Below are 144,179 nucleotides of genomic sequence, written 5' to 3' on the forward strand. Positions count from 1 at the left end.
GATTTATGTATATATGTATAGATATATAGGTGCATATATATTGATAGCCCATTTTCAGTGATGCATTTAGCTGGCAAACTCTTTCCCTGTATTATATTAAGCATGCCCTAAATATCTCATATCTTGAGAAACCATTTGAAGAGACAAATGATTTTATTTTCCTATTGCTAAATGCTCCATCTTCCTTTTCAGTTTCCTTTCAGAAATGTATACTTTATTCACTTTTTCAACTAAAATATTTAATAGAGATAATTCTCTGAAGACACAAATGTCTGGTGAATGCAGACAAGACTACTTTTGCAACCTACAAGGACAAGGGCATCTGGGTTTACATGACCAGATGTACAGGCCCAAAGACCTCTAAGGTTCGCCTTATGAGTTATGTGCTCTTTATTAGACAGTATCAAAGGACGTAACACATTTCTTCAAGTGTTTTTGGCATATTATTGAAAGTCAGAAATAATTTAAAAAGCTCAGCCCTATTACATCCCCCAAAAAGATGTAATCAAAGAATGCCATTACATTTTAAAAATTTGAGTATTTGTTGACTATTAAAATGTTAAATAGAGTACATTATACATCTTTGATGGATATGTTGGTGATTCCACGGGGCAAGGAATACTGACCATAAAGCGCTTACTGTTGGGAGTAATGTATGTTACTATACCGTGTTACTCTATGTCGAGATGTCATTGGGGATGTGGAACCAATGGTTCGGCTTATGTGAATATCCGGAGGACTCACCATTTGTGTCACTTGAATTTCTGGCCCTACTAAAATACTGCCACTCATCACAGGTCCCATGCAACCATCAGTCATGCTACCACTCCTCATGTCAGGCACGCCAGGACTAGACACTACTCTCTCTGTGTAGATGACATTTTGCGCATTGGCTAACTCAGCTGGTACACAAAGATTCCCTTGAACATCATAGACAGGTGTCATTACCGTTTCCGTTACTACAACATTGGGTGCAAGCTGAGGATCAAAAACGATTGTGGTGGGCTGCATACACTGATCAGTAGTCGTGTAGGTCTCAGTCACTACAATATCCCCATGGATCATGGGTTCAGGCATTGCCATTTCTGCTTGGAATTCAGCCTCTGAGAGAGTCATTCCTGAAGATTCATTCACAAAGTAATTAGGCCCGAGCAAAGGGAGATCCGTACTGATAGGTATACAGGCTTGGTGTGAGGGAAATGGTTCAATTTCCGTGTCTAAGCAGATTTCAGCAAGAGTTCTAAACTTGGGATCTAATGTTTCAATGTAGTCTTCATCCAGATCATCCACAATCCAACTGCAGCAGCCGATCGAGCCCACAGGCGACCCGACTCCCTCGTGGTCATAAATGAGCAAGCAGTCGTTTGCTGGTCGACCTTCATCTTCATCTGCATAGACATACGCTTTCTGAAATTAGAAGAAAAATGGAAAGTTAGAAGTTTCCTTTCCCTTTAAATAATCAGCGCCTTAGAGGCATCTGATTTAAGAAGATTTTATGGAATGAACCTAGGAAAACCCTGATTCTTTGCTGTCTTTCTAAATAATTGGCATCGTTGAAGGAGATCACTGTGCATTAATGGTGCATGGAACTGGAATAAATGTGTATTTCTCTTATTTGAACACCGACAAGTGATCGTTTCTACATTTTATTCAGAATATGAATCAAAGACAATGTGTTAGCCATTTGGATTTATAGTCTTTGTTTCTGAGATGGTCAAGAAATAATAACATATCAAGTTACATTCAAAATATTATTTAAGGAGATATATTTGATCAACTTAGAATAAAAGCAAGGATAAAGATGTAAATATCTCTAAGCTTCAGAGACTTTGTCAGGATGTCAGTGGAGTTTTGTGGTCTGAGTGGAAAGAACTGGGGTCTCTCTGGAGTTAGGCTAACAGGCGAGGGCACAAGGAGGTAACCTGCTGTGATCGTCAAACTGTTTTGAACGACAGGCCCTGTCAGTGAAATCCTAGGGAGGACCATGGCAGTGGAGCTTCTCTGTTTGAAGTGGGGAGGGGTGGGAGCAGAGACCTGCTATTCTCTTCCCCTTTCTCTCACCTGCCATGGCCCTTGGTGGGTCCCATGGAATGCTATAGGGCCTGCCTAGCACCATCTGAATCACCTGATATAATCTGACCCCTTCTTTATTTTATTTATTTATTAAAATGTTTTTATTGATTTTTACATAGAGAGAAAGGGAGAAGGAAAGAGAGAAGAAACATCAGTGATGAGAGAGAATCATTGATTGGGTGCCTCCTGCACACCTCTCACAGGGACTGGAGCCTGCAACCCGGGCATGTGCCCTGCAACCCAGACATGTGCCCCGACCTGGAATCGAATCAGTGACCTCTTGGTTCCTGGGTTGATGCTCAACCACTGAGCCACACCGGCCAGGCTCCCCTCTTTATTTTATAAATAAGGATACTGAAGGCCCAGAGAGGGGCAGTGGCATGCCCCACACCCAAGTAGCTGTGCACTACAACTTTAAATCCAGCTATCCTTTTATACTATATCATGCTGCTCTCCCTCTGGTCTGGACTAGCATCCAAATGCTACCGCTAGGAATGGCTGATTTTAGGTCTTGAAGTCAATTATTCATGAGATCGGCATTACCTTAAAACTTTTCTGGTTAATATTTAAAAGGCAGGTGGGTGAGAGGAGCATCCCCTGGCATGGAGCACTCGTCAGCTGCCCGGTGGCTGGTGCTGATGTAACAGTGACAGCAAAGAGGCCTGGGCTTTGCTCCTCAGAGGCTGAGGTGGGGTTGGGGGCGGAGCGGGGAGGGGGAAGGGGCTGTGTCTCACACCCTCTGAAATCTAGGGCCACTTGTAAGTGTAGAGCTGAAATGTTTTGGGGAGGACGACCTCAGTGCTCATAGAGAAAGGAGAATGCATTTAGTTTTCCTTTGTCCTGTAAAGCACTGACTGTAACCATAGGAACAAATGCCCAGGGCAGTTTGACATTCATGGTAAAGCTCCTTTGATATTAATGAGATTCCTAGGAGTGATTTGTTAAATATCACTTCTGTGACACGTGCAGTTTGTTCCCATTTGTGGAATGCACTTTGTAGTACCGATCACACCTTGAAATAATCTATACTATTCATGCGCAGTCTTCCATCATATTTGTAACCACCAATTTTAAGATGCAGCTTACATGACAACAGCACTCTTTCAATGTTTTGTGATGAGCAGTGGTGCAATTGGTGTGTTATCCTATGGGGAGTGAAACAGGCTGGGTGAAATATGAGATAAAAGGGAAGGCTCAATAGGTGAAGTAAACATGCTAAGTAGCGATTCATAGGAGGGTGTGTTTACTCTGTGTGCTGCCCGCTGGGCCATCCAGTGCATGAGGGGGTTTCTCTTTGGAGCTCGCACAGTACCTGTCCCTCCTCTGAGTGAGGGCACTGGCAGGCGGGGCCCTGGTCAGAGAAGAGGAGCCCCGGGTTCTAGGCCCTGACCTGGCGCCAAGTCCTGGAGCTGCTCTTCTTGAGTGACCACCCCTTTCCTTCCCCAATCCTGGCTCTCAGTTTATTTTTCTCCCTTCTGCGGGAACCACCTGCTGAGCAGGAAGGATATCATAAAGTGAGGACACAAATACATTGATTTTTTTCTTAGTCAAGATTGATTTTTTTCTTAGTCAGGATCTTGCTGCTGTGTGGTTGCTAGGGGCAACAAAGTGGGAAAACCGCGAGGAAACAGAAAAGTGGAAAGAAGGACGAGGAGAATGAGGAGAGATGCCAGCCTTTCTCGTGGTAGTAAATGTGTTATGTCAGTCATGTGAAATCCTTCCCCACACGGCCTCTCTGTCTGATGCTGGAGGGGTGAGGTGAAGACCTGCACCCACTGCCAGTTGCTGTGGTCCAGCCTCAGCCTGCTTCCTGGGTGATGGGGGTGTGGGTGTGTGTGTGGGGTGGGGTGGGGGAGGTGGATTACCTCGGAGAAGTAGCTGTCCAGGAAAGCCAGGTTCAGGCCCACGTCTGCCTGCTCCCTCGGGGGGCCCAGCATGGAGCCCCTCCTCCTCAGGGTGCCCCCGGCCCCGGTGGCCAGGCTGGTGGTGCCCAGCCCGGTATTCAGCTCCATGCCTGACACGCCCCCTTCCACCGTCCCGCCGGCTGCGTACGTGTTCGTGTAGATGTCTGTGGGGAGAAGGAGTTCAGTGCTGGAGTTGTCTGCTTTGTGTGTCCAAGGAAACTACTGCAGGGCTGTCTGCAGGGCACCCTGACCCCCCACAACCAGGTGAGGCGCCCTCGGCATCACAGCCACCCCTCCAGGCTGGTGGAGACCAAGGCGGAGGTAGCAGCTGCCCGATGGGCTCTCACTGTGCACGCATTTGGCCCCTAGACTGAAAGTGTGACCAGCCGGGGAGGGAGCCCCTGCCCGCACCAGTCAGTGCCTTCAGTCTTGCCTCTGGCAAGCTCCCCGCCAGCTCAAGGTTTGCGCCCTCTCCAGAACCTTCCAAAGCAGGGCAGCGATGTATTTGTGGGAAGGAACTCACAGTCCCGGTTCACCCTCGTGCTGGGGGAGAGCTGGCTCTCCCAGGAGCGTTCATTCTCCCCAGCCTCTGACTTGGGACACTGAGGAACCATCTCTGAGAAATCTGGGGGCTGGGAGAGGTCTGGGGGTTGGGAGAGGTCTGGGCAGCCTCTCTGCTTATTGGTCATGCCCAGTGGCTCTGTGTTTGCAGGAGTCTTGGGTGTGTGTGGGCCTGGTGAGTGAGGAGAGTACAAGACTCACAAGGCAAATGCATGTGTGAATTTAAGAAAAGTCCTTCAGTGTATTAAAGAACATATTTGCTGACTTTTTCTTTCTTTCTTTTTTAACACTCTCTTATAAATAATGGCTACAGTATCACTTACTCTGTACCAGGCATTATTGGAATATATACTTCATGATACACACATATACGCATATTCATATATCACATATATGTCATACATATATAGTATATCCTATACATAATGTACAGGATGACCCCTCAAAATATATACACACTTTAAGGGCTGACAGCTCAATTTTGAAAATGAAATGTATTTTGATGAACACTGCCTTTATAATTATACACTTTTGGGAACACCCCATGTGTGTGACATATACACATAAGCGTATGTGTGTGTGTGTGTGTGTGTATCTGTGTATATATATATGTATGTGTATATGTGTGTGTGTATATATATATACACATATATATGTGTGTGTATCTAATCTAATAATAGACAAACATGGTAATTGACCGTACCTTCGCTATGCTTCCCATTGGCTAATCAGGGTGATATGCAAATTAACTGCCAACAAAGATGGCAGTTAATTTGCATATGTAGGCACAATGATGGGAGGCGAAAGGGGAAGGACAGTGATCGGAAACCCAGGTGGCAGGCAAGAGCTGGGTGGCAGGGCAAAGGTGTCCCTGGGGGCTGCCTTTGCCCGCCCCCCAGCCAGTGATTGGAGAAGCCGGAGTGGGGCAGGGAAGAGGCAGGTGCCAGTGTCCGCCTCTTCCCTTGCCCCCCGCCCTGGGCTTGTATCGGCGACCAGAGAAGCCGGAGGGGGGCCAGGGAAGAGGCGGGCACCAGCATCCGCCTCTTCCCTGCCCCCTCCCCCCCCCCCCCCCCCCCCCCCCCCCCCGCCCCGCCAGGCCATAGGTCAGCGACCGGAGAAGCCGGATGGGTCCAGGGAAGAGGCCGGCGGCTGTGGCCGGTGTTCGGAGAAGTATCTGTATTTTTTTTCAAAGTACCTGTATTTTTAATAATTTCTTGACATGGTAAAAGAATTTTACATTATGATCCAAGGGTGGTGGGGTGAGGAGAAGGAGCAGCAGAACAATCCAACAAACAAAAAGGGAAACAGAAATGCATGGTGGAAGGGATTTGAAGGGTGGATAGGGGCATTGCCCAACTAAAATGCAATTTGTTTGTTACTGAGTACAATTCATGGGAAGACAGCATCCTGACTCCTTCTCTATACAGCATATTGGGAGTAAAAATGATGCATCCAGGTGGAAATATGATTAGGGGTTGGAAGACAGACAGGGAAAGAAGAAGTCAGAAATGGACACCGAGAGAGTCACTGGCTGGCTGGCTGGCTGAAAATACTGACTCTCCAGTAGTGATAGAGTAAAAAAGTGGAGGATATCTCTGGAAGATCCAAGAGATAGGGGGCAACTCTTCTATGGTTTTGACTTGCCCAGCAGATTTCCACATACACATGTGTACACACCTATGTTTGCATGCACACACATATACACATAACTGACTGCCCTCCCTGGAAGCACAGAAGAAGAAGCCACCAGAAGAAGAAGCCACCCACCTTTAGTCCAGGCACCAGTGCCTGCGGCTGGCTGCAGCCCAGGAGACGGACAAGCTACCTGCTTGAGGTCCCAGGCTGCAGCCACCCGGAGAAGCTGCCAGCCCTGTGGTCCAGGGTGCCAGTGCCTGTGGCCAGGGAAATAGGTTCCCTCTTCTCCTACTGCAGTCATTACTTCAATATTCCCCTTCTGAATTTCTCTCCTGTGCTGCAACCCAACTCCACTTTTCATCAGAAGGATACGGAACAGAGAGAGCAGTGTTAAAAGCTTACATTTTTAAGCCGGTAAGGTTGGTACTTAAACATATAAATGGAAAACTAGAGTCCTTAAGGCAACAAAGGCTACAAAGGACAGGGACAGCGCATGACCTATTATATCCAGCAATCCATATGGGGACTGAAAACTTTGCAGTAATGACAATTACTGAAGATATGAATCAACTGAAATAGTTGACAGGGACAATTCTTCCATCTTTGAAAATATCTACATCAAATCTGTTTAAATAGATTTTCATCTGCATAATATAACACATTCTGACAAGACCACCACCACCACCAATGTGGTCAGTGTTGTGCCAATAAATGTTTAATAACTGAGGGACACCCCCCCGCTGAGTGCACACACACACACACACACACACACACACACTCTCTCTCTCTCTCTCTCTCTCTCTTCACAGCAACACTTTGAAGGAGGTGCTCTCATAAACTGAATTTCAGTGATGAAAAAAGTGAGGCCCAGAGAGGTTGAGTGTTTTGTCCAGGAACTTATTACTGCTAAGATGCAGAGCTGGGAATCACACCCACGCATTCTGGCTCCAAAATTGACCATTTAAAATGCTACCCTACACCTCACTGCCTGCAGTTTAAGATAGAAAAACGAAGTGGTCACTTCTCATATACTGTCATACGAGGGGATCAACAGATAGGCTGTTTTTATAAAGGTAATTACACATGAGGTTTATCTGGCTGAATAATTTTGAAAATTTTAAAATTGTGGTGTCTACTTACCGGAGGAATCCATACGATCCTGTGTATTAGAAGCAGTTATTGGTACACATATATTCGACACATCCTGAAAAGAAAAAATATATTTAAAAAGGAATGTTTTATGTTAAATATTTAAAATGGACGTCTTTCTATTTTTGTGGGCTGTGTAACTATCAAGACGTGCTCGGTTTCCATGGAAACGCCATGTGCTTGTACTCACCCTGTCCTCAGGATGGGCCCCTTCTATTCTCCAGGACTGGATCACTCCTTCTCCGCCCTCGGGCACTGGGGCAAACCTGGTTCCCAGGCCCTCTGGCTGCCTTCGCTTGCAGCAGCAAAAGAGCAGCAAGAGCGGCGACACTGCCGGGAACGTAAAAGGCAGAGTCAGCAGGTGGCTCAGCGTAGGGAGTCACAAGTGCTTCATTTTGCAGGAAATGTGGCATTATATTTAGAACCAGAGGATGGAGACAAATGTAAGAGCATCATTTCCCCTAAGAGATCGAGAGTACACATCCATGTTTATAAATACAAACCCACCAACTCACATAGACTGTTAGAGCTGGAATGAAGGGAGGTTAGACCATGTAGTCTGGGCCCTTTCCTGGCGGATTAGGAAAGCAAGTCTTTCCTCTCATCCGAGATTCCTGAACTGGGTGGTAGCAGATTTAGGATTCAAATAAAATGTTAGGATTCATAGTTCCCCATAACTGCATGCACATTTATAGATGTGTATTTGTTCACAAGTAATCATCTGTGCATGTGTATGCATTTATAAGCCTATCTATATGTAACTATGGATTAACATTTGAGTAAATACATATTAACCTCCATGGTCATGTGTGTACATACAGGTCCCTGGATACGTGTATGTGTACACACACACCATCCTCTTTCTAAGAAAATCCTCAGCTTTTTAGGAAGTGGTTCAAAGTCACTTCCACCAGAAAGACTTGCCCACCCTTCCCACTTGGACTTAACTGCTCCTGCCACTTCGCTCCTAAAGCCTCGCTGCAGTTCTCACTGGAAGGCTTACTTTATGCTCTGCTATGTTATACTTAGATTTGCACGTGTTTCCCATCCTTATGACCCTCACTAAGTCTAGACTTCTTTAGTTACCGTTATTGAACACGTACATGCCCTCACCAGTTCCTTTATTTAGTTCCAGATTTTCACAAAAATAGCCATAGATAATAAAAGGAAATGACCAAATGAACGCAAGCCTGGTTCCAGTCTTATTTGGGAGAACTATTGCGAAGAGGGGTTTAACCCAGTACTTACAGAGCAGTAGTAGGAGGCCCAGAGCGATCATGCCAATCCCTGCTGGTCCCAGGCCAACATTTGAACCCTCAATGCGGTCTCCAGGGACAGGCCCATATATGTTGCTGGTAACTGAGCTGCCATCCCCAGTGTAGATGCCCGGAGTGCTGGAGTGCAAGCACGTTTGGCTGATGTCACAGTCACAGGCCTCTATCTTCACTGTCTGCGGCAGTTCACACTCCCGGTTGAAGCTGTCCTTCACCAGGATTGGGATTTGGTAAGCTCCTGCTGACAGTGGCTGCCCAGCCGTCAGGAGGGCAGAGGTAGCTGAAAGGGAGGAGAGGAAAGAGAAAGAAATTAATTCACTTGCTGGTGACCCTTCCTAATACTCATGCCTGACTTAGGGCCTGATCCCTTAGTCATAGAGCTCCCTCTACTTACTAAGAAACAAAACAAAGAAACACTTATAATGAATTTTTAAGACTTTTCCTGCTGGATTGTTATCTGTACAAAGACAACAATACTTGGCCCATAATATGAACGCAATAGATATTTGTCCAATGAAGGAAGAGTATTGAGCTGAGAGGAAATATTGGAAGTCTTCAATTAAGGATTACAGTTTACAAATATCCTCCCTAAGACTGTTGTTTATCTCTTATTCAGAATCATTGCCCTTTCATTTAAAATTATTCCAATAACTATTGTTTTTCTAATTCTTTTTGCTATTATTGCTTATTGATTTTCTATAGAAACTATTGCTTAAATATTGATTGAAATTTATCAACCCAAGGCAGTTTGAAGATGATTAAATTTACACCTAACACATGAATAGTAATTGATTAATTCATGGCACTCAATAATAATAATTATTGCTTATTACTTTCAGTTAGCTATATGATACACCACCTAGTTGTACCAAAACTTAGCCTGGGCATAAAGTAAGACCTGAATAAAGCTGTGAAATAGTGGCATGTTAGGTGAAAACTTATTCTGTTCTTCAACACCAACATTGAAACAGGGCTCTGGGAATATTATCTCTAGTGTCATATATAAACTAGAGGCCTGGTGCACGGAATTCGTGCACTTGGGGGGCTCCTCAGTCTGGCCTGACCCTTCTCGCAGTCCAGGAACCCTTGGGGGATGTCCGACTGATGGCTTAGGCCCGCTCCCCGCTTCTGGTTGAGCGGCGCTCCCCCTGTGGGGAGCACACAGATCACCATGGGGCGGCTCTTGTGTTGAGCGTCTGCCCCCTGGTGGTCTGTGCACGTCATAGCGACGAGTTGTTCTGCAGTTCAGTTAATTTGCATATTAGCCTTTTATTATATAGGATATATATATATATATATATATATATATATATATATATATATAACTGGCAAATCTATAATATCATTGAATATCATTACCAATCTCCATGTTGAACATTCTTATATTTTTTACTCATAGTGTTTAGGATCTGAATGACGAAAATGTGGCTAGAAATTATTGTTTAAGAATGGACTATTGGACTTTATAGGGAAAGGTGAATTCAGAGTTGTCTTAATTTTAATAGAGTTGCTTTAATATGCTTAGCTTTCTAAAAGATTACAGTGGTTTTGTGGAGATGAGCAAAAAGGTTTTATGGGGAAAACATTTCTTTCTTTGGCTAAGTCCCTAGTGGGGGCATTTTCCCCAGCATTAGTTTATGGTTTCTCCTTCCTGTGGATGGAGAAGCTTGGTGACCTCAGAAAGGGGGAGTGTTTGCTCTCACCTTGGGCTCTAGCATATGACCTCCACCCTCCCACCCCTCACCCCTGCCTCCAAAGTCTTTCCTATTTTACCAAGTGACTGTGAGATTAGGGAGCCAGCTTAGCCCAAATGAGGCCCTCTCTGAGCATTTCACTTTCTAATTGACATTTAACATTTCAGGGAAAAGAACCTAAAGTATATTAAATATTATGTTGCCTGAAATTTACTCTTCATTTTAATCATTGCTTTCATTTTTATATAGCAAAAATACTAACACACATACATTCTGGGATATTTATACTTTACATACTTCGGTTGATGCATTCCTTTGTATCTAAATGCTTCATATAATTCTAATTTTAATGCTGCTTAGTACTACATCTTAATATGTACCACACTTTGCCTAACCATTCATCTAATATTGCACAATTGGATTTAAATTTTTATTCTTACAAATAAGCCTGAGCTCATAGCTCTTTATAGAAACAACTAGAGGCCCAGTGCATGAATTTGTGCACCAGTGGGGTCCCTTGGCCTGGCCTGCGGGATTCAGCCGAAACCAGTTCTCCAACTTCCCCTGAGGGGTCCCAGATTGCAAGAGGGTGCAGGCCAGGCCAAGAGAACCCATCAGTGCATGATCAGGGCCAGGGAGAGACGCAGGAGGGCTCTAGGGCATGTCTGGCCCATCTTGCTCAGTCCCGAACGGCCAGATCCCAGCAGCAAGTTAACCTACCGGTTGGATCGTCTGCCCCCTGGTGGTCAGTGCACGTCATAGTGGGTGATTAAGCGGCCTTAGCATATCATTAGCATATTATGCTTTGATTGGTTGAATGGACGACCGAATGACCGGACACTTAGCATATTAGGCTTTTATTATATAGGATTTCTTTGACCTAATATGCTTCTAAGTGAGTAGAAAATGTGTAGATGTAAATCTATGGCATACCTGAGTTTCAGAGACATTTAAGTGATTTGCCTGAAATAATTTAGGCTCGGGAATTGTGACATCTGGCGAGTTTGTCAAGAGTTCTGTTTATTTCAAACTGATAAAATATTTGTGTAGCACCCCATCTATATAAAATAATGGCTAAACTGATCTTTACATACTACTATTTGTAAATGCAGCATTGATAAGACATTTTTACTTTTATTTCAGTTCAACATTTTCCCAAATAGCGTAAATGTGCATATTAATTATTTTCATTTAATATGAATATGGTGAGAATTATGGAAACAGAGATAGAAAATATGACATGGCTTGACTAATTACTGGTAATTGTTTTTGCTTTTGGTCTTTAAAGTGAGCAAGTTTGCATTCCACTTACCATTTACTGATTTGATAGCCCATAAGTTAGCTGTCCCTGGTGGCTGATCAACAACACAGAAGGTGAAGGGAGACCCATAAGAATGATGGTTAATGTCTCTCGCGGATATAAGGATGGATGGAGAGGCGGTGCAGATGGCATTACTTTCAGCAACAATGACTGGACAATAGTCATTGACATCAGGAACTTCAATGCAGATGGTTCCCGTAGCCGTTTTCCCAGAGCCATCTGGAAGGGCAAAGCATCATGGGTGTTGGGATGAATGGTGTCAGGAAGAAATTTCTTTCTCACATCCCCTGACAATGCCACAGCACATAGGAGCAGTGTGAGGGACTCCTGAGATGGAGCGTGATGGGTTCCTGCCTACGTCATGGCCCTGAAGCCACCTGGCCTCTGCTCACAACCCTCCAGACACTCTGCCTTCTTCCCAGTTTTTTGGACAAGTTTCCTTCTAACTCAAGACTCCTTGGCATCCTAGTCACTCTTCCTAAAATGCTTTCACCTCCATCTTACTCTGCCAACTCCTCTGCATCCTAAGATGCAAAAGGAAATGTCCTTCCTGGAGGTTTGCTGCTGTCGATTCCCACCCTGTCCCTGTCACTGAGACCCCCAGAAAGCTCCGAGCCTCCATTTCAGGATGCTTATTGATTCCTGGGTTGTTGAAATAACCACAATTGAAATGAAATAACTACTTGTCTATATTTTTTCTTTCCATTTTGTTTAATTCCACCCATTAGATGCTATTTCTCTCGGAGAAGGTACTTCAGAAAACAAATATAAAAATATTTCATTTTTCCCCCCTAACCTCTTTGGAATAAATTTTAGGTTAGTATAGTTTATCAAAAAGGGCAAGGTGCCAGGAAATAGTAGGCTGGGTTTTAGTTCACTTTTCTACTTTTATGTTCTGTTACAATGAATAAAGAATTATTTTGTTTTTAACTTGTGAAGGGTCTTAGTTTTATCGTTTGTAAACTAGAACATTATCATCTCTTGGGTATTTTACTAGCTCATTTTTGGAGAAGTTAACTTCTCTTAAAGATGATTTTTGTGTGCCTAAGTGGAGAGCCATCTGGTTAACCACAGGATAATAGACTGGAAGGCTGTCTGTGCCCTACATGGTTTTGTGCAGTAGGTTCTTAATTCCTGCTTCAGCTTGGCCTTTCCAGGCTTAGGCTCTCATTAGAGAGCCATCGGGTCAGCCCACAGCTGGTTGTCTGTGTCCTTCTCTGGCCTCCAGGGCTTTCTCAGGGCCGTCGGACATGGCAACCCACAGCTCAAGTTATTGCTGACAGTGTTCTCTCCGGTGTCGTTTGCTACATAAAGAGCTGTGGCCCCTCATCTTTGAACAGCCTTATCTGAACCCCTAGGAGGCCTCTGTGCCAGGGCATACACTCTGCTTATGAATGAATGATGGCCCTGTGTGTAGTCTTTTGTCGATACATTTTTGATAGTGTTTTTCTCTTTCTTTATTCACTTGAAATGACTAATTTTTATCCTAGTTTTTGAAGACTTTCACATATGGCCAATGGAAGACCTTAGGCTCTGACCAGCAAGCTGAGTCCGTGTCAGAAGAGGCCTTCTAGAATTCTGATCATAACTGAGGCGATGTTGTTTCTGTAACTGTCCCAGATGTGAAAAGCGACACTCACAGGATGAAGACCAGAATGTATGCATTGTAATTGCTTGGGCGTTACCATGGTTTCTTTTATAATCTTACGCTGCCCATTTATCTCTCTCTTTGTTTACTATTGTAAAGCTCAGATATAAACTTAGTGCAAACCTGCAGTATCTGTCTTCTGATAGGAATGTCTCTGGGACTTCTGGTTTCCTCCCTTGCCAGTTACTGACCTTTTTTGTGTGTGTCGTTTTGTTATGCAGTGGTTGGTTTCCTAGGCAGTACTCCTGAGAATCATTAACTATTAATAAACAAATGTCTGTTGCTACGCACCTAGAGGAAGGCCTAATAGATTCTCCCATGTGAAAAGCAGCTCAGGGACAAGTATTCAGTGCATCTGTGCTGAGGACCTTTGGTTCGGATCTTGTATTTGCAATAACCTTGTGCTTCTTGCTTCCTAACATCTTACTTGGGCCACATGTCTAACAGGCGCACTCACGCAGGCCTCCAGGTGGCTCAGCGGCAGTGACTGCAGTGGCTCTGCAGTCGGGCACCGCCTTTCCTGCAGCCTGTCCCCAGTGAGCTTCCCGCACATCTTGCCACACTTGTAACATTCCCAACACACTCTGCAGATCCGGCGAACCATCTCAAGCGATAAGGCCATAAACAGAAAATGAATTTTCTTTATATGTTTTAACTTTTTTGCTTTACACTGTCTGATACAACTCTTTTTTAGAAGTAGGTGAAATAAATTATGACAAATGTAAATTGTGGTTATAAGTGTACTGAATTCAGTTCTTGGTCTAAGGCACTTAGAACTCTGTAAATCTTGTAGACACCCCTGAATGATATTTTATTTGAATCAATCTACTACCAACATTAGAATAATATTCGTACTTAATGCAAACGAATAATTTGATGAAAACATTGTATATAAATTTCTTACCATCTACAGCCAGGATCTCTGCTGTGTATATCCCATTGGTAATATATTTTGACTTCTTATCGAATTCCCTAGAAAATTGTATCTCGCCAGTCCTCGAGTCAACTTTTAACCAGCTGCCGGCATCATGTCCTATGATATACCTGTTTTTAAGGAAATAAGTTGTTCATTTGCTTATATGAAAGTTAATAAGTTTAGTCAAACCAATGCATTAAACTTATGTATGGTGTTTGCTGCTTTACAGTAATAATTGATTTGGATTATAAAATGTATCTATGTCAATAAAATTCTAACATTGAACATATTAGTGCACAGAGTTTTAAAATTTCATAATTTTTACTCCTCTACTTGTTTATATAATTGCGCATAAAATGTATAAGTCTATTTCAGGTTTGTTTATTAAATCATAGCAATATCAAGGAAATATCCTTTATTCATTTCACGTGGATGTATCAGTTGCTCTTCAGTTTTAAGGTATATTGGTTTCAGAGCACTTCATTGTTGGCCTTTCAGAGGTTGTGGTAGCATTTATTCCATTAGTGTGTATGGGTTTTACGACTTATAATTGATTCAAAGTGCTTGGGCGAAGATATTTTGTCTGCACCAGGCACAATTTTAAGTTCCCATGGCCTTATCTGACATCCCCTTTTCCTCTATCCCATACTGACAGACTCCATAAGTGTTGATGTCTTTTAATTTGTTAGCTGATTAAATAATCAAAATTGTTCCAATCAAAGCAATTTTTAAGTCAACAGACTGTTCACTCAAAAAATACTGGGCGTAAGAAGGGAGACAAGAAAAGGATATAAAGAATATTTATATATTTCACTATAATTATTTTCCAGACTATCTTATATAGTTCTAACTCATGTATAATATATATACCTCGTGCCCCTAATTCCTACTTTTCTGTTTTCTAATTCTGACTCTCTACATTATTTTAGCTTCAATACTATCCTTCTTTATAAGGTTAAGTAGAAGGTTGAAATTAGCCCCAAAGTTATAGATAACACAGGTTAAAAAAAAACACAAGCGGTGACTCATCTTTTATGATGTCTTACTGTTTACGATATGGCTTAGTCAGCCCAGGTCCAGGGTGGTACCACTGGCCATAAAAGATCAAAGAGACTCACAGAGTAACTGAAGGTGATTCTTTGATCTTACAATTGCTCCCTGGACACAATTACTCTTACACCCAGTCGGAGCCCTTACAGCCTGTAAAACACGATTAACATTCTAAGAACATGCCAGTGCCACAGTAGTGTTCTATAGCAGGTGAACAGGCAAAGCAAAACTCCAAAAATAATTCAAGCCCCACACACTGGCACCTGCTCCACGAATCAGCACTGGATAGAACCACGCTTTGCCACTCTATCACAAGCAAAGGGTTTGCAGTACCTGACATTCGTGGCAGGATTCCCTGTGTCCAAATCTACAGCCGTGTATGTGCCAAGAACATAATTCTTTAAGGAATCTCTTCTGACCCCTTCTTGCACACTGAAAGTCATGGAGTTTGGATTAAATGTGGGTCCTTCTGGTACGTTAATGACCTGAATTCTCACAGGGGTTGAATGCATTCGGAATCGAGAGGCAACTGAGTGGTGAAATTCAGCTTGGTTTTTGACTCCAATGCTAAGATGAATATTAGGCATTTGTTCATAATCCAGCATCTGAAATGATAGAAATTAAAAACTCTGAAACAGCAAAAGATTTATTTTGACAGAATAAGAAACCATGGTAAGGACACAACTACACCAGCATAAAGTCCAGGAGTTATGCAATTCTGATTGTGATTGATAAAATTTTGTTTATTATGGCATGAGGTGTATCTCAGACATGTGATCCCCTTTATCTTTTAGATAATGAGGTGTATAGGTCATTTAGGCCTGTGAATTTAAATTGGACTCAAATCTGGAGTTTTGAACTTCATATATAAAAACCCTGGAATGAAAATGATCTTTTTTTCCAAATGAGGTATTTATGACAAATAAAAAATAAAATTAGAATGAAGTAAAGAATGTCCATAACTGTTAACTGAATACATAGGCCCCAGTTTCCTATGTAGAATTCACACCTGAGCATTTCTAAAAGTATAATCAACAGATTAAAGGAGCCAATATTAATATTTTTTGTTAAAATTCTAATTGAGTAGCAATTCCTCTCAAAGTCGAAGTGAATGTATATGTACACACATACATATATTTGTATTGTGTGTTAGTATTTCAATACATATTTATCAGTAAATAGCAAAAAGAAAGTTGTTATTGACAGAAATTTTAAATTTTCGTTTTGTCTTTTAAAACTACAGGTTCCTTTAGAGTGGAGATCATGTCCCATTCACTTTCATATCTGTAGCACATAGCAATTCTTAATAAATTGGAGTTGAACTAAATCATTTATAATGCCCTCACACTAAGAGAAAGGTTATAGAAAGCTCAGTCAAAAGCCTTGACTGAGGGTGGCTTGAGTAAAGGTCATTAGTGACACCATTCCAAACGCCAAATCCCAGGGGAATTACACATACATCATCTAAACACACAGTTCTTCGGGCTTTGTGCTAACACACACATTAAGGGGTTTCACTCCATCTTAACTAGCCTTCTCATATTATTTTGATGTTTTCAAGCATATTTTTCTGCTCTCTTTAAGAGACTTGGGAAGTTATGCAGAAGAAAAAATAGATATTAATAGATATTTTGTCTACACAGCATCTAACACTACCTTAATCAATTTTCATGAAATTGAATCCAATAGTTTTATTTTGCAATAAACTAAGTATGTCTTTAATACACTTTGACTCTCACAGAAGACAATTATATAAGTCATAGATGGTCATTGCTTGAATTACTCTTTTTTGTGTTCACTAGAATGACAAGCGTAAAACGTAAAGGTTTTTTTCCATAATTTTGATGACCACTTTATAAATTTGTGCACCACATGATTTCCATGCTAATGGTTGTGTTTCGTGGTAAAGTAGTAATGTTTTAATTGCTCCAGATAATTTAAAAAAGAACAGAGAAAGACTCAATATGTAAATGATATTTTTGTATTTCAAGGGGTCTAAATGGCTGATAAAAGTCTCACAGGAATAGAGAAAAGCAGTGACAACATTGAATGATCACCAGGGGTCAAACTAAGTGTGTGTGTGCGTCTGTCTGTATGTATGCTCATAGCTGGAAGTTCTGTCTATGTTGTTAGTAGTAATTGTGTTTGAGAAATTAATCTCCTTTGTTACATCGATGTTAATTTGAATCTTATTAGTTTGTAGTTTTGTTTCTAATTTGTACCTTCAGATTATATTGCAGCCCATTAAGTAAAAATGGAAAGTAGTTTGAGAAAAGCTAATCTATAGGAAAAAGCCAAGCCCTGTAGGTTGGTATTCAAGTTTCTCAGCAGACCGGCTCCTGCTCAGCATCTCCATTCCTGAATCTCATTGCTTCTCTAGGCGGATACTCTGCACGGCTCCACAGAGGTGCTCACATGCCCTGCATGTGCATTACATGTTCTTACCTGTATGTGTGCTCACTTCATTTCCCACCTGAGCAGTCTCAGTTAGAAGGTCCTGCTTAACTTATTTCCTGTATGGAATATTTTCAGACAGATCTAGCTCAAAAGCATTCCCCCCTCTGATATCTGTAATTCTCTCAGCTTTCACCCATTTAGCAATTGATTATGTTTTATATGACATCTGTACTACTATTTATTATGTTTTTTTATAATATACTAGAGGCCCAGTGCATGAAATTTGTACATGGGTAGGGTTCCCTAGCTGCTGCTGGCTGCCGGCCGGCTGGGGCCTCCCTTCCCCAGGCTGCCAGCCGCCACTGCCAGCTGGGGCGGGGCCGGCCAGGGAGAGGGGTTGCGGGCAGTTGGCTGGCTTGCCCCGCCCCCTGGTTGAACTCCCGGTCGAACTCCTGGTTGAGAGGACAATTTGCATATTAGGCTTTTATTATATAGGATTATTATTGATTTCAGAGGGGAAGTGAGAGGGAGAGAGAGATAGAAACATCAATGATAAGAGAATCATTGATGGGCTGCCTCCTACACACCCCCTATGAGGGATTGAACCCATAATCTGGGCATGTGCCCTAACTGGGAATTGAACCATGACCTCCTAGTTCATAGGTTGACACTCAACAGCTGAGCCATGCCAGCTGGGGTATTTATTATGTTTTTAACTCTCATATTATTTTCTAACTTGGGGGTCCTTGTCTTGACTTCTCAACTACACATTGGACATTGTGAGAACAAAATAACCTTCTTATTTTTCTTGGTAATAAATAATGTGTTGCTCAGCTGGTGGTCTCAGTAAGTAAGGAAGCTTACTTAGGGCACTTGTTCACAGAAACAGTATTCAAGGCTGTGGGTGGGTTGCTTTTTGTAGGCGGATCCTGTCTCTGAGAGTATTTTAAAACATCTTTAAAAGAAAAAGTTGCAGATCTCATACTGTACCTTGACGACTCTCAAAATGCCTTCATTGGTTCGTGGGTCTGTTTGAATCTCAAACCAATTCCCATCATTCCCGGAGAGAATTAAATATTTTGCCAGCCAATTATCCGTGCCTTCCTCATCAAGATCAATGGCTTTTAACCGCATCAGTTCCGAATTCAAACAGTTCTCCTCAATGCTTGCTGAGTACTGAGTGACACAGACCAATTTTGTAATCAGTGAATTTTCAAAAGAGGAAAGTTAGCTTCAAATCCTGAATTATCATTTACAGTACTAACAACAAACTGTGTCAGAGATTTCTGCGTCATTGTTAAATGACATATATTCAACAAAAAATCTAAGAGTAAAGTGATTTTCCTGTGCTATATGTAAAACTAGGGCCAGACTGCATTGTTTCATTTTCCTTGTTTATTTTTGATTTTCCATACCTTCCTCCTTTTCTATGAAAGGCCAAATAATAAATATATTAGGCTCTGTAGGCCTGCGATTAGTGCTGTAACTACTCATTTTTGCTGCTGTAGCATTAGAACACCCACAGACAGCATGTAAAGGAATAAGTGCCACTGTGGTCCAATAGAAAAAATATTTTTTACCAAAACAAGTGGCAAGCAGATTTGGCTCTGCTGATTTTGATTTTATGCTTCTTTCTGCCTAAGGCTGAAAGTGGAAGTTGAGAATGTTTGGGACTCTGTTAGAATTGATTCAGCAAATCATTAGGCATATATAGTCCATCAACATTGTTATAGGATTCCCAGAATGATATTAGTAAATTTCTACACTTCTTCAAGTGGAATATATGGAGGATATTGGTCTATTGTTTTCACAGAGGAGATCATTATGGAATAGTGAGTGACTCAAAGGCAAATACCCCAAATTAAGATTCATTATTATACATAAAAAATGTCGAGGTTTATATAGTAAAGCTGAGTACATCCATACATGTAAAAGAACCACAACTAGTGGGAAAGTAAATTGATGATTGACGTTTATGAAAAAGGGATAATAAGAGAAACAGCTTACGGAAGTTCTCTCCAAGGTGGGGAAATTATCGTTGACATCTAAGACCTGGATCCTACAGGCACACTCAGAGGAGAGTCCATCTGCAGCTCCGTCTCGGTCTGAGCCCCGCACGAGGAGGTTGTACATGCTGTGCTCCTTGATTAAGATGAAAAAGAATTGTAAGACTTAGGTCTTCATTTGAATAAAACCCAACACATTCTCATGTCATTATCCCCCTGTTCTTTTATAATTTTATATAATATATTAATATAATTTTTAATCTAATTTTCATTTAAAATAATGTTTGGATTCTTTTTTCTTCCCCCCCTTTACACTGGACGAAGGGCATACATGCATTATTTCATCTCCGTATTTTCAAAACTGTATCCTTTGTTTCTTCGCATTCATTCTCAGAAAGCTTTACCTCTCTGTCGAGGAAGCTGGACATGGTGCGGACCTCGCCGGTGTACCTGTTCAGGATGAACATTGGTGCACCTGCTGGCTCCTGAGAGATGATCTTGTAGGCGATTTTAGAGTTCAGGTGATTGTCTTCATCTGCATCGGTGGCACTTAACTTCACTACCAGTGTGTCTAGAAATGAAGATGGAGATGGAGAGTGTTGGGGACTCTGTTAAAATCAATTTGGTAAATCAGCAGGCAAAGGAAGAAAGATTGGTTGGCCTTCTCCTGCTGGCTCTCTCTTCTAGTTATCCATGAGCATGGACAGGGTGGGGCAAAAGTGGGTTTACAGTTGTTTGTATAGACAGTCATATAATCTCTCTATATAAAAACGTTAAGTGACCTGTCGACCACTTGACCCGTTGACCGCTTGACTGGTCGACCAGTCGCTGTGATGCTCACTGACCACCAGGGAGCAGACACTCAATGCAGGAGCTTGCCCTGGTGGTCAGTGCGCTCCCACAGTGGGAGTGCTGCTCAGCTGACTGGGATGAGTGGGGCTGGGATGGGCAGGATCAGCTCCTCCACAGATCCCCACAGGTTACGCTGAGGGACACCACTGATGCACAAATCTGTGCACTGTAACTAATAACTAATAATATAAGAATAAACTGTGTTTCACGTACTCACACCTATGAACCTACTTTTGCCCACCCTGTCTTACTATAACTTTAGCTACACCATTAAGGACAAAAATCATAGTGATTTGCTTCTTAAAACACTTTATAAAGTACTTGCATTCCTTAAATGCTTTAAATTACTTATATTTCAATCTCCTAAAGCTTTGTCCAAGAGGAATAGAAGTGGCACAATGCAGAGAAGGAGATTGGTCTACTCACTCGCATCGCTGTTTTCTTCAATGCTGCCTGTGTACACATTTTGTGTAAAGACTGGAGGGTTGTCATTTATGTCCATAACTTTGACTCTAAGCTCAAGAGGCCTTTCTAAGTCTTCACCCCGTGCATTCAGAGCCCGGCAATAGATCTGTGGAAAGTTGGAAAAAACCCGTCTTTCTCCACCAAAGGAAATTCAGTTACGTGCTTGAAAATATATAAGGAAACGTGCAGAGAAACAATGTTCTCAGACAATTGAGACTACTTTTACAGTCTAGTAATTTAAATATTGTCAAGACATTTGATCATGTGCTTATATAATACACCAGAGAATTCTGAACCGTAATCTATTTTCATACTCTTCCTACCTCCTCAAGCCCTTTATTCAGTTTCATTCTACCGTGTTTTATCAGAAGTAGGCATTCCTGGGATGAAATTTTTTTAGGGCATGAAAAATAACACGTGTAAATCAAAGCACACTGCTGTGACTTACCAGGAAAAGTGGAGTTATCTCTCTGTCCACCACGGAGGTGATGTTAATTTCCCCCGTCTGAGGATTAATGGCGAACACTCCGTATGGTGGCCGATCAATGCCTACCCCAGAGATGCGGTACGTAATCTTCTGGCTCACTTCGCAGTCTGATCGGATCTATGAGAAAGCGGCAAGGATTTAGGGCGGATATGAACTTCACAGGGTGGTGGAACGAGGAGGGAAAGGCTCTGCAGCCAGATAGGTCTTATATTGAAACCTGGCACCGTGACACAGGCTTGTGTGACCTTGGAAAATGCACTTAATTTTGTCAAGTACTGGTTTGTAATGGGATAATACAACTTATGTCCCAGGCTTGTTGGGGGGATTGTATGAGGTAACGTGTATACTCCCCACCCCATGACTGACATAGGGCACACCCACGTCTGATGCTAGATTTGTTATTATTAACGTTACGTTGTTCATGTCTCTTGATTTGTTTTGCACATAGAGGAAGTGTTTAACAGAATAACTCAGAATCTTTACTATGTTGTAAGAAGACTATGTTGTATTAATATGTACTTTGCTTAGACTTGGATTTGAGATTCAATCAAAATGGTAGATCGTTTGAATTAAGAAAATCAGAAGAGAAATACAGTGTTTAGAGATATTGGCAATAATTTTGTAAGTCAAAACCTACCATATCACTCACCTGCCAAACAGTTTATGACACATATTCTGCCATCTAGATTATGTTTTCATAGGTTTACATCTGTGGCTCATAAATTTAAACAAAGGTAGTTTAAAATTGGAAATCTAACCTATATACTAAAGATGAGAACACTCAATAAAGTACTAAGACTTGTTACCCACATATCCACAACTAAGTAAAGGCAGCTAGAAATGCAACTTGGATGAGCTCCGCTCTAGTGCAAAGATCTTATTTATGTAAACGACAATCCAGGAAATCCCTCAAATGCAAACATAAAGGAGAGAATATACAATACCAGCGGGTGATATAAAGCTGTAAATGTGAGTTGAATGGGAACCATATCAATTTAAAAGCTTTCCAAAACTTTGAAAACATCTGAGAGAGAATAGATCTCTTTTCTTGAGCTGAGATTATATCTGTAATGTCACTGCTGCTGCTTCCTGTAGTTGATGTAAAGCTTTACGGAAGGAGTTCTGATAAACCACTACCCTTGATTGCAGTAGTGGCCCAAGGCCAAGAGGCCTAGAAAGAGCTAGCGAAGCTGTTCACAAGGATCCTGCCCTTCACGGATCAACTTATGACACATTCTTCCTCAGCGCTCCTTCCTTATTGAGAGCCACTCTGAAATAGCGTTTAGGCTCTCCGAGCTTCTGGATCTAGTGAGACTGCCGGCTGGTCAGGAGAATGTTGGTGTATGCAGGCATGTCCTAGAGCGGGCGGGTGAGGAGAGACAGACATGTGTATGCAGGCATGTCCTAGAGCGGGCAGGTGAGGAGAAGCAGACATGTGCATGCAGACATGTCCTAGAGCGGGCGGGTGAGGAGAAGCAGACATGTGTATGCAGGCATGTCCTAGAGCGGGCGGGTGAGGAGAAGCAGACATGTGTATGCAGACATGTCCTAGAACGGGCGGGTGAGGAGAAGCAGACATGTGCATGCAGACATGTCCTAGAGCGGGCGGGTGAGGAGAAGCAGACATGTGTGTGCAGACATGTCCTAGAGCGGGCGGGTGAGGAGAAGCAGACATGTGTATGCAGGCATGTCCTAGAGCGGGCGGGTAAGGAGAGGCAGACATGTGTAGGCAGACATGTCCTAGAGCGGGCGGGTGAGGAGAAGCAGACATGTGCATGCAGACATGTCCTAGAGCGGGCAGGTGAGGAGGAGCCGCAGATGGACAGACAGAGCCCAGTGGTGCTGGAGACCCAGGTCTCTCCCTGATCACTCAGGCGCCTCTGCTCTGTAGCAGCCCCCAGAACGTGAGAGGCAAAGGGGGCCTCCACAGCCCAGGCAGGCAACCCCCAGCGCCTCCCTCCTCTGCTCCCCCCTCCCCCCACGCCAGCTCCCGCGGTGCCAGTGGAGCAGTGAAGCCTGCAGGGCCTGGGATGCTGAGACTGCCCGCCCTCCAGGGCCTGCGGTCTGGGCGCAGGGCGACCCGTGATGCATCACTTACCCTGGCGATGGGGTTCCGCTTGGAGTTGTCCTCTCCTTCTCGACATGCCGCCGCGAACTTGATCCATTCGCGCTTCTGTCTCCTGACAGTTTGCCACTTGGTCGTGCCCTTTTCCACGTCCAGTTCTTTCACCTGGAGCGGAAGCAGGCACATCGCAGTGTCAGGGCAGTTTTCCTTCACAAGGACATCTGCTCAGCACGGTGAGGAACACCCAGAAGAAGCCACAGCATTGAATTTGAGGAACAAAAAGTGTTTTTACCACCTTACTCCTCTAGGTGGGTGGGGCTTGGGCAGCCTCAGCAGCAACTTCTTTCTGGAATCGTCTCACTGCTAACTGTATGATTCTATGAAACACATTTTGTTGGCTAAGTGTGGAGCTCATAATATTCTATTGGATAATATGGCGTATGTGGTCTTTCTTCTTTCAATCTGTCCACTGATTAGCAGACATTGGTCCAAAGCATCCATGGAGACATTGGGCTTATGCCATAAGGTCCTTGATATTTGGCCTGGTCGGTCCAAAAGCATTCCTGGGGGCGTCTAAGCTGACCCATCTACCTTCCCCCACGTGCCAGTGCCAGCTGGGCTGCCAAGGCAAGAGGGTTATTATGGGCAATGCAGCCACAACATAGTAAATGGACTAATAAAACATGATAATACTTTATGTATTAATCCTGTAAACCAACAGCATAAGTAAGTGTTAGGGGCTGTTGGAACCCAGGGGTGTTTCCTAAGTTTGGACAGGACCACATATCGAGATCCAGTTGGCATGGACCACATATGCTCAGGGATGTTCTGGGTAAGACCACATTGTAAGGACCGCTTGGTGTGGACAGATGTGTCAGTGGCTATGGTGGGCAGGACCAAATGTTTCAGTAGGTAGGGACCTTGCCCACCTCACCCTCCATGGAGCTCTGACCAGGCTGTCTGGTCTCCAGAGGTTAACAGCTTTCAGCTGCTCCAGGTGAGTGCAGCCCTGGGAGGTTGTGCTGGTGAGTGTACTTGACTCAAAGAGAGGAAGGGTGCTGCTTTCTGTTGGTAAGGACCCCACTCTGGCTATGTATCCAGATAGATTGTTGCAGATCAGAAGGATGTTTTAACTGCAATGATGGTAACCACCATCATCCCATGGACACCTGTATGGATTCTCAGTGCTGTCTCTGTGTTTTCAGAGTCTCTGCTTGCTATGTGTTTTTATGGTCTTCATTGCTGTCGTTGGAGGCTGTTTAAGAGTTTTATACTATTAAAGACTTTAGCAATGTTACTACATGCATGAACATTTTTGTGTATATGTATAAACATGCACACACACACATATATATTCTTGTAACTCTTTATGTACTTGTTGAGACATAGATAATTGTATGTTTGTTTTAGCTAAGGCTTCATTTAATTACTACTTTGGGGGGAGGAGCTTTCCATGCGAATGGAGCTTATATTTTCAGGAACCAAAGCACTTACATTTTTCTCCATTTTGATGGAACTTCCTAAAATGTACCACCTATTGTCTATTTTGTCAACAGAGATCACACAGTTATTATATTTTCTCCCATTATTTGATATTATCAGAATGAAAATGTAACCGCTATAATAAAGTCCTCCCAGAGAAGATAACTTTACTTTCCCAGTCCCATTCTAAATGGTCCTGGGTTCTATGGTTTCAGATACTTTTGCTTTTGTATTTTTTCCTCATTGATGGACCATACAATTATGCTGATGTAATTGTCTAAAACTCCTCTTCCCATTCTAACGTGTTACTTTGCTTCTTTTGCTTTGCCTTAGGTTGGGAAACATAAACAAACTACTAGTATAGTTTGATCAGTAGGAGTTACTATGATGCTGACCTGTCACAAACCTTGCCTGAAAGCATGGACATTTAAAATTATGGCTTTCAAATATCACTGTTTTCAAATATTCTGATTTTTTGATATAATATGCATTACATGAATCAGTTTTTCTTTCCATTCTAAATCGAGAAGGTAGTTTTAATCATTATACCTTACCTCAACAATAAATTCACTGTTTACTTCCAGCACCACCTGTTATAGAAGATATAGCATTAGCATAAATTTGCATAGTTTAAAGGAAGTCGAGTCATGAAATTATTGACAATGTTCCCTGATTAATTCATTTCTTAAATACACATTTTGCTAGTGATATAGAATAAACATGGGTAACACAAAATTAATAGCACAGATTTTTCCCCACAAAGGCTTTTAAACTTTTAAGGAAGCAAACACATAACCTCAGGAAAGTTAGGGTATGTGCCTCAGCAGGGCACCCAGGGGCTCAGTGGAAGGAAAAGCAGACAGCTCAGGTTACCCAGTGAGTTCCAGGGAGGCCGCAGAGGAGAGAGGGGGTGTGAAAGGGGCTGCAGGATGAAGCTACTTTGATGAGAGAAATTGATGGGGACAATTTTTCAGCAGAATAAAACACGAACACAGGTTAAGGGGATCCTCTAAGTTTCCCAGGATGCTCCAGGAATGGGAAGTAATATTATCAGCTGGAAAGAAGAGGAAATAGCGAGGAGACACGGGAGACAAGGTTAGGAATGTCAGGTTGGAGGCAGATCATGAAGTGCTTTATAAGCCAAACTAGGGAGTGTGGGCTTCATTGAATAAAATACAGGGTTTGACAATAACACCGTTTTAAAAACATATCATCAATATGAAGGGTTGGTTACAAGGGAAAAGTACTTGAAGTCCAGACACTTAAGAATGAGCAGTTGCTGGGTAAGACACAGTTAGAACATGAACATAGGGCTGACTGGAAAGGAGAGAGAATGGAGACATTGCCAAGGAACCAACAGGACGTGTAGATTGTGGGTACAAGGGGAGGATGTGAGTTAAGTTGGCTTATTGGGACAATAGGGTACTTTTAATAAAAACAGAGAATTCAACAGGAGAGGGTCCCTGCAGGGAGATGATACCGAAGTTTTCATTCATTCATTAATTAGTTAATCTTATTACTTCTAAAATTTGGGATAGACATAAAAGATGAAGAAGTGGAAATTTATCTGACCAGGAGTGCTATTTCAAGTTGCAGGAGGTGAGGGTATTCCATTAAAAAGTTTGAGAGGATCAATAAAGTAGGCAGAGAACAGACTCTTACAGGAAATGCTTATATTAGTGCAGGGGACAGAAGAAAGAAATCTAAGCAGAGAATAGAGAGGTTGAGGGACCAGGTTTGTGGGTGCAGGGCAGATTTTGTCCACACAAAAAGGTCAGAAGTGGCAGTGGCGGTGGTTGTGGTGGCTGTGCTTGTGGTTGTGGTTGTGGGTTTGGTGGAGGGTTGGTCAGCAGGCTGAATTCAGAAAAAAGAGATGCAGATGGAGAAGAAGTAGCCAGAAAAGAGGCAGGATAGTGGCAGGCAGGGATAAGAAGTCAGCTGAAGAGGAACTACTTAATGGTTCATGTCCCGTAGCAAGGTCAAGGAGATTGGGAACCGAGACTTCCTGGGGGTTTGCGCAGGCAGTCAGCGCGAACTTGTGCAAGTGGCATCAGTCAGATTGCAGGGGTCAAGGAACAAACTGTTGAGAAAGTGGAAATAGCAACCATACACGACATTTTCAAGTTAGGAGTTAAAAGACGTGAGAGAGATGATGCAATTTGAGGAGTTAATGAAATCAAGACATATTTTTTAGGTTGGGGAACCATGACCAAATATGCAGTCCACAGGGAGAGGAAAAGGGGTTTGTGGAGAAAGAATGGTAGATGGAGTTGAGGGAATGGGAGGGGAGGGGGAGGTGGGAATCAAGGAGCTACAAGTGTAATCTAAGAGCATGGGAGTGGTTAATCACAGTGCAGGGCAGCGGGTGGTGAGCACACAGTACAGGTAGTGCTTGTGGAGCTGTGCGCCTGCAGCCCGTATGGTTTTGTTAACGGGTGTCATCCAATACAGTCAATAAAAAGGAAACAATAACAGTGCAAGGAGGAGCCTGGTCATGAAGAAGACAATCTCTTCCTCTGAAACAGGCCAGAGGACACTATGAAGAGAGAAGAGCATTGTGAGGTGTAAGAGCAGGATAACTTTTACATGGCTTTTCCGAATCGGAGTGAGCAGAGATGGGGAAGGCGGGGGAGTGGGGGCGGGCAGAGGAGACTCTCAAAAGAGAAGTGACAGGAAACCAACAAAATGCCACGAATTAGAGAGCAGCAGCAGGCTCACCCAGCATTCCTGAGTGAGGGAACACTCGGGCACAGAAAATGAGAAATAGAGAAAATAATCTGTTATCCCGTAGCGGACGGCCAGTTTGAGGACCAGTTGGCTTGGGAAGTCTGTCCTGCTCCTTTTCTAGTGGAGCTCGGGGACCTGCTGTGCGAGGAGAGGAATGTGAGGGCTGTCCCGGATTGGAGGTTGCTGTCAAGGTAGAGTGGGGACTGGGGAGGTGATGAGCTACTACTGCGAGGTCCAGAGAGCCAGGGAGCAGAGTAAAACCAGGCAACTCCAGTGGACTGAGATGAGGGAGACCCTGGACCAGGTGGAGTGGGTGCAAAGCAGATTTCGCAGATGTGGGGGGGGGGGGGGGATAAGAGAAGGTGAAGGGTATGGGTGGGGATTTGGAAGGACAGCTGAGCCCAGAAGAAGGGGGAAAATCGGCGATGAGAAATGTGGCATCAGGGCCCAGTGTTTGCACTTCACTCTTTTTCTCCCTCATGTGTAAATTTATTAGACATTAGTAAAATAGCTACACCAGGAAAAGAAATTCAATGTTTAATAGCAGATGGTCTTATTTAGTGGCATAGGGTATTTTATTTCGTAATAAATATTGCCATTGGGGTTTAGATATTCTTTTGGTTAGAAAAGTAGATAATTCTGGAAAGTATAAGGAAAAGTAAAAATCACATAGAATCTGACCACTTGGAGATCATCATTGTTAATATTTGGAGAAATTTAGAATTTGTCCTTTTCAAAAACACATACTTAGACAAATTATAATTTTTTTGTATTCATTCATTCTTTCAGCAGTTTTTTAAAAAGATATTTTATTGATTTTTCACAGAGAGGAAGGGAGAGGGATAGAGAGTTAGAAACATCAATGAGAGAGAAACATCGATCAGCTGCCTCGTGCACACCCCCTACTGGGCATGTGCCCGCAACCAAGGTACATGCCCTTGACCGGAATCGAACCTGGGACCTTTCAGTCCGCAGACTGACGCTCTCTCCACTGAGCCAAACTGGTCAGGGCGACAAATTATAATTTTTTAGCCCCAAATAAATGATATTATCAGCACAATTTAGTAATCTCTTCCACTCAGTTATTATCATGGTAAAGTTTCATGTCAAGGAGTACATGTAGACATCATACATTTAAAAAAATATTTTTGTTATCTTCTCCTGAGGACATGTTTTTCCATTGCTTTTCAGAGAGAGTGGAAGGGAGGGAGGGGGATATAGATGGATAGACAGACAGACATATTTGGGAGAGGAGAACCAGCTCGATCCTTCAACAGAATGACTTATGCAAATAATATACATGTGGAAGCTGTGTATCTAGTAAGTGATTCCTTTAAAACTACTGTACATGTGTACCTTTGAAGTGCTTATGTATGTCAGGGCTATCTGTGCTCCAGTTTGAAGACTATTGTCATAGTTCTTTTAAATTGGTGTATGTTTCTAAGTCAGATAATCTATATCTTAAAGTGGATATATAGTCCTAAATTATGGATTAGCTTTATTAAAAGCAACGAGCTATAGACACGACTACTTTAGGCTTGGGAGCAGAAGAACTGAGTATGAGTCTTGACTCTGTTTGGCAGATGTGACCTTGGATCAGTCCCCTACCCTCTCTCTGATTCAGGTTCTGATCTAAGGAGAGTAAACATGTGAAAGTACTAGGTCTATAAAGAGGAAAGAAGATACAGAAGAGTTTTCCTCCGTGCATCAGAGGGTGTACTCACAGCACATCCTCACATAGAAGAGTACCAGTCAGTCACTGTGAAAGCTTGGGACTGGCCTCAGCACTTCTAGAGGGAGGCCGGGGGGGTGGGGGTGGTGGTGGTGATGGTGGTGAATGGAGGGATGGGTGAGAAGGGCGCAGGGGAATATCATCAATGAGTGTGATAGCTGCCCGGTGACAGGCGGTTACTAGACTCAGTGTGGTGAGCACATCATCAATTATATAAACGCTAAATCACTACGTTGCACAATGAAACGAATATAATATTGTATGCCAACTAGACTTTAATAAAAATAATAATTAAATGCTTCTGCCTTGAAGGGAAAAAAAGAAAAAAGAAAGAAATTAACCACATCAAACAGATTAGTGCTCAGTTTGAAAGAATAAAGGAAGTGCTTTGAGTTCATTTGACCTTCCTCTTGTCCTCTCTACAGAACCCCTGTGAACAGAAGGATAGCAACATCCAGCCCTGAGATTCCGAGTCTAAGCTCTTTCCCCTCCATTGCTGTCCCTGGTGTTACTCAGGGAGGTGGTGGGGGGGGGGGAGGAGAGAAGGGGGGCTGATTGCAGTGCTCTGCCAGGGAGCCTGTGTGCTACATACATTCTGGCATTTCTGCGTTCTGCTTAGCTGGCCCTACCGATGAGGGTGCCAGCAGCCCAGCCCTCCACACCGCCTCCCTTTCTGGCAGGTCTCACTGAATAAACTGGGCTGGTTTTATTCTCGGCCCGTGAAACCAGGAGCCCTGTCAGGAGGCTCCACTCCCCAGGAACCGCTGGGAACGGGTGTGCGGAAGAAACTTGGTGACATCATCTTCCGAAGTTGCACCGCCTTAGCTGCACGAACCTCCGTGAAGCTGCAGAATAGCGTTCCTGGGTAAATGCAGGTATCCCTTGCCTTTCAAAGGCGCCTTTTAGAGCTTCTGCTGGTCCGTACCATCTGAGGATGGGGCTTGGCCTGAGAGCCCGGCTACAACATAGTGCATGACACGGACTGACCCCGTCACGGGCGTGGAGACTGGAAAGAGGCAGAGGCACTGCAGGGAGGGAGCAGATCAGCCCTGAGAGATGCTGGTACCCGGAGTGGTCACAGCCTCTGTGGCCTCGCTGGGGAGAGGGTTCCCTGTCTTCCTTTCCCTGTGGATGTCCTTACAATGAATTACATAAACTAAAGTAACTGCAGTAGGACTTTTCCTGGCAAAGAAAAGTGCCCACAAAGGTAACGTGTATGTATTTGTGCTCATCTCCGAGAATATGATGAAGACTAGGACGGAGTACCTGCCCAGAAAGGAATCACACGGTAAAAGAGGGAGGACAGCAGATAAACAAGAAAAGATATGGGATGTCATAGACATTGCAGAAGAAGCGCGTGCAGGGTGCAGCGTTGGCCCAAAGTAGTCACCTCTGGGACCATGGAGAGCTCTGGACATGCGGCTCTGGGCTGTCTGCATCAGCCAGGCTTTGAAAATGTCTTTGTAACACGGAGCTGCTTCTAAATACCTTCAGGAGTGTTACACGCGTGAAACAACCTTGCTAGCTATAAAATGCCTTGCGAGTGCGGCGTGGTGAAATGGGAATGCAGTGAAAGATGGGATCCAGAGGTGTTTCCACCGCCTGCAGGGAGGGAGGAGAACCAACTCTTTTGGCGTCTCAATTTCAAGCCCTCAAGCTCACTTGGAAGTTCACTACCCACATTGAGTTGCTATAAGCATGTAGGTGGGAAATGTGGTGAAGTGCCTTGGCAAGAAAGGTAAATTGGAAACAGAATCCATTCATTCACTCATTCATTCAAAAGATTTCATTGATAAAATGTTATGTGACGGGCACTGTCCTTTGTGTGCAAGATAATTTCTGACCTGGTATGGTATATATACATTCTAGGGAGAATAATAGCCAATATGCTATAGCCATCCAACTTCTGGCAAATTGCTGAAGTTTTTCTGTGCCTAACTATCTTTTTTAATACCTCCTCCTAGAGCAGTGGTTCTCAACCTTCTGGCCCTTTAAATACGGTTCCTCATGTTGTGACCCAACCATAAAATTATTTTCGTTGCTACTTCATAACTGTAATGTTGCTACTGTTATGAATTGTAATGTAAATATCTGATATGCAGGATGGTCTGAGGTGACCCCTGTGAAAGGGGTTGTTCAACCGCCAAAGGGGTCTCGACCCACAGGTTGAGAACCGCTGTCCTAGAGAGAGATGATGATTTTATATGAGATATGTAGAATCTAAGTCATTACATGTGCTTATTGCAGTATTAGGAGACATACTATTCTCTTACCTCCTGAGTGTATCTCACGTAGCAGCTACTGAACAGGCCTATTTCCATCTCTGTGCCACCTTTTTGAAGTCAGTTTTCACCGTCCTTTGCACACCCAGTACCTTATTAATAAGCAGTTCTCCCCTGAATAATACTTGTAAAAGTAATTGAGTAAAGCAATCACCATTCTCATGGGGCTCCGGCAGACATGCCAAGTTCAGGCCTAATTATACCACTTTTGTTTATAATGGAAGGTAGAGCCAGGAGTGGCATTTTAGTTGGTAAGTGTGTAATTTTCGGTGTGGAAGGGAGGGCAGATGTTTCCCAGGCTGGGGATCCCGGGAAGTTTCACCAGCCACTCCCTTCACACTCCCTGTCACAGCTGCTCTCCTGAGTGAGGGATCCCACCTCCATTCCACCTGGGGAAGGGAGGGGAACACAGCTGCAGCCCAGGCTCACTGCTTTGTAAGGAGCTCCTCCCTGGAGACTCGGGACTAGAAAGGAGTTGGGGACTATCTACTTATCAGCAAGAAGTCCTCTCAGAAAGCAACCCCCTAAAAAGAGGAAAGGAAGGGCGCATCTAGAGCCTCAGAGCAGCATCTTCATGCTACAGTTCTAGAAACAAATGTTTTGGCAGCACTGCATTGAAGTTCTAGGGCCTGAGACGACAATAACACTGAGGATCTCTTGGCATACAGAGCTTCTTTTAGTCCATCATGCACTCTGCAGAGACCTGAAGGCCACACTGTAAGTCTGTCCACTTGGTTCAAATATATGTTGTAATTCCTTAGTCACACCAACAAAGAAACACCAGAGGTGAGATTTGCTTCTATATAACCCTTGGTGTGATGAGGTCATCAGTAATGTCTGTAACCAGCAGTCTTGGAACCGGTCATTTCATGCTATCTAATGCATTCTGTTTCGTACAACCAAAAAAAACCACATCAGATAAGATTGTTTGTCATCAGCCTCCACTTCTAGAAATTTGACTGAAAGTAAAATAAATAAATACAAATTTCTGTTTCACCTGTCAGAATCACAGTGTTTTATCTGAGAACTAACCTGATAAGTGGCTAGGTTAGTTCTAAATATGTTGATCAATTTTGATGCCTGTTGTCAGCTTATAGTAGAGAACATCTACTAGTATATATGTAGCCACCTACCTTCTTTACTTTCCAAGAATCAGAACATTTAATTGAAAGCTTAACATCTTATGCATAGCATGAATGATCACCATCTGTGCACAAAACATCTTATCTGATAACAGCTACGTGGCTGTTTGTATGACCTTATCCATGCAATAAAATACAAGCCTCGAATAGCTAATAACTGTTCTGCCTTAAGTGATTCCTCCCTAGTAAACTTACACACTCCATAGTGTTGCCTAAATCTTTAAGTTCTCCAATTGAAGTTATGAAAATAATGTTTGCGAGTCAGACCTGAACTTCTATCTACACAGCTATTCAATGGAGACCATTGTAGAGTCTCAGAGTTTCCGTCTGGGAAGAAACTTAGCGACAGGATGTCTGACCACACATTCTCCCCTGGGGCACAGGGAGGCCCCGAGGAGCTGGTGCCTTAGCCAAGGTTATGCAACCCCTTGAGGAGAATCCGTGGCTTCAATCTGGGCTTCTGCATCTGGGTGTAGTGTTGACTGCACCTCACCTCTCCATGTCAGCCCAGGGACATGAAGAGCGCCTTAGGAAGAAGGTGCTGAAGGGCTCAATGAGAGAATGAGATGCCTATTGTAGCTTAGAGTTGGGGTAGCTTTTATAGGTGAAGTCAGTCAAAAGCTTGTTTAAAGTGCTCTCTGTGGTTCAGACACAGATGACACAGACCCGTCCGTCTCTGAGAGGCCGCCACACCCTCCCTGGGCTAAGCTGCAATGATGCCCCAGAGAGCCTTTGATTTAGTTAATGAAAAAGGGGCGGAGCTGAAGTTCAGGAAATGAAAGACAAGCAGGAATGCCCCTTTTCTACAGCACCCATGACAGTGTATTGATTCCCCTTACACATTCTTGCACTTGTCCCAATCTTGACACATGCTAGAAATCTCTACGTCCTAATTGCAAAAGTTATTAGTTGATATCTTAAGAGATCTATTAGAAATACAAAAAGAGCTTAAGTCTATTACAATTACCATGAGATATGAAACACAAATACTTCAATATCTGTGGAGAGAAATTAAGTATCAAAACACTAAAAATGTGAAGGAAAACAAGTCCATACTACCAAAAAGAGATTCTAAGAATATGAAATATAATACTCTTTCAAGATCAAGGAAAAGAAAATTAACTCTTCAGTTAAGTAATATTGTCTTAGGATATACCTGGGCAGAAAGGACTAGGAGGCAAAATTTAGTGCCCGGAAGTTGCCTCAAAAATCTTGATGCATACAATCAGTTTTCCTTACAGGAAACAAAAGGTTTATCCGAGTCAAAGATGGAGGTACCCCATAGAAGTGCTGTAAGAGGCCTATGCTAATAATTCTTCATTTCTATGAAAGATGGAATCAGATTCTTTCTGCTTCCTTTAGCAATGCAAGGAAAGGATGATCCTCATAAGAGGGCAGTGCACTTCTATCTGTACTGTTTCAGTTTATCATTATTTTGCATAATGGTCTTGTTTAATAATATGTCTTCCAAGTTCAGAGAATGGAATGTTCTACCACTGTTCCTTCCAAGCTTGGGCTGTGCACTACTTTTGGACCAACTGGACATGGTGTATTCCCACATCTGTCTGGCTTCAGCTCTCCTCTGCCTTTTAGAACTGATGCTCAGAGGTGTCCTGTATAATGCCTTCCTAATAGTAGGGCGGGAATCATTTTACAAACTCATGTCGTAGCACCACCGCCAACATTCCTGGGACACTGAGGTGCAGCCCACTATACGTTATTTGCCTTTATATACTTTGAAAAAAATATGTGCAATTTTCTAATAATTCACTTCTCTTATCTTTCCACTTATTTTTCTTAACTGTTATTTTAAATAAGGAATATGTTTCATTCACCCTTTTGTCTCCAGCACCTACCACAGTATCCAACACAAAATCAGTGGTTAATAAATAGCTATTTATTAAGTAATAGACAAGAGATAAATACATGGTTTACCTTAAAAATGCAAAGAAGGAAAAAGGAAACACATTTCTTGTATCATGTTAATTTGTGCCAAAAATTGATAAATTTATGGATGGGGTGAAAACCACAGGAATTTCTTCCTTGGTATATACAAGAAGTGAACTTGGAGATGGACAAGTCAGATTGAATTGTTCTGTCATTTGCCCATCAATAGACTGGAATCTAATTTAACCTAGTTTAATTGGTCCTTTAAATAGAATTTCCTAATTGAATTGGCAATAGTTTGGGAATCGGCCAACCTTATCTTTGTTCCTCTAAGAGCTGGCACAAGGAGCTGCCTTACTTCTTTTAAGGGGAGGACACCCGGAAGCATGATGCCTGAGGAGAAAGCACCCCATGCCTTGGCACCCAGAGGTTGGAGGGAAGTAAGATACAAAATGTCACATTTACTCTAAAGAAATAGATGATCTAACTGTTTCCTCCCTGGACTACAGAAATGCTTTAATAATCCAGAAGGGGTTTCTTGAGGGCTTGGTTTTCTCCTTTTTTTCCCCATTTCTGATCAGAAAAAAATTTCATATGACTTAAATATTTCATAATTAGTTGCAATGTAATTTTGACCTAGCTACCATTCTTCCACCTTGAAGGAAACACACAGGGAAATAACTGTTTTAAAGAGATGGGCTGGATTCACTTTGCTTCCCTTCAAATTTAGAACCCATTTGCACCAGGGATTTTGACAGTCGTCTGTCTGATTGAAGTGTCAGAACTATGCTTAATAAAATATACTTAATAAAATAGGTACATTACTTGATTCCTGATTGTAAATTTTAGGTTTGTTCTAGCCTTTAATCTGAGTTAGAGGATGTCTCTGCCTCTGTTTAAGGCGAATTCAGCCAGATTCTCGCCCTGCTTCTCTATCGCATTTAGCCCCTCAAGCTTGGCGAGACCTGAAATCACCAGAGGTGGAAACTGTCTTTGCAGGCAGGGTTTCCAAATGGATGAAATCCCATGTAGAACATCCAGGGGACAGAGCAGACAAGGTGTCAGGCTGCCTTTCCTTCCCGGGCCTCACATTCCACTTACCAGGAAAATGATCCAGAGGCGAATGTTCCTGAAGAGGAGCCAATCCATGCCTTCGGGTTGCTCTGCACACAAACCCCAGTGAGATACGAGTTCAGTCCTAGTCCTCGGGCTGCTGGATTCAGCCCACAGCAAGACGTGCCTGGAGATGCCCCTTAGGAAGGCATGGGTGCTACCGCTGCTCTCCCGGGCAGAGGAGTGGAGATGTTCTAGAATGACTCTGTCTCTCCACCCCAAACTCCGCGGCTGGTCTGGAAGGCTGGCATTGTTTGGGCTCCGGGTAAGCACATGGACACACCTTGATTCTTATTGCAATGAAACCCTTTGTTGGGCACCAAAGGAAAAAATCTTACAGTGTGAAGACAAGATTTACAGGGAAGATACCCAATGAATAATAAATTACTCACAACATGAAAAATAATTAAAATGCTAGGGCCTATCATCATGCTGAATAAAATTAGTAGGCTGCCTCTTACTGCCAACATTGTAAAAGCAAAATTACACACACTGGCTACACACACACATGTCCACTACCAAACCAACTTCAAGGAATGCGTCTGAGCACAGGGCCCTGTGAAGGGCACCCGGCCTGAAGTGTGGGGCGGGGAGAAAGATAGGAGAGCGAAGCACTCACCTCTTCATTCAGGCGATTCCTCTTCCCTCCTCAAGAAGTCTTCTCCTTACACTGCATTCTTTCATTTTAAAGTTGTTCTGAAAAAATAAGGTTAAGACAAAGAAAGGCTGCCTTCACTAATATGTTTGTTTTAGCACCTTTTCCCTGAATCCACAGTCGAACCCATATGACATAACATTAAATTGCTTTAAGATAACCACAGTACAGAGTTTGCTCACTCCTGTGGCATCGCCACTGGTAGAAAAGTACATCCATGGGAACACTTGTTAAGCCCACATGAATATTTATTAAGAAGAGACTGAAGTCAGAAACCTGAGATTTTCAGGGAAAAAGACCAGAGTAGCATCTGGGTATTTCTGAAAACCATTTTCCCTTCTCACTTCCTCTTTATTCGTGTGGGTTGAGAATAGGGTATAGTTTCCTCATGAAAAAAATATTACAGGCTCACAGCAACCTCAATCAGCATAAAAAGAGATGTAGTCAAATGGTCTGCAATCATTAATATGGGTGGGTTGGGGCGTTTCAAAGGGAGACTGTACCCTGTCTTCACTACCCCGTCATGCAATTCAGAACAAGGCGGGCTCTATTTCTAGTGATGGAATGTCTTCCAAACAGCACTTAGTGTCTTGAGAATCTCAGCTTAACATTTTTGGGAGAATAGGAAAGAGTCAAGGCAATTAGAGGGCTGGCATAGTATCTTAAAATAAAGGGAAATGAATTATATGTTGTGATATTTATGAGAAGGAAATTATATATAAGCAATGGGAAACAATGAATTGTTGCAAAAAGGTAGTATTTGAATATACTATCTGCCCAAGCCGAATCTTGTATATTTGGGGATATCTGCCCAATTCAAAAATATCTCTGCTGACCAGATAGAGCTTGTGTGTGGTATCATGTTTTGTTTTTGAATTGATTTCAGAGAGGAAGAGAAAGGGAGAGAGAGAAATATCAATGGTGAGAGATAATCATTGATTGGTTGCCTCCTGCACACCCCACACTGGGGATCGAGCCTGCAACCTGGGCATGTGCCTTGACCGGGAATTGAACCCTGACCTTCTGGTTCATAGGTCGATGCTCAACCACTGAGCCATGCCAGCCAGGCCACATTTTAAATATATCTCTAGGTGGTTCTCTAGATTATCTAGAATGCTAACAGACATGCAACATTCACTGGATGGTTTAGCAAACCACCATTCCATTATATCCTAGATAGGTCTTTAAAACAAGAGTTATGGAAAGCTATGCTTGAGTAAATAAATCATTAAAAAATTTCATAACTGTTTTATATCCAACTGAGCTTTCCTCATTTTTCATTTTCATGACTTTTTACCCAGAGGTTTGAATGTGACAATTGTTTCTACCATAGAAACCTTTTCTTTTATATCTAGGTCACAACAGCATGAAATTGAGATCTATCCCATCAGTGGTGCCAGTGAGCTTCGGGCTTCGGGGTGCAGCGGCTTTTTCCAGTTGTTTCTCTGCATGTGGGAAGTACAAAGGGTGCTGCTGCTTGAGATTGTTTCCGAGACACCCGGTGGTGTGACGTGGTCCTCTCCTGGCCAGCCTACCGAAGGCCTTCTTATTGGCTGTAATTGCACGGAGGCCGTTGCTTTTGTTTTTCTATAAATCCTTTGACTTATTTTAAAATAAAGAAGGACTGTAGGAATTTCCACTGGGTGGGTGAGTGGGGGGTATTCCTTGGCTAACTGTGTATATTTCTGTCGCTAGAAAGATACCACAAACAGCTATGGAGATGGTTTGGATCTTGTGGAGATTTAATGAGCAATACTGCTTAAGATTTGAATTATAGAAACACTGGAGAATACAACGTGTCTCAAATAAAAGGCTTAAAAGATACGTGGCTGATCCCCTCTTTCTATGTGCCACCCAGTTTATCATGACTCACGTACATACAATTCTTTTTGGTGTCTGCATCTAAAGGGGAATATGAAAAGTTGGCAGGGAATCTATAGAAGTTTTGGGAATATGAGAAGATGGAAGAGAATATATAGAAGCTTCAGTGTTTCTAGTACCATGTTCCGGGCCATCAAGCAGGTGTACGTGTGGAAGACTTGCCCTGGGAGTCACTGCAGAACAGTAGAGAATGGGCAAATCCAACATGGGATTCTTCAGTGGATTTATGTCTAGAAACAATAGGCCATTCAGAGCCTCAGAGGGAACTAAGGGATCTGGGAGAAGTCAGTGGCTCTAATGATGGTTTTGTTTCCATACCTACTTCCAAGCAGGCTCAGAGACAACTTACAGTAGTGTATTATACTAAGAGACATTGGGCAGAAAGTTGACCATTGTTTAGCCAGCTAAAGAAAATTATTTTTGTTTTATTCAGTTAATGTTGAATTAGAATCATTTAATTTGCCTGAGAGAATTAATGAAACAGGTCTAAATCCCTATGTGTTATTGTTTTTCGCAAGGGGAAACTTAATGTTCTTCATTTGCTATAACAGATGGAGATATTTCCACCCTTTGTGTTTGTACTGTGATTGGTTGATTTCTATTGAAATATAAAATTTTCAATCTACCTGAGTTGCTATTCATAGGATGAGTTTCAAAGGAAAGAAACAACAAGCAGAAGAACTAGGTACCTGATCATTTAGGTGATTCCTTCAGAGTTCTCCATTTATAACTCCTAATTTCAATGGTCCCTCAAATTCAAATCTGGAGATTACCATCATGAGCAGATGTAGAGTCTGCAGTAACTGAGAAGTTGCCACTTGAAGCTCTGGCACTCACTTATACCTACTCCTTGAGAGAGTTGGTGGGATGGTCCCCAAAATAGAACCCCCCAAGGATTTCAATTTGTTTTTTTTAAAATATATTTTTATTTATTTCAGAGAGGAAGAGAGAGGGAGAGAGAGATAGAAACATCCTGCATGCCCCCTATTGGGGATCGAACCCGCAACTAGGCATGTATCCTTGACCGGAATCGAACAGGGGACCCTTCAGTCCACAGGCTGACGCTCTATCCACTGAACCAAACCCGTTAGGGCAGGATTTCAATTTAAACCCTCTTCAAGGCAAAGCTTGATCATGGTTCTGAGCTTAGATAGATAAATAGCCGCTACTTCTGTTTCTCTTGTGGGGCTCCAGCCTTCACATATGCTAATATTTGAACATAGCCTAGAGATTATTTAATTCAATCTCTCCTCTCTAACTTCTCTCCTATACACTTTAGAGGTTTATTAGTGCTGATGATAGGGAAAGTATACTACCACCTGCTTCATAGTCAATTTATATAAATACTAAGCCATTTTCTAATATTGGCTAGATATGTGAAGGCAAAATAGAAAAGAATTGATGGCTAAATGTTATCTTTTTTTTAAAACACACACCTATTTTATGGTTTATCAAATTATTGAGCTTAATAGCTGGCTCTGCAAGCAGAATTTTGTCCTATTGCTTATGTTTCCCTGTTTGTGTTTGCTACCAAACCAGTAGCATTTCATCTGCTCATGGGAAAGTGCATGTCGACTTTCAAGGATGCTCTTGGAATTTCATTATTGTTCTTGTGCTTCTGTGATGTGGTCTCATCCTGCTTCCACCGTAGTGGGACATTTTAATTCTCTACATCATATCCATCTAAAATATAGTAAGTGCCCTAACGCTTATATTTTTAAAGGAATCCCATACAAGACAGCTCATTCAACACGTTGCAGTACAAATTCTTTTTGAAAAACAGAAATGTGATCTCTACAGGCCAAATAGTATGAACAAAATGTTAGGGCAAATTTTCCATCTAATTATGATGGTTTAGGACTAGTGATGGATATTATTGAAATACCCAAGGACATATTAGAGGAGAGGAAATTTAAAATATATTTATGGACCTAAACTATGTTTGTCAAATGCAGGAGGCAAGTAGGTTCTGTAGTTGACTCAAGCAAAAGGATTTCCATCGGCATGGGCCTCGGGAGATGGACAGCAGGTAAACACAGCTTGTCTTGGCTTTGACCTAGAGCAGCTGCTGTGCAAACATGCCTGACTGTTCACCTTAAGGTAATGGCACTGAAGGTAAACAACCTGTCTCCTCATTAAAGCCAATTTATGTGTAGAGATAAGGGTGCCAGCACACAAGGTTATTTAGTGGGTGTTAGAAATCATGGAGGTTAAATGTCAGTTTCCTCCAGAGTTCTGTTAATATAAGGATGTTAATTTATGCCTGGAAATCATACACCCTGACAGAGGTGCCTTGTTGATTCTCTGTGACTGTATGTCCTCACTGTGGGATGTCATTCAAGTAAGTACAAAAAGAATTACCTGGCTTCTAGCTTTGTTTTTTTTTATTTTAAATATATTTTTATTGATAGAGAGGAAGGGAGAGGGAGAGATAGAGATAGAAACATCAATGATGAGAACCATTGATTGGCTGCTTCCTGCATGCCCCACACTGGGGATCAAGTCCGCAACCCGGGCATGTGCCCTGACCGGTATTTGAACTGTGACCTCCTGGTTCATAGGTCAGTGCTCAACCACTGAACCACACCAGCCGGGCTGTTGTAATTAAAGTGTATTACTGCAGACTTATTACTTACTTCCTGTATACTTATCCCCCCTGTGTCACTGATGTCTTTATTAATGATTTTTAAACATTGTTGGTATGTAAGAGAAATTAATCTCTGCCATATATATGGCAGCTATTTTCTACTTAAAAAATATATTTTTGCAAATGACTCCTGCTCATGACGCCAGTGGCAGCAGTGCCACAGGGTGGTAATCACTTAGGTGTCAGCCTGGCTACTTCGCTGGTCTTGGCAGTGCCCCTCTTTGGCAAAGTCGTGATGTGGATAGAGGGTACCTTTGATGCTCTGAATGGGCTGGGCTGGGCTGAAGTTGTTTGGGATGAAATTCAGAAACGAGAAACTCAAAAGCTAGGCAGTGCTTCTTGAAATATATTTCTTGGTTCAATTGCACCAAATATCATATGGTCCGGTATGCAGGAAAGGCGGGTTCTTGACCCCAGATTTGCTGAGTCAGCATCTGGGGATGGACCCTTGAATTAGTTCATTTTTAACATGCTTTCTGGGTAATTCTGAGATTGCAGACTGAAGTTTAAGAACTACTGAGGCAGGAAAATTAACCTGGGCCTATGGGTCGCTCAGGGAAAAATGGCAACAGGTAAATGTGGACTTTTAAAAAATATGGTAAGTTTAGCATCTCTTCATGGAAGAGGGGGCTTAGCCATTTTTGCTTCTTTTTTAAAGAAATATGTTTTTATTGATTTCAGAGAGGAAGGGAGAGGTAGAGAGAGAGATGGAAACATCAATGATGAGAAAGAAATCATTGATTGGCTGCCTCCTATATGTCGCAGACTGATGCTCTATCCACTGAGCCAAACCAGCTAGGGCCATTTCTGCTTCTTTTTATGTGAAACACTTACTCCCTTTTCCCCACTGTGTCACACTTTATTGGTTTATAAACACTGTTCACATGTAAGAGAAATTAACCTTGGTCATATATGTAACAACTATTTTCTACTTAAAAAATCTTCTTTGCAATAGAGATTGATTTTGTTTTTATATAGAACAGGCTATTATAAACAGTCCTGCTATTTATCAGTTCCTTATTGCTGTATTAACAAATTCTTACAAACCAGTGACTGAAAACAACACAAGTTCATTATCTTATAGTTATGAAGGTCCAAAGTCCAAGTGAGGCCAGCCTGTATTCTTGCTCACCAACACTGACCCCAAAAGTATTGTCAGACTTTAAATTTTAGCCAATTGGTGGGATAGGTACTTGTATCTCATTTTCATTTCCCGGATTATTTGGGGTTCAATATTTTTGCATAAATTTCTTGATCATTTGGAATTTTTCCTTTGTTAAATGCATATTGAAGTTGTTTTTTCTATTTTTATTTAGATTGTTCTCTTTTAAAATAGTTTGTAGTTCTTTACGTCATACATATCTATGTGTTGGGTACATGTATTGCAAATATTTTCACTCATTCTGTGGCTTGTCTTCTTTTTAAAATGATAGTTTGTAATGAATAGAATTGCTTATTTTTGAAGTAATCAGTTTATTATTTATTTATTTTATGGTTAGTGCTCTGGTGTCTTATTTAAGAAAGCTTTCACACACATACACCTCCTTCTACCTTTCTACCTACACCTCCTTCCCTCTGGGAACCACCATATTGTTGTCTGTAACTATGAGTTTTTGTTTGTCCTGTTAGTTCATCTGACTACACTCTTATTTTGCCCTTCATGGTTGTGTCAAAGTTATCTAAAGATAATTTCTGTAAATGGCATGGGATCAATTTCATCTTTATTTTTCATATGTGGATCTTACTGTCTTGATACATTCATTTGAAAAGAGTATGCTTTTCACTGCTTTCTGCACTACCAATAAAAATAAATCTGAATTGTGCATTAAATAACTAATGTGCAAGTAAAGTGTAAATAAATAAAACATTAGAAATAAAAAGACAGTGTGCATAACTGTGGGCATCTCTTTTTCGTCTCTCTTTTTCCTTTTGTCTATTCTTATGTGAGTTCTAAGCTGTTTTAATGCATAGCTTTACAGTAAGTCTTGACATCTCATAGAACAAATTCTCCCGCTTTGTTCAATTCTAGAGCGCTCTGGCTATTTGGCCAGTAGCATTTCCTGTGTGTTTTAGAATCACCTGATTCACAAGCAAACGGAGACTGTGATTAGGACTGCACACTTTTGAGTCATGTATTGGAACATATAAACAAGGAGCATTCTTTTATTTAATATTTTAAGTAATTAATTTTAGGTTTTATTTAATAAAGTTTTATTATTTTTTCACTGCTAAGGTCTTACAGAGACCTTTTTGAGGCTTATTCTTTAGTACTAGTATAAGATATATTTTTTTAAATTGTAGTTTCTGACATTTATTTTATTTCATATAGAAATACAATTGATTTTGGCTCTTGATTTTTGTATTCAGCAATTTTGCTAAACTCATATGGATATTGAATAATATATTAAAATTTAAAAAATGTTTATTACCTTTTAAAATTTTTTAAATTTAAATTTATTGGGGTGACATTGGTTAATAAAATTATATAGGTTTCAAGTGTATAATAGAATGCACCATCTTTATATTGCATTTGTGTTCACCACCCAAAGTCACCATATATTTGACCCCCTTTACCCTTTTCTACCTACACCTCCTTCCCTCTGGGAACCACCATATTGTTGTCTGTAACTATGAGTTTTTGTTTGTCCTGTTAGTTCATCTGGCTACACTCTTATTTTTAATTTGATTGATACTAAAATTCAAGATTCTTTTGGATTTTAACTACATCATTATTTAATTTGACAATAAAGATAGTTTTGTTTCTTTCTTTCCAATCCCTATAATCTTTCCCCTCTACTTTTGAATCATTGGTAAAATGTTAAATGCAATGTTGATAGTGAGCATCACTATTTTATTTCTCTATTTCATAGAGAGAACTTTTAATGTTGTACGATGTTTCCTTTCTGGATTTTATAGTTTGTATAAAGTTAAGAAATCTACTCATAATTTATTAAGAATATTTATCATGAACATATATTTTACTTACACATTGTCTTATACATTGAGAAGAATATGTCTTATACGTTGAGAAGAGGCATCATTGTGCCAAAGAACAATTCAAAAAAGGAAGTTTTATCAGGAATGGTGGGAATTTGACAAGCAATATGATGTAATCTGGGGGCTCAGTTCTTACACAGACTGTCAATGCAAGGATGGATTTTAGAAAAATTGAGTAGTGAACATTAATTCAAAATTTGTTATTTAATTAGTTCCATATCCAACTAATGACAAAAACAATTTTTGGTGTATCTTTATAATAAGCTAGGTGCAAGCACATGTCTTAAGAGATTGAGTGAATTGTCATGAGGGCTAGAAATATGTTATTAAAATATTGGGGTTATGCCTATAAAAATGATGTCTTTAGTAATTGACTCCTAGCCCTTCTTTCTGAAAGTAAATAGACATCAAAACCAATTATCTATTAAGGTCACTCCTAAGTGTGTAACAGTAAAGCTCAGTCATGTATCAGAGGAGAGTGATTATATGTCTAAACGCTCTGAGGGTAGACGCATCTAATTAACACCAATGTCACAATATCATAAAGGTACATTATTAATTACAAGGAGGACCTGAAGACTTTCCCATTTCATACCATTGGGTTTTATTACCCAACCTATCAATATTTTAGCTTATGTCCATTCTGTTTACAGCAGAATGTTCAAGAAAGACCTGTCAAATCAGAAACTTCTGAGGTTTCTTGTTGCATATTTTGCCAGACCGTGGGGCAGAGGATACCAGTGGTTGTAACAGACCCTGCGGTGCCCTCTCCATATTTTGCCCTTTTCCCTTATCATTTCTGTGCCCACACACCCAAATTCTAACTGCCGGTGCTTGTGTTTCTCTATTCATTGGTGCCACCGCCACTTTGCCCGTCTGTACAGCAGGCACAGCAGATTCTGTCCCCAGAGGCAGCCCTTAACTATTAACTGGTGGTAGCTTTGTCTAAATACACAATTTCCCTCATTTGTGGGATGCTTTAACTCTGCAGTGTGTGAGTTTATCTGCACAGGTTCCCAGGGTTTTCTCCAGGAGGGCTGAGGCTCAGTTGCCCATGGTGGTAACTGGCTGATAGCTCACATGTCATCGGCTGCTTTCTCTTTCCTGTCTCATCTCCCCAGGCTCCACCAGTAGTTCCTTCACTTACCCTCCCCCTCTAGATGGCCCTCAAATTCTCTTTCAGGGCCTACCTCTGGGTGAACCCAATCTAAGATGTGATCCAAAGAAACCGACAAACCCACATCAGTAATTTATCAAGCAGAAACTGGCATTTATTTTTAAAGTGATATCTATTAATTTGATTGCAGAGAAATAGTTTTCTTTGAAAATGTGACACATTACATTCTGGGTCCAACCAGATATGAACCTCAGTAAGAATCGGATCTTGACATTTTGAGCAGTTCTGGAAAATGAGTCAGGGCTGTCCTAGGTTTTGTGGGAGGGAAGATGATTGAAATACACCAAGTTTGTCATAATTAAGCTTTGTTTGTAAAATTGAGAAAAGCAAGTCCCAGGGGCAGCTGAAATTTGTCTGATTTGAACTCAATCACCAAGCACATGCCCAGAAACTGGTATGATTTTTGAACTTTTTAACTCATCTAATATTCTCCGTTTGTAGTTATTATACTTGAATTTTTCCAAGACATTTTATAATGAGATTTGAATTTAATTGATTGCTCAGAGCCCTTTTTCCAATTTCTTTTTAAAATGTTGCTTTACTAAACTGCCTAAGGTTTTTGTTTTATTTTTGTTACTTACTGGCTGCCAACCTGTTGCCGACAAACCAGGGAGTAGGAGTCCCTCCTGAGTAAAGCTAACTATAGGTTACAACAACCACTCACTCACCTGGGTTATTTCAGAAGCTTCCTAACTAATCGTGATTCTGTGATTTCCTTCCAAGAGTTTCAGCACTGCAGGGAGAGTGGCCTTTTAAAAATACAAATCTGAGCAGAGCACCTGTCTGCCCAAGCTTTCCGTTGCATGTAGAGTAAGTCAGGGTTCTTCCCGTGGCCTGCTAGGTCACACAGTCTCACCCCTTGTTACCTTTCAGGCTTCATTTCTAACTGCTTTCATACACTCTCCCCAGCCACGTGGGTCTCCTGCTTCTTCCTTGAACACCCCAAGTGTGTGCCCGCCCAGAATTTTTCCTGATGTAGAACACCCCTCCCATCCTGCGCTCCCTAGCCTACGTTGCCCTGCTTTATTTTCTCTTGACCACTTACTGCCATCTAACTTGCTATATATTTTCTTGTTTACTGTCAAACCTTGGGCCCCCCCATATCCTGAATACAAGTTCCACGACAAGATGGATTGTTTTGTTCACTCTCATATCATCACTGCTTGGCACAACTGTTAGGCATTCATTTGCTTTGTGAATAATTAAATGATGAATGAATGAACAAGTTGGTCAAGGACAGAATTTCTGAGGAGATGATACTTAAATTGCTACCTAAAGATGAAAGGAGGCAACCATATGAAAACGAGGAGGAAATGTTTCATGCAGAGTGCATACCAGTTGCAAAGAAAGGTCAAAGCAGTTCCTCAGTCTATTTCTTCTCACCTCCATCACAACTTATCCTAGTCCAAGCCACCATCTTTCATGCCAGACCAGGCAGGCCCCTATGGGCTATTCTTGGATGTGCAAAGAAAATCCATTGCAATTCTTAAAATAGAGAATTTATTTAATGTAATTTATATTCCCAAAGGCCACCTGCCTCATATGTAGAAAATTATTTGAAGATAAATGGAAGTAAAGAGACTACTTAAGAGGGAGTTCTGGTAGTGTGGTGGTGGATGGGGATGGAGATTATTAGATGGACTGAGATATATGTTGGTTATAGAATCAATAGGACCTAATGGATCAAATGTAAGGTGTGAAGAAAAGGGATGAAATCCGGGAGAAGTGCTTAGTTTCTGGCTTGAGCAATGGATCAATGAGGTCATATTCACTGGGATGAGGGCATTTGGGTGGTAAAATGGTAAGTTAAATTTTGAACATCTTAAACAGGGGCTTGGATGAGGTCTCATAGAAACAGTGTAGAATGTTGAGAGGAGAGGTCTTGGAACCAAACTTTAGGGGAATATCACCATTTAAAAGGTGAATAGGTGGGGAACAAAAAATTAGAGAATGACCAATACAGCATAAGTAATATCCTGAAAGGATAGTGTTATATATAAAAGCCAAGAAAGAAGTATTCCAAGGAAGAGAGAATTTCAGATTCTTCCTGGAAGTTATGAAAGACAAGGACAGAAAAGTGGGCCTTGTGTTTGGCAATGTATAGGTCTTGGACAAACTTGACAAGGGCCATTCTGATGGACTGATGGGGGTGAGGGTAGAAGTCTGATGGGACATGAGAAAGAAAAGAAAGCAACTGTGCAGGAGTCTTAAGAAGTTTGGTGAAACAAGTAAATTAAAAGTGAGGTATTTGGTACAAGGAGGGGTGGTGATGAAAATGCTGCAGGGGAGAGAGAGAGAGAGAGAGAGAGAGAGAGAGAGAGAGAGAGAGAGAGAGGAGAGAGAGAGAGAGACTACTAGGGAAGGAGCAAAGTCCTGGAGCACAAATGGGGATTGTCTTTTTATATGAGTAGGACACTAACTCCATTGTAATAGGCGGGGAAAATGGGTGTGCATACAGGTGGATGTGTAGGTTTCGCAGAGGAAGATGAGTGGATTTGAGATTGATGACTTGTTTTCTCAGTAAACAATAGGATTAGATCACCAACTAGGAATGAGAAGGGAAGAGGAGGTGTGGGAGGTTTGAGGACAAAGAAGGTATGGAATAGTAATGCAGTCTAATGAGAGGGGACGCCTGTCAAAGAATCAGGATTGTAAAGCTGCAGGAGATGTTACTCTATGATTGAGATCCTGTGCTTAAAATGAAAAAGTCAACTCACTTGAATCATCTGTTTAGTTGTTTGTGTGCAGACAGAGCTGGAGGGTGAGAGATTTGGGATATGTAAGTGGGATAGCAGGGCCAGGAGGCCCCAAGGTAGTCACCAACAGGTGACTAGAGTAGGACTCGGAAAGCCTGATTAGATAAGGAGGGACGTGAAGCTAACAGCCAGTGAGAAAGTGGTGGGAGTCCAAAAAAAACTCATGGTAGTTTTGATGAAGGGGCGGAATTGCAACAATTCCTTAATGACTTAAGCACGGGAGCTGGGACGATAAGGAGGAAGTAAAACAGAGGCAGCCGAGGTGCTGCCATGCTGGGTTATGCTAAGGAAAGGGGTGGCTGAGGGGGAGTGGGGAGGATGGGGGTCTGGGGACTAAGAATTGGGTGTCAAGTGCCTCACCTATGTGGTCATTGAGGTTACTGTGAACACCCTCAGAATCGGAGAAGTCTGTGGCCAGGCTTCCCTGGCCAGAATATGAGTCTTCAATAAAAGTGGGGACATTATTAAGACAGAGGTCAGTACATGGCACGTGGAGAACAAAGGGAGGGCGTATGAGCAGATCCCATGTGTCTGAAAAAGCTGAGGTTTTGTGCAAGCTGGAGGCGATAATGGTCCAGAAAGTGGCCAGAGAGCAAAGAGGAGATGTGCCTCAACACAGATGAAGGGGTCTGACTTCAAACGCAAATAAAAAGAAACGCCATTCTAAAAGCAATGAAATGCTAGTGTACACAACAATAAAAAATTAGAGTAGCAAAGAAAGAAAGAAAGGAAAAAGCATAAAGATGCTAAAAGTACAAGCTGTTCGTCATGCACTTATTCGTGCGGGGCTGTAGAGGCTGTGCTCCGGAGAGGAGCGCCTCAGTAAACATGAGCTCGGAAAAGGCAAGAAACGGTGAAAATAAATGTTAACAGTGTGAAACGTTAAAAAATTCTTCACTTGTCTGGGCTGAAAATAACAACTAGCTTTGCTAACCTCTCATTATTCCCCAGCCCCCTGATAATCCAGAAAGGATAATAAAAACAGTGTTAATCATTTTATTGCTGTAAACATAACTCTTTGGAAACTACAAATCAACTTAAAAGAGCCAACAGATGACCAAGCAAGGAACTGGTACCCAAATAATTCACAAACGTTTATGTTGAAACTGGAAGGCAAGCACCTTGTTTTAAGCAATATTAAGGATCACCATTAGAGTTTTAAAATATTTGTAAAATAGCAAAAGAAAAACTAGTTAGATTAAGTACAGCTTAATGGTGAAGTGTGTAGTAATTCTAATGTAACTATGTGGAGAGACTGTAGGTAAATGATAGATGACTGTGTTAAACGTATTTGATGGCTACCAGGTTGATTCACTCATACTTCTGTGCTAACACAAATTGAATAACCTGGAACTGGGAGACAGATTCTGTTTCCTGGGTGCTAGTAATCTAGGTGGACTGTGTACTCCGTGCAATGTGAAGCAGGTCTTAGAAATACTAAAAATCCCAAAAAGGTTGGAACTTATTAAATAGGCATGAGAAAATGAGGCAGTACTTTTAAAAGTTTATTGGGGTTTCAAATGTCTTTCCCAAATAGCTATGGCCATTTTAGCCAATGGTCATTACACCTTAAACCTCCTACTAAATTGGCTGACATTCAAATGTTGATATAAATCCAGAAATGAATTGTGTACATAATTAAAAACATCGAGTCAGAGTGAATATGTCATTTTTGAAGCTCTATAATTAAAATTCTGTCAGAACATTACTTGAATGAAGATTATGAGACTAAGAACTTTATACATGAATATAAAACATGTTCTGATGAAGACCAATACATAGCCCTAAATACAGACTTTTTTTTTCTATAAATGTTTCAGGGCAAATACAGTTAGATCAAGTAACCTAGAGGTTAATAATATGTAGCAGATATATTTGGAATTCAATGTCAAAATAGCTCACGATGGTATTTTGGTTGATATTAAATAATCAAATAAATACTTATAATGCACTAATTTTTGTCCTCAAGGACTATCTCTGTAGAAGTCAGATACTTTGTAAACTTTAAACGCTGTTTTGAACTATGTATACATAATATTTAAATCATTATTTCTTCTTTTTTGTTAAGACAAATTGATCTGAGATCCAGCTTGTGATGTGGATTTGAATGATGATTATTCCCTTATAAAATAAAGTCTACTTCTTAGGTCTATGGGACAACCTAAGGTCTATGATTCAGAATAAAGCACCTAAAGGGAAGACTGGAATTCTCCCCCAAAGGCTGTTCATTGAAAATAACATGCCTTCAAAGGACTGTTAGAATGGTTGAGGTCTTAAAAGGCAGTTTTAAAAATTTAGGAATAAAAAGAATATCAATGTGTAATCCTAAAAAAGAACCCCCCCACAAAAAACCCCAAACAATTGAATTTGAAAGTATCTTCCTAGAAAGATTGATGAAGGATACTGCTATTTTTTCTTATATTTCTATGGTTTTATGTAACTGATGGATCTTAATATCAACAGTTATTAAAGATGGTCACTCTGGCATTTGTTAGAAACCTAAAAAACATACCTGAAGATACCAGGGGTCTCAAGAAAACACTTTTTTATGACATGTCATATCAAAGGAACAAGTAAACTACTTGTGACCACTCCCTTTAATTTATTAACTAATAATTGATTAATAATTATTTTTTTCTTTAAACTCCTGGGTCCAAGTATACTCAAGTATATTTGAATAAATGCCCTTTGACTTTATTTCTGGAAAAATGATCCATCATTAATGGAACCCCCAAATGGGAGAAAGAAATAAAAGAAAGACTCCCAGTGAATGACTTTATTTACACCTCTGCATTTGGCATGCTACAGAACATCACAATTTTACCAGTACATAGTCAACAGAGTTCAAATAAGATGTATATTGTGGCTTTGAAAATATTGACATCATCTGCTATAGCATAGAGCAGAACAGCTATAGGTAAAATAATTCATTCCCCAACTCCTTTTGACAAGTGTTGGAAGTTGAATATTCTTTGATCTGTAAAACTTTGGGAAACTTGAATAATGGGGGTAATAATCCTTACAAGATGTTGTCATATCCAGTTTTACTTTAATGAACTCATATTCTCACTGGATTTAGAAATGAAAAAAAAGTTCCTTTACCATGCAATAGTAAATTTACTTCTGGCTAATAATGCTTTGATTCTATTTACAGACTTTTAACCAGGTAATACTGTATAGCAAACACACAGAAATGTACATTACTAAAATTTGAAGCTAGAAAAATATGCCATAGGATATAATTTGGAATCTATAAATTGGAGCATGTATAAACCAAGACCATATTGACAAATCAAATCAGAAATGTAAAGTTTATGCTTGTGCGAAGTCAGTTGGCAGTGGGATAGAATAATGAAATGGGATTGTCTAGTACAATTTCATTTGTGTTAACACAATATCATCGACTCTGTTAAAAGTTCCTACTTGATCCCTTCAAAATAGCAGCAGAGGGCTGTTCAAAAAAGTAGTAAATTCAATTCAAACTAACAGTGCAGTATTACTTGACTGAACAATTCTAACTTACCCCAGCAAACATTTTACATGTTCTAAACACTTTTTAAGGATAACCTTTAAAAAATTCCCCCAAAGCTTAACCATGCAGCCCAGCTTAAGTAAACCATTTTAACTGAGGAGCTGTATAGTAGAGAGCTGAATATAAATGAACAACACTTAACTAAACACACAATCTGAGAATACAGCACAGTTCCCGCTGCTTCCTGGGAAGGTGACCTGCCACTAGAGAGGACAACCGTGCCGCGTGTTCCCTGCTTCAATCTGAGAAGCACACTTGGCAGTTTTCCTTTCTTAAGTCAGAGCTGCAGCAGGAAAGGGAGACATGGGTGTGAAATCCTGCAACCTCCCCAGCAGGCGGTATCAGTCACTATTGCATCTACACTAAACACAAACTAGAAGCAGGAAAGTCTTGACAGAAGAATTCTAGCTGCAGCCCCATCTCAAGATTCAGACTCAGATCAAATGGGTCAGTTTACCCCAAATGGACCTCGCCCTGTGGCCACTCTCCATGGAACTTCCCTCCCAGAAAAACAGTCCCTAATCTGCGGGTTGTCTGACCCAGTGCAGTTATTAAGGTCGGAGCGCTTGGTGGCTTGTGGACTTGGCTATGGTGCCAGATTCTTGTTTCTTCAATGGTTAACCATGGTCTGACTATGTGGTTGGATTTTTATTTATATTATCTATGAAACTGACAGAGCATTTGGCACAAATTTCGAACTCTTCCCACATTCATGAACACATAGTGCATGTTTAGCTCTTTTTAAATATTGCAGGAAGTGGACAGCAAATCAAAAAATAGCAAGAGATTGATGCCAACTGCCATGTGGAGGCCAGCGCTTGTACCTGGCTGAGTTTTCTTTCTTCCACATGCTGGAGATGCACTGAGGCCACACGGAAGCAGAGAGAATGCTGCCTCGTGACTCCACTGGGACTAATACAAGAAGAGAGTGAACCTGTGCTAAGGAGACCTCATGCCCAACAACCCGTTTCCATCTGTTTTCCTCCTTGTGGTTGGAGGAAACTGTGCCCCACACTTTCCTTAGCACCTGGTTACTCATCACAAATCCCATCGTCAGCTTTTTGGGGGTGGGAATTGGAGCTAACTCCCAATCCCTGAGGAAAAGTGTGCTGGGACCCTGGCTACTTAGTATATTGCACGGTACTGTACTTGGTGATTCGACTTCGGGCTGTGCTCGGGGAAGTGGATCCGAGGGTCTGGCTAAAGTGATGGTCAGAGGAGCTCCTCATATGGCCGATGGTGGCTGTCCCCCCCATGCTGCTACTCAGGCCCCCGCCTCCTCCCAGGCTGCTCAGCCCGATGCCACCACCACCTATTCCAGCTTCACTGCCAACCAGGCCACTGCCGACTGTGCCACTGCCACCAATGATCCCTGCTGGGCCACTAAATCCAGTTACGCCAGAGCCAGACACAACCCTCTCGGTCACAATCACGTTGTGGGCGTTGGACAGGTCGGGGTGCACACTCAGGCCGCCCATCATGCCAGAAGTTGGCCGGATTACCCTTTCTGTCACTACCACATTGGAAGACTCTCTGGGATCAGGGATGGTCAAAGTGGCGGGTAGACTTGAACCTGGAGCTATTATCCTTTCTGTCACTATGACGTTTGACCCCTCTCTTAGGTCAGGCATCTCTAGCACCCCATGCAAGTCGGCACCAGAGATGGGGCCGACCACCCTCTCTGTCACCACCACGTTGGAGGCGTGCCGATTGTCATGGATGTGGACAGCGGGCTTCAGAGTGCCAGAGGTGGCGTAGGACTCAGTCACAGTGACATTACCATAGCTCATGGGGTCAGGGATGGACATAGGATGCTGAACACCAGGCCCAGAGGGGTAGGCACTCTCAGAGATGACCGTAGTCGTGCCATAGCATGGGGAGGTGGGTGGGCGTCCGCTAGCAACGGGCTCTGTTCCCTGTGGAGGGTAAATCGGTTCAGTGCTCTCAGGCCAAGGGAGATCAAAATCTGGATAGGATTCGACATTTTTCCCCAGGCTGATATCTGCCAGCTTCTTAAATTTAGGCCCCAGTGTATCCAAGAAACTGTCATCAAAGTCTTCTCCAATGAAGCTACAACAGCCCACAGAGCCAGCGGGGGAACCCACACCTTCAATATCATATATGAGCAGACAGTCATTGGACGGGCGCCCTTCGTCTTCATCGGCATAAGCATATGCTTTCTAAATTTGCAGAGGGGAGAGAAAACGAAGTCATGAATACATATTTAACAACAGTAGAAGTCTTTATCTTAAGTTTTTCTTACAGGGCATTGCCAAAGAAAAATAGAAAAAACAAAATTCTAACATCTACTAGAGGTGTTCTAAAAATCATATAACCACATGAAAGAATTTCCTCAGAAGTTATTTTAACTGTAATTCCAATAATATATTTTGATTTTTAAAATTTATTTAGGTGGACTTTATAATGGTATACTTTGGACACAAAAGCACACACACAAAAAAATCACATGAATTATTTTGTAACCAGGTTAGGAGGAGGTACTTAAAAATGCTGAATTTGGAGTACACAAAATTGTGCTTTTTTTAGATTTATTTGTACAAATGGGATTGGTAGGAAAGAGGAGTTGGAGACGTGAAAACAGGGGTCCATCTGTGAATAAGCTTATTTGCCATGTGAAGGGATTTAGACTTCATGCCATAGGCAAAACACAGCTGGGGGCCAGTGGCTGTTCCTGATTGGGGGAGCAGCAGGCCTAGGCGGGAGGGTTAGCTATAGTGTTAGCAGCACCATCACGCATGGAGGCTGAGAGCCTGGCGAGGAGATGCCGGCCAAAGCCCCCGGGGAACAGTGGGAGCCTGGGGTACAGCAGCGGGTGCTAGATGGGGAGGAAGGCCTGGGACAGAGCCCTTACCTGGCAGAAGTAACTTTCCATGAAGTCCATGTTCAGACCTTCTCTACATTCCCTCATAGAATTTCTTCTTAATGTTCCAGAATATTCTTGGCAGATCTCAGGTGCTCCTGATGATTTAACTCCATCCTCTAGTTCAAATCCTGTCATTCTTTCTTCTCTTTCCATCTCTTGCATTTCTCTGCCACCATACTCATTTGTATAAACCCCTGAAAGTGAAGGTTTAAATTTACTTTATTTAGTGTGCTGTAGACTAAAAATTAGTACCTTACTTTTATGTATAGTTCTTCATTTAAGTATGCATTTGTGAGCAAAGGAAAAAAGTAAAAAAGAAAATGATACTTAAATATAGGAACTATAAATATATTCAGTTCAAAATAATAGTATCAATTAACTTGGTAACTTGGTAATTATTGGTAATTATTTGTTGGTAACTATATGTTGAGCTAGAAGCAAGGGGCTGCATAGTGGTTACAAAAACCTATGCTTGACATTTTTATTTAAAATTTTTTTCCAAGTACAGTCTACATTCAATATTATTTTGTATTAGTTTCTGCTGTACAACATATTGATTAGATTTACAGTGCTCCCCCTGATATTTCCAGTACCCAACTGGCACCATACATTAAGAGGACTTTGATTTTAAATTAACAAAAATTGGGGGGAAATTACCTAAATTCTAAAAAGGAAATGGTATAAGAACACCCCAGTGTACTATATTAGAAGCACAGGGCCCCAGGAGAAGCCTAAGGACCACGCTTTCAGAGAAGCCACGGCTATGGTGAGGGGAAAGGTCTGCCTGGGAGGCTTGAATTTGCACGTGGATGTGAGGGTGAATGGAAGCCTCGCAGTATTCTCAGCAGGGGAGGTAAAGCCATGGCCTGGATTGTGGAGGTGCCGTGGACAGGGGCAGTGCTGACATGATAGGTGCCACGCTTTACTATTTTAAATATCGTGATTTTAGGGACAGTGCGTTTCCAGACGGCTGTTACTTTGGTGCCTTTCACTGTGCTTTGTGGAGGTCAGTGTAAATATTTGTAGACTTAGTGAGAGACTCAATGTATAAATAAAGTCTTAGAACTGATTGGATATCAGTGAGCAGGAAGATATAAAAGTTTCTACTTTTGCCCTAACCGGTTTGGCTCAATGGATAGAGCGTCGGCCTGCGGACTGTAAAGGTCCCAGGTTCGATTCCAGTCAAGGGCATGTACCTTGGTTGCAGGCACATACCCAGTAGGGAGTGTGCAGGAGGCAGCTGATCGATGTTTCTCTCTCATCGATGTTTCTAACTCTCTATCCCTCTCCCTTCCTCTCTGTAAAAAATCAATAAAAAATATATAAAAAAATAAAAATAAAAAAAAATAAAAGTTTCTACTTTTGATGTGGGAGGGGGGCGATGTTGGTGTTGTTAACAACAATGGAGGCATGAGGAGGATATATGGTTTTAAATATTAGCACATCCATGCTTTGCATAAGGTCCAGTTCTACAAGTTATAAATATTCCTATACTTCTTCCATTTTAAAGAGTCAATGTGGAAAAGTCATGATTACAAGTTTGAGAAAGGCTGAGAGAAAAATAAGAGAATATGTATTCACCTTGAAAAAAAGAAAAGATGGCACAACTCTTTTCAAAGATACGAGGTTTCTAAAAGTCAGTTGTTCTTTTTATTGGAGTCACAGTTATTCGCTGTGAAATGCTCATTCTCCCTGGTTCTGCCTGGGAACTGGTCTAGACCTCTGTTGTAGGGCCGGTTGTACTGATAGTCTCCCCCATGTGCCTGGACAAACTCCACCACGTGCACACAACTCAGAGGTGAGCGTTAAAAGATGTTGATAGTGTCTCATCCACTTACTTTCAGTCTGAGAAACTGGACAAATCTTTTCAGGTCAACCTTTAGGCTGATGCTGAGAATGGATGCAGTTTTTAGTTTTGTCATGATGACAGCTGAAGCCAGCATGATTCTGAACCATTCATGAATTGTGGAGGTGGAATCTAGTCTCAATAAATGAGCACAGATCTATTTTAATAGAGTTGTTCTTTCATTCTAATTAGCATTTTGGGGGGTACATAAGATTTGCTTTACTAGACAAAAAATAAACCACAAAAACCCACGCCCAAAATAGACTTGTGGTTACAACTCAGTTATTCTTTTCTACATATACATCCTAATCAGGCCATTTCCTAAGTACTCTCTGATGATTGAAGAAGAGGTAAAAAATTCAACACATAAGAATAACAATTACTGTAGGTTTTCCCTTTTCAACTAATATGTAAATTAGTCATTTTAAAAGGAAAAATAGAAACAATTTTAAAGACAAATATAATAATCGAGAAACAGTGAGGTACGCAAAGAGAGAACACAATTCCTTCTGAGTCATTTGAGTTGTTAACATAAAAGGAAATTGTACCTGAAGCGTCAACACATTGGATTATATTGCCTCCCGGTGGAATTTGTGGTACAGGGATGGTGGTGATAATCTAAAAGACAAGAAACAACATCTTCCCATTTGTAACGACTCTTTTCTTTCTCTAGTTACACATTGGGTTAGCTCTCAGATTGCCTCCGATGCTCTGAAAGAATGTTACTGAGAAAACTTGAAATCCATGTGAAACAGGCACTACATTCAGAAAGCCTTCCCTGGTTCGTCCATCTAATTTGCAGGTACCTCTGCTTTCTCTCCATTGCCCCCAGTGGCTAGCATGCAGAAGACTAAGTTTAGGTGACTACCACAGGTCATTTCTTACAGATTGGCACTTACCCCAGGCTCAGGCCCAGGTCCTTCCATTGCCCACGGATGAATTACCCCTTCTGAACATTCAGGAACAGGCTCAAAGCCGGCTCCGCCACCAGGGGCGCCTCCACAGTCACAGCAGATCAACAAGAATGGGACCACTGCGGGTGACAGGAGAGGAATATTGGAATGAGCAGAGGGGCCACAAAAGAAAAACTTGCTTTTTGTGATTAAATTTGAATCCCTAATATAACCCCATTTGATCCTAAAATTATTATGAAGGTTATAGAAAATAAACTATAATGGTGAGATACTACAATCAATGTGAGCTTCAGTATACTAGATTGCAATAAATTTTAATTTGTTATTTCAGATTCAGGTTACAAATAGTATCGTACTATGAACACAGATGATTCTTCTCCCTGTTACTCAGGAAAATAGGGAAAGAGAGAAAAAAAGAAAGCTGGTAGGCCAGTCCACATGTTTGGTGTTTTGTCTTTATTTTTCTCCTTTCACACATGCCTGCCTTTTTATTTCAACAGTAACATCTTGTTCATGCTTCAAGCAATTGTCCTCTTTGAGGCTCTTATTTGCCCTTCAATATCTTTTCTTGAAATTACTCAGGCACAAATAGAGAACCTTACGCTGCTTCACACTGTCTTTTACTCTCAATCAATTAGAAGTTTCTAGCCCAGAGCTCCTTACGTAATATGATCTTAAATAGCGGTTTGGAATGGATGGGTGGCTGAAGAAAAGGATGTGTAAATTTTCTAAACAATAAGGAAGGAGGGAAAGAAAAAAGGAAGAGGGCAGGTGGGTAGGGGAATGGAGTAAGGATAGTGATGAGAGAGAGGGAAATGCTGGGCCAGCCCGGGTTCCAGAGACACGAGGGAAAGTCCGCGCACTCTTCTCGGACCTGCCTGCACCTTCCCACCCGCCACCTGGAGGACAGTATGTTGTGTCCCGAATGTGTTCATAGGAACAGGCGTTAATGAAAAGCTCCACACACAGGCATTCCCTCTAGGCCAGTGGTTCTCAACCTTCCTAACGCCGCGACCCTTTAATACAGTTCCTCATGTGGTGGTGACCCCAACCATAAAATTATTTTCATTGTTACTTCATCACTGTAATTTTGCTACTGTTATGAATCGTCATGTAAATATCTGATATGCAGGCTGTATTTTCATTGTTACAAATTGAACATAATGAAAGCATAGTGATTAATCACAAAAACAATATGTAATTATATATGTGTTTTCCGATGGTCTTAGGCGATCCCTGTGAAAGGGTCGTTCGACCCCCAAAGGGGTCGCGACCCACAGGTTGAGAACCGCTGCTGTAGGCTTTCCTGGCCATTCCAATCAATTGTTTCTCATTGTTTTCTCTGCTCCAATAGCAGTGGGACCTGCCTATTATGGGGCTTCCCATCACATTGAGATTGAATGTGAAAGAAGTTTTTATCTTCCACTGCCAAGCAATTGGCTTTTTAAAAATCTCATAAATCCAGCACTAGACGTAGAAGTATCTTGATAATTAAACACAATAAGAATTGTTAAAATACATTTTATCAAAAGATCAGAAAATGTCTCCCAATTTTTTTGGGGGGGGGTGGGGGGCACCTGCAGGTTGGCTGTTAATGTACTTACATCCTAGGACCAAGAATCCCATGATGAGCAGTCCAATGCCAGCGGGACCAAAATGCACATTATCTGGAAACATGGGCACGCCTAAGGGTTCTTTATAATCATCTGTTACACCTCCATCGACATTGCCATTGCCATTGTTGCTTTCTGTGTTGACAGTGACTTCACCAGTAGTAAGTTCACCTGTACCACCACCAGTACCAGTTCCACCTCCATCGTCGGTGTTATATTTTGGAGTGGTTTCAGAAGTTGGCCAGCCAGAACCTTGAAGATCAATATTAATTGTACCAGTACAAGTTCTTTGAAGACCATCTGTAACAGGGTTCAAAATGGAAGAAATCATTCATAAATTTAGTGTAGTCATTGTTGGGCATTACGAACTATTTCCTTTTTGCATCAATAGTTATTTCAATGTCTTTATCCCATTCATTCAGTAACTTCCCCAGTTCTCCCTTGTCCGTGACTCCTCTTGTAAATCAAACTGTTATGACGGTTAGTGCTCCTGAAAACTGTCTCCTGTAGAGAGAAGCGTAGACAATAAACACCACCTTGTGTCTGCATTGGCCAGTGCTGCATTATAAGCTCTGGGGAGGCATTCCTAGACTACTGTTTGTTTGTTTGTTTGTTTTGTTTTGTTTTTCACACTTCTTATATGAGAGCTAGATTTTTATTTTTATTTTTTTTGGTAGTTTTATTGTCTTTCTTCTTCAATTATATTTGTGCTTTTCCTTTTATGGGCTGACAAAATGAACAGATTGGGAGCAGGTTAGTAAATCATTTCTACAAAAATTTCTTAGTGTGAAAGCAGCATATTCCCAAACTCACAGCCACCAACCACTCACGGGAGAGGGAACTGGTGCTGTTAGAGGTGGAGAAATTTTCATTTCAGTAAGAAGGTGAAATACGTTTGTTTCACAAGCAGATATTCCAGTGTGCTTTCTTCTTGTCCTTCAAAGTTTCAGTAAGTTACTGTGTTCCTTGACTAAACACAGGGAGATTTGTTATTTGTTTCAACTTAATTGCTCAACCCTTGCTGTTTATTTCATCTAACCAACCAACCAACCAACCATTTTTCAAAACAATAGACTAATTTTTGAGTGCATTTGATACAAAAGGTGGTGCATCAGAATCCAGCAGCATTTTCATCGGCAGGTGCCTGGGGCTGAACTAGAGCTGTAGTGATGACTACAAATGGGCACAGGGTCGCTCTGTGGTGATGAGTATGTTTTCTCTCTCCTTTGTGGCAGTGTATGTATGAATACATCTGTCAATGCCTGTTACCGATATTGCTTTTGATATTTATTATAGATAGTGCTATAAGGAACATCAGTGTGCATTCAGCCTTTTATATTTAGGGATTTTCCTAAGGTTATTGAAAACTGGGTAAAAATAAAGGAATGATTTTGTTTGACATTATTGTTCTTATCTCAATTACATAAATGTAAGCTCTGTTGTCAGACTTTGTCCATTGATGTAACCCTAGAACCCAGTACAATGGCTGACATTTGGTTAGGATTCAATATATAGATTCTGAGTAAATGAATAAAAAAGTCCCTGGAAGTATGTAACAGAGACAAGTTTAAATCCAATCTATGATATCAAATCCCATAATGTTATTGGCTTTCGTCTTATTTTTATCATTTTCATCACCTGTGATCCCCCTTTTTGATGACTAAAGGCATGCTTTCTGTTTGCGATAAGCCTAACAATGTTGTAAGCAAAGTTTCAATTTTCCCTTCATGTCTCCAGTGAAGCTTGATGCTGGATGTAAAACTGGAGTAAACTAGCAATTACTTAAGGTCATTTCAGCACTGAATCAAAATAAGCTTTATCTTTAAATGGAATCACATTTCTGTTTGCAATATATATGTTTTAAAACTACTCTTATTTTGATTAATTGTGGAAAAAAACATTATAATTTGGTAAAAATTCTGAATTGTTGAATGACTTTAAAGGAATGCTATTTATTATTTTTTAAACATGCAAAGCAAATGGAAATAGTCAACCCGTTTTTAGGATAATTGAATGAGGAAGAAAGAAGGAGAGGAAGGGAGAAAGAGCAATGGAAGTAGCAAGCTTTGCTTAGAAGAATTAGTCTCAAGGCACTCTCCTCCTTTAGGGACCAGCCTAAATTAATTTTGTTGGTTTTGAAAAGTAATATAAGCATGCTACCTCCAAATTTCTCAAACAAAGTTGTGCATCAACTTTCCAAAGATTATATAAAGTTAAGTTAGCTTGGCTTCTGGCCTAACTATTTGAATATAATTTTATAATACATATAATTTAAAATTGCAATTATTTACATTAATAAAGAACTAACATTTATTGAAAGTCTAAGTCAGGGGTGGGCAACCCCTGGCACGTGTGCCAAACATGGCATGCCAGTAACTTTTGCTGTCACACAAAACCCTCTCTTATAATCTTCCATTTACAATGTTTTTCTTAATATCTACTTTTTTATTTTTCAGATAAATTCAGTGTAGGTGCATCTTAGATAAATAAATAATTTTACATAACATGCATACATTAAAAAAATAAATGTATTTTTCATCATCATATACTGTGTTTTTGTCGCTCGAATGAATTTTATTATTTCTTCAAGGTTCTTCACATACGTACACCTTAAGAGATAACAAGTAGGCGTAACATGTTCTCAAAAAATTAGGGTTGGCACGCAGAAGAATTTTGAGTCAGAGATTTGCTGGTTTTGGCACACACTCACAAAAAGGTTGCCCACCCCTGGTCTAAGTGCTTTACATGTAGTAACTCCTTAAATCCGTATTGTTATTGTTCCATTTTGCAGGAGAAAAGACTGAAGGATAAATGGGTTAAATGACTTCTCTAAAATCCCATATCTAGTAAGTGATGACACAAGATACCAATCCAGAGCTCATGGTCTTATCCACTAAGTTATACTGCTTTTCCTATCATTAAAGATTCGATTCTGTAATAGCCAATATGATAACTTTTGTTGAAAAAAGCATTACTTTGAAATACAATTAATTAAAATATATATTGAAATTTTAGAAGAAAAAATGGTAAATTGATCTCTTACCGTCTATAGATAGAATTGTTCCTTGGTATTTTCCATTAAGCATATTATATTGTTCCATGGTAACTTGATTTCTCAAAGTAATAATGCCCGTTTTTGAGTCAACAGAGAGCAGGTCAGCTGGATTATTTCCCATTACGTATCTGTATTTGAAAGATAATAGTATAAATTAATGTCAGCTATCTAAAAAGCAGAGAGAAAGAGAGAGATTTTATTTATAAGACATGTCTCTAGTCAGTAGTTAGAATCCCTGAATACAGTTTTCAGTTATTAGATACACTTTCTCCGTTTTTCAGGGCAGTCCCAGCTGTTTGAAGACATTTGGAAACAGACAAAGCTCTTAACTTAAGAAAACAGAATGACTGAGCAGCTATTTCCAATGGAATGTCTCTTATGCCACTTGGTTGGCACAATGATCCTTTGATGCTTGCGGTCTCATTTTCATTTGGTTTAGGAAGCATCGGAACTACTCTGGGAGACCCAGATCCTAGGACTTCCTGAGCTCATTAGCAATTCTAAATTATTCTCTTACCGAAGAACGTATGTCTTCATCAGGTTGGCCATCATCCCCTCCCTATTTCTACTCCCCTTCTCCACATACACAATAACTAATCAGGACTTCTTTTGAATTCCAAACTGCGTAAGTCCTTTCCTGATGCTTCTGTCCTATTTTCTATTGTCTTCCTCTCCTCATCTTTCACTTCCATGTCTTTTTTTTTCTCATTTACATTTGATAAAAGAAATACTGGTTAGCAAGTCTCTGTCTTAGGTGTGGTGCTAAACTCAGAGAATAGAACTTTGAGAGGACACAGGGGTGGGTGTTGGGGTTGAGGGGTGGGAGGTGACCTGTCCTCGGTGAACTACATCTGCGGGGTGAGAGTTTATCAGTAGTGGTGGACAGTGCGGTAAGAGCTGTAACACAAACACCTACTGTGAGAAGAATGCGGAGAAAGCACTTTAAAATCTAATTTGTGAGATCTTTCCCCCATTGTTAGTCTTGGTCACAAGCACATGTTTAAAACATATGTGCACATATACACAGATTTTTTTTATGATCAAGTAGAAATATTTGGATATACAGAGTTTTAAAAAATTATACAGCATGATTTTTCTTTAAGTCACTTTTCATGCCAAAGTTATTATTGGCCAATACTAAGTGCTTATTACAGTGAAGAAAATAACTAAATCTAACTGGATTCAATCTGGGCAAATTTGCAGTGGGAAAATTAGTCCATAAAATTCCGGAGTAAATAATCTTGGGATGTGGTAATCAGCTAATTGGTCCATAAAAGATATAAACATAGGAGTGTCAAAGTTTAAAGATACAATATTTTCACATTTTGCATCTTTATACTTTTACATCTTACATGTTGCACGATTTTCTATTTTTTTGTAAGTTAAGCACTCTAAATTAAGTAATAATTCAGTAGCTAGTACTTTTTATGATTAAATGATGGTTTCAAAATAATGAAAAAATATTTAAATTCATACTTAAAATGTCAAAAAGGAGCATATGTACTTCATTCAATATGTGATGGAAATTCGTTGGAAAATGTCAGTCTTACCTAACTTTTGTTGAAGGTCCTCCAGCGTCCAGGTCAGTAGCTATAAAATCTCCCACTCTATAATTCTGTCCCATGTTACTAGTTACTACGAATGTCTTTGAACCTGGACGGAACACTGAGCCTTCAATTACATTTAGCACAGTCACGGAGATTGCTGTCGCTGTGAGCTTATATTGAGACATAATTGATTGATGAAATTCAGCTTTATTTCTAACACCGATACTGAGTTGCAGATTCTTCATGGCTTCATAATCCAAGGGCTAGTAAATACAGAATGAATAGTTTTACTACAAAAAGAAAGGAATTCTAGACGAAAAAGAAATCCTTTGATAATAGGCAAATAAATGTTTATGCCTAGAAAGATGATATTAATTAAATATAAATACATACAATGTATTCTTTATCTTTTTTTAAATTAAATCTTTATTGTTCAGATTATTACATTGGTTCCTCTTTTTCCCACCATAACTCCCCTCCACCCAGTTCCCAACCCACCCTCCGCCCTCACCCCCACCCACTGTCCTCATCCATAGATGCACAATTATTGTCCAATCTCTTCCTGCACCCCCCACACCCCTTCCCCCCTGCCCCCAGGAATAGTCAGTCCATTCCCTTTCTATGTCCCTGATTCTATTATAATCACCACTTTATCTTTAATCTAATACAAACATATACAATATATATGGTGAGAAAAAATCCAATCTTGTATCCTTTGTTGAAAAAAATTGAAAATGTATGACACGAGTCCTCATTGTCCACCAAATTAAAAATTTAAAAATAATATAGATGGTCAAATCCTGGCATTTTGTAGTGCAAAGACAGTTTATGTTAGCCTGTATCATTTTGTGTTTTTCAGAAAGTAGTTCTGTTTATACAAAGTATGGGCCTGATACATTGTAGGTTCCATCGTTTGACTGGTTTTATCCATAGAGAACTATTTAGAAGAATTTTACTTCTACAAAGCTGACTTCTTTTATTAAGTCAGGTACTAGAATAAATAATAAAGAGAAATTCTTATTTTTTTTCAACATATTCTAGAATAAATTATTTCACCTTTTGGAAATAATCAAGTAGTCATTTTCACTAAAAAAGATGATGTTAATATCCATTACTCCTAAAATCCACAAACAATGCATTATGCCAATATATTTTTCTAAATTTTCACATAAGAGTCTTTAGGTGACCATTGATTCACACATTGTACTCTTCACTTAGGTAAATTTTTAGTCTTTGCCCTAATGTTGGCTGTACTTGCAATTTCAAGATTGGCTATAAAATCATGTATACTTATACATTACACACAAATACACAGACTTATTACATATAGTATATAATCATAAAAAGATTTAACATATGATGTTACATCTGGGAGAAAAATAAGAATCATTCCCATTTTATAGATAGAGGTATGGAGGACAGCTAGATTAATTTTCTAAAATAATAGAGTAGTTTAGTGTGAAATAGTTTAAGATTTTCCCCAGCGTGGAATCCTAGGGAGTATGGTGAAAGAATATGGACTTAGTAGCTAGAGACGTAGGTTTGTACGCCAGCCGTACCACACACCGTTAAGTGAGGTTGAGCAGGTTACATACTCTCTCTGGACCTCAATGTATTTATCTGCAATATGGGCATATAACTGATTGCAGGGATGCTGTGAGGAATAGACTAAAGCCTCTGCACATGGCGGAAGCTGTAGACATGGTGACACTTTACGATGACAATGAAACAAATGATCACACATTCCCAGAAGGACAGGCTGTAGGAGTCTGTTTCTGAGGAATATTCTGAAGGAAGGAAATAGTGGAAAAGGAATTACATTTTCCTATGAAGAATCCATATTGCACATATCACATATAGTTTATGCACCACTATTGCAATATTTTAAATTGATTTTTAGAGAGAGAGAGAGGAAGGGAGAGAGAGAGAAACATCGATTTGTTGTTCCACTTATTTATGCGTTCATTGGTAGATTCTCCTATGTGCCCTGACCCGGGATCAAACCCGAAATCTTGGCATTCTGGGAAGACACTCTAACCCACTGAGCCACCTGACCCGGAGGCTCTTGCACAAAAATAGACTTGCTGGGGCTTTAGCACAGGGTGAAAATTTCACTACCCGCTCCCTGGGAGCCAGGCATCTCCCCGCTTCACATCTCAGAGGAAATTCTACTGCACTTGATTTGGTGGCTCATTAATGTCAGGGGGACACAGGGAAACTCGAGGGACTTGGACCAAATCTTTAGTGTATTTATGTCCATAATAAATCTCGGTCAGCAGCCACAAGGAGGTGGGAACGTGATTCTACAATTACAGTAATTTACTGTTAATTTCATAAAAACACAACGGAGGAATAAAGAACATTCGATTTATATAGTGAATATTCTTAGTGCGTAATAATTGCCACGGACACATTTTTTTGTAAAGGCCATGTTAAATCTGATTTAAAAATATTTTTAAACATCTAAAACAAAGCCCTAAGGCATAATCATATTTTATTGTAAGCATAAAGTTAATTTCTTGCTTAAAAATTCTTTAAATTCATATGATCTGCGGGCGAGTATTGTATTGATAGAGTTTCGAGTTAAAATTCAATGCCTGTTTTCATGAAATTATATAAGCAGAAAACCTTGCCATGTAAAAATTCTATATCATATACCATTTTAAAACAGTAATTTTTTTATCTTTTCACCCACTCGAGTTTGTGTAATCTTAACATTTAAATTTAAGATTAACATTTGGAGAAAGACCAAGAGAACAAAATATGGAGGATAATTATACCATACCTTAATAATCCTTAAAGTCCCCACATTGGTTCTTTCGTTCATTTCTATGTCAAACCAGTTCCCCTCATTTCCAGAGATGAAGAAAATGACAGCCATCCAGTTAGCGGAGAACTCCTCGTCCAAGTCAATGACTCTGAGTTGGAGCAAATTTGAGTTCAGAGAGTTTTCTTCGATCTCTAGTTTATACTGAAACGAGAAGCAAGAAGCCTTAGCACACACTGTGAGGGAGAGAATGACACTAGACTTACCCTGAGTGTCTATAGTTACTCATGATTTAGGAAGGGGATCTATGTTTAATGTCTCTCTTTTCGTTGTTCAAATATGTGGCCCCTGTGCATCACATACTAATCACAGACAAAGGGCATGTCTGCCTTGGGGTTGTATGTGACTAAGGAAAACATAGACATCTGTAAAGAGGATTGTCCAAACACATTTTGGCACGTGATGAACTGAAAGTCATTCCTTTCGAAGACAAGTACTTACCGAAGACCCGTCCAGGTATGGGATGTTGTCATTGACATCGAGGATTTTAATGCTGCACTCGCAGTCTGCTGACATGCCATCTGCCCCGCCGTCTCGGTCTGAGCCTCTTACAGCAAGAGAATATTGGCTGTATTGCTACAAATACACATGACAGACAATATCACAGTTGACATCGTCCTTATTCTGACTCATGCAGAGTTCTTTTTAAATGCTGGCTCATGATTTACACAAATCTATGGTGGTGATAAGGGCACCACCAATCATTGAAAATGCATGTATCTCACATGAATCAATATGAAAGACACCACGTTGAGTCCCCAAAATGCTTCTTCAGCCTCATGGAAAAGAAGCAACATTCTTTAAAAGTCTCATTCCTTGTATTTTTGCTCAGAATTTGAAAACGTTTATAAAGGGCAAATTGGGTCGAAACACCCAGGAGGGAAGAGTTGAAAGTTTACCAAGAATTTTGGCATGACAATTCCATACCTTTCATAACCAGCCCCTGAGTGTGCAAGAATAAAGAGGCCCAGATGGTTTGCATTTCTGGGGGTGGCAGGTTGTGGCAGTGGAATTATGGATGTTCTAGCTCAGTTGTTCTCAACCTTCTGGTCCTTTAAATACAGTTCCTCATGTTGTGACCCAACCATAAAATTATTTTCGTTGCTACTTCATAACTGTAATGTTGCTACTGTTATGAATTGTCATGTAAATATCTGGTATGCAGGATGGTCTTAGGCGACCCCTGTGAAAGGGTCGTTCGACCGCCAAAGGGGTCGCAACCCACAGGTTGAGAACCGCTGTGATCTAGCTCCTTGATTCTACTCAATGGTGCTTACATTTCCAGAAGCCGGTAAAAGCTATGACTCCTTTTCCAGACACAAGTACATTTGCATTCTCATTTAAAACTGTGATGCAATCTTAGAGGCTTCATAGTTAGAGACATCTTGAGGTCTCTCCATTGACGCCTTGTTAAGAATATCTAGAGTTTTCTCCTTTACTGTTGAGAGCTCTCCTCTGCTAAAACGCTAGACACATGAAAGGAGTTTCATTGGGTTCTTTAAGAAAGTTTAAGAAAGAGCTAAGTAGTCAATTTCTTCTGATGGTAACTTTCAAACAAGTATAAAAAGAGAGGTAGCTAACCTAGAAACCGATGGCATTTAGATAATTGAAGAGTGGAGAAATAATCTGATTTATCCTAAACCTCCAGGTCATCAATAGGAGTTTGTCATTTTTAAATAACTATAATTATTAAAATAAAATTTAATTGAGTATTAATTAGAAAATAACACTTTCTCATGCATATACTTACAGTACATGCAGATTAACTATTTCTATTTTAAAATAATGAAAAGTTGATATTTTTACATTCAGCTATGGGACCACATGGCGTGATGGAAACCATGTAATGCTGATTCTAATTTGGTAACACTCACTAATTGTTTTCTTAGTCATAAATGAAAAGATTGATCTGGAAGTTATATAATTTCTATCTATCATTCTGTTCCTTCGATTCATTTTCCAGAGTAATCAATGGGTTGTCAGCAGCTGCAGCATAGGAAGAAAAAGATTTCTGTTGTCAAATGAGCTTAGGCTGCGCCGGGTTAAAGAGAGAGAAACGAGTTTCCGAGCCTGTGAACACTCTTGGAGCCTCGACCACGTTTGCATGCACTGTGACTCACCAAGACGGGAGCTAGAAGAGCCAGTGTCTTTTACATTTATTTCACTAGAGAACTCAGTTTTTTCATAAAATGGAGCTTTTGCCTCTACTTCTATGCATATTTTTATGTACTCTCAGAATGTAGTTTTCTCAATTTAAGGCAAATCCTAAGTAAGATTAAATGAAAGACAAGAATATAAAATGTATGTGAAGAATCCCCGTATTTTCATTTTAAAGATATTTTTTATGTCACTGCCATTATGTGAAAAGGTTATGTAACTGAAGTTTTTAAATCTAGTTTCCTTTTTTTTCTTACTTAGGTACTCTTGCTTTTAGATTCAGTTCCTATGAACTAACAACCCATTAGAAGAAAAAGAAATTACCTCTCTGTCTAGAAAATTATTCATTGTCCGAATTTCTCCAGTGTATCTGTTGATAATAAACATGGGTGAATCAGAAGGTTCCTGGCTGATGATCTTAAAGGCAATTTTTGAGTTCAAATTATTGGGTTCGTCTGCATCAGTAGCATTGAGTCTCATCACCAGCGTATCTAGAAATCAAGGAGAAAGGATGGCAAATGGACAGTTTGTATGTATTTTTCTTATTGTTTATAATTACTTTTCTAAGAAGAGGTTAGGTTAGTTGGTTCATATAATGTGCACGCTACCATTTTTGTTTTCTACTTCTTCGACATAATCATATCTTAGCTCCTTTCTTTACCTTTACATTGAGAAAAAGATCACATTTGACCAAGAACCTAGATATTACTGGTAGTTAGAAAACAATGAAATGTTTTATTCTGCCTTTCCATTTCTTATTCTAGTATAATGATTTCTTTTTACGGCTTCTGTGGTGAAACAAAATGATATTAAGGCCATTCTAACTGTTTCTCAACTATACAGCACTTTCTAGTGAAAGAAGAGGAAGAAGCAGTATGAATGACAGTGGATGGGATTGCCCTTCAGAGCAGTCGGCTGGGAGGCTCCATTCTCTTCCCCTGCCCCACTGTGCTAAGTCCTTCTGGAATGTTCCCTTAGGAATCTACTACAGAGCTTGTATGCGAGTCACAAGAGAAAATTCCTCTCATGGTTTTGGAGCTGCTTGTTGCGTGTGAGCAACAGAAGGTGCTTTCACAGTGGAAGGGAGAACCTTTAGGGAGACTTCCTCATGCCTGTCTTCTGCTTGCTTTTCTAGAATTACCTCTTACATTGGTGATGTGGCACATTGACATAATTTAGCTTCTAGCGGACTGGCTGTTAAGAATGATCTAGAAGCCCGTATATTCTTGTTTACTTCAGAAAGTTGACTACTTACTTGCATTAGAGTTTTCTTCTATTTGTCCTAGGAAACTAGACATAGAAAATACTGGCGGGTTGTCATTTATATCCAAAACTCTGACTCGGAGCTCCAGGGGCCTCTCTAAATCTTGGCCCTGTAAGTTCAGAGCCCGGCAGTAGATCTAGAAGAAAAAAAAGAGGAATAATTATATGATGTGACAAATGTTGAGTTTTTACTTTGTTTGGACGCTCTACTAGGCGCTGTATAACTAAAAGAAAAATAAGACTTTATTTCCTACTGGAGTGTGAGCACAAGCAGTACGTATAATCAACAAGGGAGGCACACATGTACTCAAAATACCACTTAAGAAGAGGTAACATGACCAGTTACAAAAGGATGAGCAACAATAGAATGACATCTTAGGGGATGTAATGACTGAGATCGATCTTAAAGGAGGTTCTCAAGCTGGAGATTGGCAGGGTGTTCCCAGCAAAGGGATTCATTACGAGAAGAAGCAAAGGGATGAAAATGCCTTGTTTGAAATTAGGAATAGGGGCTGGGGGCGGGAGGGGTTGAGACTGTGGTAAAGGAGAGTCACGTGGGGGCTTCCAAGAAATACAGCATTCATAAGCTCGGTGGGGCTGTATGGGTGTTTGTGCTATTGTTATTACTACCAGACGTATACATAAATTAATCTATGCAATTTTACCTATTTTGGAATATTTCATTTAAAGACCCATTATGCTTTAACCAAAGCTAATAGGCTGGCATGCTGATTTGGAGAGTTTTTGGGAAAACATTGTGGGAAATAAGGCAGGAATATATATTTGGAATAGAAGACTAAGGAATTAAAATAGTCTTAGGAATACAGTCAAGCAGTTACAGTGAAAGCGGCAAATATAGATGACTACTTGAAGGTATTTTTAGATATGGATTGATAGTGTTTTAATAGAAGAGGTTACAAGATCTAGACAGGTAGTCCTTCTTTATTTTTTAAACCAGTTTTCTTTATTGATTTTAGAGGGATAGAGGAAGGAAGGAAGAGAGAGAGAGACCTGACTAGGGATGGAACCTGAAATCCTTGGTATATATCGGGATGATACCTAGCCAACTAAGCTACCCAGCCAGCACCCATTTCTTTATTTTTAATTTTAAGTATTAACAAGTGTTGACCATGATGGGAGCAACTCACAGGATAGCAGAAGAGACATGAAAAAACAAAGTTGGTACAAGAAGGTTCTTGAAGAACTAGGTAATTATGGGACAGTGGGAACTCTAGAAATATTTTGGAGAAAACAGAAAATGCATCTTGCTTTTGGAACATTTCTGAGCAGAGATGTCCAGAGAGAATTAATTGTAGGAGTTTGTGGTGAAGAACCTCAGATTTTTATAATGAAGTTGGTCATGAGGTCAGCTGCCTAAAATTAAGGGTTCGAAGAGTAAGCACTTATGCTTTGTCACAGCTAATAGAAAATAGAGTAAGATTCGGGTAAGGAGGAACTGAGGTCTTCCCAAGGCACATTCTGTGCTCCAGGGAGCTGGAGCAATTTGCATCTATACTCAAGTATGCTCACTCAGGAAAGGCCCCCGTGGAACCTACAGGATCACCCCTAGGCACTGGAGCTAGAGGAGACCAACATTCTCAACTAATTAAAGACAAAGAAGTAAATGCTGAGTACTTTCCCTTCCGGCAAATGCTCTCCCTTGCCAGTGGGGCCAGCCAGAGGCTGGCGTTTTCGCTGAGGAGCTCATGCGAGACACCCCTTTGTCTCTCGGTCTTCCCTGTGTGTCTCTGGGTCATAGTTGCTCATGAATTAAGAGACAACCAAAAAGTGCCTAATACTGAGACTCTTGAATCAAATCAAGTATGATCTGAGCTCAAGATATTCTCCAAATAATTTAGGCCTGAACATATATATTGACACAGCACCCACTTACGATGAAAAACGGGGTGACTTCTCGGTCAACTATGGATGTTATGTTAATTTCACCAGTTTTTTGGTTAATAACGAAGATTCCAAAAGGTGGTTGATCAATTCCTACTCCAGAGATGCGGTATGTAACTTGCTGGTTTGCAGCACAATCTGAATGAATCTGCAGAAAGAGCACAAGTGAAATTATTACAGGATGCAAAAAAAATATCTGCTATGTTTCATATATAATAGCTGTCTTTTTTGAGAGTTATTGAATGTCCTAATATCCCAGTTATTTGGGGGGAAATTCTGGAAGTAGAGAATTATTTTCCTAGATAGTGGAATAGTTACAGTGCTAGTATTTTTCAGTGGTAACTGATAATGTAATAGAAGAAATTCAATTGTATTTTTACCAAATAATAAAAAAGTAAAATATCACCCTAATATATCTAAGTCTATGCAATCATCATTCATGAATGCATTCATTCATTCAACATTTATAGTTTGATGGTATTATTTTCAGGCTCTGTACTGGTATTGGTCTAGAGTAGGGAACTCCTTGCCCTCTTGAGGAGTTGGCCAATGTTGTCATTATATAACCTTGATCTTCCATTTCAAATGTGAAGATTGAAGTGGACCTAGGTAGGAAAGAAAAGATACCTGACTACATGTAAAAGCTCTTAATTCTGAAATTGGGGAGGTAGTATTAGCAGAAAAGTAAAGAGACCATCCCAAAGAAATGGTTGCAGAAACCAGGACTCTGTTCATTGAAATAAAATATTGTATGGGGAGTGTCTCGGTGTGTATCTAAGTGAAAGTGTTATGTTTGTCTGTGTAGGGATATATATTTGTATATGAGTGAATCTGTGTGTGGGTTTGTGTTTCTGAATGTGCCTCTGTGTGTGTGTGTGTGTGTGTGTGTGTGTGTGTGTGTGTGTAAAGACATGTAAGAGAAAGTGAAAGGAGAAAGATTTTTTGAAAAAAAGTACATTGTGAATATTCATAAACAAGCCAAAAGTAGGAATTTAATTCGAACAGATTGTGAGGTAGAGAGAGCACATGTTGAAATTGTCCCTGTAAATATGATGAGTGGTAACGCACTGTATTTTTAAAATCCAGTGTCTGGGGTAACACATGATTGTGTGTGTTAATTTCACCAGTAAGGTGAGTCCGTATTTAAATGTTTACATGAGTGCCTACATTTCTTAATTTATCTCTTTAATGGCTTCAACTTTCATGATCTGAATGACTGTTATTCTGTTGTATATCATGACTTCTCAGTCAGATATGTTCTTAAACTATGTAAAGGGCAGGTTCTTTTGAAACTTTCTTTTTTCATCCATTTTGATTGTCGAGTTGCTTTTTTGGGGGTTGAGACTTACTTTGGCGATTGGGTTCCTCTTTGAGTTGTCTTCGCCTTCACGGCAGGCTGCAGCGAACTTGATCCACTCACGCTTGTGCCTCCTGATGGAGTGCCACTTGATGGTGCCATTCTTAGCGTTATAATCTCTGACCTTGAACGGGCAGGGGAAAGTAATGGTACCTTATTAACTTTTATTCAGAATTCACGTTCCACTAAAGAATCTGTGGGAGGGGTCATTGTAATGTCAGAAAGGGTGCTTCTTTGGGAAGATTGATAATTTTGATACTCTGTTAATTTTAGCATAACATTAACTTTACTTATAAGGACGATTTTTGTTTTTGTGGGTGGTGGGGTGAGGCAAGGGATATGTTGTTACTCCCAAATCATTTTCTTTGTTTTTAATTTGAAAAAGTAAATTTGCTATATGTTACCTGGATTCGAAATTCACTGTTAACTTCCACCAACACCTATGAAAAAATAAGATAAACACAATAGTTAATTTTTAACTAAATGCTTTACAGTTTATGTTATCAAATTATTAAAAATTCAAATTTGTTGAGACATATGTAATACTCTTTGTAATACTTTAAGCAATAAAACAATAAAACAATAAATAAATAAATTCAAATTATTATTTTAATTAATAAATAAATTAAAATTATTTCCTGTCTGGATAGCAGGTGGATCAGCTTATCTCTCAGGTCTGATAATGATCTTAAGGATTCTTTTCCGTTTGATTTTTACTTTTCAATTTTGATTTTCTTTTTTTAGTTACTTTTATTTTTAACCTTTTTTTTAAAAAAAAAAATTCTATCCTATGCAGATACTTGTAATCATATGAGCTAGGACATTTGAAGCTATAAGCCAGTGGGAATGAAGGTTGGAAATTTGGGTTCTCTTCTTGTGCCTGAAGAGCTGGAGATGTTCAACAATAAGTTATGATACTGAAAGTTTTGACTACAGTTTTAGCATCTGAGTGGTCATAGGTGGAAATAGGAAAAAAATGTTTTGGGGTGAAGAAAGAATACGAAGCAGAAAGTATACAGAGAGCTTCCAAAATAGTTGCTTCCTCACATTCCAATTCTAAATGGATGCTTTTCTATTATTCTTGAAAATCTTAAGATGGTAAGTTTTGTACTTGCTTGGAAAGATGATACTATAAAGTTCCAAAATAAAAGCAAATAATTTTCTCTGTGTAAAAAATGAGCTCATGTTTGATGTTTTACTGTTCGCACTGGACACAATAGATGATGCGAGTGCGTGCTCCCATGGAAGGAGAGGAATTTCAGGAGTGTGGGGCAAGTTGCTGGGCAGGCGGCTTCCATCCGTCTTTCCTCCTGCATCAGTGTGAGCGAGTCAAGAAGAGGCTGCAGGTCCAGCTCAGCCTGGCTTTGATCTTTACGAATGATTTGTAGAGTTAAAACAGGGTCATTTAATTTATTATTTTCTAAACACCAAAGGCATATTTCTAAAAGCACAAATACTTATGTAATACATTTAATATATCAACATCCTTAAGACATTGTAAATATCTATCTAAAAATTAGGTGTGAATTTGAAGGCTAGTTTGCATTTATTAAGTTTTAAATTGCACTTAGAATTAGTAAATGCAGTGTGAATCTTTAGTTCATTTTTCTGCCTAAAGAGGACATTTTTAACTTCTCCTTGAACTTTTGTTAGACTTGCAAAGTATGAAAACTGTTATTGCAAACAGGCTTTATCTGTGTTACTAATAAAATAAAATTATGGTTTGTATTTTAAAAAATACTGACACATAATAGTAATTTCAAAATAGAGTAAATTACTTTTTATAGTGAATTTTAATTTCACCATTAAGTTAAAAATAAAATTTTAGTGTTTATGTACATTTATAAAAATCACCATAAATTGATAATTCAAGAAACTTTATATTATGGTTAATATGAGTAGTTTAAAATGATAATATTTTTATTATAGGAGTTACATACTCATGGTATATATTTAATGTTAGTCATGATCATTATCACCATAACAATTCCCTAAATGATAACTAAATACTGGACAACGTGTTTAGAGAAACCCATGCATTTCATCTTCACAAGTACATGTGGTCAATACTATAATTATCTTCACTTTACAGATGAGGAAATTGAGGTTTCCATATTAATTTATGGCTAAATACAATCCAATACAATTCAGTCTAAATTTGTGCTTGAGGTATGGGTTTTACAATTAAGTGCAAGATAGCCTATTTTACATAAATTACTAAGTAAAATATACTACAGATGACTGACATTACAATTCTGAGAATTCAAATAAAAATCCTGATTTTAATCTCATATTATCCTTGTGATTAAGAATCTAATCTCATCTGATATACAATAATAACAATAATAATAGTGATACTGGGGTGTGTGTGTATGTAAGGAAAGGAAATGGCCCACATGGTTGGAGAAGGACCTGAAATGGTATTGTAGAATCCGACCTGGGTGAGGAAATGAACCCATGTTAATGCAGCTGTGTGCTTCTTGCTACCGTGAACTCATGAGCACTTGGTCCTCTTGTTTGTGGGTGTTGGGTGGGGGTGCGAGGCTCCCTTATTTGTCTGCCATTTCTTCATAGCTGCAGATTGGGTATTCACCTGTCATCTGTCTGGCACTGCCTCACCACATGAAGTGTCGGGTCACTGTTCGCTTTGGAGAACTAGCCCGATGACGATGACTAACCTTCTGACTTTGCGAAGCTGGGTCATTATTTTTCCCATGAGAGGCAACTTGGGCAGAAGACCAAGCAGGTTTCACCATACAGTCAGGCTCTTAATTAGATTGGTAATTAAAAAACTGCCAGGTCTGCTTAAAAATATGTTGTGTGGACATAACCAGATTGCCTTTTGCTCAGGCTAAAATAATCTCTGAAACAAAGTCACTCTTTGACTTTGAAAGGCAAAATAACGAGATTAAAAGAGCATTTGGTACAGTCAGAAACCTTTCAATGCACTTCCTAAATTCTCTGAGCTGCAGTTTTCTCATTCATAAAATGACAGGAGTTGCCTGGATTATAAACAGTTACCTTTCGAATTCTAACACCAATTCCCTGTGTGCAATAGGAAAACATTGAAGTTTCTTGCTCATGGGAAATGGATGATAAAATTGTGAATTTAAAAGATGGCCGACAGCAATTGAGGGAGGCAGTGGGAAGAGGCAGCGATTACAGGCCAGAAGCAGTTGAGTTTCTGCATCAAGTCAGTCCAGGGATGAGGAGCAGCAGTGGCAGTGGGAAGAGACTGGGAGAGATCAAAGGAGAGATACTGCTTGATTGAAATGCAAGGGGTTTGAGAAAAGGTGGGATGTGGGCGTGAAGAGAGGGAAGAATCTCAGGCGGTGTCAGTTGTAAACCTGGAGATCAGGAACGAGGCAGAAGCAGGATTTGGCAGGTTAGAACAAACCTAGATGCTAGAGATATGCCCAGTGAAAATGTTCAGCGATTGAAATATGTGTCAGCACCATGAACAATAGTTCGGGCCTGATACACAGATTTGAGAGACACCTGCTCAGGTAAGATGGTTAAAATCAGGGGAGAGTTTGAGATCCCTCAAGTAGAGAATACAGCAAAGCAACAGCCTGTGGCTGAGGATGAAACCAGGGGAATTCCTATATTTATGTAACTGGGAACAATGACAACAAACAAGAAACAGCAAGAGGTAGAAAAGAAGTGGCCAACGAAATAGGAGGAAAATATAATGCAATGCCATGGTTGTCAAAGGAAGGGAGAACTGAAAGATACATATAGTATGAACATGTGTCCGATAATATAAAAAAAAGGCGAGCAGAGTGAATCCTGAGAAAATCCTGAGGTTTTCTGTGACCTTCAAGAGTTCTGTGACCTTTAGGGGAATGTCTTCAGTTGGATGGAGCAAGCTCTCCCTGGCTGACAAGACAGAGAAGAGGACATAAGGGTGCCACCTTTTTTTGGAGAAATTTGGTGGTCTAAGGAAATAGAGGCAATAGCAGAATTAGACGGTGTCCATGGAGCTATTTGGGGAGAGGGAAATGCGGATTTTTGAAGGTTGAGAAAGGGGAGAGTAGGAGATTTTGAGCTGAAGCAGGAAAGGTTGAGAAAGTACTGGCTGGAGGTATTGTGGTGACCAGGAGGGGATCCGCAGAAAGAAAGGGCTCTGAAGACAGAGGGTGGGGAAGAGTGAAGAGATGGAGATTAAAAGCAATGGATTAGGAGAGGGGAATGGAAGGGCATCATACTGGAGGATCCAGACCCTGTCCCTCGAGTAAGGGCGAGGTTATTTTTCTGGTGATCGGGGAGTAGTTTGGATTCTGAAATAACTTGGGAATACGTTCTGAGGAGGCTGTGAGGGAGATTCACTTAACAGGGTTGTCAAGCTTACTGAGCACATCTCAGCTCTCTTGCCCCCGGATATGGGCCTTGGGGTAAGTCACTTAGCCATTCTGTGCCTCAGTTTCCTCATTTGTATCTGAAACTAAAGCCTTTTTTAAATCCCAACATTCTAAGAGCAATAAAGAAGTCACTTGAAGTGAATCCTCAATGACTCTTCCCTTCATCTCTAATATAGAAGCCAATCCACTTATAAATAAACAAAACAAACAAGTAACCCCCTCTTCCCCCCGCCCCCCCACAGACACACACAAAACACCAACAACCACAGAATACAATATTGATGCTAATTTCAAGGATTCTCTAATTCAGTGTTTCCCAACCTGTGGGTCGAGACCCCTTTGGGGGTCGAACGACCCTTTCACAGGGGTCGCCTAGGACCATAGGAAAACACATATATAATTACATATTGTTTTTGTGATTAATCACTCTGCTTTAATTATGTTCAATTTGTAACAATGAAATTGGGGACACCACAACATGAGGAACTGTATTAAAGGGTTGCGGCATTAGGAAGGTTGAGAACCACTGCTCTAATTATACTCATTTTTGGTTCTTTTCTTTTAATATTGACTTTTACATTTCTTTGTATGTAACAAAATCGCCTCGAAAGTAGTAATTTATAATTTTTTCAAGGAAAACCTCTTCCATTTCATAATTGTGAGGTGGTCTTCCAGTTACTTGACAGTTTTTGTTAAGCATCAAGTCTAATGTATTTAACTCATCGATAAAGCTAAAATATAATAATTTGCTTCTTTAAAAAAAGTCTTCTTGATTTATTTCATTTGTTCATTGGTTCATTATTTGACAAATATATATTGAATGTGTATTATGTGGATCCAAGGCTTTATTAAGACCTTTAAGGAGCTTAAGCCCTATAAGTATTATGGTAAGTAAGCCTTAGAGGAAATGTAAAATAAATGTAATAATACACCATTTAAAAAGTGCTCGGGAGCCTCAGCGTGATGATTTCCATGTTTAATACCTTGACACGTTTCTGGAGTGAATGAGGAAAGGGAATATAAACTATCCCCAAATTCCCTCCTGATGCCTCTACGTGGTGAGATTAGACACCCATCGTGCAATCTTGCATCGGCACAGAGCACTGTGAAAGGTACAAAAGTGAGTCAGCCAGAAGCTGACCTCAACCGGCTTACAGTCAAGTAGTGTTAGGAGCAGCAGGCGGCCATTCATTAGTGGGATGTGGCTTTACATTGGACAAGTGTGAAACATGGAGCTCTATTCTCACAGACCAGGGAGGGCAGGATCTGCAGCCAATGGCATCTAAACCACAGGAAAGGAATTTGCATGCCAAGCGTCATCAGCAGGGGTGGCTGCCCAGCGTTCTGAAGGGAGTTCCCTCACTGACGAGCTGCCAGGCCCAGCGTGCCTCCTGTGGCACTCAGGCAGTGCCTCTCAGGACACTGGAGGTCAGCCACGGCGTCCTTAGGGAATGCACAGTGAAGAAAGAGTTACCAGAAATCACGTGCTTTGGGGATGGACAACAGGGCTGTTTTCTAGACTCAGGAGCCTTGGGAAATAGGTGTCTCCTGGCCCTGAGGGGCCCAGCCTTCAGCTCCATCAAGGCAGCATTGTCCCGGGCCTTGGGTTCTTCTGTTGCCTAACCCAGGCATGGCGACATGTTTGACTGTGTGGCAACGAAAACCAATTAAATGGTGAGACATTTGCCCACCGCCTTTTCCTAAGGCGGAAGGAGATGCTGGTCCTAAATGTGTCTGAAACCTTCAGTGAGGAGCGCCGGGTAAATGGCAATGATCTTGTTAAATTCAGTTTGTAGATTTTACTAAGCAGGTGAGCAGAAAAAAAATTTCTACTGGAATACTAATATCTATAATATACATCATTGTAATATGTGCTCAAGAAAGCATGGGAATCCCCTGTTTCGCTTGTCTTCTGTTTAGTCTGTAGTAGTTTGCTAGCTCTTCCCTTGTGCTACGCATCAGTAATCATAGTTATGGGGACTTAAGATGCCCAGTTCAAACAAGTTGATGAACTATGTAATAAAGCATATGCAGGGGTGGGCAGAAGTAGGCTTACAGTTGTGATACAAATAAATAATACAATAATGAATAAATAATAATTCAAGAATAAGCTGTTTCACGTACTTACAACTGCAAACCTACTTTTGCCCACCCCTCTATTATTTTTTTATGTATTTTCATGTGAGTGCTGAGAAATACTCAGATAAATGCCTGCTTAAATACTAAATACTTTCAGTTAAGTTGAAAGAGTGGAATTAGTTTATCAGGTGGTTGCAGGTTTTTGGGTTTTTTTTAGAGGAAATATTAACCATGGAAAGCGAAGAAGCTAGGCTAGTGTGATGTACCGAAGAAACGGGGTCATTCTTGGCGCTAAAGAATGGCTTATTTGCGTTCATTGCTGCAAAAGTTGGCCTTTATAGAAGAAGACACCTTGAAAGTGTACTGATTGAACCTGGCAAAGTTAAAAGTAATCATTTAGAAATCATTAGAACTATAAAAATTCTACTGGTTCTAGTTTGCTTTCCCACAGTGACAATGCCATACCTCATACCATTGTCACAGCCTTCTTAGAGACTTCTTATATTGGTGCATAGGTAACATTGTTCTCTGGCCTAGAATACCCCTCCACACACTGATATCACGGAAACAAAAAGGAAAGAAAAATAAATGCAGAATCAATAACATTTATTTGGCTCACTGTGTTATAACAGGTGTAAGCTATTGTCTGCCCCAGAGACTTGTCTAAATAATGGAATCACCCTGTGGCAATGTTGGTTACTGTAAGAGCAGGTTGGTTCTTCATTTTCATTCTCCAGAGCTAACCCCCTAACTTCAACAAGGTCTATCCCTTCCGGTGTATTGAGCAGACTGCACGCATGCTTGCAAACAGATGGCTGCTCTCACATGGACTTGCATTAAAGATACCACCAGTCCAAATGTCTTAAGGGCTTTCAGAATCATCCAACTAGGCTCCCTATGGCAGGCTTTCACTTATCAATTTTGAGCAGAGGAAGGTGTAAAGACTTTACATAATTTCCTTCCTCCCTCCCTTCCTCCCTTCTTTCCCTCCCTCCCTCCCTCCCTCCCTCCCTCCCTTCCTTCCTTCCTTCCTTTCTATTTTTTTGGGGGAACTTAAAGATTCACAGTGAGGCTAGCAGAAAGCTAAGGGGAAGAGTTGGCTATGGTGGTGGTTAATCTTCAGAAGAAGAGTATTTCAAAGCAAACATAGACTGCATAACTCCAAAGGACATTTATCTAAATTACCTGGTAAAACCAGTAGCAAAAAGGAATTGCAATTTTTACAAACCTTAGAAAGTGACACGTTTTATAAAAATGTTATAATAATGTAAAAGTGAAACATTTAATTCAGTAAGTTCTTTGAAAAATAATTTTCTTAAGGCATATGAGAAACTTGATTGATTCCAGAGTAAAATATGGCAAAAACCAAACAAATAAACAAATAATCCGCACAAAAGAAACCTATCAAGACTCAAAAAATAAAATACAAATGTCCAGAAACCTCTACAAATAATGAAAGTTCAATAAGGATACGTTTGGATAAAATGATACATTATACTGAAGAATGACTAATTGGAAAGGGACTGTTTATAGAAATTTTATAGGATGTAATTAATTAAAAATAATAATAAAATAATGAAATAACGTGTCTTACAGATTCAATGAAAGTTATTCCATGAATAAACCTTGAACCAACTGTAACTATCATAGGACTTAATAGATCAAATTGATATAAAGGAAAAATAAAGTATTATATCATTTCACAATGTACAAATGCTCCTATGTTCAAATGATGTACCTCATAACGCTCATTAGTCCCTGCCACATCCCAGGTTATGACATCACCTGGACCTAGAGATCCATGAAAACATCCATGGAAGAGCTCGTGCTTAAAGGGCTACTTGACATAAAATCATAGAAAAAAAAGGGCAGCTTGTACTAAATGAGCAGCTTATTGATGCTCATTTACAATAAAATCCACCGGTTGTGACATATCTTAATGAATAAACTGAACTAAAACTAAGCAGCATACTTTGAATCAGAGATCTAACTTGTTATTATGAAACCCAACAATCCAGTTTTAAAATTAAGCAAGTAGAAACAAATGTGAACCGCAGCACCACACACATCCTGCCAAATTGGACTGCGATGTAAGCGGCACTTGCCTCTGTGAGTTACATTAACCTTTTACTGTTAGAGAGACTGCGATTCAAAAATGTTCACATCAGTGAAATCGAGGCAACACATTGGCGCTGTACTTAGGGTTGTCTTTAACAAGAGAAAACTAATAACGTGTAAAGAGCACAGTGATAAAACATTTCATTACGTTTGTCTGATCATCAATGTACAGCTTGTATATCATAGTCATTAGTGATTAGTAAGAGCGAGTATTGTGATAATTATACTTATTTCTTAATTATAGCCCTTCCTTCCCCTACTCTGTCATTTCTAAATCTCCCATAATGTCATTTTTTAAAGTAAAAAGATTGTTTTAAATAAATTCAGAGTGGGGTCTCTATATTAGAGATATGGATCCCAGGTACATATAAAGCCGATGAGGTTAATTAGATAGTGAGGCCAGTCACAGACAGCTATGATTTTAATGTATATGGATCTCATTTCTAGGTTTTAAAATTTATAGTGAATCTACCAGCAAAGATACCAAAAGAATGAAAAAAATGTTTACGTTAAAAATCAGGACACACCTGTGCTATGACTTTGACAGCCCAGCTGTGAGAGAGAATTTGAACAACAAAGTGCTATGAAATAGCCAGGTGACTTCCCCCAATTCCATGTTTTCTCAGAATGACTTAGCAATGACTTCCATGTCAGAGATGACATGTGATGAGTGGACACTGATGCCTTACTGTGATCTCCAGTCTTCAATTAAAGAGAGAAGCACTATTTAAAAATCTAGTCCATAAAATCACCTGGTCATTAACATAAACTTTTGACGGGTCTAGTTTAGAAATAACACCGAATAGCACTTTCTGAAAAGTTCACCCTGGTTTGCAACTCGGACCATCACCAGGGGTTTTTGGCAGAAGCCACTCACCAGAAGGGTGACCAGCGCCGCAGCGGTCCTGATGTGCCAGCCCATCCTGCCCGGCTCTCTTACATCCAGGTTCTTCTCTCTTCGTTTGCTTTCCCCCACTTGGCTGGTGTCTGATGGAAATAACTTCTCAGTAGGTGTTCCTACATGCAGGCTTTGAGGTGTTTCTGCCTTCGCTGGGAGAAGGACCGAAGGTACGTATAACCAGTCTAGATCCCCACCCTAAAACTTGGGCTGGTCTCACTAAAATGCTTGACAAGATCATCATTGCTCCCAGGTAAAAGCTCAGGGACACACCCTCCTCCCAGCTGTGAGGCAGCTCACGGGAGGACAGGGACGGTTCGCTCCTTTACTGACAGGTTCCAGTGGCAGGCATTTAACAGAGTCAGAAGTATGGAGAATTATGGCATTGACGGGGGCTTCCCCCGCTCTGCTCTGCTCACAGGTTGCTGAGCTCCCTCCCATATTAAAAAGGCAAGTGTGGTCTGGATGCAAGCCCATAGTATTCAAAGGGGACCGTGTGGCCCATGCTCACAGCCAGACGCGCAGGCACAGTAGAAAACCATAGACTTTCCATTTCAGTGGATGCGAGGGAACATTCAGTCATTTTCAAAGTCCTCCAAGGGGCAAACAGTTTGCTAATGTGAAGAGTGAGGATTTTTTAAAGCATTAGTTCACACAAGCAGAACTCTGATACTTACAATTCCGAGGTCCTCTGCCTTTAGGTGGCCAGCCTCAGGCCAGGGCAGCCTCTGCTCTTCTCCCTAAAGGATTCTCTTCTCTCCCCAGCACGTTTTTTCTCTCTGAAGTTTTGCCTTTTTCAGGTGGGGTAAGAAATAGTACGATATCATGGTCAGAGGAAAAGAAAGCAATAAAAACCTCTAACTAAAGTCCTGTGGGAAATTTTTAAGTGAGGAGCAGTGCCTGGCATGCCAGGGGGAGCTCAGAAAGCTGCTCATCAGGTGAGGTGGGTGAAAAGTCAGTGCGGTTCCCAAGCTCAGAGCCAAGGACGGGGAGCGAGCCAATTAGCACACGGGGAGCGCACGGCAGAGCAGCTGCCCACACAGGCACATGGGAACCCAGCAGCCTGCGGTTCGTGGAGATAAACTGTGACTCTCAAGGCAGCACCTGACTGCTCCTGGGAGATGCGCTGCACCTCGCCATGTCCAGGGTGCGCATCGTGAGTGGCAGGGAGGCTATGTGAGTTGAAGGGGAGTCTGGGACAAGGGACCGATTGGATGGGATAAAGTTGGTTCTGATCAAAAGGATGCTAGCAATGGCCTCGAAAGGAAGGCTAGTCAGAGCTTCTACTGAACACTGTCATTTCACTGCCGATGTGTGACAAAGGTGACAGCAGAGGTTTGAAATGTCATGCTATCCATCGTAGGGGGTAGAGGGAAGGAGATGGGCGGCCCATGCTTACTTACCGTGAATATGACTGCTGTTAATAAGAATTGGTTGAAATAAATAATAAAATAAAAGGAAATAGGTCAGATTTCTTATTAGTTGAGGAAGACAGAAAGTGAGTGTCAAAATATAAAAAAAATTAAAAAGTACAACAAAACAGAAAGCGAGTGTCCATCTGTGACGTGTCCGAGCAGTATATTAGCAGGAGGATTGTGTGACCATGAAGGGACAGCAGAGATGCACGAACTTCCTCTCGCATCTTTTCAGTGGCAAGTGAATGCTTTCTGGACCTTGAATTCTGGGCATGGCTCTCGGGTGTGCACAGGCCCTCTTCATCCAGGACCAGCCTTGGCTCCAGCCCTCACTCAAGGCCCAACTCCAACAACCCCTTCCTGAGAGGCGTGGCGGAACCCCAAGGTCACAGAGTAGCGGCTGTCTGGACCATCACGTGATATTGAGCACAGATAGGAAAGGGAGATTATGAACTCCTCCTCCTTCACCCCTTCCTCTGCTGCTTTCTCTTGCTCATTTTAATGTCCTTGGCACATCACCATCCAATAGAACTTTCTGAAATGGGGACATGTTCTCTATCTGTGCTACCCAGTCTGGTAGCCACTAACCACATATGGCTATTGAGCATTTTGAAATGTGTGAAGACTGAGAAACTGAATTTTTTTAACTTTATTTAATTTTAGTTAATTTAATTTAAATAACCACTCGTGGGCAGTGGTTACTATATGGCACAGTTCTTTGTCTTCTATCTGATTCTTTGCCTCAGCTCCTTCTGTTCTCCATACATTCAACTCCTTTTCTAACTGAGGGCACTCTAGCTTTGCCCCAGTTTCCAATCAGCACCTCGGGGTTCCCTTTTCTGTGGGTTCCTATTACCTCAGGTGGTCCAGTCCTTTCTCCCAACTCCTTAATCCCATTCTCGGATGCTAACAAGTTGAGATACTTTAGAACACAGCAACACGGAGCCCTCTCATTTCCGTGTTCACATTTCCCAGCCTCCTTAGCTGCAAGCTCACACACACTGCACATCCCTGTGCTACTCACGTTTGCTGTTTCCATCTGGTCTCCTCTCTGCGCCCTGTTTCTACTCTGAACACTGTTCATGCAGTGAGCCTCCAGCCAGTTCTCACTTCATGGAAATTTTATGAAATTTGGGGGTATTTTTCTGTTTGGAACTTCCCTGGTAAACAGACGGATTTTCCTCACAGGCATCAAGATTTTCCTGGGAAGGGACTTTTCTCTCTCTCGTAAGGTGCTGCAAATTCTAGAAGGACATCTCAAGCATCTACATTTCTACGTTTGCTCACAGTTTGAGTTGTTGTCATGTCTTCATGAAAGATGAAATAGTCAGCATATTTCACTCAAGGTGATGGGTTGTAATAGTCTAGAATTTTCTAAGCCTCATTAAATTGACTGTTCTATCTCCCTCCATCTACACAGCACCCATAGCATGGACTCATACATTTCCACGGAATATGCTTTTATGTTATATGTGAACCTCTGATTTTATATGTGTGTCTAGTCTATACTGATCAGCTCTCAAATTGTGTAAAAATAAGTGAAACAATAATAAATCCTGAAAGTAGAGAAGAAATTGAGGTAAATATGTTATAAAGAGACATTTTGGTACTTGCTGCTATATTAATGTTCCTAGGCCTAGGACTTGTATTGGTTCCAGATCTCGTTCACATTGTTTAAAATTAGACTGTTCCTCAGTGAATCACTTAGACATGGCTGGCACTGGAGGCTGCTTCTTTAGATTACAGAGACTTCCCTTTCAACATACAATAATCAAATGCAATGTCTCATCCTTATTGGATTTCTGATCTGAACAGAAAAGCTATAGGAATAATTTTAGGGATATTTAAAGAGATTTAAGTATGGGCTGTTAAGGAGTTACTATCAATTTCATTAGGTTATGTAGTAATATGTCTTTATTTTTAAAGATACATGCTTAATTATGCAGAGGCAACATTTTCTGTATGATAATCCAGCAATAATATGACCAAATATTAACAACTGTAAAATCTAAGTGACAGTATATGGTTTTTATATTTGAAAAATTTCATAATAAAAGTAAGAATAGTGGAGTAAAGTACTGGTTGGCAAATTGTAGCCATGGGCTAGCTCTGGCTCACGGCCTGTTTTTTATTGTGTGTGTTTTTTTAACACAGCCATCCTCATTCGCTACTGTGTTATCATGGATGCTTCCCGCGGCCATAGCAGAACCAAGAAGTTACGACAGAGCATGTGGCCTGCACAACCGGAACTAACGACTTCTCTGACCCTGAGCAGAAGAAGGTTGCTGACCCCTGGGCTGGATGAGTAGATCGCAACTTGTCATACAAAATATGACTCGTTCATAAATGAATCTATTTTAGGAGAACTGATAAGATTAACCGAAAGAGTGTGAATAGAACTCGTGCTGACTGAAAGTAACCACTAAAACTGAAGCAACGAATCACTGAGGAAAAGATACATTTTCATAATCAAATTGTATTGTTAGCCTTATATTTTCAGGGAGACTTTTTTCACTTAACTAGGATAAGCTGCAGCCTAACTCTTCTTCCTTTTACAACAGATTCAAGGAAAACCTTAATTTATTTTTCTCTAGAAAAATATTTTTCTCATTTCTAAGAATAAGAGTTCAACCATGTCACCTCTTGGAGTAGTTTTCTCTATATAGAAAGAACATTTACGAGTGGGGAAAATTTCAAATGGTTTTGAGGACATTGGACTTTATCTTAATACTTAAATATTTTATGATAACACACGACTAATGAAAGAGACTAACTTATTATTGTCTGTTCTTTTAAAAAATTTAAAAAGTATTCTAATTGAACATCCCCTGCATGTTCATGACTGTGATCGATGCTGTGGAACATTCAAACTAATGTCGAACTCTGCCCTTAACGAGGTTACGCTGTAGCTGCAAACGTTCTGAGAAGGAAGTAATACTGCTCCCCATGGAAGACTCCCTACTCACACATCTCTGTATTTGCTACCCCACAAGTGCACTCTTTCGATTGCAAGTGCAAGTGCTTCCTTTTACTTAAAAACAAATGATCATCAGTTCAGTTCCACACGTTTTTCTTTGGCCTACTGTATGCCTTGCACTGTGCTAGGGACTAGTTATAAAGATGCATACGCCATGGTCCTTCACCTCGAGTGGCTCCAGGTTAGCTGAATGAGAAAAGCAGACTTCCCCCAGCTTGCCAAATGGAGGCACGCAGAGGGCTTTGGGAGCCTCAGCCAGTTTTGCTGGAGGTGACGTCAGATAAATCTTACATGGCAGGTCCATGAATAAGGTCATTTTGGTCGATGGCATTTCCTGAATGTTGTTGAGATGCTGTAGGAACTTAACTCTTGTTTACATCAACTAGCCTACGGTAAACTTGATTTTATCACATGTCATCTCACTTAAAGTCGCAGGACCTATCCATGATGCTTAGTGAGAACTAACTGTACTGTTAAAAGTTACATGATAAAAGTTAATTGATTTCTAAAATATTTGATTTCTTCTTTTCTTTGTTGCTCACCTAAGTGGACTCATGTTGTACTTTCACATTTAAACCTTCTTTTGTTTCAACGTGACCTTTCTGTCTGTGTTTCTGCTGCCATACATCTTCTTCTGCTCCTCCTCACGTGGTGTTCCTGGGCCACACTTCTCAGTGACCACGCACTTTCCCCTTTGGATTTGTTTTGTATTCATTGTCCAGAGGGTGTTTCTGAAACATTGCTTTCCTTATATCATACTTCTTCTCAGGAAACCACAGTAAGTCCATATTTCCTCCAGGTCAAAATATCCTCGTATGGCAACTCCTCATGTGATTGGCCATATCTGGTGAAAACAAATCGCAGTCACCTCTACAGTCTTAAGGTTTGCTGCCATTGCCTTTCATTTCTGAAGAGCCTGATTTTGATGATGTTAATACCAATATGTTTTAGGGTAAGATATTAATTGATAGAGTATTTTCCCTTTAAGGGTTGTGTGTATAGTCTATGAGCAGGTAAGATGTTTACTGCATCATTTTCAGAAGCTGTTGTTGACAGTGGTTTTAAAAATTCAATTCCACCCTACTAGGGATTGTGCTAGTTGACAGGAGAGATAAAAATATGTAATAGAAGTTTCTCTCTTTACAAAGACTATAATCTTGATTGGATCGCAAAGAGGTGATGAGTCTTGTCTCTGTTACAAGGCTTTCTGATGGATGTGCTGCAGGAAAGGCCTCTATGTTTTATGGTCCCTGCTAAAGGAAAATCATATCCACATTAAGGACACTGGAGAACACTTCATGGAAGAGGTGGATATTGACATTTTCAGGATGACTCCATTCTCAACAAATGAAAATGTAGATGGAAAAGAAGGCAGAAAGGAACATGCATTTTTCAGGCCAGAAGGGAGTCAGATTGGACCTACGTGTACGGTTTGGGAGACGTAGCAGCACCGATGAGCTGGCACATGTGGAAGGAGGACATGGCTGTACTACTGAGGAAAGTAGATGACAGTCTATGGCAGACAATAACCACTGTGGGCTTTAGGGAAGGTGCTGGCCTAGTCAAAGTCGTGTTTGAAGAATTTGTCCTGGAAACTTTGTGGTGAATGGATAGAGAAGAGACACTACACAGAGGAAGATGGATTTGGAGACCAATTGAAATTGTCTCCAGGAATATAGGTGGTTCAAGGTTAGAAAATTCAATACATTATTTAACCATTATAACAACTAAAATTTAAAAAATAGCTTCCATGGGTGTTTTTAGAAGCTTGATATAATTTATCATCTATTTTTAAATGAAAGAATAACATATAAAAGGATAAAATAGTCACTAACTTGATTAAAATGATGTATCATAGCCCTGGCCTGTGTGGCTCAATTGGTTGAATGTTTTCCTGTGCACAGAAGGGTCACTGGTTCGATTCCCGGTCAGGGCATATGCCCAGGTTGAAGGCTCAGTCCCCTGTCAGGGTGTGTGCTGCAGGTGGCTGATGGATGCTTCTCTTTCTCTCTCTCTCTCTCTCCCTTCCTTTCTCTCTCTAAAAACAAACCAACAAAATCACCACAAAAAACAAAACCACAAAATGATGTATCATTCTAATACCGTTGTAATTAACCCAGTTATGAACAACCGGAAAGGAGCAAAGGGAAGGCCAGATGTTATAGGCATTCATTTGTGGCAGCTTTGCCAGGAAGCTAATGCCTTACACTCCCCAGGGAGCCACTGGTCTATTTCCTGCAGATCCCTGAGGGAAGGGACTGGACAGAGAGAAGAACAGACTCCTGCCCAATAAAGTTGGGGTGACTTCAGGAAGGTACTTGTCTGTCAGTCACAAATGGGAGCAAGTCATTGGCCAGAGGAGGCGTGTCCACGCCCAGCGCTGGGAGATTTGGAATGTCTGACACCTAAACAAAGAAGCTTGTTCTCTTGTGCTTCTGTGCTCTGGGCACCTGTTGCCGGAGTGCTCTCCTGCCTTCACCCACATGACTCGCAGCCATGTGCACCCCACACCGGGATGATGGATGCAACTAGCCCGATGCTGCACCAGACCCAGCTCCCCCTGGGAAAGGAAACTCTGGATGCTGCCTCTGCTTCTAGCCCCACTGAATGCCCAGCTGCACGTCTTCCAGGACTGGATTAAGGGAAATGGGGCTTTGGAAACAAAGGGATGTGATTCCACACAAATAAAAACCCCTCATCCTGCTGTGCAGGTCTCAGAAAGTCCTTTTTCTCAAGATATTGGAAGGGCCCTCCCCAAGCACTCAGTGGGGAGAGAGGTACCCCATCCACCGGTGACAATACAGGAATCTGCCATTGCGCTTAGTGTGAAATGGTAGATATTTTTATTAAAATCAAGAAAGGGATCCCACTATTATATTACTTAATATTTTCTGGAAGTATAACCAAATATAAATATCAGAAGATATTTAAAATTATGACTATCACAGGTCATAAATTTGTCTATATGGGAATTCCAAGAGGACCAATTTAAAAATATAGCAAATGACATAAAGTTATTAATGTGATTGAGTATCTAATAATAAAAAATACTCAGTAATTTACAGACTTATTAGTTAGGGGCTATTGTGAAAGAAATATAAGAAAATAGTTTACAGTAGACTACTTCATAACGAAGCAGAGAAGAAAGGTGTAGAACCTACAAGATTGAAAACTTTTAAGCTTTCCCAAGGGACATAAAGAAGACATAAATAAAAAGAAATACCTTATTTTTGTCCAGAAAGATATGATAAAGAACCCTCCCCCCAATTAATTTTTTGAAACTTGACAAAATAATTTTATATTCATAAGGAATAACAAATAATCAAGACTAGAAATTAAAGTTATAGTACATGAAAAATATAGTAATTAGTGAAATAAAACCTGACAAGGTTTAAACTGAATGCTGCAGTAATACACACACATTGGAACTGGAAAATGATTTAAAGGAACAGTGAAATAGGTTAGGGATTCGTGTGTGATTAAGAAAAGATCTCTAGTGTGAAATATCGATGGGTTTTCAGATCACTGAGAAAAATGTACACAATTCAAAAGATGATGTTGAGTAAGTGGCTGGACATTTAGAACAAAATTAACATACTCCTTATACCAGAAGAAAATCCAGAAGGAGAAAAGATTTAAATGTAAAGGAAGCTTGTCATAGAAGAAAAGAGATGAGTGAAAATTTAAATATCTTGAAATTGAGAATGTCTGCCGAAATCCAGAACCTATAAAGGATTGATGAATTTTAGAAGAATGACAATCAAAACATGTGCATAAACAAGCATAACCAAAGGAAGGGAAGGGGAAGGTGGTAAGCTGGAAAAAAGATTTTTCACACGTGTAACAATGGAAGATCAACTCCTGTAATATCTAATGAGCTCTTGCAAATCTGTAAGAAAAAGTTGGCAACTGAAATACAAGTAGGCAAGGACATAAACAGATCTTTCACTCAAAGGGACAAAAAAATGGTTAGTAGGCAGCAGAAAAGATGCCCAACCTTAGTCAGAATTAGATTACAAATACAAATTAGACAACAAATACAAATATTTCACAGATCAGATTAGCGTTTAATAGCACAACCATTAGACAACACCATTGCTGTGGAAGAAGTAGGAAAAGTCGTCTTCTTGACTGAAAGTGGATGTGAAAGTTGGTGCAATGTTTTGGGAAAGCAATTTGATAATAGCTAACAAAAATTTATACATACACTTTGATGCAATAATTTCTTTTTCTCAATTTAGCCCCAGGTGTATTGGGTACAACTGATTAAAAATGCGCATTCAATGAAGGCCCTGGCCTGGTAGCTCAGTTGATTAGAGTGTCATCCCAATTCACAAAGGTTTCAGGTTTGATCCCCAGTCAGGGCACATACAAGAGCATAAAGAAGTGGAACAATGAATCACTGCTCTCCCCTTTCCCCCCTTCTCTCTCTCTCTCTCAAATCATAAAAAAATAATAAATAAACTTGTACATATAAGGAAGTTCTTCGCATTATTGTTGCAATAGTGAAAAAATGGTAATAAAGCAAATGTCTATCAGCAGAATTTGTTAAATAGATTAGGGTATTTTGTGTAGTGAAATAAAAAAAAATGAGACTGATCCCTATATACCTATATGGAAAGCAGTACAAGGTACAGTAAGTTTAAAGCTTAGATGTAGAACTGTGAACACACTCTTTATAAACATTTATTTTGTGTGCACACATTTTTATATATGCATAGAAATTTTCAGAAATTACTTACAAAAATCTGTTTATTGGAAAAGAAATGGTATGCTTAATTTTGTATTCTAATTGATTTCTATATTTTATCATTAGCAGGCCTTTATTATGTAACAAAAGTAAAAATAGACTAAGCTTCACAGTTGACCTTTTAGAAAGGAGTTATGTTAAGTGTCCATCTGAAGATAGGTAGAGGGACGGGATTAGAGTCATGTATGTGACAGTTGTCAGTGTGAAGTGACAATGAAATGGCAGAGTGGAGGCAATCACTGACGAGAGCATGAAGAGGAAGACATGGGACTATCTGGAGGGACAGTCTGCATGTTTACATCTGTTTGGTCAGGGGGAAGAAATGTCAGCAAGACACACAGATGGAAAATGCCCTTCCAAGTGGTAGAACCAGTTTGGGCCAATGTGATTTAAATCAAAGGAAGAATGTTGAGATGAAAGCTTCCAGACAGTTCTGAAGGTGGGAGAAAGTAGGAGCACAGACATTCTCCTGATTTCTCCCCAGCTCTCCGCTCTTACTCTTCTGTTTCTTTCCAGACATGTTCTTCTCTAAGCACCCATTCCTTGTGGGCATAATCCCGCATCCACATGCCTCTCTCATGTCGGTATTAGAATTTAAATGTTGGCAGTGGAACAGCTCCCCGGGGCTGAGGGTGTGACCATAGAAACTGTAGTTTATGAGAGTGTGAGTTGTACTCTGGGTGTTATGTACAAGCCTCCTGAGAAGCTAAAAACTCCTTAAAGTATGGAAGGTATGTCTTCTTCCCTGTGCTTCCTGGCATTGCTCGGGCCCCATATATGCCCAATACATGTGTTAAGTGAAATTGAAGTAAAGGCCCATTTTCCAGAAAGTCTGCCACCTTAGTTCTTACAGCGTGTTTCTAGTCTCCATGTCTCACAGTACCTCCATAGAAACTCTCTTTCATCGCAACTTTTGAAACATAATTAGTATTTGTGGCATCCATTTACTCATCTCTTGATCTCAAACAGTGATTTTCCCCCCTATTTTATTTAACAATGAGGATTTCAAGAATAAATTTGTGGTTGCCATCTGTGAGCAGTGCATATCTTTTGGCAATTATAACAGAGTTACAACAAGAAACCTGGCAGCAGGTTTTTTTAGACATGTTTCTGGACCTTGGGAGGGTTTTCCAGCTCAAGCAACTGCAAACATCATCAAAATGCCGTGATATAATCAACGAGGTCCCATGAAATGCTGATGACTAACCTCTGGAAATGCACATCCAAGCAGTCGAGCTTGTATATTATGAGTCATAGAGTGTGGACTCAGAGTCGGTGAGAACACCCAGGGAAACCTGCATACACTCAGCTATTGATTAAGAAGTGAGTCTAAGAGAAACGCCCAATTCTATCAGGAATCTGGTGTCAGTATCATATCATCAACTTTTATTTCAGACTAATCATATCAAGGAGCAACCACAGGAACATAATAAAAATACATTCTGAGTGATTAAATTTGATGATAATAAATACTTTGCACAATTAAAAAAATTGGAAAACTCTTTGTTCAGAAACAAAATGTTCTGAAAATGTCACTTTTTAGGCCTTATTTACCTTTACTAAGGCCACATTTTTATAGAGTGTGTAGCCCAGGAAACTGTATTATTAGTAAGTGCCCAAAGTGGATTGGATGTAATACAGTTTGAGAACCTCTGCCATAGAAGTTTAGCTAATAAGAATTTATTCCTAAATTGTCTTGGTGCCTGTATCACAACTACTATCAATGAGTAGAGACACACTGAGCCTGAGAGCATTATGTTATTTATTTAAACCATTACTGCCAGTTTATGGCATTTAGAGCAATGGTGAGCAACCTGAATATTTCCATTAATTACTAGCCATTGCTTGGCCTAGAGCAGTGATGACGAACCTATGACACGCGTGTCAGAGGTGACACGCGAACTCATTTTTTTGGTTGATTTTTCTTTGTTAAATGGCATTTTAATATATAAAATAAATATCAAAAATATAAATCTTTGTTTTACTATGGTTGCAAATATCAAAAAATTTCTATATGTGACACGGCCCCAGAGTTAAGTTAGGGTTTTTCAAAATGCTGACATGCCGAGCTCAAAAGCTTCGCCATCACTGGCCTAGAGGGAAAGAAGCAAACATCAGTGATGAGAGAGAATCATTGGTCAGTGGCCTCCTGCACGCCCCACACCAGGGATCGAGCCCTCAGCTGGGGCATGTGCCCTGACCGGGAAACAAACCCTGACCTCCTGGTTCATAGGTTGACGCTCAGCCCCTGAGCAGCAGGAGCTGGGCAGAATCTTATACTTTAAAAATAGAAAACCCTTGAGAACCATTTAAACTGTTATAATGAATTAGCCTAAGGTAGTTATTTTAAAACAAATAATGAGTAACTTATTAATATTTTTTTTTCACCCACAGGAAATTTTTAGAGTTTTTCAAAATTTAATATTATTATTTAATTTATTCCACTAGTATTTATTGAGGGTTGAAAATTAGATGCAGTGCCTAGCATAGAATATTGCATAAAATCTGACCAATATTGGTAAGATGAACTATTTAACAAGATATGTGGATAAATTAATTTCTCTGCAATGAACCTACATTTCTCATTAATTTTTACATAAAGTTATTAATGTTTTGAGTAAAAATTTATAATAGTGTCTTCAAGTATGAATGCAGAAAAAATGGGATATAGCAAAACTCTTTAATTACAAAAATTGGGAAGAAACTTAGATTTCCTATAATTTGCTACTTGACCTAATGCTTGAATTACCCTCTGGTATCGTGTGTGATGCAATTGTTAAAAACTTTTAAATTTCCAGACTTCAGAATTAATAAGTGCATTGAAATATTTCCTAAGAGTATTGTTTTATATTCCCAGTTAGTAATAGAATGTAAGTACTGAGAATGGAAACCAAATATAAAATAAGAGAGTATGTAGTGTGATTATCTGCCGTTTGTATTTTACTGCAGCACGGTAGCAGACCAAGAGATTTTGAAATGTAATGAAAGTACTTGAAAACTTTAACTCCTATATTTAAAGTGTATTTTAAATGAAACATCTAAATTTTTTAAGCATTCGTTATAAGATTAATCTTTCATCTTTTTTTGAAACTAACTTATTTATTTAAAATATTTTTTATTGATTTTTAGAGAGAGAAGAAGGGATAGGGAGAGAGAGAAAGATTGATGTGAGCCTGAAACATCAACTAGCTGCCTCCTGCACACCCCCTACCAGGGGGCGAGCCCATAATCTGGGCATGTGCCCTGACTAGGAATTGAACCGGCACAGGATGACACCCAACCAACTGAGCCACATCAGCCAGGGCAAAAACATCTTTATTTTTAAGGATTATATATATGGTTTATTTAATTGCCCTTGAATTTCAGGAAGTTGTAGCACTTAAAACTAAAGATTATCAAAACTTGCTGGAAGATAAGTGGATGCTTCATTAGCCTGGGTTGTATCTAGAACCAGCCACTCCTTGGTAGCCATGAACTAATGCTTAGCAGTGACATACCCGTCTTCTCAACCTAACTGCTTGTATACTAAGCTAAGGGCCTGTTACTTACTAGGGGCGAATAGCACGTCAAGATGGCATTTGCAGAATCTAGCCAGGTAATAACCTTCCTGAACTTTAACAGTTGATAAATTGTGATGTTGATGCTAAAGTTTCCTAGACCCCACCTGAGAGCAGTAGTGGGACAAAGGATGACATAGAGTCACCACATTCTCTTAGTGGGGTCAGGTTTTAATTTAAATGGTAAGCTCTTGATTTAAAAATGATTTTGAAATTGGAGGCACTACTAGAAGCTGAATGGACTTTCTTTTTTAAAAAAATATATTTTATTGATTTTTTTACAGAAAGGGAGAGGAATAGAGAATTAGAAACATCGATCAGCTGCCTCCTGCACACTCCCCACTGGGAATGTGCCTGCAACCAAGGTACATGCCCTTGATCGGAATCAAACCTGGGACCCTTGAGTCTGCAGGCCGACGCTCTATTCACTGAGCCAAACCAGTTAGGGCTGAATGGATTTTCTTTTACTGCCTAACTACCCACTTTCCCTTCGAGATCCCTCCCTGATTTAACCATGACCATCAACATCACCTCACACTCAACCTGTGGTACGTGCACCTGGTGACTCGGAATCGAACTAGTGGGACTCAGTCAGGAAGGACTTGACCACAGTCCCAAATCCACTGCTGCCTTATTATTACCTTACCACCTGCCACACTTGCTTTCCACCAATATTACTATGATTTTGCTAAATTAATAGGTCTAGTCAAAGAACTTGTTCAACTTGTTCTATTTTTTCTGAGCAGGTGTGACACATTAGTATAACTTCACAACGTCCCCATGATTTCTCTGTAGCAGCTTAAATTACTCAATAGAACTTGAATTTTGAAGACCAAGCATTTCAAATGCTTCAAAATACATGGAAACATAAGAAGATAGACCTTTTTTGACTATTTAAATATTTGTGACATTAACAATGAGTTGTTCTTTGCAATATTCAACGCAAGTTGACTTTGATTTTTTAAAGCCTTCCTACCATTCATTTTCAAGGAAATCGGACCTTGAGCAAGGTTGCCACAGGTCTGGGCCTCAGAGCTCCCTTCCACCAGGTGGGAATGCTCTGGTCGATGATAGGAGGCTCCTTCTACTTCTAACAGTTTGTGATTGTAGGAAATACACTTTTGTAATAAGTACATGTTATAAATTTAAGAGAAAGGGAACTTTGGGATTGTGTTAAGTACAGCTGCAGGATTAGTTCTTATCTTAATGTCTAATTCCCGGATGGTTTTCTGTGTGGTAAACTTTTCCACCCTATGTAATTGCAAGTTATTATTTATTATACCCCGGTTTTACCATGCGGTGCGTAGTCAACATATCAGAACAATCAAATGTCAGGTTTGGGAACAATCATGGTGATTGCCTAGTGCTGCCACCACACAGGGAACCCAGGGCCCGAGATGGCTAAAGACTTATCCAAGGTCGGCTTGGGTCTTCTGACTCCTTCAGTGCCTCCTTCCTCGTGGATTCAGTCTCTCAAAGTGAGATTTCATAAATGTAGCCATTCTCACTTTAAAAATTATTTTTAAAAATACCATTTAGATATAAGATTGAAATCACTACAACCTAACACAGCGATTTTCAACCTTTTCCATCTCATGGCACACATAAACTCATTACTAAAATTCTGCGGCGCACCAAAAAATATATTTTTTGCTCACCTGACAAAAACAAGCAGGTATAATTTTGATTCATTCGCACCAGACAGCTATTGTTGTGTTGCTGTTGTCATTGTTTTATTTGACTGTCTAAGGCAGCGGTTCTCAACCTGTGGATCTTGACCCCTTTGGGGGTCGAACGACCCTTTCATGGGGTCGCCTAAGACCATCAGAAAACACATATATAATTACATATTGTTTTTGTGATTAATCACTATGCTTTAATTATGTTCCATTTGTAACAATGAAATTGGGGGTCACCACAACACGAGGAACTGTATTAAAGGGTTGCAGCATTAGGAAGGTTGAGAACCGCTGGTAAGGGAAAAGAGGTCAGGGGCCCTGACTGAATAGTCGGGTATTGCATGTTTTAACAATTGTTGCCGCACAGCGTTGAAAATTGTTGGCCTAACATGACAATCAGGATGGTAGATAAAGATATTATCCAGGTTGTCCTAGAAAGGAACCAAAAGGCGTTATATTATCTTTACAATTACAGAAAGAATGGAAACTTCCGCCAATAATTGAAATGTAGGACCAATAAATGAAATATAGGACCAATAATTGAAATATAGGATCCAAATATTGTTTATTGTTTTTCTAAGTGAAAGAAGTTGGTCTTTGTTGAGATTTCTTTGGTGGTGGTGGTGGTTCTGATTTCTAATGCTTGGGGTTTTAAGATTCCTGCATATGGGCACATAGTTATGGTTTTGTAGAGGTGGGGTTTTTTTAGTTGTTATTCAGTTGATAGTGATAGCATTCACATACTTATTTCCCCTTTTTCTGTAAGCAACTCATAGAATGATATACTAGTAAATTACTAATAATAGGATGATGTACTATTAAATTACTTTTTATTCCATTCATATCAATCTGTCCTGAGATCTAGATATGTAATTTATTAGAAGTGTTTATATTTAACTAGAAATATTATACTAATTCTTAACATCAATTTATTGCATTTAGATAGCCATTTACAAATGGGAAAAATGTGTCTGTCAAATGTATTTACTGTGAATTGCATCTTGCAGGTATAAGATTATAAAGTAAGTGGATGCAACCAGAATCACATTGATAATAATAACCTATGAGAACCCTTAAGTTACACATAAATGAAATTATACTTTGTTTTGTGAACATAATTCTATGCAGTAATATAAAGTTATATGTGTCTAATGTGTGGGACAGAGCCATAGTCCCATAACACGCCAGCCTGGGTTCAGGTCCTAGTTCGGTCATTTTCTATCCATGTGACCCTGGGAAATTTGTTTGCCTCTTTCTCTGCCTTAGTTTCCTTCATGGTAAGAGACGGTTAATACTAGCACCTACCTCAGAGTGTTAAGGGAATTACCTGATTTAATATTTGGGCCAGCTCAGAGCGAGTGCTAAAGAAGCATTAGCTATTATTACTATGGCACAGAAATGTGCACAATAGAAGAAAGAATACACATATACAGTATATATTTCCAGTTTTTCTTAAATGTGTGGTTGAATTCACCCGAGTTAATCCTGTGCAGGATTTAGTTGGTATAGTCTGTCCTTTCCTCTGGGGTATTAGTTTCTGTTTTCTGCAGCTTATATGTGTGCACTAGGTCAGGGTGTAAATGTACTTCTTGTGATAGGTCATGGGGGGAATAAAAGATCAAAGGGGCTGTCCTAGAAGCCGGGCTCCTCCTCAGCTGGAAGTTGCTTCAGAGCTGCCTCAGGTCCCCCCACTCCCCGCCGCCCCCACTCCCCCCCCCCCCCCCCCACACACCTCAGTGAACAATGAGCAGTAAAACTGGCTCTAGGGCTGGGGAGTGAAGATAATGGTGTAAGTGGCTTGGGAGCGCAGGTGATGCCTGGTGCCTGATGCCTCCAGGTGTAGACAGGGCGGGGACAGAGGCGGTGGGTGGGGAGGCCTGGCAGGGCGGAGGCTGGAGGCGGAGAAGCTCAGAGCAGGCAGCAACTTGTGCTCAGCCCCAGGGTTGGGCTGTGTGGGGGGTGGAGAGGCTCCACTGAGATTAGGCTGGTTGGTCCCTGGAGGGAGGGGATGCAGGCTGAGCAGGGAGGCAAGGCCTTTCAGTGCTAAACACTTGCATGGCAGGAGGTGCCACTCGGGGAGGCCAGCACTGCTGCCAACTAGGTGGGGAAGAGGGACTGAGGGGGATAGGGGGGTGATAGAAGCTGGGGGGAGGAGACAAGGAAAGGTTGGGGTGAGTTGAATAAGAATCGGGACATCCTAGACCAGTGGTTCTCACCCTTGGCTGCACATTAGAATCACCTGGGAATCTTTTTAAAATCCTGATTTCTGGGCCTCATCCTCCGGAAATTCTGTTTCTTTGTTACGGGGTGGGGCCACAACATTAGTAACAAAGACACAGAATTTCAGGAGGATGAGGCCCAGAAATCAGGATTTTAAAAAGATTCCCAGGTGATTCTAATGTGCAGCCAAGGTTGAGAACCACTGCCCTAGACTCCTTATGACTCAAGGTGATGCATGGTAGGCAGGGCCCTTCAGCCAATTAAGAGCTAAATGGAACAATGGTAACTCCAAGGGATGCGGCTCTTCACAGCTTGCACCGGGCTCAGGGGATGCGAGTAAAACGCTGCTGCTGCATCTGGCAAGGCTAACATGGGTCTCTGCTGCTGACGAGGAGCGTTTGTCTGATTGTGAAGTTCAGGATGAGCTGAGGAAGCATGAGGGTCACCTGTGGTTTTCAGTGGAATCTGCTTAAGGAGTTACACCCCTGGGTCTCCAGTCCCCTTCCCGGCAGAGAAGACGTGGAGCTGGGGTCTCAGGAGAGCTAGAAGCAAAGCCTTGGTCCAGAGTTTCCGTCCATGTGGCAGCCGGTCCAGTTTGGCAGCAGCCTCGTTACAGCCCATCAGTCCATTGTGTGCGGGGTCCACACGGTGGGCAAATGCCGGGGAGCAGGAGCGAGCGGGCCCCTCAAGTCAGGAGCCAAGCGCAACACCAAGACAAACCAAGAGCACAAGAGCCCAAGAGGGAGAATTCCTTTGTTTAGGGCCGTGGTCGGCAAACGGAGGCTCGCGAGCCACATGCGGCTCTTTGGCCCCTTGAGTGTGGCTCAACCACTGGTTTAGGGGATTAAATGTCCCCAATTTCGTGCCCTTGCAGTGGCCACACCCATGCTGGCCAATGACTGTTCCCAGGTGTGACTGACAACCAAGGACCTTCCCATAGTCACCCTAGCTCTACTGGACATGCATCTGTTCTCCTCCCTATCCAGTCCCTTCCCCCAGCGATCTGTGGTGGCTCCCTGGGGAGTGTAAATAAAGCTGTAGCCTTCCGGTGAAGCTGCCCAAATGACATGACATGCCTAAAATATTTCGCCTTTCCTTCCCTCCTCTCCGGTTTTAACTAGGTTAATTACCACAGTGTTACTCAGGCCACTTATCCTATTAGATCAGTCATTTAAAGGTGTAAACTAGTTTAATGGGATTCAAATATATTCTGTAGGTCAATAAATATCACACATGCATCGCTATAATGAAGAGTGTGCAGGATGGCTGACAAAGACAGTTCTCTTGGTGCAAACAACCTCAGGGTCCCAATGTAACAGAGTTGGTGACAAGAGTGACGGTGGTGGATTTTAATCGTTAGTAAAGTAACCAATGAGCTGCCCAATATGCATGCATACAAGAGGTTTCATTTCTGTAAACTAGTAAAAAAAAAGGAAGATTACTAGCTAGAGGTGTATAGTTCTTTTTTTCCATTTCATTTTTTAAATTAAATTTGTTGGGGTGACATTGGTTAATAAAATTATATAGTTTCAAGTACACAATTCTATAATCCATCATTTGTATATTGTATTGTATATTTAGCACTCAAAGCCAAATCTCCGTCCATCATCAGATATTTGACGTCCTTTAGCCTTTACCCACTCCTTCCCTCTGTTGTCTTCCATACTATTGTCTGTGTCTATGAGTTTCTGATTTCCGTCTTGCTTGTTCATTTTTTGTTTTCAGTTTTATAGCCACACTAGAGGCCCGATGCACAAAATTTGTGCAAGAGTAGGCCTTCCTTCCCTCAGCTGCCTGCACCGGCTTCCCTCGCAGCCCCGGCTTCATCTGGAAGGTTATCCGGAAGGACATCTGTTCTAATGAGCATATTATGCTTTATTATTATAGATATGAGTGAACTATATAGAAAAGTACAGTTCTTCACTTGGTATCTGAAGTCTTCAGACTGACTGAAAGCTTCCGTTCTGCCCTCTTCACTGTGGGCATATACTCCACTGAACTATGTATCCTTTCTTCAAATGCTAAGCACTTTCACTCTCCTCTGTGACTTTGCTTGTGTGGTTTCATCTTCTTGGGATGTCTTTCCCCAGCCCATTCCCTTTCTCGGCACGACAAATTTGTTCTTATTCTTTAAAATGCATCTCAAATGGTCCCTTCTCTTTGTAGCCTTTCCTTCTCCCTAGGGATAACTAGTGTCTTAATACCCTCCTATATAATAAAGAGGTAATATGCAAATTAACCCTCACGGCCTCCAAAGATAGCTGTCTACGACCAGGCCGGCAGCGGGGTTAGTGAGGGATGACCAAACAACTGAACAAGCAGGCTAAGTGGGGTGACCAGGCCGGCAGGGGTGTTAGTGAGGGTTGACCAAACGACTGAAGAACAGACTACGTGGGGCAACCAGTCCGGCGGGGGGGGGGGGGGGGGGTTGGGGGAGCCATGAGGGGTGACCAGGCCGGCAGCAGGGTGCAGTTGGAGGTGACCAGGCCAGCAGGGGGGCAGTTGGGGGTGACCAGGTCAGCAGAGGGGGGAAATTGGGGGCAACCAGGCCAGCAGGGGGGACAGTAAGAGGCAACTAGGCTGGCAGGGGGTGCAGTTGGGGGGCAACCAGGCTGGCAGGGGGGTATTTGGGGGTAATTAGGCTGGCAGGAAGGGGGCATTGAGGGGTAACTAGGCTGGCAGGGAGTCAGTTGGGGGCGACTAGGCCGGCAGGGAGGGAGCAGTTGGGGGTGACCTGGCCGGCAGTGGGGGGCAGTTAGGGGCAACCAGGCCAGCAGGGGGAACAGTTAGGGGTGATCAGGCCAGCACGCAGAGGCAGTGAGGGGCGATCAGGCTGGCGGGGGCGGGGGGGGGGGGCGGCAGTTAGGGGTGACCAGGCAAGCAGACAGGTGAGTGATTAGGAGCCAGCAGTCCAGGATTGTGAGAGGGATGTGCAACTGCCAGTTTAGATGTGCAATCCCTGGGATCAGGCCTAAACCGGCAGTCAGACATCTCCCAAGGGGTCCCGGATTGGAGAGGCTGCAGGCTGGGCTGAGGGGGGACCCCCCCCCCCCCCCCCGCATGAATTTCATGCATCAGGCCTCTAGTTTTTATTATAATACCTGACACATTCTCTATGTAATTGCCTGTTAATCTGTCTGCTTCTATTCTAACTCATAAGAGCAGGGTCTATATCCTATTCTTATACATTTCCCAAGTGCCTAGCAAAGGGACCAGTTAATAGCCAGGGATCATGAATATTAAATGACAGTCTGACCTATAGAAATAGGAAAAATAAGTATAATTCAAACATACGCATCCTCTGAATCCTGCCTAAGGTTTTTTGTTTTGTTTGTTTTTATAACATTTCATTTTGGAGTGAGATGATTTGACAGGGAAGTCTGATTAAGCATTTTAAAAACTTCAAATGGTGGGGATTTTTAATTTTTTTTTTTAAGAAAAGAAGGAGCTTTCATGCTCAAAGTCACTAATCATCCGAGAGATGCAAATCAAAACAACAATGAGGTACCATCTCACACCTGTCAGAATGGCCATCATCAACAAATCAACAAACGACAAGTGCTGGAGAGGATGTGGAGAAAAAGGAACACTTGTGCACTGCTGGTGGGAATGCAGACTGGTGCAGCCACTATGGAAGGCAGTATGGAGGTTCCTCAAAAAATTGGAAATGGAACTCCCATTTGACCCTGTGATCCCACTTCTAGGAATATATCCCAAGAAACCAGAAACACCAATCAGAAAGGATATATGCACCCATATGTTCATAGCAGCACAATTCACCATAGCTAAGATCTGGAAACAGCCTAAGTGCCCATCAGTAGATGAATGGATTAGAAAACCGTGGTACATCTACACGATGGAATACTATGCTGCTGTTAAAAAGAAGGAACTCTTACCATTTGCAACAGCATGGATGGAACTGGAGAGCATTATGCTCAGTGAAACAAGCCAGTCAATGAAGGAAAAATACCACATGATCTCACTCTTTCATGGATAATTAAGACCATTACAAACTTTTGAACAATAATAAATACAGTGGTAGAGCTGCCTCAAACCGATTGTCGGACTTCAGTGGTAAGGCCAGGGAGGGTTGGGGGACAGGAGGGAGGGGAGTAAGAGATCAACCGAAGGACTTGTATGCATCCATATAACCATAACTAATGGACATAAGACACTGGGGGGTAAGGGAGGGCAGGGGCTTGTCAAGGGTGGGGGGGAAAAAAGGACACTTATGTAATACCCTTTGTAATACTTTTAGCGAAAAAAATAAAAAATAAAAAAAATAAATAAATAAAAATTAAAAAAAAAAAAAAAAGAAAAAAAAAAAAAGAAGGAGCTTTCTTCTTTGCTTTGTAATTCCGAATCCTTGAAGAGAAACTTGTTGAAAACAGATTCTTGGCCGAATGCTAAATGGAAATTATGTATTCTTTTCTAAAATGATGTTTATCACTTAGGAAGTAGGGTATGACTGTTTTCAGTTAACATTTTCATGTTGATTCTCATCAAATGCACCTCAAAAAGGATGATGAGTGAAGAGTTTAGGGAATGAAATAATGAAGAATTTTCTTTCTTCCAGATGTCTTCTAGGGCATCCCCTCCTTCTGCATCGATGTGCATGTGGTTCCGAGGGACTGCCCTTCTCTGTGGTTCAGGGTGGACCGCATGGGGAGCGCCTGCTTGAAAATGAAGCAACAGCAAGGCCAGCACAGAAAAAGGGTAAGGGATGGGAGAAGGGAAGGGAGTGGAAGGGAAGAAAAGGGTAAGAAAAATGAAAGGAAGAAAAGGAAAGAGGGAATAGATGAGAAGAGAAAAGATAAGAGAAGAGAAAGATTGGTCAAGTACTGATGATGTCACTGCACACCCCTGACTGGGCATGTGCCTTGACCGGGAATCGAACCTTGACCTCCTGGTTCATAGGTTGATGCTCAACCATTGAGCCACCCATTCCATTTAGGCCCAACTTTATTTTTTGCTGTCCTTGGTTACATGATTCCCTCATCCCCAGTGTCTCACAATTTTTAACCTTCTCTCTCTCTCTCCTTTGTGTGCTGTTACCCTCTGTTCCTCTGATTGACCACTTATCTTCTGAGTCAGCTCAGGCTGAGCTCTGGAATCCTTCCTGACTCTAAATAGTCAATAAATCTCCCCACAGGCTCCTGGAACGTCTGGGCTTCCCCTGGCAGAGTCTTTGTTTCGCTTTATTTCGTCTTCAGTTTCCCCTGAAACACAAAGCGAGACAAAACAGTAGTAAATCCCTTAAACTCCTGGAGTCCTCACACAACGCTTGTGAGAACTCATACATGCTAAGTAGAGGAGTAAATCGGTGAACTAACAGATGATTTCTAATTGTTTAAGAGAAACAGTAATGTTGAGAATTTACAAAGAAATCTCTTTCAGCCCCATCCCCTCCCCGCCCCCCCAAAGTAACCCTGGAAAATCATTTGACATTTTCTGGATTTGTTGTTGATAATTTTTAGCTTTGATTAAGTTTATTTATTTATTTTTTTAATGAGGATTTAGAAGCATTTGAAGTTAAATTCTTGAACCGGGTCCAAAACATCATCTTCCAAAAATCTAAACTAAATGGGAAACTTGCATCCACAAAAGAAAGCAGTGCTCGGATGAGAGGCTACTTTCTGGTAGAGATGAAATCCAACTCATTCAGGACTGATGGGTGGGTGGATAACTTGACAAAACAACAGTAAATCTTTAAACTCCTTGAGTTCTCAGTATGTGTGGGTATCAAGGTCATCTAGAGTTGAAGACAAATGGGAATGGACTAAATTGCCCACAGAGGCTGCTCAGCTCCCTCATGCAGGGAACTTGTCCCTCCCTCACCCCCCCCACCCCCCCCCCCCCCCACCATCTTCCTAATGCTGTTGCCTCTGCAGGGAATGCCCTGCCTCATTCTCTGCCCCTCACTCACCCACCTGCTCTCCTCCAGGCCGGAGGCTTCCTCCTTCCTGTCTTATGGATGTGTTTACAGTCAGGACACATGTAACACACCTCTACTGCTGCTCCCATTCTGGCTTGAATTGCAGTTCATTGTTTACATGCTCCCCTGTGCTCACCCCTCTTTTTACACAAACATACACACACACACACACACACACACTTAAATGTAAACTAACCCACCCAGGGACAGCGTGGCTAATGGTTGAGCATTGACCTATGAACCAGGAGGTCACGGTTCAATTGCCAGTCAGGGCACACGCCCAGATTGTGGGCTCCATCCCCAGTGGGGGGCCTGCAGAAGGCAGCTGGTTGATGTTTCTCATCATTGACGTTTCTATCTCTCCCTCTCTCTCCCTTCCTCATTGAAATCAGTAAAAAATATGTCTAAAAAAAAATGTAATCTCCTAGAGGGAAAGGTTGTAACTCACTAAATGTTCAGAGATGGAAGGCACTCATATGGGAGAGTTCATACAGTGTCCCTACCTTGTGAAAGCTCACACTGCGCCACTTTGCTTATATGAACCCCCTAAGCCAATGAAATCCGAAGAAGATTTTTACTTAAAAAAAGAGACGAGAATAACATTGAACGTGTGTTTTGCAGCAAGCATCATAGAAGCAGTGGGCCCCCTGCGCAGTGAGCGGCCCGCCCAGCCTTCCCCGGGAGCTGTAGGAGCATCTCCGCATCAAGCTCCATCGTCTTGCAGTCTGTGAGTACCTGTGCTTTCTTCCCATTTATCTGTGCATCCTGAGGAATCAGCAAAGCCTGAAGGAGCGCACAGGGGCTCCTTAGTGTAAAGTTGGATGTAATTGGGCATTTGGATCGCGGTGAATGAAATGAAGACGCTGTGCGGTGTTGATTTTGGGGTCAGGGGATACTCAGAAACTGTCCTTACATATAACTGAATGGTAGTTGCTTGTTTGCTTTATTCCATTTTGGGTTATGCATAGGAACACTGTACTTTGGGATACCGGGAGGAACCTGTACATGGAAAATGCATGTGGATTGTTTCCTCAATTGAGTATAACACTGTGGAAAAAGAAAAGGAAGAAAAGAACAGAGAGCCCTGACCGGTTTGGCTTTGTGGATAGAGCACTGGCTTGTGGACTGAAGGGTCCCAGGTTTGATTCCAGTCAAGGGCATGTACCTTGGTTGCAGGCACATCCCCAGTGGGGTGTGTGCAGGAGGCAGCTGATCGATGTTTCTCTCGTCGATGTTTCTAACTCTCTATCCCTCTCCCTTCCTCTCCGTAAAAAAATCAATAAAATATATTTAAAAAAAAGAAAATAACAGATATGGGGGCATTCAGTTTGCTATGCATTGCAGAATGCAATTATGTAGCACCATTTACATAGTCTTGAATTGGGGGTATTAGAAAAGAGTATTTACTATAAAAGGACATTAAATTAGAGAAGAAAAGAGAATGTGGCTCAGGAAAATGGAAAGACTTACTCTGCTGTTTAAAATGCTCCCCGAAGTTCATGCATGAACAGGGTGTGGACGGGAGACTGGCCATGTGCAAGCTTGCACTATCGTGTCCTGTACAAAATAAAGCAGAAACCTACCTAGTGTGATTGAGATCTTGGCGTAGCCGAAAGAAGGTTAAAGAGACCTGGTTTTCTTATCCAGCTGAAGTTATAAACTGTGGAGAATTCCCAGAAAATAAGGGGTCAGACACGTTCTTTTATTTTTCCAAAATTAGTTGACAAATTCATAACTGTGTTATGTTGCATATTTATGCACCTCCTCCACACTCAGAAAGAACACTGGATGTCATAGCTGTTTGGAGTTTTTATGTCTTATCTTGCATCAGAATTACCTTATCCCGAGAGACAGTCATTCATTTTCTGCATCAAAAGTCCATTTTTATGACCTTGTCAAGACAGATGTTTTCAGATCTCTGTCTGTATTCCTACATCCACACACGGTATCAACTTCATTCAGAATTGCTGACTGCGGCATTCATCTACAATCCTGCACCTGAAACCCTCCTGTCGTAACCCATATGGCAAAAGCCCACCCATTCGGTCATCACCACCATTTTCAAGAAGTGCCCCAGCCCTCCGAGGGGCCCTTTGCCAGCCTTCGCTGCGGAACCCGCGCCCCGCGGTGCCTGGGTTCTCGGAGCCACCGCCTGGGAAAGGGGGGATGCTTGCTGGAGGTGGGCTCGGAGAGGACAGGGAGGAAAAAACCCCACCAGCACGTTCTCATTCTTCTCTGCAAACCTCTGCGTCTTCTGCTGAATGATCAGTTCAGCTCATGGGCATTTTTCTCTTCTCTTTTATGCACCCAACCTGTGCTGCTCCCTAACACAGAGCGATCCCTGATGGAGAGACCTTGGACCAGGCCTCTCTGGAGGGCTCCGACACTCCCCCAGGTCCCGCCAGACAGAACTAATCCGAGGCTGCTATATGCAGATGGTGAGGACTGTCAAGGAGCTCTGTGCCATACGCTGCCAGACTTTCTTAAGAACAGGGCACTGTGATTTACCTTCAGAAAAGGAAGCGCTAACTCAACCACAGGCTCATCTAAACAGCATAAAAGAGGAAAACTTCAAAAGAAAATGTTCTTTTGGAAGGCTGTAGATGAAAGATAAAATAATTGGGCTGAGGAAGAATTACAAATTTGCTTTGTTTTTACTGTTTAAAGCACAGTGGGGCCTTGACTTATGAGTGTCCCGACTAACGAGTTTTTCGAGATATGAGCTGTCTCTCGGCCGATTTTTTGCTTTGAGTTGCGAGCTAAAATTCGGGTTATGAGCCAGCTTCAGATACCCCACCGCTAGTTGGCTCAGTGAACATCACAGTGAACACATCAGCCCAGCATCACGTGTCTCACTCGTTCACTTTATGATTTGACATACGAGTAATTTGAGTTACGAGCTCCGTCACTGAACGAATTAAACTAGTAAGTCAAGGCCCCACTGTATTACAAATAGTAGTACATATGTCTCCTTTTTTTCCCAATTGACCTTCCCCCAGCCTCCCCTACCCCCCAGCACATGCCCTCACTCCCCTCCCAGTGTCTTGTGTCCATTGGTTATGCTTATATGCATGCATACAAGTCCTTCGGTTGATCTCTTACCCCCTCAACCCCCCACAACCCTCCCCGGCCTTCCCACTGTAGCTTGACAGTCTGTTCGATGCTGCTCTGCCTCTGTATCTATTTTTGTTCATCAGTTTATAATGGTCTTTATTATCCATAAATGAGTGAGATCATGTGGTATTTTTCTTTCATTGACTGACTTATTTCACTTAGCATAATGCTCTCCAGCTCCATCCATGCTGTTGCAAATGGTAAGAATTCCTTCTTTTTTACAGGAGTGTAGTATTCCATTGTGTAGATGTACCACAGTTTTCTAATCCACTCATCTGCTGATGGGCACTTAGGCTGTTTCCAGATCTTAGCTATGGTGAATTGTGCTGCTATGAACATAGTGTGCTAGGGTGAGGGACTGCGGCATGGAAGGGTTACAGAAGGTTACAGAATGTGCTAAGGGGAGGAAATAAGACATGAGAAATTGAATGTGCTCGGAGGGAGGGGGATGTATGAGGGCCAGGACATGAGGATTGTGTATGTGCTGGGGGGAGGGACTGACGTATGGAGAGCGATTGTGTAGAAGGATTGTGTCAGGGTCAGAGAGCATGGAAGAAAAATTGCTAGATTGTCTTAGAAAAACAATGTGTTATGATACGCTCCAGCCAGGTGTGACTCTGTTTACCTCCCCTCCGTTCTCATGAACTTTTTGTGAACTTCTAATGAAATGCTTTGTATTCTTTGAACACTGTTTTGCTATAAAGGATCATACTGCACCCTTGGTCTCTGCCACATGCCGCGAGGCTTCCCAGAGGGGGAAGGTACGGGCTGTGGTCAGCTGGCCAGCTTAATAAAAAGGCTTTCAAATTTAAATTCTGAGTCGGTGGTCTATCTCGTTGAGCCAACCCATAACATTAGGGGTACACATATCCTTTCTAATTGGTGTTTCTGTTTTCTTGGGATATATTTCTAGAAGTGGTATTACTGGGTCAAATGGCAGTTCCACTTTTAATTTTTTGAGGAAATGCCATACTGTTCTCCACAGTGGCTGCACCAGTCTGCATTCCTACTAGCAGTGCACAAGGGTTCCTTTTTCTCCACATCCTCTCCAGCACTTGTCATTTGTTGATTTGTTGATGACAGCCATTCTGACAGGTGTGAGGTGGTACCTCATCGTTGTTTTGATTTTATCTCTCGGATGATTAGTGACTTTGAACATGTTTTCATATGTCTCTTGGCTTTCTGAATGTCCTCTTTTGAAAAGTGTCTATTTAGGTCCTTTGCACATTTTTTGATTGGGTTGTTTATCTTCCTTTTGTTAAGTTGTATGAGTTCCCTGTAAATGTTGGAGATTAAACCCTTATTGGAGATAACATTGGCAAATACATTCTCCCATACAGTGGGCTTTCTTATTGTTTTGCTGATGGTTACAAATTTGCTTTTTAGGAAAACTTTCATTCAGGAAAAAAACAACACATGTCGGTTGGGATTTTACAAACTTGGTAATAAAGATTGTAAATTGCCGAGGCCGGTTTGGCTCAGTGGATAGAGCGTTGGCCTGCGGACTGAGGGGTCCCGGGTTCGATTCCGGTCAAGGGCATGTACCTGGGTTGCGGGCACATCCCCAGTAGGAGATGTGCAGGAGGCAGCTGGTCGATGTTTCTCTCTCATCGATGTTTCTAACTCTCTATCCCTCTCTCCCTTCCTCTCTGTAAAAAAATCAATAAAATATATTAAAAAAAAAAAAAAAGATTGTAAATTTCAGAATGGGATTTCTTACTAAAAAGCAACAGCAGGATCTCGTATTCTGTGTGAATACTACTTTGTTGACTTAATCTACACACAGATCTCATTCAAAAGAAGGCACACACACCAAGCAAAAACTGCTTACCAGTGACGCTGCTCCCCGAGGAATTGCTCCTTGACTCTGCTCAGTGGGTGTGGGAGGTGACTTCCCCGTGGCGGGGAGCTGGAGAGCAGCCACAGTGAACACCCATGTGAATGTAAAACAATTAGGAAAGAGTCACTCTGAATCAGCTGGCTCTCAGAACAATCAGGGATTTATTAATCTGCCCTGATTGAAATCACTTACAATATAGATTAGGGCGTGGGTAAACAAGTGAACAGGGAGAAGACTAAATCAGAGACAACTCAGTGTCTAAGTGTTCTGAGATCATAAGAATGGACAGACCAAAATGAATATGAATAAGAAATATTATTGGTAGGTACTACCATGATTTTTCTTACTAATCATTATTTTTTAAGTGAGGAATTATTAATAGTATAATTTCTAATGAATTTGGGCTAGTGAAAGCATAGATATAATTCTCAAAAATTAGATGTTCTCAAAACTTAAATTTTATACTTTTTTTTTTAGTAAAGAGACTTGTTCAGTTTTTTACTTAGACTGTGCAAAGTCAAGTTAACTACATGACATAGTCTTCTTTCAGAAATCAAAAATACTTCCATTTGAAAATATAACTTTCTTTTCCAACTTTTATAGTAAAAGGATTTTAATGGAGACATTAAATTATGCACTACCCGGTATAAAAATACAATATTTTTAGCAAATATTGTATTAAGCTGGGACCAACATAAATTGCTATAAACAGTTGCCTACGAAGTGTGTGGGACATTTGTTTTCAACATTATGAATCAGAGGTCAAATTCTACTCATCGAGCTCTTTAGTACAACTACAGATACTTTTGGGAGGGAGAAAAAGGCACAGCCAACCATCGCTTTTTAATTCACCAATGCAGTTGGTTATGAGTGTTTCCAAGTCATAATTCTTTAAAGACTTAGAGCACGGTTCTAACTAATAGCAGCAGAGGCCAATGCTGAAAAGTTGATCCGATTATTGTATAATTCAAAGAGCAATTTTTCCTGTAATAACATTGACTTGCTTTGATCCTGAAATTACGTCGTATTGAAAACAAAACCTCATGGGATTTTGTCTTCTTGAGGAAAGTTTGACTGACTAAATGTTTATATTCAGAATTTTGTATCTGTTCATGTTATATAAAGCAGAGCAATAGTTAGACTTTCAGAATGCGCTTATGGTGCTATAAAATAATCTCTAGCAGAAAAGACACAGTGTTCTGTACTCAGAGTTGGGCAGATAAGAAACAGTTGCTTTTAAAGTTCCGATTGGAGGCTACTGAGGCCATTGGAAGTCACTATTGACTCGAGATAAGGAGACCTGTGCTCTCGTACTGAACACATGACACATCACTGAAATAATCTGAGTTTCATTTTTCTCATGGTGACTATGGACATAGTCACCAACCAACACCCACTTATCTAACAGGGATGTTTTGTTTACAATAGTAATAATTGAGGAGAATTTTGAACTTGAACTATATAGTGCATATGTAAAATCTTTGTTAAATTAACATTCTGCAATTTAACGTATCAGACTTTTTAACCTTAATATTTAGATATAATCCCTATAATTTTATAATCTGGCTAGTTTTTCCCTTCAATTTTCCAGGAACTACCAAATTAGTAAAGTTCATCTTTTATTGCAAAGAAAACATAACATTAAAGGCATAGAACCAATTTTTATGAGAATATATATTTTTAGGGCTTACCACACTTTACACTTGAAATATGTACAGATTATGTAAATTATACCTCAGTAAACTTAAAAAATATATGGATACCGTAGACTGGCAGACAGCAGGTTAGAAATAACATAAATATCAGCCAAGGAGATCGACATACAGTTCTCAATAAAACTAACAAAATGGCTCAGAAGCATGTAAAACGAATTTTGTCTCACTGAATTCATGTAACTCATTATATAATTTTGTTGATCAAGTTTTTAACGTATAGCATACACAAAGTAAAATAAAGAATTTTAACTGTGACTTTGATGCCTCGTTAATGAAACAACCCCATTAACTGCCATTCAAATCAAGAGACGAAGGCTTTTCCATTGTGCCTTCCCCCAAACTAGCCCTTCAACTATGCTGTCTCTGAACAACGTAAAGAAGTTTTTCTGCTTTTGAATATCACATAAGTAAAAATAGAAGGATATGCCTTCTTTTGTGCCTAACTTATTTCACTTATTAAATTTGTTAGCCTTACATGAATAGTGAACAATATAAGAATAAAATTTCCAAATTCATAAACCCTTAATCTCAACAACTGGACCATGACAAATTTATCTTACAGATATCTATGCATATGTGTAGTGATGATTTTGAAAAGAGGTATTTAATCTGCATTGTAATCACAAAATCTGAAAATAGCAACAAAAAACGTATCAATAGAGAACTTATTCAATATTTCGTGGTACCTACATAGAGTGGAATATTATGGAGCCATTTGAAAGAATGAGCTCATTCTTTTAAGAGGCACATTTAAATTCATACATGTCTGCATACATGTAAATTGTCTCTGGAATAATAAAATAGTTGTTTCTAGTTAAGGAAGCTGGGTGGTGAGGAAGTTGTATTTCCCTTTCGTTAAATTTAAACCATTTTTTGTTTTTAATTACAATTGACATGCAATATTATATTAGTTTCAGGTATCCACCCCAGTGATGAGACGTTATCTAACTTACTAAGTGATCATCCTGATAAGTCTTTTACCCATTTGATGACACACAGAGTTAGCAGGATTTTTTTGCTACATTCCCTATGCTGTACTTTACATCCCAGGACTATTCTGTAACAACCAAGCTGTACTTCTTCATCCTTTCACCTTTTTCACCCATCGCCCCATCAAACCCCTCCCATCTGGCAACTGTCAAAATGTTCTTTTTATCTACAAGTCTGTTCTGTTCTGCTTGTTCATTTATTTATTTTTTTAAAGATGCAATTGTTGATAGATATGTATTTATTGCCATTATATTGTTCATATTTTTAATCTTTTTTTTCTTTTTCTTTTAAAGAAGGCCCTTTAACATTTCATGTGATACTGGTTGGGTGGTGATGAACTCCTTTAGCTTTTTCCTGTCTGTGAAGCTCTGTATCTGTCCTTCGATTTTAAACGATAGCTTTGCTGGGGAGAGTAATCTTATTCGTAGGTCCTTGCTTTTCATCACTTTGAATATTTCTTGTCAACCCCTTCTGGCCTGCACAGTTTCTGTTGAGGAATTAGCTGACAGCCCTATGGGCGCTCCCTTGTAGGTAGGCAGTGATTTTCCACTGGTGTTCCATGGCACGCTGGTGGGCCGCAGGGGTTTTTAAAGCAATGCGATACCTGCTGTGCAGTCGGGCCACTGACCTCTTTCCCTTAGGTTGTCGAATAAAAAAATGACAACCGCCAGCACAACAATAGCCATTTGGTGTGAATGAATCAAAGTTACGCCTACTTTTTGTCAGGTTGGCAAAGATCTATTTTTTGTCGTGCCACAGAATTTTAGTAATTAGTTTATGTGTGTCGAGATGAAAAAGGTTGAAAATTGCTGTTCTAATGAAAACCTGACACTGAATGGAGGCTCTGGAGGCCACACCCTGGGTGTGACCAGCCCGTTCCTCCCCATGGGCCAAGGAGGGGAGGGAGGTCTCCTTAGTGTGCCTGCCTGCCTCTCCTTCCCTTGTTCACGTTGGCAAAGTGCTGTATAGACACCTTTATTTTTGAGGAGGGATCAGGAAACAAGTAAGTGTGTCCCCAAAGCAAAAAAGCTAACATTTCCCATTTAACTATTTAACTAACACAAAATCATAACACATTTCTGCTGCGAACTCGGTTTTTTATTGCATGACGTTAGCTGAGCACCAGAAATTAGCTTGATGCTGTCTGCAATGCCTTAGTATCACATTCCATGAGTTATAAAGTGTCAAATTGCAATTAGTGTCCTGTCTGCTTTCAATGACAATTAAATTATGTATTTGTTGCCCTTGCATGCTTGATGTGAAATGGTTTCCACTCCACTTGGTTTATGGCAAAACTGACTCTTTGCACAACATCACTGATATTTCCTTTGTCTCAGGTACCTAAAACTTCTCCCCTGGACAGACGTTCTGACCAGCCCTTCTTTCGATTCATGGCAACATTTTGCTGCTTCTTCCTTTATGTTACTTTGAAAAAATATTTCCTCCTTACTACTTCCATCAACAAGAATTTTTTATTTTTTTGGCCTGTAGAACATCCTCTCTCTCTCTCTCTTTCTCTCTCTCATTTACAAACATTATATCTTTTTTTTTCTGGCCTGTGTTCTTTAATTTTCCTCCAAGGCTATTGTTAGTTACTTATTTGAATGCTTTCATTGTTTCTTGTAATTCAACTTTCATTTCTCTCTTATTTCTTTCAAGTTCCCCACACTACACTTATGCCTATTTTCTCCTTGTTATACTTCTGTCTTGTTTTATATCACTTATGCTTAAGTGAACCCATTTTCATTTAAAAATAACGTTCTTTTTCTTAAATCTCCTCTTCCTCAAGTCCTACTGAGCAAAGTATAAAATAAAGGAGCCCAGTTTTTCTCTATATACATCTGTATCTATGATACGCTTGCTGATAATGCTAGCTCAGAAATTTATGGCAAAGCTTTTCAGAATTTTAAACTTTCTAGTCACAAATATGCAAAAACAAACAAAAAACCCCAAACACACACACAAAAACAAAAACCAGATTTAGAACATGTTGAAAAATGTTGGTTTTCAATTTATTGGTAAACTGCCTTAAACTTTCCTTGTGCCCACTTTCTATTTTTCCTGCACTAAATCACATCTGGGTAAATCATCGCTCCAACCACTGACCATCGCCACCCAGGGTCTCTGCTCTTGTTGCTTCTGTGACTTCAAGTCCCAGCCCTGGCCTTTACCCAAACACTTGGAAAATATCCCAGGAAAACCCCTAACATTCACTAGGCTCACAGACTCAGAAACTGAAGAGGGAAGGACTAGAGATGCCAAAATAAATAAAAGAGATGGAAGGAAGAAGAGCAATGGAAGGAAGGCTACTCTGAAAAGACAATAGGGACAGAGAAGAAATCCTGGTTGGGGAAGGTCTAAAGAAAAAAATGCGGAGATTGCGTGTACTGCCTTCCAGAGACTTCAGCTAAGCTGCAGGGCCCTGTGGGGTTAGCGGGCTTGCATGTGACCATTTGCAAAAAAAGCGCCGTGTTTCTTTACCTTTAGCACAACAGCTTTATTCCTTTTCTAAAGAGCAATTTATTATATGGCAGTTGAATGTAGTAGACATGATGAAGGGGTGTTAAAATGGATGTCGGAGGTTACTGACAAACACTGTCGAATTTAGACGTGGACTAACAAACAAGTGGCTGGAAATCAACCAGTAAATCACTATGAATGGGGAAGCACATCTCAGAGTAAAGGGAAAAGGCCAATATCCAGAGGAACGCTGTTGATGAGAGTGTGGCAAAGGACTGATGGCTGCCGTTGCCGAGAGAAGGCTGGTTCCCTCTTCAGGTGTTGTCTGAGTGTGGGGGGCTTGAGGTACAACCCAAGTGGGGATGGGTGGAAAGATCTGGAAATAATATGATTCTTACTAATGAACCATGTGTTTCAATTTATAGGTAGACTGCATTAAACTTTCCTTATGCCCATTTTCTATTTTTCCTGTATTAAGTAGCATCTGGATAAATCATTATTCTAACCATTGACCACTGCCACCCAGGGTCAGGCTGGCCTTTCCTGGGAGGGGACTTTTATCTCTGCCAGGATTTAATCCAGGGTGGCAGCGACCCTCCTGGCCATGCTGGGGAACTCTTTCCCTGTGCGCTCCTAACCACAGAGAACAGACCAGGAAACCTGCTTTCAATAGCAATGGTAACAGCCTCCAGCATCTGAATGGAGCTGATAGCTTCAAAAGTCCCTCATGAAATCAGGTAGGCAGGCGAGAAAACTTCATGGGTTTTCATTTAAAACTGTGAATTGAAGAAGTACTTTAAAACCCCATGTTTAAATTATAATTCATCTACTGATTTATGTGGCCATCTTTAGTTTCAAGAATTATAGTCATAGTACTCCTCATAATTACTTTTCTCATCTTTCAAAACGTGTAAAGAAAGAATTGGCATTAAACTTCTTTTCCTCTGATCAAAATTAGCTTTACGTTGGAAATTGGAATATTGAAGTGTATCTCTGCCGCCGTGTCACTTTGCTAACATTTATTAGGAAGAAAATGAATGTGACCAATCAGGGAACAGATCATCAGCTAGGAGGCCTTGTAAAGATATTTGTGCTGAGTAGAACTATATTTGTAAGCACAGACTCTATTTTAAGTGGGAATCCTCTGGAAACCACAGCTTCATGATGATTACATGTGCACTGTTTTACAATGAATCATGGTTTGTACTGTTACTGGCCATTTAACCAGCAAATGTAATACTAATTCATAAAAACAAGCAGCTTGCGGCAGGAGGTGAGGACAGATTACCTTAGGATGCTGCCACCTTCAGGAATTTTAGCTCATGTTACTTTGTGTCTATGATACTGGGGAATACATGTTTGTTTAAGGGCCATCAAAAATTCTCTGTGCCTAGATGATTTTACCCACTAACAGAGTTGAACAGTACTGTTCTTATTGAAAAATTATGTTTTGGAAAGTATTTCAAATGGGTTAGGTTACTCCAGTCAGGAAAAGAATACCATTTTATTTAAAGGACATGATGTGAATTTTATGTATTTTTAATATTAACCCTGACTTAGCAAAATACATACATCACTATCAGAGATGTCTAAACAAATAATAACTAAGTATAACAACTAAATAACTCGATAATATTTCTGCTCGAAAGGTGTGAAATGATAACGCAATTTCCTTATACTTTCTTATAACTAATTATGCAGTTATTAATATAGCTACACTTCATTAATTCCACACTATGTGCTGAAGAAAACTTGCTTTTATTTTTAAAACCAGCCTTCACTCAGTACTGAGTTACAGTGTCACTGATTATTTTGAAGTTTGGTCACGGTCACAGCTCATTATCAGTGTGAATCTGCCAGAACCAAGGAGTTACAGAATTTTGCAGTTGACAATAAACTCCTCAAGTTTCCTCAATTCTCATCATGCCCTGAAGACTAAAATCACAGACAAGTAATAAGTAAAAGCATTCCTTTAAACATGTTTGTATGTAAAATAACATTTATATTATATTTCTGTGAAAGTCATATTCTTCTAAAACACACATACCCATAATGAGATATTAGCTTATTTGATTATTTTTAATAGAAGGGATGAGTGTTATTTAACCACTAAAAAATTACACAGTGATTAGATACAGTTAACAATTTCTTTCTGATTCACCTCTGAACTTCCTCTACCGCTCTTACAAATATTTACGGTGTCTCCTGTACAATGATACTTAGAAACATGGTACTTACGCCCAGATACACACACATAAACATGCACTCATGCACACATAGATGCACATATATATTTTATTTTGGTTTTAATTTTACAAAAATGTGATCATAATCTATAAACATATTACTTCAATTTTGATTTTATTAGCAACATATCAATGACAACCACTCTTTCCTATTAAAAACTGCATAATATTTCATGTACAGAAATACTCTTCTTTATTCAGTCATTCTTGTTGTTTTTTTAAATTTTTTAATCATACAGTAAGATTGATTTTGGGTGTGTAAAATTTAGGGATTTTGAGGCTATAGATTTTGGGTGTGTACAGTTTACGGATTTTGAGGTTCCAGAACAATTCCATCACCCTCAGTACTCCCTCATGCCACCTTTTATAGTCTCCTGTGTCCTGCATCCCTCACTCCTGGAAACCACTGAGCTGTTCTCCATACTTACAGTTTAGTTTTTTTGAGAATATCATATCCATGAAGCCATATAATATGTAGCGTTGGAGGCTGGTTTCTTCCATTCAGCACAATGCCTTTGAGACTCATCCAAAATGTAGGATGTATCAATAGTTTTTTCCTCTTCATTTTATTAATAATTTGTTCCTTTGGTACTGGTGTACCAAAGTTTATTTATCCATTCAGAATTTGATGGAGTTTTGGGTTATGAATACAGATGCTATAAACACCCAGGTATAGTTTTATTTTGTGTGAGTGAAGATAATTTTTTATTTCTGTACTAGAGGCCCGGTGCATGAAATTTGTGCACTGGGGGCGGGTGGGGGGGTGTTCCTCAGCCCAGCCTGCACCCTTTCACAATCCAGGACCCCTTGGAGGATGTTTGACTGCCAGTTTAGGCCCGATCCCTAAATCTGGGACTGCTGGCTCCTAACTGCTCGCCTGCCTGCCTGCCTGATCGCCCCTAACCCCTCTGACTGCCTGCCTGATCGCCCCTAACCCCTCTGCCTGCCTGCCTGATTGCCCCTAACCACTTTGCCTGCCTGCCTGATGGCCCCTAACAACTCGCCTGCCTGCCTGATCACCCTAACCACTCACCTGCCTGCCTGATCATCCCTAACCACCTCTGCCTCAGCCCCCGCCTCCGTGGCCTCATCCAGGAGGACGTCTGGAATGACGTCCGGAAGGTCGTTCAGCTCTCCGGTCTAATTAGCATATTATGCTTTTATTATTATAGAAATTAGCATATTACACTTTTATTATTATAGATAGTTAATATTCAGGAGTGGAACTGCTGGGTCAAAAGGTATGATTAAATTTGAAGAAGCTGCCAGATTTTTCCAGAGAGACTGTGCCATTTTTGCATTCTCTATTTACTCCTGCACTTAGGCAATGATCAAAAAGGAAATGGAGAATACTGACTTAAATGCAGGAAAACAGCAAAGGCGTGTCAGGACATGGATGTGAGTTCTTGATGTGAATCTTGGTTTCTTTCCGTACTTGTTGTGTAACCTTGGGGCAGTGATACAAACTCTCTAAGCCTTGATTTCTCATCTATAAAATGGGGAAAATAATACCTGTTTCACTTTTTGTGGAAATTAAATGAGATAAGGAATGTGAAGTCAAGTACACTGTCTAGCACATGGAAATCTCAAAATAAATGTGCCTACAAGTATCTTCTACATTCATTCAGTTAGTTGCAGAAAAGCACATTATTTGGCAGCCTTGTTTTGTACATAGTCTACAATCAACCTTTAAACTTTACTTAACTTGATTACATCTATTCAAGCCTTGCCCTTATTTTATTTGACCAGCTATCCTTAGTGAGTGTTAATACTTTCTGAAGACATAGAGCAGTGCATACATACACACATGAACACACACACACACACACAAGTTGCAGAGGTAGGTGTTAAGACAATTTAAATGTTTCCATTTAATTCTTTATTCATAAGAGAATCTACTTTTTTATAAGCAGAGAATGGAAACACAGTTCCATTTCTAGTGATCATACTCTATAAAAATACTTTGCAACTTGATTTTTAAAAATTATCTTCACATAGAAATAAGGATATATATATATATATAGCAAAATGATGGGCATATGAACTTAATGTCTTTTATGCACTGCCTAGTAATTTTTTTTAAACAGTGTCTTGATTGTTTACTAGGTGTAAGGATATTTTAGGTCTTTTTTCAACATATTCATCATGTTTGCTTAGAGGTTATCTTTGTGTGTGTCCCTGGGTCTATATTTGTTTAAGAATATGTTCATTCTAGCAAATAATATCCTCCTCAATCAACCATAAGGTTATGCAAAAGGTGCAGTCAGATACAGTGATTTTTATATAGTGACTTCATAGCCCTTGGCCTACTAAATTCCTTAGTAGGTAGAGACATGTTTTTCCTGATGCCTTTAGAATTTTATACACATAATTATGCCATCTGTAAAGAAAGGCCATTTTTATCTCCCTTTTGCCAATCTTCAGGCCTAATGTCAAAATCATTATATTGATCAAAAGAAGCCAGACACCAAAGAGCATAGACTTTATAATTTTATCTGAATGCATGTAAAACAAATGCAAAATTAATTTATGGTTATAGAAGTCAGAAAAGCAGTTACCTCTGGGACAAGGGAAGGCTAGTGATTGGAAAGGGCATGGAGCCATTTTCTAGAATAATAGACATGTTCTACTGCTTGATCTGGACGTTGGCTGCATGTTGGGTATAGACATATGTCAAGATTCAGTGAGCTGTACAACTAAGAGTTGTGCATTCTCCCCTATGTAAACTGCGCTTCAAAACAAAACCACATGTACTTTTTGGTAGTGGACGAAGTCAGAGCCTTCCACACAGCTGTATTTGGCTCAGGACTCTGTCCTTGACTGACTGCGAATAACAATCTGAAATCTAAGCCACCAAACTCCCTGGAGGCTGTCCCAGTCGAAAGATTTTCATCAAGATTTTAGATAGTTAAAGACCCAGGAACCAGCTGGAGAAGGAGAGATGATCACTCCACTGGGCTAGCAGTGCTGGGCCCTTTTAACTTGGAATCTTGTCCAATATAAAGGAGCTAACGAGACTAAAAGAGTCGATGATAATAGGCAGCTCCAAATAGGGAGGATGGGCTGCCTCTCCAGGTCAGCTCCAGCCAGGGTAGAATGTGCCTTCTTTAATCAGAATAAAATAATCACCGTTAGCAGAGCATGATTAATATTTCTTACCATACTAGCTGGTTCCCCAAATTCCATTGCTGCTTCCTTTCAAATTAACCCTTTGAAATTTTAGAACTCACTATATTTAGATATACAGTAAATTTACATATACACACACACATATACTAGTATATAGTAAGGTGGTATGCAGACAGTTGCTATATACATTTGTGAGTAACTTAAGATGGAAACAGTCTATCATTACATGTGTTTGAAATAGAAAACGTCTATATGCAGTTGAATAAAATGGGCACATTCTTTTCTCAGGCAGAGAAAAGCATGTCAAGTAAGTAAAACAAGTGTGAATTACTTTAGTTGAACATTAATTTGAATGTACGGGACTATTAGCCCCTGATAAGAGAAGAATGTGGGCCTGTTTTTCTGAGAAAAGCACTTTGCTTTGTAAATAGCAGCTGTGATGAGGCCTGGAAAAACAGAGACCTGTTCTAACGCACCATGCCAGGCACCATTTGCTTCAAGCAATCTTCTATTTTTATTTTATTTATATACAAATCTCCAAAAGTACTAGTTTAAGAATAATTAGACAGATTGTCTTTTAAAGTGTGAAGAAAGGGTTTTAAAGTTCTGTGCAATCATTTATTAGATACATAGACACAAATTAAGAAGAATCACAAATTACCCAGATAGACACACCATGCGGTGGGAGCATGACCTCCCACCCTCCAGCCATCCCTTCTGTAGGTCGTTCACAATTGTCCCGGAGACGCATATTGAAACTCAAGAGCCTCTAAAACCCTAGGAAGTCCACAGGTGTCTTGGAAATGCCCCTTCTTCTCTGGGGAATGTCTTGAAGGTTATGGGCCACTGCACGTCTTCCTGGGCCTCAGCTGCTGCAGAGCCCATTGAACAGGGGCCTGAGGGGCAGGAGTCGGGTGGAGCAGGAATCTTTAGAACCTTTGGGATGGGGAGGAGATATGGGCATGCTGTGTCCCATCAAGAATTTGAGACTTCCGGGGTTCAGGAAACATGCTCAAAACATGTCTGAGTGCCAAGGTGCATACTGGAGGATATGTTGGGAGAATCCTTATTTTATCCTAAAAACTCCCCAGAACTTTGGGGGGATAGTTCAGGGGCCTCGGTAACCAGACCAGAGCAAAGATTTAAATCTAGGTATCTCAACTTCTGGCCCCCACTCCTTAAAAAAAATCAATATGCTTTAAAATAACATGGCAGAGTGTTTATGAGAAAATTTAGCAATCTCCTGCCCATCCTCTACCCATCGCTGACTCTGGCTTACCAGAAGCAACCCGCTTTCAATTCTGCTTCTTCTGGGGCTTCTTTCAAATGTTTCAATGTATTCTTCAATTAAAAACTTGAGATATAATCTACTAAATTCCTGCTAGGGAAGATAAGACTACCATTTAGCTGTTTTTAAAACCAACAAATGTAAAATCCCTGCTCCACACAGACATTTCTCTTTCAATTCAGCGATCCCATAAACCTTGGTACGATGGAAATCCATTGCTTACATTATCCCAATGTTCACACTGAGCACACAGCACGCTATGCTCACGTCTTCTCTTATGTCATTCTCATCTCCCTGGAGTGAGTTAACAATTGTCTTGTTGCTTAGATTTCTAGGCCCTGTTCATTAAGTCTCTCCCAATACTTCCACAGAACTCGAAAACGTAGGTAATCATCCACTCAGGTTTTTATATTTGTTTGTTAGTTTGTTTGACTTTGTCTTTATTTTGTCTCTCAGCTCCAAGATAATCAGGCTGTTCTTATCAGTTTAGTTTTAGGCCACCCCTTCCCTCTCCTTCAAATTTTCTGCTTCCCTTTTCTTTGTTGAATCTCTTATTTCTGAGGCCCATGATTTCTGCTTATTTTATTTATTCCTTTGCTTTGAGAGAGCAGCTTCTGAGAAAGAGTGCAGTGGAAGTAATGATTTTGAGACTTGGCATATATGAAAATGTTTTCATTTTATTTTCACCCTTAATTGTATGACTAGATATAGAATTAGAAATTAGAAATTAATTTCCATTTGAATTTTAAATATATTGCACCACTATCTTCTGGCTTCCAAGACTAAGGTTGGAAATTTTGTAATTTAATGAGATCCTGTTCAAAATTTTGTTATTTAATGAGATTTTGATAAAAGAATACATATTTGGTGTTTAGTCTGTAATATTTAACCTTCTTTATTATGCCACGTTGATTTCAGGTTCCTAAAATACTTTCTGCCTGCTCAAGCATTCTTATTTACTTTTCAAGGACAAGAGGCAAAACACTGATTTGTGCTTCCAGTGAGGTATAACATGAATAATAATTTTTTGAAAATTAAAACAAGTTTTGATAGAGAGGAGTCTTAGTACAGTTGAAAAGAATAGGTCAAGAGTTCAGGGAAATAGCCCTGGCTGGTTTGGCTCAGTGAATAGAGCGTCAGCCTGCAGACTGAAGGGTCCCAGGTTCGATTCCAATCAAGGGCACATACCTCGTTTGCAAGCTCAATCTCCAGTCCTGGTCGATTGGGAGGCAACCAATCGACGTGTCCCTCTCACATCAGTGTTTCTCTCTCTTTCTGTCTCTCCCCCTCTCTTCCACTCTCTCTAAAAATCAATGGGAAAATATCCGCGGGTGGAGGATTGACAAGAAAAAAAAATAGTTCTGGAAAATATCAGAGAACTCCGGAGTTACTAAAATACTTTATAGCCTTTCTACTTGAGTCACTATGTATTTCTTATCTTTTAAATTTAGGATGGTAACCTAAAAATTGTTTGGGTGATTTTATAGTTCTGTACTTATGTCACTGGAACTTTCTGAAACTCAAATCCCCAAAGCCTAATGATAGGCTTATATGTTATAGGAAGAGTTCCAGTAATGTAAGTATAGGAAAAAAATTACATTGATTTATTGTTTACTTTCTGTCTAGTTCACTGCTGTGACTCAGCAATTAGAACAGTCTGACATGTGGCAGGTGCTCAGTCAACCCAGTGGAATGAGCGAACCCAATGCATGGGAAGCTCCAAGGAAACAAAGACTGTCTTATTCAACGTTGTATCTGCCACCCCTCACCAAGGGTCTATAGGTATGGCCATTCCAGAAATCTGTGCTGAATGAGTGATTGAATGAATGAAATCAAGGGTGAGATTTCTCTTAAAATTTTAATTAAACTATTGCTTTCAACCTGTGGGGCTTCATACAATTAAAGAAAAGACATTTGTGCAGTAGAACTCAGTATGGCTGATGAAATAAATTCTTTCTCCTTCCATGGAACCCTCAGAATCTAAACTGTAAGCTCCAAAGATTTGCTGTGTGTTCCCTCACACCTGGAAGAGTGAGCAAATCCACGTGAGCATGGTTATAACACAGATAAGAGGGGATAACTATACCCTATGACCAATATCATTTATAGTCCCTTTGGAGTTCTGTCCAGGACAGGTACTCTTCCTTGTCCTTTTCTTCTCTTTGGAGATATTAATGATTTATACAAATCTGGGGAAAGGAGGCAGATACTTTTGTGCATCACCTATGAATCATATAACTAGGATCCTACTGATTTTTTCTTAGAGCAGTATGACAAGGAGTGAATAGTCTAAGAAATGGACCATCCCCTGAAAGTGTAGCCAGCAATTGCAGGCAAGCTCTGGAGGATACAGACGGTTGTGAAATGGTAAACATGGGGTGGTTGGCATTCTCGCTTCTCTGTCTATAAACGTCCCGTAGTTAGTGGGGTTTATATCCTATTGGCTAAGCATATTTCCATAGGCTTTCTTGATAAAAAAAAATATTTATGTAATACACATCTTTAGAAACCACAAAGTGAAAAGTAGAATCCGAATTCATCAAACTGAAGAAACTACTGACTGAAAAGGACTCCATTGCTCATTTTGATGTTTTAAGAGCCAGGGGTGTGTTCTGCTTTCATCTGAGAGTTCTGCCTCCCAGAGGCAGTGCTGGCAAACACGGATGTAGTACCCTTCGGCCGAAGGCAAGATCCTACCTGTTATCTCTGAGCTGTAACCAGGGAGCCCTGCTCTCTGGTGCAAAGAAACTGTGGATGGGTGAGATTTTTCTCAGAAATAAAAGAGTCCCAGATTCCTAGTCTGAATGTACTTAAGATGTGTGTATACATATATACATTTCATATATCAATATCACATGACATATCAAGCATATATATATATAGTCATGTATGTCTGTAATACTATATATATGTATATGTGTATGTGTGTGTGTGTGTGTGTATATATATATACATATATATATATAATGAGAGAGAAAAGAGAAATTAAAATAATTTTAAAATTCCACACTAATTTAATTTAGATGCATATAGCCTTATTTACATCAAAATATTTACCTTTCTACCTCCTCTGTATTACTAATAGCAGTGACAGAGTTTCTGGAGAAATTAATAATAAGGGTGATTTATACTTCTTAAATTATGTCTCTGTCTTGCTATTCCAATGCCACTCTTGGGGTCTGACTTTAGCCTGGGGCACAAGGAGGGCTGGGAAAAGCTAACCAAACCCGTTGGTGGGAGAGCCAGGGTGACTGTGGTAAAACAGCTTGGATTTGCCCTGTTAGAGGACGCCCACATGTTTCCTGTGAGTGACACATGGCCCATGTGGAGAGGGAGCTGGGCTGAAGCCCCAGGAGAGAGAGAGGAGGGCGGGGACCCCAAGACAGCCCTTGAAAGTACTTATAAGAGAAACACTGCCAGGGCAAGAGGATGAAGCCACCCAGCCAAGTCCAAGTTCTCCTCTGCCCTCCCTCCCTCTGCTTCTCCTGGTGGTGTGGATAAATCCCCATTTAGAAGGAGGGATGGGTGAAGGATGTGGGAGCAGAAGGCAGCAGCACCCCCTGTGTCTGGAAGTCACCAACTATAGGAGCCTTCGCTGGGAAAGGGGAGACTTGCCTTTGGTCAGTACTGAAGAGTTGACCCTCCTATTCACTTTATAAGAAGTTCTTCTCCTTGACATTTTGATTGCTAAATGTGACTTAAAGGTCTATTCGCCTGACAGTAAGAAAAAGCTCACGGGCACTGCCCCACTTCTATAAGCAGGGCAAGATTCTAGCCAATGAATACATTTTAAAATGGTGGTGGGAGACCCAAACCTAAAGCTGTATTTTGATTGACCCACAAAACAAACAAACAAAACCGTGTCTTCATTTTCCTGTACATGGTCCTTGGACTCACTCTAAGGGGATGAACTAAAATCATTAGATTAATACGAAATCATCTTTAAGAAAAGTGATTCAATCTCCCACCCTGGAGAGTGTTGTTTGAAATTCGTGTTTTACACACTTTCTAAATTTATAAGCAAACGGTTTAAGAAAGTGTCCCTGGACATAACTGAGCGTAGCATCCTCTCTTGTGTGAGCGCTGCCTAACACGGTCAGGCTGGCTGTTGGCCAGTGGGGTCTGAGGATGCTCCTTGCTAAAGCCCATTACAGGAATGGGGTGAAAGAACTGTGAGCCACGACCACTAACAGAAGCCGATATTATTTGGACATAAACACATTTATTCTTGAAGAAAAGCAGAATTGCACAAGATTGTTTTTATCAAGGTGGTAAGAACAAAGAACAAGGAGTTTTCCTGTTCTTCATATCCCACAGCTAATATATTCGCAGGTCTAATTGATGTTAACCCTTTCTCAGGCCTGTCTACCTCTCTCCATCCCCAGTCCAAGCTGCCATTGCTTAACTCCTGGACTATTACAGTAGCTTTCCATAGGTCTCCTTGCTTCCATTATTAAATTCTTATAATCTATTTTTACTACAACAATTGGACCGACTAATAAAAGGGTAATATGCTAATTAGACTGAGTTGACCAGACATCTTCAGGCCATCCGGTTCTCCTTCTGAACAAAGCCACAGTGGCAGGGGCCAAGGCAGAGGCGGTTAGGGGCAATCAGGCTGGCAGGGGAGGGTGGTTAGGGGTGATCAGACCGGCAGGCAGAGGGTTTAGGGGCGATCAAGCAGGCAGGAGAGCTGTTAGAAGCCAGCGGCCCTGGATTGCGAGAGGGACGTCTGACTGCCGATTTAGGTCCGATCCCACAGGGCCTAAATCGGCAGTCAGACATCCCCTGAGGGGTCCTGGATTGGAGAGGGTTCAGGCCAGGCTGAGGGACACACCCCCCCTGCACAAATTTTGTGCACCAGGATATATATATATATATATATCCAAATCACACCCTCACACTATTTAAAACCTTCTAATAACATCATGGAGAAAAAGTATGTACATTTGTAAATCCTTACGTAACCCAGACTTTGTGTACCAGTCTGACTTCATTTCAAGTGACTTTCCCTGCCTTTCACGGCTCCCCAGCCACCCTCACTGTCCACGCAGCCAGAGGATCTGGCTTCCTTTGTTACTGAGATCTCAGGTTAGGTGCCACCTCCTCCAAGAGGCCTTCTGTGGCCGTTCAATAGGAGACATAAGTCACACTCAGCTATAGCACCCGATTTTGATTCTCTGTTGAGTAGTCATTTTTATCTGGTACTATCCTTGTATGTTTAGGTATAGGTGTGGCAGACAGACATTCTGTGATCCCCATCTCCTGGTATTTACACTCTTTATAATCTCTTCCCCTTGGGTATGGCCAGGACCTTGGACTTGCTTCTAACCAACAGAGTATGGCAAAGATGATGGCTGTCACTTCTAGAGTTAGCTTCCAATATGTTACCAAGGAGACGGATGTCTCCCATGTGATTAGGGTACATAATAAAAGACTTGATTTTGCTAGCAGAGTTGCCCTAGAGACTTTCTCCTTTGTTGGCTTTGAAGAAGCAAGCTGTCACTTTTTGAGAAGCACCCATGAGAGGGTGGCTTCCAGCAGATGAACAGAACGTGAAGCTCACAGTTCTGTACCTGTAAGATCTAGATATATAAAGTTATATAAGCGAATATAAGCATTATATAAATGCTGCTCATAACCACGTGAGCTTGGATGATCCCTGAGCCTCAGTGAGAAGCCAGGCCTGGTCATACCTTGATTTCAGCCCTGTGAGACCCTCATTGGAAGATCCAGTTAATCTGTGTTTGAACTTCTGATCCATAGAAACTATGAGATGCTAAAGAGGTGTTGTTTTCAGTTGCTAATTTAGTGGTAATTTGCTATCAGCAGGAGAAAATGAATTCCCCACCAGTGTATCCTCTCTCTCCCCAGCTAGGTTGTCAACTCCAGTGTTCAGAAGAGTACCTGCCACTTAGTAAGTTTTTAATAAATATTTGTGGAAGGGATCCATGGCAATAATTGGACTATGAAACATTTTTTTTATTCTTTTAAAAAAATATTATAATAAGTATTACAAAGGGTATTACATATGTGTCCTTCCCCCACCCCCTGCCCTTGACAATCCCCTACCCTCCCTTACCCCCCAGTGTCTTATGTCCATTAGTTATGCTTATATGCATGCATACAAGTCCTTCGGTTGATCTCTTACTCCCCTCCCTTCTGTCCCCCAACCCTCTCTGGCCTTCCCACTGCAGTTTGACAATCAGTTTGAGGCAGCTCTGCCTCTGTATCTATTATTGTTCAAAAGTTTGTAATGGTCTTTATTATCCATGAATGAGTGAGATCATGTGGTATTTTTCCTTCGTTGACTGGCTTATTTCACTTAGCATAATGCTCTCCAGTTCCATCCATGCTGTTGCAAATGGTAAGAGTTCCTTCTTTTTTACAGCAGCATAGTATTCCATCGTGTAGATGTACCACGGTTTTCTAATCCATTCATCTACTGATGGGCACTTAGGCTGTTTCCAGATCTTAGCTATGGTGAATTGTGCTGCTATGAACATATGGGTGCACATATCCTTTCTGATTGGTGTTTCTGGTTTCTTGGGATATATTCCTAGAAGTGGGATCACAGGGTCAAATGGGAGTTCCATTTCCAGCTTTTTGAGGAAACTCCATACTGTCTTCCATAGTGGCTGCACCAGTCTGCATTCCCACCAGCAGTGCACAAGTGTTCCTTTTTCTCCACATCCTCTCCAGCACTTGTCGTTTGTTGATTTGTTGATGATAGCCATTCTGACAGGTGTGAGATGGTACCTCATTGTTGTTTTGATTTGCATCTCTCGGATGATTAGTGACTTTGAGCATGTTTTCATATGTCTCTTGGCTTTCTGAATGTCCTCTTTTGAAAGGTGTCTATTTAGATCCTTTGCCCATTTTTTGATTGGATTGTTTATCTTCTTTTTGTTAAGTTGTATGAGTTCCCTATAAATTTTGGAGATTAGGCCCTTATCAGATATGACGTTGGCAAATATGTTTTCCCATGCAGTGGGTTTTGTTGTTGTTTTGTTGATGGTTTCTTTTGCTGTGCAGAAGCTTTTTATTTTGATGTAGTCCCATTTGTTCATTTTCTCTTTAGTTTCAACTGCCCTAGGAGCTGTATCAGTGAAGAAATTGCTTTGGCATATGTCTGAGATTTTGTTGCCTTTGGATTCTTCTAGAATTTTTATGGTTTCCTGTCGTACATTTAAGTCCTTTATCCATTTTGAGTTTATTCTTGTGTATGGTGTAAGTTGGTGGTCTAGTTTCATTTTCTTGCATACATCCGTCCAATTTTCCCAACACCATTTATTGAAGAGACTATCTTGGCTCCATTGTATGTTCTTGCCTCCTTTGTCAAATATTAATTGAGCATATTGGGTTGGGCTAATTTCTGGATTCTCTATTCTATTCCACTGATCTATATGTCTGTTCTTGTGCCAGTACCAGGCAGTTTTGAGAACAGTGGCTTTGTAATACAGCTTGATATCTGGCATTGAGATCCCAACTACTTTGTTCTTTTTCAGGATCGCCGCAGCTATTCGGGGTCTTTTTTTATTCCAGATGAATTTTTGGAGAGTTCGTTCTAGATCTTTGAAGTGGGCCATTGGTATATTAATGGGAAGTGCGTTGAATTTATAGATTGCTTTGGGTAGTATGGACATTTTGATGATGTTGATTCTACCAATCCAAGAACATGGTATGTTCTTCCATCTCTTTATGTCTTCCTCTATCTCTTTTTTCAACGTCCTGTAGTTTTCTGAGTAGAGGTCTTTTATCTCTTTAGTTAAGTTTATTCCTAGGTATATTAATTTTTTTGGTGCGATGGTAAATGGGATTGTTTTTATAATCTCCCATTCTGAAAGTTCACTATTGGTGTATAGAAATGCCTCAGATTTCTTGGGGTTAATTTTGTATCCTGCTACATTGCCAAATTCATGTATTAAGTCTAGTAGTTTTTTGATGGAGTCTCTAGGGTTTTGTATGTACAATATCATGTCGTCTTCAAATAAGGACAGTTTTACTTCCTCTTTTCCAATTTGGATGCCTTTTATTTCTTCTTCTTGTCTAATTGCAATGGCTAATACTTCCAGGACTATGTTGAACAGGAGTGGTGAGAGTGGGCATCCCTGTCTTGTTCCTGTTCTTAGGGGAAATGGTGTTAGTTTTTGTCCATTTAGTATGATGTTGGCTGTGGGCCTGTCATATATGGCTTTTATTATGTTGAAGTATGATCCTTTTATTCCCACCTTGCTGAGAGTTTTTATCAAAAATGGGTGTTGGATTTTGTCGAATGCTTTTTCTGCATCAATTGATATGACCATGTGGTTTTTTTCTTTCAATTTGTTTATGTGATGTATTACATTTATTGATTTACGGATGTTGTACCATCCTTGCATTCCTGGGAGAAATCCTACTTGGTCATGGTGTATGATCCTTTTGATGTACTGTTGGATCTGATTTGCTAAGATTTTGTTGAGGATTTTGGCATCTATGTTCATGAGGGATATTGGCCTGTAATTCTCTTTCATTGTGTTGTCTTTACCTGGTTTTGGTATTAGGGTGATGCTGGCTTCATAGAATGAGCTTGGAAGTGTTCCTTCCTCTTGAATTTTTTGTAGTAGTCTGAGGAGGATAGGTTTTAGTTCTTCCTTGAAAGTTTGGTAAAACTCCCCTGAGAAGCCATCTGGTCCTGGGCTTTTGTTTGCTGGGAGCTTTTTGATGACTGCTGACTATGAAACATTTTAAATGAAAACTAAATTCTGAGGGAAATTTCGTGTATGGAAATTGAAAGCGCAATAATGGGTCAATGTAGTGGGAGACGGTATGTAGCATGGTGGTCAAGGATGGGCCTTGGGGTTGAGCAGACCTGGATTTCCACACCAGCTCTGGCTAGATGATGGCTCTGATCGTCGGCACACTAGAACAGTGATGGCGAACCTTTTGAGCTCGGCGTGCCAGCATTTTGAAAAACCCTAACTTAACTCTGGTGCCGTGTCACATATAGACATTTTTTGATATTTGCAACCATAGTAAAACAAAGATTTATATTTTTGAAATTTATTTTATATATTTAAATGCCATTTAACAAAGAAAAATCAACCAAAAAAATGAGTTCGCATGTCACCTCTGACACGCGTGTCATAGGTTCGCCATCACTGCACTAGAAGCTGCAGCTATAATGCAACTGCTGCCTGCCTTGCTTTGCGGTGATTTTTGTTTTTCCTCTGGTGCTTCTCCTGTGCTCTGGGAGGAAAGTGGCTTCTGCTTTGTTCCCGTGATGAAGCAGCCTGTCGGGTACCCTTCTGGAGCCCCCTCTCTGAGCCCGCCCTGCACATTTCCCTCGAACGTGCAGCACCAACGGTGCAATAGCACTTACAGAACACGTGCGATGCCAATTCCTAGCATCATCGGAGCCCCTTCTGATGGAGGGCAGGCTGATCTCACCAAACACCATCTATGGACAACCAGTGAAAGTGGAAATAATTTTTACTCCATCAATGGATTATTCAAAGTGATAATTGACACCCTCTAAAGTACTGTTGGTACACATCTTAACATCCTCCTGGGCCCATCACTGATGAAGTGATGTCATCCTAGTGATACTGATGCTATAGGGGCTTCGTTTCAGACATACATGTTTGGTAAACAAGTATGAATTCCTAGCACCACAGCATCCTCCTGCATGCACACACATCCACACCTGCACACTCCAAATGCATGTAGTATTAAATGAACAACTATATGATCCATTCATTTTGCTTAAGAAATACAGAGGCAACAGATCCCCCCCCCTCTCTTTTTCCCCCTTCACAACCACCCCCCACTTCCTCTCTTTCTTAAATCAATGAAAAGCAGGTCCTCAGGTAAGGATTTAAAAAAAAAAAAAAGAAAGAAAAAAAGAAAAGAGCAATGATAGGTCAGGACTTCTCCCTTCTTAAAAAAAAGTGGAGGTGGAAGTAAGCTAGAAATGTGTACCACACTGCTCCACAATGGCTGTCCGTGCCCCTTGAATTTGGTGTGTTTGTTATTGTGGGAGGTCTGCGGGCACTGTGTGTGGTGCCAGCTCTTCATGGGGCAGGAAACAGCGAGAAAGGCATGCGAACCGTTTGGCTCCCCAGAGCTCACCACCAGGAGACTCTCTCTCGTACTGTGAGGTCACTGCTCACCTGAAGGGCTGGTTAGTCTCCACACCCACGAAATCTCATGTTCTCTGCTGACACCGCCAATTTAACTTTGTTTTGTGTGTGATGGAGACAGATGTCTGCTAAGAGCCTGACTCCATTAACACTTCACGGAGGGTGGTGGTTTTCATGCTTAAGTGGTTACCAACTCTGACTCTTGGCCTGAGGTTTACCAATGTCTGGGCTCTTCAAAACCTGACTAATTTTTTAGAACCTTTTTCTGTCATGAGCAAGACGGGAAAACTAAGAAATGCTCCCCAGTTGACTCTTCTTAAATGTGGTGAAGTTCATTATTAATTTAGAATGGAGCTCGCGCTCTCTCTCTCTCTCTCTCTTTCCCAGGAGAGTAATGCTGACGTACATGGCCAAAGCTCCTTCTATTCATATTCCGCGCATTTCCTGAGGAAATTCCTCTCATGGAATATTTCCAAGTGGCTGAGTTCTCACTTTTCACCACTCCTCCAGGCATAGAGGGCAAGCAGGAGCCCCACAAAGTGATTTAAAATCTCAACGACCTGCAAATACTGCCTGTGACTTCACACAGTCCTAATCGGTGTAGAACCGGCCAACCAAGCGCACTTCTCTCACACAGTCCCTTTGGCTCTTTCTTCCTTTCGGGCCGTCAGGCAGAAGCCTCCTGTGAGCACTCAGCTTTCCTGACGGAGTCTGGGCTAATGAGCACCTCTCTTCTCATTCTTGCTGCCTTTGCCTCTGGCAACTGCGGTCAAGACATCTTCACTTCCTGTCTTCACTTCCTGTGTCCTAGTCAAAGGTGAGGCAGCTGACAGACTAATGGTTTCCTGAGGCACAGCTGTCAGCAGAATTTACCCCGTCTGAGCCATCTTTTCTGGGGGGCGGGGAGGGGGGTGGAGGGAAGCAGGGGCGTTGCCACTGTGCTCTTCCTGCTGCCTCTGGTCCTCCGAGACCAATTCTGGTGCATCTCCCAGCTTTCATTTTGTCCACTCAGTGCTCTGAGCTGCATTCTTCCAAACTTTTCACCAGCCCCCGGGTATCACTGCCTGACTTGAATTTAGGGTACGTGGTTGTGGCTAACAGATCAATAGCACCAGCTTGCCTTGAGATAATCAGTGAGCAGGATCAGTGAATTGGTTTCTAAAATATCCCACAATGTCGAGAGAAGACTCAATGCTTGTTGGTGAGAAGTTAGTTCTCTGTATCAGCAAACAGTGTCAGGTCTGATTTTGGAATAAAAGTTTCCAAGCGATATAGTTGTAATTAGCTAGTCCTATATAATAAAAGGGTAATATGCAAATTGACTGAACGGCAGGATGACCGGTTGCTATGATGTGCACTGACCACCAGGGGGCAGACGCTTAATGCAGGAACTGCCCCCAGCCCGCAGGCCCTGATCACCTGATGGGGGCCTGCCAGCCAACCTTCCCCTGGCCAGCAGGCTCCGATCGCCTGGTGGTGAATGGGGAACTGGGGGTGGGTGGTGGCGGGTGAGAGGGGCCAGCTGCCGGCAGCTGGGGAAAATGGCCCTGATCTCAGGCCAGGCCTAGAGACCGTACCCGTGCACAAATTTCATGCACTAGGCCTCTAGTTATTTATAATAGGAAAGGAGCAAAAGGAAGGCCAGACATAGGCATGTTCCCTGCAAAACACAGCGGGAGGGGACTGGACACAGGGGAGACAGACGCATGCCCAGTAAGTTGGGGTGACATAGGGAAGGTGCTTACTGTCAGTCACACTTGGGAACAAAGGTGATTGGCCAGAATGGGAGTGGCCACTGCAAGCCCTGGAAGATTTGGGATATATAATCCCCTGAACAAAGAAGTTCTCTCTCTCCGTTCCTCTTGGCTCTCTTGGGCCTTGCGTGACTCCGGGCTTGCCAGGCTCTCCTGTCCCTGCTTCCCTGCATTCAGCCCCATGGCCCACGGCCATATGGACCCACACAACGGACTGATGGACTGTAACCAGCCTGACTCGGACTAGACCCGGCTCCAACAGGAAAGGAAACTCTGGACACGGGCTTTGCTTCTAGCTGTACTGAAACCCCAGCTCCACTTCTTCTGCTGTGGTGGCAGTTGCCATGAGCAGAGCAAGGATGATGGGCCAGGTACAGAAGGTCACCAGGGCAGACAGCCCCAGGTGCCTAGCAAAGGACAATTGTAGGGTGACCTTTCCTCCCCTAGCATATCCCTGGTCATGTAGTTGGGACGCCTCCTCCCCCCACCTTTCCTCCCTAGAGATAACATCTGGGCCTCAGTGGTATTTCAGCTCCAGGCCCAGAAAAGCAGCAAAACCAGACAAGTGACCCCATAGCTGATCTCAGGATCGGCTGCATTGGATAATGACCCCTGCCCTGGCCCTAACCAATCAGTGGAGACCACAACCCTGAAAGGACACGCCTGGGAAGCTGCTGAATATCCTATTGAGATCTTCCCTTGGACCTTCCCTAAAATCTCCACCCTAAAGCCCTTAGGACAAGGACCCAGCTTGCTGTCCCTCCAGGGAGCACACCCATTCCCTTCTCCCTTCCCTTCCCCTTCCCCCCCCCCCAGGCTGTCACCTCTACCTTCCTCCTCCCAAGCTCCTAGAGCCCTTCCTTCGCCCCTATAACTTGTTTCCTAAGCCCTATCTTCTACGAATTACTTCTTCCACCTCTGTGCTTTTATAAAGAAACCTTCTCTTATAGTTTGGGTCTTGGCTCTGGATTCTTTCCCAGCCAGAGCTCAAGAGCTGAGGTTGCTGAACCCAGGTTCTGTCTGACCCCACATGTCTGACACCTGGTGCCCTTCACACTGCCCCCAGCACTAGGATTGGATTAAGGGAAATGGGGGGTGCAATTCCACCCAAATGAAAATCCCCATTCTCCTGTGTGAGTCTCAGAGCGTTCTGTTTCTCTGACGTCCTGAGACGTCCACCCTAGCGGCACCCAGGGGGGAAGGGGATCCCCCCCCTTCTCCGATCACACAAGGAAATACTTGACATTTCTTAATATTTGAGGATTCACCCAAAGTACAAGTTAAACTCCAGCTAAAAATAGTAACAAGGAACTAACAAGCTTGCACTCGCATAGGCTCTTAAGCCTGCAGGCATTAGGGAATTATTTTTAAATTAAAAAAAGAAGAAATTTTAAATAAAAAGCAGAATTTACACCTACAGGAAAAATATTAGGTAGGCATAGAAGTAAAATAAACTAAGTCAGATGTCCACCAAGGCCCAAAGAAGCCCACTCTCTTTTGTTTTTGTTTACAATCCGCTGTTGTCCCAAAGTTAACGTGTGAAAGAAGAAAATTAAAATATCGGTCGCACAGATGGTTTGGGCACCACCAGCCTCCGCCCAGAAAAGGTTTCTCACTGTTTCCTCTGGGAGAGGGAGACCCCCAAGCCTCATGCTTGGTAACCCATGTCTTCCTCTAGCCCTTAAATGATCCTCAAAAAGCAACACAGGCCCCAAAGGAAGCCACTTTCATTAAACCCAACCAAGACCGAATTTCTGTCCATCCTAATGGCAATCGCAGCCTCTCCCAGCCCTGGAGTTTTAAACAATCAGTTTGGAATTTCCTAAAGCAACACTAGTCCAGTCACCTGCCAGATAATACTCCTGCCTGCCTTCCCCAAACAAGCCTACTAGGCCTCCCACAGTCCTGTCCTTTCTCCTGCTAATGACTGGCTTGTCCCGCCCGGTTGCCGCCTATAAGACCTCCCACTTCACACAGCTGCTCTGAGGACTCTGTTCACCAGATAAACGAACAGGACTTTGTGCTGCCCATTCATGAATTGTTCAATAGAGCCAATTAGATCTTTAAAATTTACTAGGTTGGATGTTCATTAACATTAGTTTAAAAAAAAATCATGTTGCAATATAAAACCAGAGAAGAAAAGTTTGTGTATTTGATTTAAAACTTTTAAGCTATAATTACTACGTTATAGGCTGTGAACTTAATGTTTACCTTTTATTATTTTAAAAAATATCCTCTTACCCTATGCAAATAAGGCACTTATCGGACTGTTGAGAGGAGAGTTACCATGACAACCATAAAAATCTTTTCTGCATGGAAAACAGAATGTAGCAGTGGTTCCCATCTGGCTGGGGCACCGCCACAGATTCTCCGATTCTTCCTGTTACTTCCCTATCCTCTTCACAATTTCTGTCAGAGCATCTGTCTTTTTTTATTTGATGATAATTAAAATAATGCTTGTTTTTCAAGTGCTTTATTGCAACTTTTTTAGCAACTTTTATCCAATAAAGATAAAAAAGACTAAGCCCATTGTTTTATTTTAATTTTTACTCTCTTTTAAAGAAACACTTGCTTTAGCTGAGTTCCTAATTTGACCTTTATTCAATCCCTTAGCAATCAGCCCATGGTTCATTTCACTCTAAAGAGTTCTTTTTGTGTGTTTGCAGTTCCAGCGTTCTTGTAACAAGTCGGGCTGGGGAAGTGCTGAGCGGGCTGGGCAGAGGGGGCTGGGAGAGGGGGCTGGGCAGAGGGGGCTGGGAGAGGGGGCTGGGCAGAGGGGGCTGGGAGAGGGGGCTGGGAAGAGGGGGCCGGGCAGAGGGGGCGGGGAGAGGGGGCTGGCAGAGGGGGCTGGGAGAGGGGGCTGGGCAGAGGGGGCTGGCCAGGGGTGCTCTGACGTGGGCAGGGAAGGCTGTCACCGTGGACAAACCGCAGTGCAGTTTGAGATTCTGCAGTCCCCCTTCCGTTTAAAAAGCTGCATCGCAAAAGGCAAGTCAAATCGTGCGTGTGAAAGCGATGAGAGACTTGTGTGAGAAATTAAAGGTATCTTGGAAACTCTGAGTGAAAGCTCCGTTTTGTCTTGTGCTAAAACTGGACTATGAGATTGGAGCATTACCCAGAACGCTCCACTTCCCTGTTATTATTTTTCTTCAAACATTACTGCCTCCCTGCCCTTCACCGTTTCTCCTGCTGCCGGGCAGATGGCCTGTGGTGTGGCCTTGGCACCGTGGCTTCTGGGTCTGGTGGCTGTTCCACTCCTCGTTGTGCTCAGTCCTGCCTGTGGCTTCAGCTGCGGGCCTCGCGGAAGGCTAGCGAAGACCCGAGGCTCAGGGATCACTGCCTACCTTTCCAGCGTGGATTTCTGGGGCGGGGGGGGGGGGGGGGGGGGGGGGGGGGGGATAGTCTGATGACTCCCTTTCCAGTGCTTCTCTACAGCTCATATCTCGAACGCCAGGGTGCTGGCTTCCAGGAAGCTATTATTAGTCCTGTCCTTTGTGGTGACTGATAAATGTCCCACGTGCACGATGCAACGAGGCCAGTAGCTGCCCAGGCTCCGAATCGTGCAGCTCTTTGACTCACATGGAGCGTTTTGTATGCAAGTCATCTCTTGCTTCGCCCTCGGGAGCTCTCCGAGTTGGAGAGCATCCCCTTGGAACAGAGACTTAGCCGGGGTCAGGCTGGGCAAGGGCTGCCTTATCTTCCATGTTCGTTCCACTCCAGTGCACATTCCTCCTCCTTTTGGTTTGGTTTTGCCCTCCCCCTTTCCCCCACGAGTATCTTTACTGTTCCTCTCCCTCCCCCTTTCCCCCACGAGTATCTTTACTGTTCCTCTCAGGCCAAGAAAAACATGGAGGGAAGACAGGGAACAAGCTTTTGTGATATATGACAAATTAAATTTTTATTTATTGGTTGATGTGATTTGTTATGCTTTCATTGGTGGCTTCTTTTTGTGCCCTGACCAGAGCAGTGCAGCCAGGGTGAGAAAGGACCGATTGAAAGCCCTGCTGGTGTGAAAATACGTTCACCATACCTTTCAGATGGATTCTTGGAGGGCTCGCTTGTACCCTGAAAACACCCACTTTGCATGGTCAGTCTCCTGGATGTGGGGAGATAGGCCCCAGGAGCAAGCTAGGGGCCTGCTGGCGCTCTCCCCTCGGGACAGTGTGATCTGGGCTGTTTCTCCTTGTGGCTGGGGGATTGGCGCCCTGCTCGTAGCCCTGAGAGCAGCTCTGTCTGTGGGGTTTCCCCTGTGCTGCCTTACGGAGGCAGGCGTTCAGTGCTAAAAATAACAAGTGATCCCATCTGCTGTTATGACCGGGCCACTGTGCCAAGACTCAATCAGGAAGTCTTCCCTGGGTAACCACAAGGACCAGTGCGCAGACTCACTCCCTCTGCCATCACAGGCCGTCTAGTTCCTAGTTGCTGTATTCCATTGGAAGTGACAGTAGGTGTCGGAACCAGTGAGTTTGAATACTTGGGCTTCTCAAAAGAATTCAAGTGTGTGTAACCAGGTGTTTTAGAAGTCCACTCAGTCCATAGGCTTAATAGCTAAGGACAGCGTGGAAGTCAGGAAAGCTTTGAGTGGTTTTCAGAATGTATTGCTTGCAGTCTCACACATAGAGCCAACTGAAATACGTGTAACTATATGTAAATCATTGTCCGCTGACCCCAGCAGACACCAGGACTATGAAGACACGGCAGGTTTTAGGGCTCTGGTTCTATGTCCCTGTGTTCACCGCAAGCTGCTGTGGAACATTTCCAACCTGTGTTTACACAGTGCCCATGGGTGACTGTGGTAGTCAAGGCCTCCTTTCCAGAAAGTCTGTGAGTTCTGTTTGAAGAAAAAGAAAAAGAAAAAAGAAGACAGCCTGGGCGGTCAACTCTTCATTCCTTTCTCCTGTTGTACTGTGTGCATAACAGTTACTGCTATTGGAAATCAGCCGTGTTTCATTGAATATTTCCAGTCCTTCACCCTTGCACATACTCCATGAGAGCAGAAACATTCCTCCTTCACTTTGCATTGCATAAAGATTGTTGAACGACCATAAGCAACTTCAGAGAGCACCTGTACCCATCCTGCTCTTTATATGGTAAAATGTTGAGACCCAGGACATTTAAATTATTTAAGAAATTTTCAAAACAGAAAATAAATGAATCTGAATAAAAGCCTGGGTCTCCTGGCCGCTGCTCTTCTCTTGCTGGTTATTTTTGAGGAGTTACCTACTCCCGGACATTCATCCAAGTAGTATTTATTGATGGTCACTGTGCCAGGCACCTCCTCGGGTGTTGTGATGAATACAGAAAGTGCAATAACACAATTATTGCCCCAAGGAATTTATTATCTAGTGAGAACAATAAAACATGTCTGCAGAAACTACTCCCCCAAATGATTGCTCCTCTAAAGTGAAGAAAACCACTGAATCTTTGGCATATCCATCAGGGACACATAATAGTTTGATAAAAAGTCAAGTATATTCCCCAGTATATATCTCTGTCCATTACCAAATTTACCCACTTGTGTGTCTGTTATCGAAGATATCGTTTTAGTCACTATGGACACGTGCTTAGAGTCGAGGGCTCTTTGGATGGGATTATTGGATGTGACTTCTAATAGGTCCCGAGACTGTAACATCTTTTGTCACACAATTCACTGATCCCCTAACAGCCACCATGAGGAAGTGGTGAGAGGTGGACTGGAAGGAACAATGAGCTAAATGTTCATCTCAAGGCTCTTACCCAAGGCCTGAATTTGTCAGTCTAATGACTTGAGGATTATAGTTGTTAACATAGGACAGACAAAAAAGCCATGTTGTCAGCAAAACTTCGATGCTATCAAAATAAGTGAGTCATGTAATTTCAGCTTTTGAAGGTGGGGCTTGAGAAACCAGAAAGCAGACTTTCCAGACCAGCAGGGGTGAGATGGCAGATGCCACAGAGGGCCCCCCATGCCCCACCGCCAAGTGCCCGGACCACCCCGGGAGCCTGGGTCTGGCGCACTGACAGCAAAGGGCGAAGCTGCTCTTCCTGGTCAACCTTCAGATGCACCGTGAAGCACACACATGCCGTAAGCCCCGCAGCCTCAAGCAGATCCGAGATTCCAAGAGGAGGTGTCCTGGACGGTTTCATTGCTCAGGGCTAATTACTCATCTGAGAATCCACCCAGGAGAGTTGCTCAGCTGGTTTGCAGGCGGTTTGGTGGAGAGTTTTTAAAGAGGCAGTGCCACATTTGAACAGAGAATTTATTTTATATAACATTATACATGGGAAGGAGAGTGAAAAAACAAGTAACTATGACAGAATACGTGGGACTTCTTTATTTCCCATTCTTAAAGACTGTATTTAAAAATGAACTAAAGAGCATGATGTCACTGTTCATCAAACATCCTACTTCAAAGGAGCATTTAGAATTTTTGTATATGTAGTGTTTTTAAGTTATGAACGCATGGAGAGAAGTTAGAAGTATGCCACATGTTAATGTGGGGAAAGCAGGATAAAACATCACTCAGTAAAAGTTGGCTTACGCATGCATGTGCATGTATATATCCCAAACAGCCCTTCTTACCTTGTAGGAAACAGAGACTATGCGTGCTGTGTTCCTTAACTACTCTCTTTTGAGTGTATTTGCTTAGGCACAAAAGGGACAAAAGAAATGCTGTTACAACAACCGTTTTCACATAGTTTTCTGAGAACTTTGATTTGGCAGAAATCCTGCGCCCCAAGGACGTGTTCCCCAAATCTTAATTTTAAAAGTACAACTAAGTTAACAATTCAGCATGCGTTAACGAGTCTTGGCTTAGCCGCACGCTTTCTCTGTCCGCGTCCACATCTTTCGAAATCTGCATCAAGAGCCCCGCCTGATGCCTGAGCCAGGAAGGGCCCAGAAATGGCCCCTAACTGCATCCACGGCTGTCTTCTGTTTTAATGGAGCAGGTCTTGAGTTGGATTTTTTTTTGCGTGAATATCTCTGTATGTTTCTATTTATAATATGTGTTTTCTAAATATCTACACCACTGAATATAGCTATAAAGCCTATGGTAGAGTGAGAAGTAGAATGATTTGAGTGATCTCATAAAGACTTGACACTTCATATTTTATAAAATATATTTTTATTGATTTCAGAGAGGGAGAGGGAGAGACGGAAACAGCAACGATGAGAGAGGCTGCCTCTTGCATGTGCCCTGTTGGGGATCAAGCCCACGACCTAGGCATGTGCTTTGACCAGGAATTGGACCGTGACTTCACTGTTCATAGTTTGATGCTCAACCACTGAGCAACACCAGCTGGGCGACACTTCATATTAAAACACAACCAACTTGAGATTCAGGTGTGTAAACAAATTTATTTAAGATGCTTCAATATTGTCATAAGCTCACGTAGGAGGATAAATAACATTTGCTTGTAGTACAGTATTTCCAGGCACTAGATTTTGCATAAATATTATCACATTTAATTGTAACCAATCTTTTAGGTATTATTCTTCCTATTTTTTTAGAAATGAAGAAGTTGAGGCTCAGAGAAATTCTCTAGTCAATATATGGGAACTTAGATCTTCCTGAGTCTAAACACAGTGTCCTTTCTACACACCAATGAGCATTTTTAGTCATTCATGTCTTAGTACAAATTATTTTATTCACCATTTAGTCTGAGTCAGTTTATTATGATTTATTTCCTGCTGAATATAACATACCAGTCTTCCTGGGAAAGGGGGGAAAGGGAAGGTTTGAGGAAAAGAAAGGAGGGTGAACAGTGTTGAAGAATAAAAGTAGAAATCTGGGTTACTTGGTGATGCTTTGTAAACACAGCACGAGGTTTTAAGGTGCTTAATGCCTTTGTGCTTCTATTGAGGGCATCATGTGGGAAAGAAAGGACACACTGGGGGGAAGAAAGGATGGTAAAGACACAGCTCAGAATGTTGACATATTTACTTTAAAAATGGGAAGTGGAGCAGGGTATCATTAAACAGTGAGGTGAGCCCTAACCGGTTTGGCTCAGTGGATAGAGCATCGGCCTGCGGACTGAAGGGTCCCAGGTTTGATTCCGGTCAAGGGCATGTACCTTGGTTATGGGTACATTCCCAGTAGGGGGTGTGCAGGAGGCAGCTGATCAATATTTCTCTTTCATCGATGTTTCTAACTCTCTATCCCTCTCCCTTCCTCTCTGTAAAAAATCAATAAAACATATTAAAAACAAACAAACAAACAAAAAACAGTGAGGTGATGAAGAATACATCCTTATTGGGAGAATTATTTCTAATTACATAGGTTAGCTGAAAGAAGCTAGTTTTGCTTCTTTAAAATTCCTTTCACCTGTCTTTCCTTAGGTAATGCTTACTGGATGAAGTGAATGATGATTAAGACGAATATGAGTGAAGAAGCTCTCTGTTTTGGGACAGAATTTTCTCTGCATGGGGCTCAGGGCACCTCTTCAACTCCAGTAGCTTGGGGTTTGGAAACGAGCAGGGCAGGGTCACCCCTTTGTTCAGTAAGCCCCTGGTGCATAGTATACGTTGAGATTTCTTCTGTGCATATCTATTTAGGAAGAAGCAGTTGTAGTGGCCATCATTCGGTTTTTGCAGAACAAGTCATAATGTAGTAACTCACGATACATAGTCGTCCCCCCTTATCCATGGTTTTGCTTGCTGAGGTTTTAGTTACCTGTGGTCAACTGCAGACTGAAAACATTAAATGGGAAATTCCAGAAATAAACAGTTTATAAGTTTTCAACTGCGAGCCATTCTGAGTAGCGCAATGAAATCTAGTGCACCCACCTTTGTTTTGCCTGAGATGTGAGCCATCCGTTTGTCCTGCATGTCCTTCCATTAGTCACTCAGTAGCCATCTCATTATCAGAGCGACTGTCGTGGCAGCATCCACAGTATTTGTGTCCAGATAACCCTCCTAGTAGCCTAGAGCCATGTCACAATGACCGCCATTCGCCTCACCTCATCTTCTCACACCGGCATTGTATCATCTCACATCATCACAAGAAGGGGGAGTAGAGTACAACATTTTGAGAGGGAGAGAGAGACCACATTAACATAACTTTTATTAGCATATTGTTATAATGATTCTATCTTATTATTAGACTAGAGGCCCGGTGCACAAAAATTTGTGCACTCGAGGGGGTCCCTCAGCCCGGCCTATACCCTCTTGCAGTCTGGGACCCCTTGGAGGATGTCCACCTGCTGAGTTAGGCCTGCTCCCTGGGGGATTGGGCCCAAGCTGGCAGTCAGACATCCCTCTGGCAGCCTGGCAGCCCTCGGGGGATGTCCACTTAACAGCAGGGAACAGACCTAAGCTACAGTCGGACATTCTTAGTGCTGCTGAGGAGGCGGGAGAGGCTCCTGCCACCACTGCTGTGCTGGCAGCCATCAGACTGGCTTGTGGCTGAGCAGAGCTCCCCCTGTGGGAGTGCACTGACCACTAGAAGGCAGCTCCTGCATTGAGCATCTGCCCCCTGGTGGTCAGTGTGTGTCATAGTCATTCTGCTGTTGGGGTCAATTTTCATATTACCCTTTTATTATATAGGATAGAGGCCTGGTGCACTGGTGGGGGCCTGCTGGTTTGCCCTGAAGGGTGTCCTGGATCAGGGTGGGGGTCTCGCTGGGGTGCCTGGCCAGCCTGGGTGAGGGGCTGATGGCTGTTTGCAGCTGGTCACACCCCCTTCAGGTTGGGGGTCCCCACTGGGGTGCCTGGCCAGCCTGGGTAAGGGGCTGATGGCTGTTTGCAGGCTGGTCAAGCCCCCTCCCCCAGTGGGGACCCTGACCCCATGGAGGTTTGGCCAGTCTGGGTGAGGGGCTGATGGCGTTTTCAGGCTGGCCACACCCCCTTTAGGGTTTGGGGTCCTCACTGGGGTGCCTGGCCAGTCTGGGTGAGGGGCTGGGGGCCATTTTCAGGTTGGCCAAGCCCCCCGGCGATGGAAGCTCCCAGCCTCTCCTTTTATTTTTTTATTCTGGGATTTATTTACCTTCTATAATTGATACGTTGTAGCCTTGAGTGGAGCTCACAGCCGGCCAGGGCGGGAGGGAAGCTTGGCTTCCTCCATCACCAGGGGCAACCCAAGCCTCCTGCTCGCTCCAGCTCCGTGGCCATGGCCGGCTAAAAGCAGGTATCTGGGGTTTATTTATCTTCTATAATTCAAACTTTGTTGCCTTGAGTGGAGCTCAGAGCCGGCTGCGGCAGGTGGGAAGCTTGGCTTCCTCCATCACTGGGCAACTAAGCCTCCTGCTCACTCCAGCTTTGTGGCTGCCGGCCGCCATCTTGGTTGGGTTAATTTGCATGTATTTGCTCTGATTGGCTGGTGGGCGTGGTTTAAGGTGTAACTAAGGTACGGTCAATTTGTGTGTTTGTCTTTTATTAGTGTAGATGTTGTGGCGAATCTCTTACTGTGCCTAATTTATAAATTAAATGTTCTCATAGGCATGTATATATAGGAAAAATCACAGGACATATAAGGTTGAGTACTATACATGGTTTCAGGCATCCACTGGGGGTCTTGGAACATATCACGGTAGATAAGGGGGGACAATGGCATTTAAATGTTAACAAATTAGACCGTTTTTCTACAACCATGTAGCCTCTGTTTTGGTACCTGAAGGCAGCCCATCAATGGTTAGGAAGCAGAATCTGCCCAGTTTTAAGTAAGGCTCTACCACTTAGTAGTTGT

The 144,179-nt window shown here is 41.3% G+C and overlaps 2 protein-coding genes across 3 annotated transcripts; both read right to left on the reverse strand.

Annotated features, from left to right (window-relative positions):
- Positions 1 to 636: 636 nt before the first annotated feature.
- DSG4 (desmoglein 4) lies at positions 637 to 35,898 on the reverse strand. The gene is made up of 16 exons (XM_070419520.1): positions 35,851 to 35,898; positions 25,534 to 25,569; positions 23,531 to 23,662; positions 21,394 to 21,549; positions 20,907 to 21,051; positions 20,033 to 20,199; positions 19,630 to 19,764; positions 18,613 to 18,798; positions 15,559 to 15,830; positions 14,164 to 14,303; positions 11,603 to 11,830; positions 8,571 to 8,876; positions 7,513 to 7,652; positions 7,314 to 7,377; positions 3,939 to 4,141; positions 637 to 1,407 (listed from the first exon to the last, which is right to left on the reverse strand). Exons 1-16 carry the CDS (start codon positions 35,896 to 35,898, stop codon positions 637 to 639), a joined length of 3,129 nt encoding a protein of 1,042 aa, XP_070275621.1.
- A 14,838-nt stretch (positions 35,899 to 50,736) lies between these two features.
- On the reverse strand, positions 50,737 to 83,096 carry DSG1 (desmoglein 1). 2 transcript variants are annotated; one of them, XM_070421231.1, is made up of 16 exons: positions 83,006 to 83,096; positions 82,308 to 82,417; positions 73,277 to 73,312; positions 72,865 to 72,996; positions 71,508 to 71,663; positions 69,606 to 69,750; positions 68,675 to 68,841; positions 66,635 to 66,769; positions 66,152 to 66,337; positions 63,370 to 63,629; positions 61,808 to 61,947; positions 58,756 to 59,064; positions 57,137 to 57,270; positions 56,786 to 56,855; positions 54,380 to 54,585; positions 50,737 to 53,687 (listed from the first exon to the last, which is right to left on the reverse strand). In XM_070421231.1, the coding sequence occupies exons 2-16, from the start codon at positions 82,350 to 82,352 to the stop codon at positions 52,629 to 52,631; spliced, it is 3,180 nt and encodes a 1,059-aa protein (XP_070277332.1). In that variant the 5' UTR covers positions 82,353 to 82,417; positions 83,006 to 83,096; the 3' UTR covers positions 50,737 to 52,628. The 2 variants fall into 2 exon arrangements, with proteins under 2 accessions (XP_070277332.1, XP_070277331.1); XM_070421230.1 differs by lacking the exon at positions 83,006 to 83,096 and having other exon boundaries at positions 82,308 to 82,501.
- Positions 83,097 to 144,179: the final 61,083 nt, after the last annotated feature.

The sequence above is a fragment of the Myotis yumanensis genome, unplaced genomic scaffold, assembly GCF_028538775.1.
Source record: "Myotis yumanensis isolate MYYU_CA2020_CCGP unplaced genomic scaffold, mMyoYum1.0.hap1 SCAF_7, whole genome shotgun sequence".
NCBI classification, from domain to species: Eukaryota; Metazoa; Chordata; class Mammalia; order Chiroptera; family Vespertilionidae; genus Myotis; species Myotis yumanensis.

Coding starts and splice junctions, on each gene's coding strand:
- DSG4 (XM_070419520.1), bottom strand. CDS start 35,898: ATGGATTGGCTCCTCTTCAGGAACATTCGCCTCTGGATCATTTTCCTG. Junction 18,799..19,629: donor CCACCTTGGAGAGAACTTCC/GTAAGCTGTTTC, acceptor TGTGTCACTCAG/TACTCAGCAAGCATTGAGGA. Junction 11,831..14,163: donor AGAGATCCTGGCTGTAGATG/GTAAGAAATTTA, acceptor TTGCCCTTCCAG/ATGGCTCTGGGAAAACGGCT.
- DSG1 (XM_070421231.1), bottom strand. CDS start 82,352: ATGGGCTGGCACATCAGGACCGCTGCGGCGCTGGTCACCCTTCTG. Junction 68,842..69,605: donor AGAAGAAAACTCTAATGCAA/GTAAGTAGTCAA, acceptor CTTGATTTCTAG/ATACGCTGGTGATGAGACTC. Junction 56,856..57,136: donor GACCTGGGCCTGAGCCTGGG/GTAAGTGCCAAT, acceptor CTTGTCTTTTAG/ATTATCACCACCATCCCTGT.